The sequence below is a fragment of the Emydura macquarii genome, unplaced genomic scaffold, assembly GCF_026122565.2.
Source record: "Emydura macquarii macquarii isolate MOO-44397 ecotype Brisbane River unplaced genomic scaffold, CSIRO-AGI_Emac_v2 contig_1790, whole genome shotgun sequence".
Classification (NCBI taxonomy): Eukaryota; Metazoa; Chordata; order Testudines; family Chelidae; genus Emydura; species Emydura macquarii.
The window spans coordinates 2859488-2994174 of NW_027131927.1; the positions used below are offsets into that span (position 1 = coordinate 2859488).

Here is a 134687-nt window from a genome sequence, read left to right on the forward strand (position 1 = left end):
AAGGAGATAAGTAGCAATATCCTCATTTTATAGCTGGGGAAACTGAGGAGCAGAGCAGTGTCGTGACGTGCCCAAGGTCACCCAGCAGTCCAATGGCACAGCTGGGACCAGAATCCAAGTTAATATAAAGTGTGACCCGAATAACAGCATCGCTCCAGAACTCTCCTTTTCCCACTTTGCTGTCCCAGTTTCTCTCTTTTCGTTATTGAACTCGCTCCAGAAAAAGCGAGGGTTAAATGGGCACCATTTTTTTTACAACGTTCCCTCGCGGAAATGTAATCCTGGGGGATTAGCCCAAGACTACTGACATCAGGGGATTAAAACCAGAAAATCGGTTGAGGATGTATGTTCTGACCTAAAAACAACGGAGAACGTTCCCCCGCCTAGTGTCTGTTTAATCTGGCAGCTTTGGAACAACAGGCGATTGGTGCAATGTCCCCTTCACACCAGAGAAAGCTCTGAACAGCAACAAAACCCTTTATCTGAACACACCTACATCTGGGAAAGAGTGTGAATGTGGCATATGGGGACAATCCAAACACCCCACTGCCAGGGGTTTTAGGCCTTCTCTGAGGCACTCTGCTTATTTGTGTTGGAGAGTCAGGAGAAGCAATGGAGCTAGGCCAAAAGCAAGTGCCTCAGGACACAGGCATTACCACATAGGAGGGCGGTGTCCTCATTTATTGGCCCATAGGCTCTTCTGGCTCCCATACAAGCCTGAAGTCAGCAGCAGCATGGCTGGTTTGCAAACAGTTCCTTCCTCGGTGGTTACACCCCCCACTCATCCTGATGTGGTCCCAGCAAACAGGACACCAACCAGTTTTCACTGGCCCTGCCATCACGGTTGAGACTGAGCATGGCTCCATCTGGATTGGGATCCTGCCACTCGCCGTGGACATGTTGTGGTTTTTCAGAGGGGGCGAGGGAGGTCTCAGACAAATGTAACCAGCAAAACTAGTTCCTAAAGCCTAGTCTACACAGGAGATCTTTTAAGGTAGAAGTGGTAGTAGCAGGCATCCTTCGGTCTCAGGAGACCATGGGTATGTGCCCTGGAGAGGTGAAAAAATGGGCTCAGTTGGTTTTATGGCAGCCGCGACTGTGGCTGAAGAGACCCACTCGAGAGAGACAATCTCTGCCGCATTTGTCACATTTAAAGAGGCTGTTTCAACCCTTCTGTGAGCTCTTTTCTCCTCTGCTAAGCTAGACTGCTTCTTCTCGCAGCCTTGGAGACCTTTATTGAGCTCTTGTTTCCAAAGGCTGTGATCCTGCGTGTGCTCTTCCCAGTTATCCATATCCATGTCCGTTTCTTGGAGGTCTCGCTTGCACCCATCCTTGAAACGAAATTTCGGGCGCCCTTTAGATCTTTTCCCGGATACCAATTGGCTGTAGAGGATGTCCTTTGGATGCGCCCATCATTCATTCAGCACACATGCCTAAGCCAGCAGAGGCATCTCTGTTTAACGAGTGTTTGCATGCTGTGTATACTGGCCCGCTTGAGCACCTCAGTGTTGGTAACTCAGAGAATTCGACGAAGACGACGCATAGGGTGTAACTAAAGGGGTGCATTGAAACTGAAATAGTTATTCAATTATAAGAGTGCCTGGTTTTGAGTAAGTTTATGTTGCTTGGCAAACCAAAAAAAAAGGCCACTCTGATACCGAAATAAAAGTGTTCACACAGGCCATTATACTGAGTTAGCTACACCTAGATAACCGTATTGGTATAACTGGTAACACTTACCTATGTAGACACTGTTTGGCCAACTCGTGTGTGCAGTCCCTGGAGATGAATGCAAGATTAAACAAAGGGGTATGTATTTAAATGGATGCATAAGTGGGTGAGGGATTTACAGTGGAGGACGCACGGTGAGTTTTATGGTCCTCAGAGAAAAATAATTATCCTGTCTCAAACCCCACTCAGCGTCAATCCAGGTTTGATTTACTGAGAGGCAATGGAGCCTTCTGAACTGGTTTCGTACCGGACATGGAATTTGCGCTGCAGCAGAATTTCAGTGGCGTTTTACAGACAGTCCACTATGTCGATCTGGGCAGCCACAAACCTTGAAACATATTGTTGAGGACTTCAGAATGACTCAACTTCCTGGAGGTCTTTGTGCCTTGAACATCGCTGATAAGAACGCTGTGGCTTGGCTTGACTGGATTGCATGCGCCAAATAAATGGGTATGAATGGGGATAATAGATAGATGGAAGCTAGATAGATTGGTGTGTGTGGGAAGAGAAGAAGGGATAGATTTGATCCATCCCCATACACACCCGCCTATATGTCCATCCATTCATCCCCACACTACATACCTATCTAGCTAGCTATTGGAATCCCCCTGGATATTATACACATAGAATCATAGCGCTGGAAGGGACTTCGAGAGGTCATCTAGTCCCATCCCCTGCACTCACGGCAGGACTAAGTAATATCTAGACCATCCCTGACAGGTGTTTGTCTAACTTGCTCTTAAAACTCTCCAATGATGGAGATTCCACAACCTCCCCAGGCAATTGATTCCAGTGATTAACCACCCTGACAGTTAGGAAGATTTTCCTAATGTCCAACCTAAATCTTCCTTGCTGCAGTTTAAGCCCATTGCTTCTTGTCCTGTCCTCAGAGGCCAAGAAAAACAATTTTTCTCCCTCCTCCTTGTAACAACTTTTCATGTACTTGAAAGCTGTTATCATATCCCTTCTCGGTCTTCTCTTCTCCAGGCTGAACACACCCAGTTCTTTCAGTCTTGCCTCATAGGTCAGGTTTTCTAGACCTTTAATAATTTTTGTTGCTCTTCTCTGGAGTTTCTCCAATTTGTCCACATCTTTCCTGAAATGTGGCGCCCAGAACTGGACACAATACTCCAGTTGAGGCCTAATCAGCACAGAGTAGAGTGGAAGAATTACTACTCATGTCTTATTTACAACACTCCTGCTAATACATCCCAGAATCATGTTAGCTTTTTTTGCAACAGTATTACACTGTTGACTCATATTTAGCTTGTGGTCCACTATGACCCCCAGATCCCTTTCCACAGTACTCCTTCCCAGGCAGTCATTTCTCATGTTGTACGTGTGCAACTGATTGTTCCTTCCTAAGTGGAATACTTTGCATTTGTCCTTATTGAATTTCATCCTATTTGCCTCAGACCAATTCTTCAGTTTGTCCAGATCATTCTGAATTATAATCCTATTCTCCAAAGCATTGGCAATCCCTCCCAGCTCGGGAGTACCTAATAAGTGTACTCTCTATGCCATTATCTAAATCATTGATGAAATTATTGAACACAATTGGCCCCAGAATTGATCCCTGCAGAACCCCACTCGTTATGCCCTTCCAGCATGACTGTGAATCATTGATAACTACTCTCTGGGAATGGTTTTCCAACCAGTTTTGCACCCACCTTATAGTAGCTCCATCTAGGTTGTATTCCCCTACAATTTAGCAAGACCTTAGGCTGAGTCACTTTGGACTTTCTTGTGCCTCGGTTTTCCTCTCTTTAAAATCAGGGCGTTTACCCACTTTAGAGAGCTGAAGATTGATTAGCACGTGCTTGTAAAGAGCTTCCTCATTAAGATGGTCCTATCAGGACCGTTGTTTTCATCCCTCCCCAACAGACCGACCTGCAGAGCAAAGACCACAGGGAGACGGGAGGAGATTTCTACAGTTTAATGCAAAAAAAAGGGTGGGATTAACACTCCCGGGGGATAGATCCTGCCCTTGGTTACCCCTGGGTAACTTAGTGGGGCAGGAACGTAACCAAGGGCAGGGTTCAAGCCCAAGTCACCACGGCAGCAGGGGCACACAGGAAACCTGAGTGTCGAGAAGGACAGTTGGACACGGCGGACGGAGAGATTAAAAAAAACAACAAATGAATAAACAAACAAACAAAAATCCATCTTGGAAGAAGAAAAAATCTCCCTGTTAAAAAACCACAACCATCCCACCCCTGCCCGCCATCACCTGGTACACCAGTGTAAGGCTGTGTAACATGCTGCACTCTGAGCTGGTAGCACAATGGCACCGCCCTGGCTGACAGCTAGGCTTGGACCAGGGACCTTGCGAACTAGCGGCACACGTACTGACAGCTCAAGTCCCAGAGCCAGCCTCTGCAGGCAGCCTGAAAAGACTTACATCTTCTGTAGGTTGGGTACCACGGGAGACCTGTAACGTGCAAGGACAAGTGCGTTACCAGAGCCTTTGACAAGGGCCTGGTTCTCACTTACCCCAGCTCCAAGTCTGGGGTTAAAGTGGCTTTAAGCCCTCTTTGCTCTCCCTGTATTATGAGCGTTGACTAGCCCCGGATGTCAGCTACAGCAGCCTCAAGGCTGCTCTACCTCACACTCCACCCCCCTTACAGGCCCTGGGACATGGAGAATAGCCACGGTGCATTGCACTCCGATGCACCAGCTCCACGGTGGCCAGGGAGGCCCCTAGACACAGTGGGGCAGATTTTCAGGGGGCACTTCCTGCCCCAGAGGAGCACAAATGTGACTGCAACATTGTCTACACGAGAACTTACTTCGGTTTAATTTATGTCGCTCAGGAGTGTAAATAATCCACACCCCTGAGTGACATAATTTACACCGACTATGCACTGGGGTGGGCAGTGCTGTCAGTGGGAGAACTTTTCCCACCGACGGAGCTGCCGCCTCTCGTTGGAGGGGGAGTAATTAAGCCAACAAGAGAGGGTTCTCTCCCGTCGGCTTAAAGCGTCTTCATCAAAAGCATTACAGTGGCGCAGCTGCATTGGTGCTGTAGCACTTCTAGTGTGGATGCAGCCACAGAATCAGGATCTGGCTTTGTAACAGCCTTGCAAAACCTGTTTCACACCCCTGCTCCGCATAAAGGATAACAGCCTAAAACTGCTGCTGGCTGGCTGAGGGCACTGCCCCTTTACCTCTGAAGGTCAGGATTCAAATCCTGGCCATCTGGTCATGTAGGGGACAGCACGGGGGGCCAGGCCAGGGGGCGCCATGGGAGGCAGCTGGCTTCTGAGGAAATGAAGCCAGCTGAGATCCCGTCCCAGTCTCTGGTTAGCCCTTGAAATCTGGCTGGTGGGGGGAGGACGAGGACTGTGTGTGTCTAGAAGGCAAACCCCCCGAAATCCAGCGCATCGAAGTCTTGGTCCATCCCTTCGTAATCCAGCGTCTCATACTGGGAGGCCTCGGCTTCGCAGGCGGACGGGTGATAGCCCAGTTCTTTGAAGTCGGGGTGGTGCACCTCCCCAGGCCGGCTGGCCGTGGCCGAGGTCACCATGTAGCCCATGGTGGGGCCGGCCGCTGCTCCCCCCATCAGCAGGCAGGCAGCCTTCACCCCCGCGTGCATCTGGGAGCCATGGCGCAGGCAACGGGGAGAGCACGTCTCTTTGCAGAGGCTGGTCCTGGCGGCTGGGGCGGGAGGAGAGAAGAGGAGAATGGGAGGGTCAGTAGCGCAGCGCCAAGCCCTGGGCCCAGTTCTACGGCAGCTCGGCTGGGGGAAGATGCATGAGCTTGTGGCTCGTGCCCGGGCCTGGGATTTGGAAGATCTGGGTTCGATCCTGAGCTCTGCCAGTGACTCCCTCTTGGACCAGTCACTTCCCCATCTCTGTGGGCCTCCGTTTCCCCATCTACGCTCCATGGGACGAATGAGCCCGCCCTTGTCTAACTGGACCGTGAGCTCGTTGGGTCAAGAAACCATCTCTCACGCCATGCCTGTGTAGCACCCTCCCAGTGGGGCCCAGAGCACATCTATGCTGCAGATGCCGTAGCTATGCCGGCACAACCCCATCACACAGCTGCAGCCTGCACTGACGGAAGAGGCTTTCGGGCAGGGTAGGAAGGAACAGCACAGGCCTGACCGACAGTCGCCATGTCCATGGAAGTATTCTTTTCTAACACAGCTATGTCTACACTGGGGACTAGGGCGCTGTAGCGGTTTTCCTTAAATTGATTAGAAACAGGTCTAAACTGAGCCAAAATAAATTGTTCTTCCACCCGAATCAGAGCATCTGCACTGAGGTTTGAACCAGGTTAACTCAACCTGTGCAAGCTTGTGTGTAGACAAGGCCTGAACAGGATCAAAACCAGGCCCCAAAACTCATGAGGTTGCAAGAACCCACATCCATGCCTGCTTTTAACGGCTCTGGAGTTCATAGATTCCTAGATGTCAAGGTCAGAGGGGACCCTGGTGATCATCTAATCTGACCTCCTGCGTAACCCAGCCCAGAGAATCCCACCCAGGCCTAGGCCACAAGAGCTAAATCCAGGAGGAAATTTGCCCCGGGCGTCTAGCTCGGCAATAGAAGAAGGCATGAGTGCCACTGACAGGCAGCAGCAGGGTGTGAACCCCAAGGATGAGCCAGTGGGGCGAAGCTGAGTGTCCGGAGATGCCGCCTGGCAGTGAGATGTGGGAGGCTGTGGAAATGCCACCTTGGGGGTGAGCCCTATTAGCTGGCGCATGCAAACTAAATTGGACAGGTTGCTGGGAGGGCGGGGGGCAGACTGTAGAGGGAAGTCATGCGTTGGGCCCCTGGCCTGATGGGACCCGGTGGGAGTGTCCCAGGTCCAATTCCAGGATTCTGTGACCAAGCCTATCACAACAGGTCTCTGGCACCAAGACAAACAGTCAAGAAAAACCCAGAGACCCAGCTGATGCCTGAGATGTTGGCCGTGATGCCCGCAAGGGTCACAGAGACACCCCGGTGCCCATTGAAGAGCCTTGTACCTTCTCTGCTCTCTGTGCCTGGAGAACCGCCACCTCCTCCCCCTTCTTTCCAGCAGCACTTCCTAGACGGAGAGTTGATGTGGAGCTTGCATCTCGCTGGGGACCCTTGGGAGAAGCTCTGAGCAGAGAGAAGAAGCACCATCACCGTGGGAATAATGGGACGGACCATCTGGGCAGGGCAGAGTAACCCAGGGCAGAGGAGGGACCCTCGGGTGACATACTGGCCCGGTAGAAGTCAAGGGCAAAATTTCCATTGATTTGATTATTCAAGAGGTGCTGAGCACCCGTGGATCCCCCTGACTGTGACTGGGGCCGCCAGCACACAGCACTGCCTGGAAATCAGGCCCTGGGCACCTCGAGCTGGGCAGCAAGAGCCAGTTGGCAAGTCTGTAGGGCAAAAGGAAACAAGGAATGGGCCCCGTTTGCAGTCCCCTCTCCCTGCACTTGGGGTGAAGGTGCCCTTAAGCTCCTTTTGCTTCGCTCTCCCCAGCTTGGGGAGAGTTCCAGCCGCCTCTGGGCTGCTGTAACTCCGACTCCGCTCTCTGTGTGCCTTGGGTGGCAGAGAGTAGCCACAGCACAGTGCACTTCCGCCACGCCCCAATCTGTTCCAGGGTGCATACAGGCCCCTTGTGCCAGCTCCACCCCAGCCAGGGCGGCCCTGCCAGGGAGGGAGATTCACAGGGAACCAACCCCGTCCCTGAGCGGCACGGCAGGGCCTGACTGTGATTGGGAACTGGACCCAGAACAGCCCATGGTCCAAACCAGAATTGCTCTTGTAGCAGAAGAGGTGAATTGGCGGTTGATGCAATGCAAAGGCTGAGCGGCTTCGTAGCCTTCCCCTCATTCCTTAATCGGCTACTTAAGGCCAGGGACCGAAAGCCCATTGGCATCTTTGCCTCATTTCCTGAGAGCCACAGAGAAGGCTACGTGCTTAGCTGCTGTGAACTGGCATCTCAGGCCGCGTCGCTATGACGACAGATGCCAGCTGGGCCCCTCGCCCTGCATTTTGTGCTCTGATTCCACTCACTTCTTTGACTTTGCGGAGTACGTTGAGCCACTGTCTGCAGCAGGGGAAGAGAGAGAAGGAAAAAGCCTGATTACCGCCAACGGCCGAACAAGCCAGTCACGCCAACGCGCCCACCCGACGGTGTCACCTGCCCAGGCCGCTGCCTAGGACTCAGGAGAGCCGGGTTCAATCCCCCGGTCTGCCACCTTGGACGTGTCACTGCATCTCTCTAGGCCAGCTGCAGAATTCTCTCCCGGGGAGCAGCCGGCAAAGCTGACCTAGGCAGGCAGGAGACATGCCGCCGGGGGAGTCCTCTAGCGGGGTACCGTGCTCCGGCTTTACCTGCACTTCTGGCTGTCAGGAGCCAGCAGCAGGAGGACCTTCCCATCGGTGAGGCTGAGGCCCAAGCAGCTGTCCCGCTGGGTGCCCAGGGGCAGGCGGGGCAGGTTGCAGATCTCGTTGCCCTCCAGGATGGCCTCGCAACTGGTGCTGAGTGAGATGCCCAGCTCGGCCGGGGACTGGGCATCACGGCAGATCAGGAGGCTCCCATCCATGGAAAGGAAGAGGAACTTCTCCTTCCATTGCTTAAAGAGAAAGCCCCCTGCAAAGCAAAGAGGGGCCGTGTGAGGCCATGTCCCAGCTGCTCATAATCACTGGAGGATTTTATCCTGCCTGGCAGCTGCTAGGGAAGGATTAGCCCCATTTTGCAGCTAGGGAAGAACCCAAGAGTCTTGACTCCCAGCACCACCACCACCACTCCGCCGTCTAACCACTAGACCCCACTCCCTCCCAGAGCTGGAGAAAGAACCCAGGAAGAACCCAGGAGTCTTGACTCCCACAGCCTCCTTGTCTAACCACTAGACCCCACTCTCTGCTCCCCCAGGGCTCAGAAGGGGCAAACTAGGGGCGTGGTTGGAGCACGCTGCACTGTGGCTGTTCTCTGTTCCCCAGGGCCCATGGGGTGAATGCAGCATGAGTTATAACAGCCCTGAGGCTGGGACAACATTTTTTTAAAGTCCTGGGTGCAACCCTACAATAACAAACCAGTGTAAACATGCCCAGTGCCCAGGAGTTAGGCTACAACAGAATGCTACCCTGTGCTCCGGACCCACCCAACAACAACAAATTGGTGTAAACCAAGCCCCAGTTGCTCAGGGCACACTAATAAACCAGTACATATGCTCTATGATGCGCTTCAGCAACCCTACAATAACAAAGCCACAGGGGGGCACCTGACCATTGGGGAACTGGAAAGGGTTCAGAGAAGCAAGGCTGATTGGAGGTCCGTGAAACCCCCAGAAACAATCTTCTTGGCTTACTGACTCCGTCGCAGCCTGCAGGTACCTACGCAAGAGCCGATGGCTGGACGCTGAAGCTGAAACAACTCACCCTGGGAAACACGAGGGGAGTTTTTACTAGCAAAGAGGGTGGAGCAGAAAGCGATGCTGCCAGCCCAGCAAACGGGCTGCCTGGCCAGCGTCAAGGCTTCCACCAGAGGAGAGTTTGAAGAAGGACAATGATTTGGCTTTGTGGATCTTGTTCGCGGTCTTTGATCAGTGCCTGAGTCCCACCTCACTAAAGAGCAGCTCTCACAGCCAGGTGAGGCAGCCTCCAAGATTTCCCGACCCACCCCCCCATCCTCTGCTCCCCCGAGCGAGGCCTTTGCCGCAGTGCAGAGAGACCAGACCCACGGCAGGGTCAGAGAGGCAGGCATGTTGGAGGGTGACCCATGTGTTGAGCGTGAGAGAGGTACGTGACCTGGGGGGCAGAGGATGCGGTGGGGGCAGGAGGGGTGTAATCACCCATTGCCCCCTCCCAGCATTTGGGTTTTTGAACCATCCCCTTAAAGACGGCAACCACCAGGGCCTGGTGCCAGAACCTAGCCGGCGCAGCGGGGCTGTGCCACAGGGCCTGGCATGACTACGTGGAGGCGGCACATGGGTCTTTGCAACCCAGCAGCACCATGTGCTTCCTTCACATCCTTACTGTTGTCCAGAGCAAAAGACCCAGTATCCCCAGAGAGCCGCCTGCCACTGAAGAATGGAGGGGATGTAGCCTTGAGTAGCAGATTCCCGCAGCAGGGCACAGTAAACCCCTGATTAAATTCTCTTTGCCATTTTGGGATTAGAATTCAATCAAGGGTTGGTGGTTCTAATCCCAGCCCAGCGGGAGGGAGGGAACAGTGCAGACACAGGCAGCAGCGAGATGCTAAATCTGTGTGGTCAACTGGGACAAGGAAAGCGGAGTGGGGATTGCTGGGGACGCGGGAAGAAAATTTAACCCTTTGGGGGCAGGTGAGATTGGTAGAAAAAAATAAGTCTGATGGTCTCCAGTGGACAGAACCATTGGGAGTGAATGACTCCATGTGCTGCTAATTTATTCATTCACCCAACCATTAGGCTCCAGTAATTTCATTAAGAATTTATTTTAATTTCCAAAGGCAGAAGTAATTTCCTCTGCAAAGTTTGCCAGAGCTGTGAACTCCACCAGTTAGAGATGGTCAAAACCTTTTTCACCCCAATGTTTTTTGATCGAAAATAGCTTTCCTGTGCAGAAGAAAATGTGAATTGAAATTTCAAAGGAAAATAAAAATATATTCAGTAAAAGTGCTTGGATTTGGGGGAAACAATAGGTTTTGAATTTGGTTTTTTTTTAAAAAAATTAAGCTTTTGCTTAAAAAAATAGTTTTCAGTTACAGAGTCAGTTTTTGGTTTTTAAAAAAAAAAAAAAAAAAAGCCAGTTTGGATATAAATTTTCGAGACTGAGTTAAAATGTGAGTTTTTTTCAGTGCGGTTTTCAATTTTAAAAAGTTTAGGGTTTTGGTTTGCAAAAACCCAACATTGAAAAAAACATTTTCAAATGGCCAGAGAACAAATCCTGGGGATTCCCCAGCTGGCTCCACTCCCAAAGTGTTTCGGGCCGGATCCAAAGCCCCATTGGAGCCCTGAGCCCAACAGGCTTTGGACCAGCGCCTTAGCACAGCTCAAGGGGGTGTCTGAATGAAGGGTGGATTGGCAGGAAGATGGGAGCTGAAGTCCCAGCTGGGCTGGGTTTGCCAGGGAGTGGGCCATGGGTTAGTATTGGGGTGAAGCGGAAGGGGGGATGAGGGAGCAGGTGGTAGATCTGGACCTGAGGGTACCCCAGTCATTCAAAGGTGGGGTGAAGTTTAGCAGCAAAGTTCACGGGCACAAAGGGGTTGTGTTCAGTTGGACAATCTCCTTTTCTGCAGCAAGAGATAGTCCAAGTCCAAAAACGGTGACTAATTAACGATGACGACCAACAAATCCAGAGTCCCTGGGCTGAGACTGCAGAATTGGTGCAGCTCCCAGGGCGCTGTTCACACAGCACAGCAACGGGCAGATCCTGATCTGTTCCCCCTGGGTAAATCTGGAGTCACCCCCTGATCGCAATGGGGTCAGGGCCAGATCCTGATCTCAGCTCCCCCGGGGTCAATCCAGAGTCACTCCCCTGAATCCCAGGGCAGTTACGCTGTGTAACTAAGATCAGGATGGTTCTTTTCGTTCCAGGCTTTGGATTCCGGAAGGGAAATTCCAACAAGAATCAAGGCAGAGATCTGGAGTGGGGATGGAATAACCCTCTTGGCCGGCAGCAAGGTGGGTGCTGGAGGCGCGGGAGGGAGGGAGGGAGAGGGCGCTCACCGTATTTCCTTAGGTAACCCCGATGAATCCCTGAAGAGCTCATGCTGGACCGAACCATCCATCCGACCGGCGAGCAAGGAAAAAGCCCGGGGGGGCCAGCTGCCAAGACTCTTGAACAGAGGCCAAATCTAATCCCTAATGCAGCCTGCTGGGGGAATCCCGGGAATCGCATCCCTGCCGGCCAATCGCAGCTCACACAGGCAGCCGCTCCCCCACGCCCCCGCTGGGGGTGGGTATCCTGGACTCCATCCCCAGGTGGTGTAAATAGGTCACAGCTAGGGGGCAGATCCCCAGCAGGCGTGAGCTGGCATAGCACCACTGGAGTCAGTGTCAGGGGGGATCTGGCACGCTGGTGATTCACGCCGGCTGGGGGTGTGGCCCTGCCCCGCTGTGTTGCTGTCCGTTCGTCCTGGTCGGTGCATCCTTCCACCCAGCTCTGGGGCCTGCCAGTCAGAGCCCCGGGAGGCTGCAGCCAGTCCCTGGAGGCAGCGCCCTCCCCCGCCCGGAGCCCCGTTAGCGCTGTGACAAAAAAACAGCCCCGCCCTGCTGGGCACCACTAGTAGTGACATCACCACCAGCCAATCAGACAGCCCCGATGGGCACAGCTGCCAAGGGGCCTGGGTGCGAGGATGCAGGGACAGATGATGTCAGGTGCAGACAGACAGACGGTGACCAGCACTCAGTTCCATGGCGCTCCAGAGGGTCCTGCCCTCTAATGTCTCTCCCCAACCCCCAGGAGAGCCAGGCCTAGGGGGGCTGGATTTGCTGGGCAGTCTCACCCCATCGTAGACTGGAACGGGCTCTGGGCCAGGCAGACCAAGGGCTGCCATCGACAGAGCATAGTCTGAGACCCCTCCACAGCCTATTGCAAGGACAGAAAGACTCCCAATGAGCTAAGCGGGCTGTGCAAGACACCCTCATTTCTCCCCAGGCCCACCACTGCCAACGCCCCTCACTCCCGACCTGCAGACCCCCCGCTGTCCCAGCCCTGGGCTCCCCGCCAAGCTCTGTCCGTGCCCCTGAGTCACGACCTGGAGACAACACAAAACGTCATCAGTGCATATGTGCAACAGTTGTCTGGACCTGTCCCATTATGTCCAACTGGCCCACAGCTGTGGCAGGAGTTCAGCTGCTGCCTGCGTCTCTAGTGGAAGGAAATTCGGAAAGTCAAGGTGTTTGGTTAAAAAAAAAGCCAGTATTAATATTGTTATTGACTGCAAACTGGCGGAGAAAATGCAAAACACCTCCCAGGATTCCCATGAAATCAGGGCATTTTTAACAAATTTTTAATGAATCAGGAATTACGGGATCCCTCGGGAATCCGTTTAGCTCAGTATCATCTCTGCCAGAGCCCAGTGCAGGCCACTTGTGAGGAAGGTGAAAAAACCCTGCAGCAGAGAGGAAAAAAACCTTCATTTTTGAAGTGTTCATTTCATTGCAAATAGGTTAGTGCAACTAGAGTGAATTTCCCTGACATCCCCTTCCCCCAGCGCTGCAGATTTAGATAACCCTCCTGGTCTGTGTTTTTCACACCCAATTGCCCAGATTGCCTGGGGGCAGCACGACATTGGTAAGAAAAAAAGTTTTATTATTATGGCATCTGGAGGCCCTGGCTGAGATCAGGGCCCCATCGCGCCGGGCGCTGCACAACCCCCCTCTGAGATCAGAGCCCCGTTGCGCCGGGCGCTGCACAGACGCTGCCCAAGATCAGGGCCCCGTCATGCCGGGCGCTGCACAGACACAGAGTGAGAGACAGTCCCTGCCCCAGGATCTGATAGTTCAGACCGAGAAGAGAAGAGTTATTATCCGCAGCACAACAAGGCCTGATCTCAGTTGGAGCCTCCAACTGCTACAGCAACGAGGCGGGGCCAGAACCAAGCTCACTACATTGACTTTCAGCTGATTCTGAGGCTTTGAAACTGGCGTATGAGAGACAGCAGAGATTCCCCCTCTCTGCTGAGCATAATGAGTTTGCAAGGTCTCGGCCCAGTTCTTACGATCCCAGCCCGCTCCGTTGCAGGAACCCACCAGCACTAGCTGGTAGCACCAGAGGCCAAAGACCGAATGTGCCACGGTCACGGAGTCTGAGCCCCGTGAGAGCAAGTGCTGCCCCTGCAGCTGCCCCTCCTCTGTGGAGACCTGTCCTGAGCGCAGCTCCTCAGCTGGTGCAAACGGGTGGAGTTGGGATTGTTTATACCAGCGGAGGGTCCGGCCCCAGGGAGGAGAGAGTGACGCACACACAGCGATGGCCTGAATCAGCCAGGGCGTCCGGCCAGAGCCAGCAGCTGAACTCAGATCGCTCATGTCCCAGGGCAACGCTGGAACCACACAGTCATCCGAGTGAAAAACAAAACAACTTGCAAATCCACAGACAGGGGGAAGCAAATAGCGATTGTATTAATAGGACAGAAAAATAAATAACCGAAGTCAAAAGGCAGGAAATTCCTTCCAGCTAAGACAGCACCCTTCACGTCTCAGGAATGCATCTTAGCCGTTGCTGGGTTTTTTTCCATCTCATACAAATCAGTGGGTCTGGCCAAGATTTCAGCCCTTCGTGGAATCAATGAGAAGGAGCCTGGCCCAGCGACAGGGGATGAGTCTATTCCACGTTACCGCGGCCCCTCCCCAGGAAGTCACTGGTTGCATGGGGAAGGCACAGTACAACTAGATTTGGGGCGGCCGTTTCATTAGGTTGGGAGGGGCTGGGAAGGATGAGGCCGGGCCTAGTGGGTCAGTACCAGCTGCTCTGGAGCCAGAATCCACCCTTGGGGGTAGTGATGGGGTAACCCCCCCATGGGGAGCTCCCAGCTCCTATCACATAGAGGGGAATTGACACCCCAAAGCCAGAGAGATCCAGCGCCTCGCAAGTGATGGAAAATCTGCTACGTCCCTCAAACCAGCAGCACCCCAGGTCTCCCATTCCAGTGCAAACCCAGCTTGGAAGCCCAGCCGGGAGGCCAGCCCCACCGGTACAGGGGTGGGGAGCCCATCCCAGGGCTGGGGAGGCAGAGCAGCTAAGCTGGGGCTGGTCCATCTCTCCACAAGGGCTGGAGTTCAGCCCTGCAGGTTGGGATTTGTGCTGCAAAGGGCAAAGGGGGAGAGACGTGCCCTCCTCGCGGGGGGGGGAATCGTTCACCCTCTGCTTCCACTGACAAGCCTCGCAGGGGCCGGCTCCCTGGCTGGTGTGACCCAGCCCAGCTCCATAAACCTGCACCCACATGCACCCGCCTAACAAACCCTCTTCCCAGAGGGGGGGCAGTGACAGCTCACACACCCCCCTACGCAGGGGGCAGCTGGGAGCTCGGTCTCCACACGCCATTCAGGCCTTGGCAGGGGCTGCCAGCAAGCGGGTCTTTGCAACGGAGAGGGCCATCCTGCTGAGAACTGACAAGACTCTGCCAACTCATTACACCCAGAGAGGGGTGAAATCTCTGCTCACTGCCAACCGCTCTCGCTTATAGATCACTTTCAGATCTCCAACTGGCATCTATCAACCCAGCCACACCATTGAAATCGACGCAGCTGTGTTGATTTAAACCAGCTTTATTATAATGGTATCAACTATAGGCTCCAGCTGGGATCAGGGACCCGTCGCTGCACAGACCCCGACCACAGATCAGGGCCCCGTCGTGCCGGGTGCTGCACAGACACAGAGTGGGAGACAATCCCTGCCCTGAAGAGCTTCCAGTCTAAACAGTCAAAGAATGGGAGGGGAAACTAAGGCACAGACCAGGAGAGGAACCTGTCCAGGGTCAGTGCTGAGCTGGGAACAGACCCCAGGCTTTCTGAGAGCCCTTGTCTAGGACCCTGGCCAATAGACCACGCAGCTGCCCAGGGCTTGGGGTACGGGGACTTGTAAATTGTGGGCGCTACTGCTACAAATCAACGAACTCCCCTGCGATCTAGGGCTGGCTGGAACCGGATCAAAGCAGGAGAGATCCAGGACTGGCAGTAACCGGCAAGACATTGCTGCCGGCTGCCACAGTGATCCCCACGCAGGACCCGTCCCAGCTGCAGAAGGAATCGCACCCTGCTTGGGGCCAGACCTGACCACAGCGCACGCAAGCCCAGCTGGGATGGGCGTCTGCAGGAGGAGCTTGGCTGGCCCCGGGGGCTAAGGGTTTGATGCAACTGTTGTCCAGAAAAACATCTGGTGCAGACGTCAACAGCTGTGCAGAGCCCCCAGGCAGCAGGAAGGCGGTGGTGGGATTTGTCCCTGTCTGGCAGAACTGCCCACAAGCACAGAAAGGAAAAAACCAATAACAAGGGAAAAGGCAAATCCCGGCTGGTGTCAACAGGCCCTAGCTCCACGAGATCTCTAACTGGTGTGAATCCACTGTCGTGCCAGTGGAGTCTGTTTACATCAATGATAGACCTGGCCCTCCAGTGCACTGAGGTAACCCCACACTGGCTCTGGGGTGGGGGCGCTTACAGCTCGCCGGCGGAGTTTCATATCCCCAAACCGGCCCCAGCATGTCCGCGGCTCCATGTTGTTTTGACCTGAATATTTATGACATTCAGCAATCAGGGCCAGGCCTCGGGGAGCCTTTGGGGCCAGATCTGCTCCTGGAGGAAAGCCAAGGAGCTGCATGAACTCCAGTGCACCGGTGCTAATTTACACCCTCTGGGGATCTGGCCCCACCTGCTGTCTCCAGGGGAGTGACACCCATTTACACTTGCTGGGGATCTGGCCCCGCCCGCTGTCTCCAGGGGAGTGACACCCATTTACACCCACTGGGGATCTGGCCCCGCCCGCTGTCTTCAGGGGAGTGACACCCATTCATACTCGCTGGGGACCTGACCCTGCCGACTCCAGTGGCCCAATGCCCGTTTACACCCGTCAGGGATCTGGCTGCCTCCCTCTGACTCATGAGTTCAACTCTCCCCCTGCTGTAGATCAGTGACAGGAGATTGTCAGCAGGTGCCTCCACGGTTCCAGTCACGGCTGAATCCAAGGTCCTGAGTCTCGGTTTCACCAAGGTAGAAATAGAACCCAGGAGTCCTGACTCCCATCTCTTACGGCAGGTTCGTTAGAGTCGCTCCAGATTGACCCCGGGGGGAGCCGAGGCCAGGATTCAGCCCACATCACTATGAGGGAGCCAAGTTTGGTCCCCCAATGAGGAGAACCCATCCCCACTCCTGGCAGCTCCTTTGGGGAACCGCCCTGCAGCTCCCCCAAATCAGCAGCACCTGTATTAACCCTTTCCACCTTGCCCCATCCAGCCCCTGATCTCCACCTGGGGGCGGGGCAGGAGGGTGGGTCAAGCATCCAGAGAAGGATTCCTCACCTCCCCCCGCCTCCCAGGGAGGCAAATCCAGCAGCACCTGCCTCCTCTCTCCCCAGCCTGGAGCTGGAGGAATGTGGCGCAGGGGGTCAGCGCACACCAGCCATGTTCCCCCTCCCCAACTGTGGGTGTGAGGGAGTTCTGGCCCCTGCTCAGTGTCCTGGCCCAGGGGATGAGAGTAGGGGGGAAACAATGTCAGCCTTAAGGGCCCAGTTCAACACCCCGTGGTACTGGGTGTCCAGCATTCATGGAACTGGGAAATTGGAGACATGAAAAAGACTGATCTGGGATAGCCGGGGGCTGCAGGTCAGGAGTGAGGGGCACTGGCAGAGCTCAGGGGGGAGCCCGGGGCTGGGATAGCAGGGGGCTGTGGGTTGGGAGGGAGGGGCATTGGCAGAGCTGGGGGGGACCATCTCAGGTGCATTTGTATGATACGGCCCCTCACCCTGGCTCCCCTCGGCACCAGGTGCCCCAGAGCCCAACGAGCCCGGCTGGCACGGCGGTGGCGGGGCTCTGTGGCTGATGGCTCCCGGCTGGTGGCTTCTCTGTCCCAGGCATGATGCATCCCCCTCCTACAGGCCCCCTGGGGACAAAGCCCCCAGCCTGGCCCTCCATCAACAGCAGGCCCCGCCTGGTAACCTGAGACCGCCAGGCGCCGCCATCCAGAGCCTTCTGCTAATCACTGTTGTTTTAACCCTGCAGACAGACAGATGGGATGGATCTGGGACACCCTCTTGGTCTGTGGCAGAGAGCAGGGTCTAGTGGTTGGAGCAGGAGGGGCTGGGAGCCCAGACTCCTGGGTTCTATCCCCAGCTCTGGTAGGGGAGTTGGATCTAGGGTGGGGATGGGGGCAGGTAGTCAGGACTGCTGGTCTGTTTCTGGCTCAGCACGTAGCCCTTACCTTCTCTGTGCCTCAGTTTCCCCATCTATAAAAAGGGGAGAATTACATGGGCTGAGTCTCCTCATTAGTTTTGCCCCACAATGGCAGCTGTCCCCCCAGCTCAGCCAGCCTGGAGGGATCCTCCTGGTGGGTGCTGGCCCCGTGGTCCCGCCTGGCAGCTTTTCTGGGGGTTAATGTTTAAACCAAAAGGTCCCAGGAACAAACATTGCAGCTTTTATTAGGCACTTAATGCCTCGGGCTGGCTGGACAAATACAGCCCCAGCTTTACTGGGGAGGAGCACATGGGCTGGGAGATTCTCGCCTGCAAGCCAGGACACCTGGGTTCCATCCCCAGTTCGGGGGGAGCTAAGTGGTTAGAACAGGGGACTGGGAGCTAGGATGCCTGCATTTTATCCCAGCTCTGCCAGTGACCTCAGGCAAATCATTTCCTCTCTCTATGCCTCAGTTTCCCCATCTGTAACGATCCTCCCTGTGTCTATGTAGATTGAGCTGGTGGGGCAGGGACTGCCTCTCAGTCTGTGCCTTGCAGCCACCACCCCAGGCCCTGATCTCAGCTTGGGCTGTAGGTTCAGCTCTAATGCAAACAACAGATAAGAGCTGCTGTTCTTTATCAGATGTATTGTCTTTCCCTGAAGTTCTTTCACTCTGCTTGTGTGTTTATTGTAGGGTAGCTTGTCAGGACTGGGCCTGTGGATTTTTTATTATTATTTAAATTATGGTGACACCCAGAAGCCTGGACCGAGATCAGGGCATCGTGTCAGGCGCTGCACAGACCCCACCCGAGATCAGGGCCCCGTTGGAGAAAATGAGGCCCAGACAGATACAAGGACTTGCCCAAAGTCACCTGACACAGAGCTGGGAATTGAACCCAGATCTTCTGAACCTGTTACTATGTTAGCAGACAAAGGGTGGCAGGGGGAAACTGAGGCACAGAGCCATGCCCCCAGCTGCTCAGTGGTAGAGGCCAGACGTGAACCCAGGAGTCCTAGTGCAGCACCTTAGCCATCAGCCCAGAGGCTCACGCGGCTTGGGCTGTTTGTCTTTAATCGACACGACCAAGGCTTGCGCCTACCCTAGGCCCGTCCCCAGCTGCCCTGCCCCCTGGCCTGGCACAGGGAGACCCAGAGTAAATAGCCAGCCCCCTCTGAGGCTCCATCGCGAGGACAGGACAAAATCAGGAACTTGGTGGGGGCAAAAATAAAGCAACAGAAAGTCCCTGCGGCAGTGGGTGTAAAGGGGAACATGCCGGTCACAGCTGGTGTAAGTCAGGAACAGGTGCAGGGAAGGCAATGGGGTTACCCTGGGGTAAAGCTGGCGTAAAAGAGTGAGGTGCAGGCTCCCAATTGCCCCTTCCTGTTTCAATATTAGTTCATTGAAGTTCTGCACCAGCCACGGGCCAAGGCAGCGTGATCTGGTGGTTGGGGGCTGGGCTGTGGTCAGGACTCCTGGGTCCGTGCAGCGCCCGGCACCACGGGGCCCTGATCTCGGTCGGGGTCTGGGCAGCGCCCGGCAGGACAGGGTGTGATCTGAAGCGCACTCAATTATAATGTTAAGAATAGAAAAGATTTAATTTTCGTCTAACCCCTGGTGCAACCTGCGCGTGGGCAGCAGCCTGCCACCCTCCCTCTGCAGCCCAGTGCGGGGGCCTGGCTTCCTCTGCTCTCTTCCTAGAGCGTGTAACTTGAACAGAAAACTTTCTTTCAGCCTTTCTTCTGCTCTCCTCCCATTAACCCCTCAGCTGCCGACTGGAATTTCCCCAACAGCCATTCGCTCCAGCACTGGGGCTGACAACTGCCGTCCCTGCCCCCTTCTTCATTCGGGCCCAGCCAAGTTTCAGCCCAGTGAGCGTGGGTGGGGAGCCAGGCCGCAGGGAGAGTGTCGGCATTCACTCTGCCTCTGGAGGAAAGGGAAGGAGGGTTGGGGCAGACCAGGAGCTCCCCAGCTCGCCCCTCCAGAGCCAGGCTCGTTGGGGTTTCACTGTGGGTTTCACTCTTGTTGTGAGAACTTCTCTGACAAATAGGTGTCTGCTGCGGCTGAGAAAAGTGGGCAATCGGGTGCGGAGGCCTGTGAGAACAGAGAAGCGGGACAAACCAGGGAGCGAAATCCATTCCCTCAGCCGAGGAAGAAGATCCGTGGCGAGATTTTTCTCGGGGCGCCTGTATTATTCTGGCCGTCAACACAAACGGTTCGGATTTGTTTCCACCTTTCAGCGGGAAATCCATCCTCGATCCGCTATGTGGAGCCAGCGCTGATTTTGGACCCGCCTGGGCCAACTCCAGTCTTGGGTCTCCAAAGAAACATTTTCGCAGCCCCCAGGGTGTTTTTTTCAGGGTGGGGGTCCTGGCTCCAGACCCCCACCTCCCCAGTCCCCCAACTTAATGAGGGCTTAGTTCTGTTCCGGGAGCTGGCGATTTTTGTGGGAATCGGAGGCAACGGATTGTTTTGGTTTGTGGAAAATGGGCAAGGTCTCCAGCTCCCTCCTGTGCGTGCTGGTGGTCTGGTGGACGGGCACGGGCGCTGCCCAGATGGGTGAGTACCGACCTGAACAGGGAGGGGGCCCAGCCTGAGACCCTCCAAGGAGGCCTGATTTCCAGGCTGTGCCGGGCGCTGCCCCTCTGAAAACCCAGCCCTCTTAAGGCATCAGGGTCCCACAAACAAGGCACTTTGGAAAGTCTGGGCCTCTCTCGGGATGAGCGGAACCAGAAACCTGGACGGGTCAGTTCTCCCAGGTGAAAGCCTTTGAAAATCCTTCTGGAGCTGACTGGGCCGGAGCTCAGGACACCTGGGTTCCATCCCTGGCTCTTCCGCTGACTCCCTGGGCCCGCTACGGCGATTTAGGGCAGAGCCAACGTGCAGGATTGGGGCCACCGTCCCCCTGTGCCCCACTTCACGCGGGGGTCCTAGAGGGTAGGGAATGGGGCTGGGATTCAGGAGATCTGGGTTCAAATCCTGGCTCCTCCACAGACTCCCCATGTGACCCTGGCCAAGTCCCTTCACCCCCGCCGTGCCTCAGTTTCCCCATTGGGGATAAGGATCTTCACCAATCTCCCTGGGGCGCAGGGAGGGTAGGTCTACGCTGGGTTCAGGGTGCAGGTGGGGGTGGCTGGAGGTAGAAAGGAGGTCAGATTCCATGAGTTGGCCTCAAACTCACTGGCCGTTGGGGAGGCGCCCGGAGGCCACAATGAGGGGGGTTGTAGAGGTGCCTGGAGAGGCGGATGCTAAAACGAACCTTCTCCCTCCAGCCAGCCTCTCCTGGCCAGCCCCCTACCCCACTGTGCTAGGCACTGCACAGACATCCAGCCCTCTGGAAAGCCGCTCCCATCCGAGCAGGAGGTGAGCTGTAGTATCCCATTGATTCTCCCATCACTGCCAGAGCCAATGGGATACAGGCTGTCCTGGCCCCACTGGGGCCCGCGACCTGGGGGCAGGTGGAAGGGGGGTTGGAGGGACCATGGGGCAAGGGCTGGGCAGGACACAGGCATGGGGGGCCCAGTATGTAACATCCCCCCATGGAGGGGGAGGGAGCATGTCTCCCCAGCACATGAGGGGTTAAGGACAAAGCTCCCATTGGTGGTTGGGGGGCAGCCCCAGTGCCTGCATGGAGGGGTGTCTCCCCAGCCAGGCCGTCCCCCAGCGCAGGCTGAGTCATGGCAACAGCAGGGCCGAGAGCTCAGGGCCACCAACCCAGAGGACCCCTGGCAGTGAGCTCCCTACCCCAGCAAAGGGCTATTGGTCTGTTTATTGTAGGGTAGCTTGTGAGGGTTGGGCTGTGCACACACTGTGAGCAGGGTCAGAACCCGCCCCCCGCGGCAGCCCGCAGCCACTTGCTCTAGAGGAGAATCCCCGCTTGCAGTCCAGGGGCTATGACACAGCTGAGGGGTTCTGAGTCCAGGACGGAGAAGGTAGAGTCAAGGCATGCAACCACCTCTGGGGTGGAACACCAGAGCGACCCAAGCATCTCATCCCCTAGCTGCAGGGGTTGCTTTCCCTCCTGTCCTAGAGGCTTGGTTCCCCCCTCCCCCCTGCCCCTTTCCCCCCCACACACACCAGCATGACTGTAGGGCGGGGCCTTGCACTGGTGCTGGCGGTCCGGGCAGAGGGGCATAGGCAGAATGGGGGGGCAGGGCTGGGACAGTGGGGGGCTGTGGGTCGGGGCATAGGGGCATGGACAGAGCCAGGGGGCAGGGCTGGGACGGGGCAGGCTGGAGGAGCAAGGCTGTCTGAGCCCCGGGCTGGGCAAGCTGTTCACGCCCCACATGACGCCTCGTGGCTGGGAGAGTTTTGCCCCTGTAGCCAAAGGGACCCGGAGCAGCTGAGGAGTCCGCCCTGCTGATGGGGCCAGACATCTGGGACTGGTTATAGCTGACCGGGCGGTGCCTGTGATGCAGCCAGGCCGGCCTGCACAGCCCCCACCCTGAACTCCTGGGCACAGCTGGGGGGATCAGTGCTGAGGCAGCTAAACACTTGGGAGCAGGGGGTTGACATGAGCGGGGCGGAGGGAGGGGGATCCAGAGGGTCCTCCCTGCAGTCCCCACCTGGCACTGAGCCTTCCCGGTTGTGCCCATCTGGCCTCCAGGCCATCCCAGGGCTCTGCACATCTCTCTCCATCTACCCTGGCAGCAACTCTTGCCCCCGCCTCCCCCCCCCCATTGTGTTGCACTACTAATGAACTCCTCCCCAGAGGTGGGTGCATTTCAGCACCTGATTCATACTTGTCAAATGTCTTGTGCTGGGAGCCAGTCCCCACTAGCGCCTTGGGGCGCTGACAGACCATGGAGGGTCAGCGTGTTATCATCATCCTCAAAGGCCTCAGTTGAAAGGGCCCCGTCGTGCCGGGCGCTGCCCAGAGACATGATCCCTGCCCCAAAGAGCTCCCAGTGTGAACAGATGAGTGATTATCCTCATCCCGCAGAGTGACGCAGGGAGGGTGGCAGAGGCAGAGCTGGGATTTGAAGGCAGGTTTCCACAACCCCTTCACCACTAACCCAGCCGCCGCTGGGAGCCTCTGCCTGCCCCCACAGCTGTTTGCTGACCTGGGGTCTTGGGGGTGAGTCCCAGACCCTGAGATCTCTGAAGCCAGGCTGGGACGTGCTGGGAACGGCTGCCCGGGGGGCCCGGCCCCAGCCCCTCAGCTGGAAGCTCGGAGGGGAGAAATGAAAGAGGAAATAAATAGTTTTGAACCACAAACGGAGGTAGTGGGGGCCGGGGGGGAGGTGTTCCTGCTTGGCCGGGCGGCCTGTGGCTGATACACACAGCTGGGAGGGGGCTGGGGGGCTGTGCAGTGTTCACAAGCTGCTGATGTGACCCACAAGTCCCCGGAGTGGGGCCCTTGCCAAGTCACTTCTGCTTCCCACGCCCTGGAATGCGGCTCCCCATCTCAAAGAGTTAAACGGCCCAAGGGGGGGGATCTGGGAAGGTCCCTGCACAGCCATTCATAAGCCAATGTCCCTTCTGTGGGGCGCAGCTCCCCCTCTTCCCCCCAACCCATTGATCCTGGGCTCCTCCCGGCATCTCAAGGGCTGCAGAATAATCGCCTGTCGTTTTGCAGCTGGGGAAACCGAGGCACGGTGTGGCCGGCAGAGACTGTCCCAGGCAATGCAGAGAGTCAGTGGCCAAGCCAGGGATGAGACCCAGGAGTCCTGACTCCCAGCCCCCTACTCTGTGCATGCAGACCTCAGGGCGGGAAGATACAACGTGGGAATATCCGTGCCCACCCCGTCCACCACCAGCTGCCCTCAGCAACAGCAGTCACCTGGCACCTGGTTGCCAGCTCACCCAGCACCGCTCAGGCCCTTCTCGCGTGTCTGGCTCATGAATCCCCTCGGCACGGTGCCAGACGAATGCCTCCCGGGGCGGGGGAGGGCTCGACGTCAAGGGGATTCTGTGCTGAGGCTGAGCCCTGAGGTCCCCCCCCCCCAGGCCGGGGGGCCGTGCGTCAATCCAGGAGGGGCTCCGAGCCGTGACCCATCATACCCAACACGCCAGAGAGCAGCACCTCGGGACAGCCAGTCGCATGCTGCAGGGCGAGAGCCCCAGAGGTCAGGAGGGACAGTCGTCCCCTCGAACTTCAGCCCACGGCCGGCTCTGGGTTTAACCATCCTCTGTCTGTCTCTAGGACTGATGCGGTCTCAATGTCTCGTTCTGATCTATAGCCCTGTGATGTATGTATATAAGGGGATCCCTCACCCGGCACGGAGACGCGGCCGCTTTTGGGCTGGGACACGGGCTGTTTAGCCCGGGATCCTGCACCCGGCGTTGAAATGCAGCCACCTCTGGGGTGGGGCATTGGGGTCTGTTTATACAGGGACCCCCTCACCCAGTGCTGAGATGCAGCGACCTCTGGGGGGGGGCATAGGGCTGGTTATCCAGGGATCCCCATCATCTCATGCTCCCCCTCCCTACCTCCTGCAGACCTGTACTTCCTGGAGAGCCCCTCAAACCTGACCTCATCCCTGGGCAAGGACGTGCGGCTGCGCTGTGCGGTGCAGCTGAGCCAGGAGCTGCCCGAGATCGGCTGGCTGCGGGACGGGCGGGCGCTGGAGCTGGCCGACAGCAACCAGATGCAGATGCCCATAAATGACCAGGACTGGCTGGCCATCAGTGAGCTCAGGTGAGTGGGCACCTGGCAAGGGGTACTGGGGGGCACGACGGCTCCTGGAAACCGGGCAGGGTCCCCCCCCGAAACAGCAATGGCCCTGCCCCCTCCCTGGTGTCAGCACACGGAGAGGCTGCATGATCTGGTAGAGGAGGAGCGGGGATTCTGGGCTTGATGGGGCCATTGGTCTCACCTGGGGTGGGAGGAACGTGGACAGGAGGCTGGTGGGCCATGGCTCTTACCCGGCATAGCTGGGGGGGGGGGGAACAACACAGGGCTAGTGGCCCATGGCTCTGACCTAGCGTAGCCGGGGGTGGGCACAGGGCTAGTGGCCCATGACTCTGACCTTGCGTAGCCGGGGGAACGGGGGGACACGGGGCGGGTGGTGAGGCCTCGCCAGGCCAGGTGCTGCCCGCATTGCTCACACCGGCTCTCCGCCCCCCCAGCATCCCATCCGTGCAGCTCTCCGAGGCGGGCAGCTACCAGTGTGCCGTGTGGGTGAATGGGGTGGAGGTGCTGTCCGACAAGGCCCACCTGGAGCTGGAAGGTGAGTATCCGCCGTGCCAGCTGGGGGGCGGGGCGTGCACGGCCCTGATCCTGCCCCGGGCACCGCGCAGGGGGCCCTGGCGACGACAGGGCTCAGGGCGGGGTCTGAATGAAGGGGAACGCGACGACACTGCCTGAGTCTGCCGCAAGCCTGCGCCTGTGGCTGGGGGGAAGCTGCCCCGGGTATCTGGACAAGGTGCTAACACCCAACCCCACTGCCCTGGGGACTCTGTGCAGAGAGATGCCCCGACCCCTGGGGGGATCCCAGTGCCCATCCCAGGGGGACAGCGCTATGCATCGCCTGACGCAGCTCCGCCCCCTCTTCACCCCGTCTCTGCCCTTCCCCCAGGTCTGCCCTTCTTCTCCGAGGAGCCCCAGGACCTGGAGGTGGCAGCCGACACCCCCTTCAATCTGAGCTGCAGCGCCCAGGGCCCCCCCGAGCCAGTGCGGGTCATCTGGCTGCAAGACGGGGCCCCCCTCAACTCTCTTGTGGACCCCATGGCGTGGGTGCCCTCCACGCTGGCCCTGAGCGGTGAGTGCAGCTCTTTGGAGCCACGGTAGGGGGGCCAGAGGGCAGATCTGCCCCCCTCTGATTTAGGGTAGCCTGTGGCTCCATATAGCTGAGTAGGTCCTTGGGAGGATGGGAAAGGAGGCCGAGGCATGGGGGGGACGGGGAGGAGCAGCCAGCAGAGGCGTGCGTTGGCCTCCGTTGTGATTCAGCGGGGGCCCTCGCTGCCCCCCCAGGCCCGCTCTCAATGGGCCACTTGTCTCCAGCCCGCGGCTCCTTTTGTCGCCTGTCTACAAAGGTGGCATCGGTCACTGGAGGCGGCTGGTTCGCGGGCAGGCGCTCTTCAAGCGTGGGAACAGCTTTGCCAGCTGACAAGGCAGGAGGCTCAGAAAGCAGCCCGGCCCCTTGGACAGCAGACTCTGCTTTGTTATTGTAGGGTTGCTGGGCCGCAAGGTGTTCATTGCAGAGTCAGCAGCACTTGTCCCTCCCAGCGCTTTCACTCACAGATCTTCATACGGGTTGTCATGCATTACTGGGGAAACAGAGGCACAGAGCACTGAATCAATATGCCCATGGTCATACAGGGAGTCAGTGGCAGACATGGGAAGAGAATCAAGGAGTCCTGCTTCCCAGTTTTCCCCCTCACCCCCTAAACCCATGAGATCGCACTCCCCTCCTGCAGCTGGGGCTAGAACCCAGGAGTCCTGGCTCCCAGCCCCCCTGCTCTAACCACTAGACCCCGCTCCCCTCCTGGAGCCAGGGATAGAACCCAGGAGTCCTGGCTCCCAGCTCCCCTGCTCTAACCACTGGACCCCGCTCCCGCAGCTGGGGATAGAGCCCAGTCTAATTAGCTGAATTCTAAAACAAACGGTGTTTTGAACCAAAAATGGGAATTTTTCCTTGTGAACCATTGGGACAGATTTTAACCCCCACCCCTCTGCACGTGTTTAGTGAGCCGAGAGCTTCCTCCAACCCACCCCGCCCTCGCGCGCGGTTTCGCTTTTGACGAACCGGCGTTTTGGGGTGAAAAAACCATTTGTCTCCGATCTCCCGACAGTTCTCCCAGAGTCTGGGTGGCTTCTTTCCGCCTGGCGGCCTTCTCCGGCCGGAGCCCAAGGGCTGTGGGGGACGCCGGGGGGGCTGTGGGTGTTCAATCGCCCACGATGCCATCAGGTGCCCCCACCCTCCGCTCTCCAAACTGCCCCAAGCACAGGGAGCCCCAGGGGTGCTGTGCCGGGATGCCACACTCGGCAGTGAGCCAGGAGGGCGATCGCTGTGCCCACCGTGCCAGAGGGGCCTGAAAAGCCCCATGGGAGCTCAGTGGCACTGGGGGGGCACAGTGAGCCTGGATCAGGAGTGTGCCCGCAGCCCGGGACAGCTGGGGCATGACCAGATCTCGCTCCGTGGGCGGGCAACCCGCCGCCAGCCAGGCTGGGGGGGGGGTGCATGAAGGTTGCTCTGCAAGGGGCGGGGTCCCCCCTCCAGATCAGAACCTGCGGGTCAGGACTGGGGAGGGGAGTCCAGTCGATGCTGTGTCCAGGGAACCAAAGCCCAAAGGAGCAGGGGCAGGAGGCCCTGGCATTCGCAGGCTGTGAGTGCCTTGGAGCCCCCCCCCTCCCCTCCCGACCAGCCCCCAGGGGACACAGCCAGTCCAGCGATAGCCCTGCGTGGCCTCTCCCGGCTGACTCAGGCTGGGGGAACGTGACCAGGGTGTGAGTCAGGCCCGGGGCTGGAGGGAGGTGGAGGGGGGCCTCTGGAGGGCCGGGCGGGCACAGCTGGTGGGTCCATTGCATGGGGCAGGGGGTCTTGGGGTGATATTCCAGCCTCTTTGCCCTGGCAAGGGCTCTATTTCCACCCCCCACCCTCCCGGCATGAACCCGGGGCCCATCCCTCATGCAAGGGGGGGCTCGCTGCGGGACAGAGGAACGGGGTGGTGGTGCTGGGGATCTGGGCGGGGGATATACCATCCGGGGGGGGGGGGATGCATGGAGAGGGAAGTGAGTGAGTGCACCGGGGGGTGCAGGAGCCAGCCATGCACAGAGAGGGCTAGGAATGGGAGGGCAGCAGTGGGGGGGGGGCAGGGGGGCAGGCAGGGGCTGCAGTTGTAGGGGTGCATGCGCAAGGGTGCGGGGGGGCAGGGTAGCTGTGGGGGGGGCAGGGGGAGAAGGGCTAGGGGTGCCTGCAGGACACAGGTGGCTATGGCAAGGCTGGGGCAGGGGAGGGGGGCCTGCTGAGGGAAGTGGGGGGGCCAATCCCTGGAAATTGCTTTTCATGGCCGCAACCACCACCACCACCCCTCCCCCTGCCCCCGCCATCCCCAGCCTCACCTCTGACTCAGCCTGGCCACTCAGAAGCTGGCTCTGGGCAGGGATCCAGGCAGCGCCAGAGTGGGGGGGGGGGGGGGCAGCAGGGTTATGCTGGAGGGCTCTGTTAGCTTGGGGAGGGGTCAGCACAGCCCCTCACCCCGGTGTTGGGCCTTGGGGAACTAAGAATTGAGCCCAAGCAACACCTCAGTGGCTGAGTCTCTCCTGACCTGTACCCCCTCAGCAGTCAGGGAGAGAACCCAGGAGTCCTGGCTCCCCGCCCCCGTCTGAGGTCCTTGCACTGGGAGCTGAGCAGCGAGACCTGGGGCTGCGGCTGGGAAGCCAGGCCCGGAAATGCCGACCACACGACGGGAGCTGGGGACAGACGTGCCAGCCCTGGCCAGGCCAGCTAGGAGGAGGCCTGGGCCCCAGATGTGCCGGGGGGAGGGCGTCACTGCCAGGCTGGGGGTGGGCGCTGCTGGGGCCTGTGGGAAGCTGGTTCTGATCGGTCGAAGCCTGGGTCAGGATGGGCGCCGGGTTAGTTCATGGAGACACACGCACCTCGGCAGGCCTGCTAGCTGCCCCACGCTGGCCCCTCTGCCCCCCGCCTGGCCCATTGCCTGGGGGGCATCCCGGGAAGCACAGAAAGGAGGGGTGGGATCCCCCTGGGACTGCACTACCTGGTGCACTGGGGCGCGGGGGGCTGGGGCACAGCCAGGGGTGCCCCTGGCTGGGCAGAGGAGTGGCGGGGGGGGGTGCCAGGGATTTGGGGGACGCTGTGGTCCTGGCGCATTTCGCATCTAGCTGACGGGGAAGGCAGGCGCAGTGGATGTGGGGCACTGGGCGGGCTGGGAATCTGCACCACAGTTGCCCGCCCCTGCATCCTGAGCTCTCCGGCCTTGGGCTGGAGACCCAGCACCTCCCCCGCCACAGCCCCACGCTCTGTGCCCCTTCTGCCAGTCCCTGCGGGGGCGCCCGGCCCTGGCTGCTGACGCGAGGATCCTTGTCTCCCCGATAAGCCGGGAGGCGCTGTGACCTTGTGGGATGGGACGGAGCTGCGGGAGTGAGCGCTGGGGACGGGCGGGGCGGGAGCTCTTGGCACTGGCGGGCAGGCAAGGGGCTGAGCTGCGGGGAGCGGGGCGGGAGGTCAGCAGGGGGCGCTGTGCTGAGACATCCAAGATAGCAGGGGGCTGCGGGTCAGGAGCGAGGGGCACTGGGGGGCAGGGCTGGGACACCAGGGGGCTATGGGTTGGGAGTGAGGGGCACCGGAAGGGGGGCAGCCTGGTCTCCCTGCCCCATGTTCTCATCCCCTGCTTTGCACCTGCCAGGCCTGAACAGAAGCGCCTCGTTCTCCTGCGAAGCTCACAACGCCAAGGGCGTCGCCACCTCCCGGACAGCGGCGGTGACAGGTGAGGGGTCCCTGCCCCACGTCCCGGGCCCGGCGCTGCAGATCGGGCCCCGCAGCTAATTGGCAGCTGCCAGGAGCCATGACGAGTGAGAGCCCCACATCTGATTGGTGGCTGCCAGAGACCGTGAGCGCTGGGCTCCCCACTGAACTGGGGGGGCTGCCCCAGATTCCTGGGGGGGAGGGGTCCTGCCCCGGCTGCCCCATGAGCCCAACGCAGAGATTCCCCGTGATTGGACCCCCTGCCCTGCCCCCCCTGTCCTGGAGCATGGATATGGGGTGATGTGGGGCACAGGCTGGGGCCCCCGGCTGCCCCAGCCCCTGAGCTGCCCCCCGTGTGCTGTCCGCAGTGGTGCCCCAGCGGCCGAGGAACCTGGGGCTGGTGCGGCGCAGCGAGAGCAGCCTGGAGGTGGGCTGGGAGCCGGGCGCCAGCGGAGACTCGCCCCTCAGCATCTGCACCGTCCAGGTACGTGGGCCGGGGGGGGGCCGGGCCTGCACCGGGTGGGGGGGCTGATCCATGGGGATCAGAACCCCAGGGAAGGGGAGGGTATGGGATGGGGGGATGTTATGGGGGTGAACGTCCCCGGCAGGGAGGTGAGTGGGCACGGGGAGGGGAGGGCTGGGGGAAAGGTGACATGAAGGCGGGGGGGCCAGCCCGTTGCCCAGGTCCCACCAGCTGGGAAAGGGGAAGCACAAGTTGCTGAGCACCCAGATTTGGGGGGTTTATGAAAGAATCTGGCCTCCCGCTTCTGCTTTTCCCGGAGGCCAGACGTCCGCCTCCCCCCCCCCCTCCCTCCTCCAGTTGTGAGCGCTGCCCCGGGGGCGGGAACCGAAACTCCGGCACCTCTGGGGAATCGAAAGCTTGGAAGGGGAAAGGGGGTTTCCCTGGGGGAGCATTGCCCCATCCTGCCGACCTCCGGCCCCCTAGGCAGCAGCCCCCACAGCCCCCCTGTGCAACGGGGGCTGAAGCTGAGAACCCCCCTGCCCAGCTACCACTGCCCTGGGGTTGGGGGGTCAGGGTTGGGTTGGGGGGTCAGGGCTGGGCCCTCCCACTGGCACGAGAGCCTCCTTCTCTGCAGCCCACCCCCTGCATCTCCCTAGCTCTGCTCCCCCAAGCATGTGGGTCAAGAGTCTGGGGGCGGCCCCTCGGCTGGGCTGGGGGGTTTGAAGAGGAATCCGGACCCCCTGTGCAAAGGGGGGGGGCACCCCAGACTGGGCCCCACCCCCACTAATGGCTCCTTTGGTCTCCCTCAGGCCGTGCGCTCAGACGAGGACCTCAGCACCGTCCCACCCGAGGACATCTACAACCAGAACCTCAACGTGCCACCCTTCCACCACGTCATCGAGGGGCTGGCGCCCTTCGCCACCTACCATGTCCGTGTAGCCTGCCGCGGCAGGGCGGGCGCCTCCCGCTGGACCCACTGGGTGCCTATGGAGACCCTGGAAGGGGGTGAGGGGCTATCAAAGGGCCCGGGGGGGCTGAGCAGGGAGGGGAGCGGGGTCTAGTGGTTAGAGCAGGGGGGGCTGGGAGCCAGGACTCCTGGGTTCTATTCCCAGCTCTGGGTGGGGAGTGGGGTCTAGTGGTTAGTGCACTTTGAATCATCCCTGCCCGGTGCTGACTCCCTGGTGCCCGTTGGGTGTTTGCTGACTCATTATGTGCCATTGCCATGATGAAGTGCCCGGTTCCCCTGGGCCGTGGACACCCGGGTTCCCTCTGTCGGGTCCCAGCTGGTGCAGGACGGACTGGGGCAGGGGGTTGCTCTCCTTGGCCCCCTCCTAGCCAGTCTGTGTCAGCATGGGGGCAGGCAGGGCTGGGCTCAGGAATGTTTTGCTCCGATAGGGCTCTACGCTGTGCCAAGACAAACGCAGGGGCAGGGCTGGCAGGGGCTCTGTTCCCACGGGGGGGGGGAGGAACACCGCACATGGGATCCACTGGGAACATAGCTGGGGCACAGCCACCTCAGTTCTGCCCCAGAGCAGCGCCCTGCTCCCCCCGGGGGACAGGCTTGGAGACAGGCAGCCCCCAGGATGACGCATCTGTGCCCCTCGGCAGCACCCAGCGCCCCCCCGGAGAACATCACGGCCTTCCAGAATGGCAGCCGCGCCACAGTGGAGTGGCTGGAGCCACGCGGGCACCACGGAGGGATCCTGCGTGGGTACAAGCTGGCCTATCAGAGCCCTGATTCGCCCGAGGTGAGCTCCCCGCCTCTCCCTGGGGGACCCTGGCTATCGGGCACAGGGGGAAGCTTGGGGGATCCCCTGCCCTTGGCCTGCCTGCTGGGGCCACGCAGTTCCAAGGGGGCGGGAGAACCCGCCAACTCAGCACAGCTACTGCCCTGCTGCCCTGCCGGCGCCCCCTAGAGGGGATAGGCCCCATATCCTGTTCCCTGCCCCCTGAGCCAGCCAGTCCCTGCCTTGTGGCTGGATAGGGGCCGGCGCCCCCTAGTGGGGAAAGACCCACCTACCGATCCCTGCCCCAGCCAGCATCCTGCCCTTCTGCCCTGGGGCTGGCGCCCCCTAGAGGGGAAAGCCCAGTGTCCCAGCCTGCGCTGGGACCCCGGCTAAGCTCCTCCCTCCCAGGTGGTGGTGGACGTGGGGCTGACCACGGAGAAGACCCTGGACCTGGCCTCGTGGGTGCAGAACCTGACGGTGCGGGTGGCGGCATACACCGCGGCCGGGGATGGGCCCTGGAGCAACGCCATCATGGTCTCCTCGTCCTGTGAGTGCCAGGGGAGCTGGGACGGGTCCAGGGGACAGCCTTCAGGGTGGGGCTCTCCCATTGCACTGCCCCCCCCCCCCCCCCGGTGTCAGGGTCGCACTGTCTCCCCATGGGGACCCAGCCGAGGATGGCATTGTCATTTTCACACCTGGCGTCGATTCTGACCCAGGTCCTGATATCAGCCCATTTGTAGCCTGCTTTCATTTTTCCAAAGCTGGCGCCAGGGACGGTTCTGATCCGGGTCCAGTGGTTTTGAACTAGGTTCCCCGGCTCTGATCCAGGTTCTGAACTGGGTCCCCTGGCTCCAATTCGGGTCCAGTGGTTCTGTATTGGGTCCAACTCCAGACCGGGTCCTGTGCTTTTGAACTGCATCCCCCAGCTCTGATCCAGGTCCCCTGGTTCTGAAAGGGGTCCCCTGGCTCTTACCCGGGTCCCCTGGTTCTGAACTGGGTCCCCCGGCTCCGATCCGGGTCCTGTGTTTCTTTGCGCAGTTTCTAGCTACCAGCAGCGGCTTTGATTTCTCGGAATCCCAGAACTGCGGCTGGTTCTGATCCGGGTCCCATTTCTGGCTGGCAAAGCCCCTGGACCTGCTGGCTAGGTGACTCCTTGCACCAGCCCCTAAATACACGCCCCACGGCCTGCCCCCCACAGTTAATGGCACCTCTCTTCTCTCTTCCCTCTGCAGACCAGCTCGCCCCACAGACCCAGCAAGGTGAGGAGCAGCCAGGACTCCCCTGCCCCCCATCTCCTTCTGCCCCCTGCCCACGCCCTCACTCTGTCCCCCTCCCCCCGAGACGTTGGAGGGAGATTGCACAGGGATCTGTAGGGATCTAGCGCGGGGTGAGGCACCTGACAGGGGCCAATTCTCCCCCCCCCAGGCATGCAGCCCCCCAAGTGCCTCAGCCCTGCCCCCAGCAGGGAGGAGGGGTTTGGTTTGGTGGCCGATTCAGGTCGGGAGCTGGGGGTTTGATGAGTCTGGGGGGTGCATGGTTCCTGGGCACGTCCATGGCCAGGGTGGCGGGGTCCTGGGGCAGATCCATGGGGCACCCTGCTTCCCCTCCCTCCCCGCAGCTAACCCGTCCCCTTGCCCAGCAGTGAGGGAGAACGTGGCGCCCGCCTTCTCGTGGCATTGGTGGTATGTGGTCGTGGCCGTGGCTGTGGCCGTGGCCTTCATCATCTTCCTCATCCTCTTCCTCGCCCGGCTGCGCAAGAAGGAGACGCGGTTCGGGTGAGCGGCAGGGCCAGACCTGGGGTCTGGGAGTGGGGGGAGAGGCCTTGGGACGCAGAACGGTGCTGGGTGGGAAAGGGCTCAGGGAATGGGGCACGGGGCCTTTCCCCTCTGGGGGCGCCCACCCCAATCCTGCCCCAGGGCAGGGGGCGGAGAATGGGGCACTGGGCCTTTCACCTCGAGGGAGTGCTGGCTGGCTGGCTGGGGGGAGGGAAGGGGGGCAATGGGGCATGGAGCCTCTCCCCTCTAGGGGGCGCTGGCCCCGATCCATCCCCAGGGCAGTGGTTGGCTGGCTCAGAGGGGTGGGGAAAGGGACACAGGGCCTCTCCCCTTTGGGGGTGCTGGCCCCGATTCGGGGGCTGTCTGGCTCAAGGGTCCTGGCTTTGCAGGCTGGGGGTCTCTCTCATCAGCTGTCACCGCTCCCCCATTCCCCCCTACAGGGAGGCCTTTGAGCCCCGAATGGAGCGGGGCGAGCTGGTGGTACATTACCGTGTCCGCAAGTCGTACAGCCGCAGGACCACGGAGGCCACACGTGAGTACCTCGCCCCGGCCTGGCACACAGCATAGCCCCCACTCTCCAGGCCCTCCCAGTCACACTGGGGCCAGCCTCCCGCCAGTCGGGGCATCTCCCTGTCACCAGCCAAGAGAGCACAGCTCCGCACACCTGGCTTCCAGTCCTGGCTCTGCCACGGGCCGGCTGAGTGCCCTGGGGCCAGGCCGTGCCCTTCTCCTGGCCTCTTCACCCTCCCATCCCCTTGCAAATCAGACTGAGAGCTGCTGGGGCCGGGACCGTCTCTGTATCTGTGCCATGCCCGGCACGACGGGGCCGATATCAGCCAGGGTCTGTGCCGCGCCCGGTGTGACAAGGCCTGATCTCAGCCCGGCGCGACGGGGCCTTATCTCAGTCCGGGTCTGTGCCACGCCCGGCGCGATGGGGCCTGATCTCGGCCGGGGTCTGTGCCGCGCCGTTACTGCACCTGAGGCCGACCCCCTTGTCCCTGCTCTTGCGCCGCAGTGAACAGCCTGGGTATCAGCGAGGAGCTGAAGGAGAAGCTGCGGGATGTGATGGTGGATCGGCACAAAGTGGCTCTGGGGAAGACCCTAGGTGAAGGTACGTGGCCTCCACCCGGTACTGGCGGGCAGCAATGCATTGTGGGATCTCCTACCCCCTGATTGATCCACTGGGGTCAGTGGGTTCCTCCCCATCCGGCCCAGAGAGCCGGCGAGCAACCGCCCACCCAGGCGTGGTCGGCAGGTCCTGTCTACACCACAAGAGCAACAGTGATGTCAGGTACTTCCTAACGGTGCGCCAGCCTGGGCAGCTGCCATGATTGTTCACTGGGCATTGGACACAGCGGGTGCTAGACCATTAGCACAACGGGGCCCCGATCTCAGTCCGAGTCCTAGGCGCTGCCCTGATGCGCGTTCCCGGCCCTGGCGAGCTGCGGTCCTTGCGAACAGGCCGGGTTTCGGAAACGCCGCGTACGTGGAAAGGAATCTCCGGCTGCGGAAAGTTGTGAGCCTGGCTGGAAAAGCCCCTGGCACCTTGGATCCGCTGCAGAGATCTTTCCTTCCCGGCCATTTCCAGCCCCCCACCCGGCCCCGATTCCACAGCCCCGTCCAGCTCTCTGGCTTGGCAGGGAGATTTTCCCCTTGTGACCCAGTGGCACCCTTCCCCGTGAAGCCTGGCCATAAGGATTTAACCCTTTCTGGGCAACGCCCCTCCCTGCAGTCAGACCAGAGATCGGGGGGGGCCGTGCCTGCTGGAAGTGGGGGTCCGTTTGTTGATTACTCCGCTGAGGTGCAGGTCCCCCAAGGCAGGTTGTGTAGCTTGCTCTGTCCCGCTACGTTCGGGGGATCCCGCCGCCCCGCCCGACGCAGCCAGGATGAGTCACAGCTGCCCAGCCTCCGGAAGGCTGTGTCTGTGTGCTCAGGGCCGTGCCAGGCTGACGGCGCCCTGCCAGGCAGCTGGGAAAGCCATTTCCGCCCCCCGACTTCCTGTCCCCTTGGGTACCTGCCTCCCCTCCCAAGCCAAGCCAAGCCAAGCCAATGCCCACGCGCCTCCAGTTCTGCCCTGCCCCTCCAGGCCTGGCTCCCAGTTCCCGCACCCCAGCCCTGCACTGGGGGTCAGGTGGCTGTAAGCCCATGGGACACCCCCCATGTGCTGGGCCTCCCGCGTCAGTTACAGCAGCCTCTGGGCTGCTCTAACGCACGGCGCCACCCCATGGGCCCTGGGGAGGCAGGGACTAGCCACAGCACAGTGCATTCTGACCACACCCCTGTGTGCCCATAGTGGAGGGGGGGGATTCTCAGGGGCCGATCCTGCCGCAGAGGGGCCCAAGCGTGACTGACGCTCAGGGCCCAGAGTCAGCAACGTGCTGGGGAGGGGACATAGCCACCGCTGCTCCGCCAGCAGGGGGCACCGTGAGCAAGGGAGATGCACAGGGAGCTCGAAAATCTGCGTGTGCACTGCTGTGTGTGTACATTGTTCTGCGTGTGCACTGCTGTGCACGTGTGTGCGTTGCTCTGTATGTTCTCTGTGCACACCACTGCTGCCCCCTGCTGGCTGCCCCGGGGAATGGCTGTGTCGTGTGTCCCAGCCCCTGCACAGCTGGGGATCTCACAGCCCTTCTGCCTCTGGCTTCCCCAGGTGAGTTTGGCTCAGTCATGGAAGGGCAGCTCAACCAGGATGACAGCGTCCTCAAGGTGGCCGTCAAGACCATGAAGAGTAAGTGTCTTGCAGGAGCCTGGAGGGCTGGCGAGACCCTGGGACCCCTCCCTCCCCACCCCACCCTCCAGGTCCCCTCCACCCCTGAAACCTCCCCATTCCTTGCACCCTCCTGCCCCTCCCCTCCCCTGCGGCTCTGCCCTGTGTGCCCGTGGCTCTGGCGTCACCCCCCCATGTCCCTCGCAGTCGCCATCTGCACCCGCAGCGAGATGGAGGATTTCCTGAGCGAGGCCGTCTGCATGAAGGAGTTCGACCACCCCAACGTCATGAAGCTCCTTGGTAAGAGACGCCCCTGCCTGGGGCGCAGCGCCTGGAGATGGGGGGCAGGGCTCCCCCAGGCTGGGGGGAAAATGGGGGGGGCCATGGGCATTAGAGACCCCTTTTTATTGGGAATCAGGATGTCCCAGCTCTGCCCAGTAGCCCCCTACGTCAGACCCGCTGTCCCCTCCTCTCCCAGCTGGGGCTTCTCCCCAGCTCTGCCGGTGCCCCTCACTCCCGATCCGCAGCCCCCTGCTAGCCCAGCCCTGAGCTCCCACCCAGCTCTGCCGGTGCCCCTCACTCCAGCTAATTCAGCCATTCTCACTCCCACTGGCAGGAGACTGAAAGAGATCCGAGCCGTGGGGGGAGCCAGGCTGGGGTCCGAAGGGGCTGGAGACCCATCCCAGCGTTCCCTGCAGGGACGTGGGACCGGGGGACCCTGCTGGGCAAGAACGGGAGGTGTCAGGTGCCCCGTACGCCGGGCTGGGGTGGGAGCGGCTGCAGCCCTGGCCCTGGCAGGATGGAGGAATGTTGCTTCCGAGGGCCTGGGAAAGTGGAGAGGACGTTGGGGGGCTGCCCCAAGGCACAGGCTGGGCTGGGGGCGGGAGGTTTCCCTGGGAAAGCAGATGTGGGAGGGAGCAATGCGAACTCGGAGCAGCCGCCAGGGGAAACTGACGCAGGCCATGCCGGCCGCCAGCGCCCACTCCCTGCGCCAGACTGGCTTCCCTTCCTTCCCAGCGGAGCCGCCTCAATCCTCAGCTGCCCAGGGCTCCACAGCGGCCTCCAGGGGAGGGGGCTCACGTCCCGCCTCTGCCACTAGAGGCCTTCTAATCCCTAGACCCCACTCCCCTCCCAGCCCCCTGCTCTAACCACTAGACCTCAGGGCCAGTTCAGTCTGCAGGCTGGGATTAGGGGGATGGGATCCTGGAGGGGCAGGGATCGGGTGGGGGGGCTGGGATCCTGAAGGGGCAGGGATTGGGTGGGGGGGCTGGGATCCTGAAGGGGCAGGGATCGGGTGGGGGGGCTGGGATCCTGAAGGGGCAGGGATCGGGTGGGGGGGCTGGGATCAGGGGGCAGGTCTCACAGCCGCTCCGCTCCCTCTCGGCAGGGGTGTGCTTGCAGAGCACGGAGAGCGAGGGCTACCCCTCGCCGGTGGTCATCCTGCCCTTCATGAAACACGGCGACCTGCACAGCTTCCTGCTCTACTCCCGGCTCGGGGAGAGCCCCCTGGTGAGTGCGCGCCACCCCAGCCCCAGCCGCCGCGGGGACGTGCCGTGGGACGGGGCGCGGGCTCAGCCACTAACCGGCTGTTCTCCCCCAGTACCTGCCCACCCAGACGCTGGTGAGGTTCATGGCCGACGTCGCCAGCGGGATGGACTATCTGAGCAGCAAGAACTTCATCCACCGCGACCTGGCTGCCCGCAACTGCATGTGAGCCCCGGCGGGGGAATGGGCCGGATGACCCCCCTGAAACACCACCTACATGAGGGGCTGGAATGGGGCACCCCACCCCCCCCAGGGCCAGTTCTCCCGTGACTCTGCTCCGCACTCAGGGCAGGAACAGGCAGAGCTGGGGGGTGCCCCATGGGGAGCCTGTCCCAACCCCTCCCCCGCTCCCTGTTGCTGGGTCCTCATCCCCTGGCTCCCCAGGGATCTCATCCCCTCTCCTGCCCCCCAGACCTGCCCCTCATCCCCGGGGATCCCAGTCCCCAGGCCCTCCTTCATCTGGCTCTGCTGCCCCCCGCAGGCTGAACGAGAACATGATCGTGTGCGTGGCCGACTTCGGCCTCTCCAAGAAGATCTACAACGGGGACTATTACCGCCAGGGCCGCATCGCCAAGATGCCCGTCAAGTGGATCGCCATCGAGAGCCTGGCTGACCGCGTCTACACCATCAAGAGCGATGTGGTGAGCCACACCCCCTCTTCCTCCGGCAAATGGGATGGCGCGGTTATTGATCTCCCCCCCCCCCCCGCCTTCCTGGCCCCAGCCAATGGGAAGGCGCGGTTATTGACCTCTTCCTGGACCCCCTCCTGGCCCCGGCCAATGGCAGGTATTGGTTACTGACCCCCCTCCTGGCCCCAGCCAATGGGAAGGTGCGGTTACTGACTCCCCTCCTGAACCCGGCCATTGGGAGGGCGCGGCTACTGACCCCCTCCTGGCCCCAGCCAATGGGAGGGCGCGGTTATTGACCTCTTCCTGGCCCCAGCCAATGGGAGGGCATGGGTACTGACCCCCTCCTGCCCCCCGGCCCATGGCAGGCGCTAACGCTCCCGTCCCGCAGTGGTCGTTCGGGGTCACCATGTGGGAGATTGCCACGCGGGGGCAGACGCCGTACCCGGGCGTGGAGAACAGCGAGATCTACGACTACCTGCGCCAGGGCCACCGCCTCAAGCAGCCGCCTGACTGCCTGGATGGGCTGTAAGAGCACCCACCCCCCGGGGCCCCCCAGCCACCTCAGTCCTCCCCCCTCCCCCCCCAGGACCTCCCAGCATGCCGTGGGGCTGCCTCCCAGCATGCCAAAGGGCTGCCCCCCCAGGACCTCCCAGCCCCTCTCAGTCCTCCCAGCATGCCATGGGGCCACCCCCCTGGGACTTCCCAGCCCCCCCATCCTCCCAGCATGCCAAGGGGCTGCCCCCCCTCAGGGACCTACCCCATCCGCAGGGACCTCCCAGCATTCCATGGGGTCACCCTACCCCCTCAGAGCATTCCCAGCACTCTGCATCTCAGCGCCGGGCGAGGGGTCCCCGTATAACCAGCCCCCCGTGTCCCACCCCAGAGGCAACCGCATCTCAGCACTGGGCAAGGAGTCCCTGTATAACCAGCCCCCACACCCCAGAGGTGGCTGCATCTCAGCACTGGGCAAGGAGTCCCTGTATAACCAGCCCCCCATACCCCACCCCAGAGGCGGCCGTGTCTCCATAGCCGGTGGGCGGAGGCGGCTCCCCATTGATCGCAGCCCCTCTGCCCCCAGGTATGAGCTGATGGCCAGCTGCTGGGCCCTGCACCCCAAGGAGCGCCCCAGCTTCGAGATGCTGCACAGCGAGCTGAAGAAAACCCTACAGAGCCTCCCAACCGCCCAGGGGGCCGACGAGATCCTCTACGTCAATATGGAGGATGGGGGGGCGGAGCAAGGCGCCATGGGGGGGCTAGACCCCGACCAGCCGACCAAGGGCGCGGTGACGGCCCAGGTGCACCAGGCCGAGGGGGCAGGGCGCTACGTGCTATGCCCCGCCCCCCCCGAGAGCAGCCGGCGGCTCGGTGACCCCCTCGCCCCTCCCACGCCCTGCACCGCCTCTGAGGAGGGGGCCTGAGGGAGGCCTGATCCCAAGGGGGGCCCAGAGACCCTCCATCCAGCCACCCCATCTCCTGTCTGCCCCCTACCACTGACCCTGGGCTCCACCCCCTCTTCTATCTGAACCCTCCCACTGACCCTGGGCTCTGCCCCCATCTCCTGTCTCCCCCCCACTGACCCTGAGCTCCACCCCCTCCTCTATCTGACCCCTCCAATCTCCTGCCCCCCCCCCCCCGCCCAACTCCACTCCCCCTGATGACTCCTCCCCCCATGTCTCCTGTCCCCACAGCCCCTTCTATCTCCATCAGGGGGGCCCAGCCCCCCAAGCCATCCTTTCCTAAGCCCCCAACACCCCTTTTTCATGACCCACAGCCCCAGCAAGACCCTCCCTCCCAGCTCCCTTTGCTGTGCAGTGGGGGCTGGGGAGTGGCCCGTCTCCCTGCAGAGTCCAGACCTGGCTGCCCCCCATGGGACGTACGTTCCGCCCCCCAGAGACATTCGGGGTGAACTGGGCCAGGCCTGCGCGGGGAGGAAAAGGGACTTTGCCCCTTCAGGACAAGGGCTGGCTGGGCCCGCTGCCCCTCATCCCTGTCCAACCCCCCCATTTCCCCTCTAGCTGTATCACTGCCATGGGGCGGGGTCGAGGCGCGGCCCCTGCCCCTCGCCGGGACTGGACTGTCAGAAAGGCAGCGACACCGGGACAGGACCAGGCCCTCGGGGCCAGACCCAGGTCACCCTGTGCCGGGCAATGGAGCAGGAGGTGACCCGCGGCGCTGGCCGCCCTCCACCCGGGGGCTCGCAGGAGCTACCAGGGACCCGGCCACCGACTCCCTCCAGCTGGTACCAAGGACGCCAGGGGAGCCTGGAAGCTGTCCGGACTCTCAGCGTTATTGGAAGAGCAACCGCACGGGGCCGGCTCCCAACGCCAGCGGCCTCGGGCCTGGAGCCGATCTCTAGGCTCAGCCGTCAGCCCCGGCACCACGGCATCTGCGCCGCCCCACGCCTAGCAATGAAGGGGAGCCGGAGCCCCGTCGGCCCTCATCTTCCTGAGCGATGGACGGTGCCTGAACCCCCAAGGCTTCCGAGCTGAGGAAAGAAGAATCCAGCCCCCCCACAAAATCAAGATGCTTCTGGGCATTTCCAGAGAAGATGGAGCTGAGACACAGAGAGAGAAATTCTCCACGGCCCCTTCGCGTTCCCTGGCCCTCGGAGGCAGCTCTGACTCACGCTCTGCCTCCGCTGGGCCCTGGGGGCAGAGAATAGCCACAGCGCCGTGACCTCCGGCCACGACCCCAATCTGCCCCCTATCCCGGGAGCAGCCCCCCCCCGCTCCACACCAGCCAGGGAGGCCCCTGCGTGGGGGGGATTCCTGGGGCCAATCCCACCCCCCGGATGCTGCCAGCGGCTGGTAGGCGCCTCTGGCTCCTCATCAATTCTGACGTGGGGTGTGCATGGATCAGGTCTGTGTCTGGCTCCCGGTACCGATCTGTCGGGCTCTGGGCTTCTGACCCAGCTGGCAGCTCTGAGACACGCACCCTTCTCCCAGCGGCACCAAGAAGCAGGATGAAACGGGCCAGTGAACTTCGCCAAAGGGCCGTGGGGCCAGAGAGGGAAGGGGTCTGGGCCAGGGCCAAATATCCCGCCCCCCCTCGGTTATTAATGAAGCCACTTTTGCACTATTGTCTGTGCAGGGCGGGGTGGGCACGCCGAGGCGGAGAGGGCTTGCTCAGATGGGGGACGGGCGCGCACAGACCAGCAGTGGGCACTGGAGTTCGCCGCCGGCTGGTAACTGCGCTGAAAGCTGCCGAGTTCACAACGCTCCAATCTGAGCCGCTGCCCACCAGCTGTGGGTTCGAATCCCTCATCCCCACCCTGCCCCTCGTGCTGTGAAGCAACCCGCAGAAAGCGGCAGGACTCGCTCCAGCGCAGCAGCCAGCTGGCCGGGGTGGCCCGTGGGCTTTGTCCGGCCGGGTGGCCTCCAGGGCACCACATCTGTGCTGTGTGCCTCCCACGTGCATAGGTCGGGCTCCCCGCCCCCGCCGAAAGGGGGCGCAGCATGGGCATGACAGATAGCAGGCCCCGTGTGGCTGGCACCAAACGGGCGATGGAGGCTGGGCCCCACCGAGCCCAGGGCTTCCAGCGCCTGCCGTCAGATCCCACAGGGCACCCGGCTCCAGGGAGAAAGACGGGAAGGGCCCTGGCTGGGGGACTGCAGGGAAAGAGGCCTTCATTAACCCCCAGCTGCAAATGCCCCGTGAGCCAGGTGCGACGCCCTTGCGCCCGGCCGGCCTGCACCCCAGGGCGATGAGATGCCCACGCTGCTCCAGGAGCCCCTGGCACCGTCAGCCCGACACCTGCGCTGCAGGCCCCTGGGGCAGGAACACCCAGCAGCAAACCCAGCTTTGCACTGGCCGCGGAGCGGGGCCCTTGGCGTGGGACGTGGCGCGGCTGCCGAGAGGAACCGTTGCCTGCAGCCGCAGGCGAACGAATGTTTCCAGACGTGGATCGATGTGGTACGCGCTGCGTGGAGCCGGCTGCTCCGGTTTTAACACCCCTCAGGCCCCGCTCAGGGCGCGAGCTAAGCTAAAGCGTTCAGCACCGGCCGTGCTTATAAATGTTCCGACAACAATAAATAAAAACTTTCTTTTCAGAAAAATCAAAGCTGAATCTGTCTGATCGGCTTGCGTTTCGACTGCCGAGAATTCAGGAGGGGAGTGGGGGCTAGTGGTTAGAGCAGGGGGGGGCTGGGCACCAGGACTCCTGGGTTCTATCCCCAGCTCAGAGAGGGAGTGGGACCTAGTGGTTAGAACTGGGAGTGCCCCATGCAGCTGGGCCAGTCACTTCTCCCTGCGCCTGGAGAATGGGCTGCCCCAGCCTCATGCGCTGCAGGTGGGCGGGAGGGTTGGCGGACCCGTCCAGTGCTGGGCTGGTGGGATCTGCCGGAGACATCGGCTCTTTGCAGGGCCCAGCCTGGCCACGAGCGGGCAGGAGGCCATGGCCTGAGCCGACCCCATGTTCCCAGTGCCAGGCAGAGCCGGGGGGGGAATACCTGGCTATGTGTCCCCTTAGCAAAGCATGCTCGACGTGGGAAGAGTTTCTACGTCCAGAAAACCCAGGCTCCTCTGACCCCCGCCTTGAACGTGAGGGGCGCAGCCCCACTGCAGCTGCCGAGCTGGGCCCGTGTGGCAGAGACTCATGGTGCCGCCCTGGGCCAGGCTCCAGCCCCGTCACAGTGGGGCGGCCAAACCACGGGGGAGAAAACGGGCTCAGGGCAGCTGGTTTGGTTGTGTCGCGTGGGCCGGAGCCTCAGCTGCTGCAGAGCAGGGTCACGCTCCTCAATCCCAGCCCGTATTGCCTGGGTGGGGGGGCTTCCCCCGCCCCCCATGGCTCTGCCGGTGCCCCTCACTCCCGACCCGCAGCTCCGAGGGCCAGCTGGCCTGTCTTCCCCCGGGGAGCTGCGCCCACGGCTCTGGAGGGTTTACGTTCACCAGGAAGCAGAGAACAAAGGCTCCCCAGTGTGAGACGGGCCCATCCCCTGTTGCCAAAGTGCCCCTTATCGGGGAGGAATTAAGCTGTTTTGCAACTGTCCCGTTTGGGGGGGGGGTGTCCCATCGGATAAGGACAACTCCCCCCCCCAGCTGTGCTCTGCGAGCTGTTCCGCAAACTGATATGGGGGTGGGGGGGTGGCGGGAACGTGCCAGGTTCCTGCTGGCTCCTAATCAGAGCCAGGTTACACAATGGGATTTATAACAATTCCCGGCTCGGGCCTTCCTAGCGTAGCGTCAGCGCTGCTTCTACGGGGCTCTGCTCGCGCCCCTCACTCCCAACCGCAGCCCCTGCTGGCCCAGCTCGGGGCTTCACCCCCCCACCCCGGCTCGGAACTGAAAAGCATTCGAGTTCTTCATTATTGTTTTGCTGAGCGACCTTCCAGTCCCGCCCGCCTTTGATTCCTTAGCGCCACCGATTCCCATCAGGTCACACCAAGGGGTCAGGGCTCAGCCCAGGCCTCTCTCGCCCTGGCACGGGATCCCCACGGACGTTAATCCCCCTACCCCGCTATCTTGCTGGCACAGGCAGCCTGTCAGTCACTGAGCTGAGTAAACTAACCTGAAACCAGCCAATTTAAGGATCAGTGTCACATAACCCGGCTATTATCAGACCTTCCCTCCATCACGGGCCGGCCCGTGGCACCTTCCGCGGCCTATATAAAGCAGCTGAGAGCACCGGGGCCTGACAGAGACAGGCCATGGACACCGGCATGCTAGCCCTCTTCCTGGTGGCCTGCGCCCTTCTGCACTGGACGGCCGCCTCTGTGAGTATCTCGGCCCACGCGCCGCTTTGCCGTGGCAGGGGCTGCCCCGTCCGAGAAAGACCCTCCTGCGGGTCTACGGGCCAGAGGGGAGCAGCAGCAGGTTTGAATTCTCCAGGCCCCCCTAGCAATGGGTTAAATCCTCCCGGGGGCGACTGGCGAGTCCATCCCAGGTAGAAACTGGGCACCTGACCGTGCTGTATGGACATTAAACCTCCCAGGGCTTCCCCCCTGCCCGTCCTGACCTCGATCCCCTCTGGACAAATTTTCCCCTTGGCCCTGGCTGTTGCGCTCTCTGACGCCCTCTGCCCCAGAGGTGGCTGCATTCCCGTGGCGCTGCGCCACAAAGCGCTTTGGGGAGGGAGGGCCATGAGACGTGGCGATGTGGTAACCTGCTCCTTCCCCTCCCCGCAACTCCTCCAGGCCGTCCAGAATCTCAGCAGCGTCATGGACGCCAGCGGTCACTGCGTCTGCACCGTCATCCTGCCCGACGACACCTTCCCCGTGCGCAGGATGGAGCTGCTGGAGATGTCCTCCCGCAACCTGACCTTCCGCGTGCAGCACGAGATGGAGAAGGTGAGGCTGGGAGGGGGATGAGAGGGACGGGGCGGGGGGGAGGCTAATAACGGGGTCAGCTGACCCGGCTCTGCCACTGCTCTCCTGTGTGACTGTGGACGAGATCCTTCCCCTCTAGGGAGAAGGCCAGCACTGCCCATGGGGCATGCAGCTGGTTCCCACGTGCCCTTATTGGGGTCAGAGGGCACCACCGGGCAGGGCAGGCTATGCAAGGGGGGGTTGCCGGCTGGGGGCCCATAGAACCACCCTGGAGGCAGGGAGCAGCCAATCAGCCTCTGGGGCAGCCGTTCTCTGGGCAGGGAGCTGCCGGGCACTGAGCCCTCATGCCGGAGCTGGGCTCCCATGTGCCAGAGTCTGCAGGCTGCGTGCGGCAGGGCTGCCCTCTGCTGGCAGGTTCCCAGCACCCGTCTTGGTGCGAAACACCCCCTGCCCCGGCTGCCCAGGGTGAATTTTAGCCCATTGTTTGGCCCTTAGTGAATCACCCGCAAACCAAAGCCACTTTTCCCCCTCGTGAGCGTCCCCTGCCTGTGATCTCCACTCCCCGGGCGTTCGCTGGCTCTTCGCTGCCAGCGTCTCAGCCCCAAGGCCCGAGCCCGGGGGAACAACCAACGATGCCGACCTGGGACACGCAGGGCCCCAGACTCAGCTGCGAATGGGCCCAGCTTGGTGCTGATGTCACCAGAGCGAGTCCCCCTCCCCCCCACACACACACACAAGGTGTCAGGTTCCCCCCATCCCAGCTCCAGGGCAGGGCAGGCTGAGAGCCCAGAGTGCCCTGGTTCCAGAGCTGGGGGGGGAACCTGAAGCTCTTGTCAATGTCGCTAGTGAAACTGACCCAAGTGGGAGGCGGCCAGAACCGAACATTTCCCCAAAGTCCCTCCCCGGCGAATCTCAGATTCGACTCTGGCCCGGCTTGAGAGGAAACTGGGATTTGTTTGGGGGGGGGGTTTCCCAAAATGTGAAATTTTCACGAGAAGGGATTTCTGTGCCCAGCCAGTGGATCTGACCAAGATGGGCGTGGAGCTCCCTTCCCTGGCCACCCACCAGGGAGGCAGGGCTCTGCACATAGGGGGCTGAGTTACAAGGGTGTGAATCCAGAGTCACTCCCGACTGCAGTGGGGTCAGGGTCGAGTTCTGATCTCAGCTGCTCCAGGGTTAATCCGGAGTCACTCCCAACTACAATGGGGTCTGACTCCAGGGGAGCTATGCAGATTTACATCAGATGATGAGGTTTGACACACACACACCCTCCTTCGGGGCCTTTGTTCCCCCCCTGCGGCAGATCCGGGAATACGGGCAGCGGCTGGGGAGATACGAGGCCCGGCTGCAGAACGTGAGTCGCCAGCTGGAGCTGCTGCAGGTGGGCGAGCTGAACCCCACGGAGCTGGACTTCCAGGAGCTGAGGAAGGAGATCGACGAGATGGAGTCCTACGTGGGGAACCTCCACTCCTCCCTCAATGGGAGCGACCACACGGTGGAAGTGGTGCACAGGGAGGTGAGTGTCCCGGCCAGGGCTCCCGGTTGGGGATTGTCTCAGGCACAGGCTGGCCCGAGAGTCATAGACGGGGGGCGTTCGGGGCGACCCCCCATCCCTGACTGGGGCTCAGACCCCCGCCAGTTTGGCACTGTGTCCAGACAAGGTCAGAGCCACCCTGAGGCAGCGGAGGAGGAATTCCCTCTTCCCTGCAGCATCCCCTGGCCACCAGATTAGAAGAATCAGCCAACTGCAAGCTGGGAAGGCCACGTGTCACTCTCTCATGCCTCTTCTCCAGCCTATCACTTCCTTTCCCAACACAGGTCACACCCTCGGGGGATAATCCATCTAGGCCCCGCCCCCAGAGGAGGGTCCTGGGCCATCCCACACCCCGGAGCATCCCCTGTTGGGGTGGGACTGATGCAATGGAGGGCCCTGGACTCTGATCCCCACCCTTGGGGTTGGCACCAGGCCCACTACCAGGCCAGACCTTCCCTGGACTTCAGCTGGGTTTGGGTCCTTCCCGCAGGACGGAGGACTCGGCCCCTACCTGTCCTTCCATGTATGGGGCTCTTCCGAGCCTGCACCCCCAAGAGGCATGAAGTCCCCTGTGCACACACACGGGTCAACATCTGCTCACAGCCATGGGCGCAGGCTCTCGGCAGACTCAGGCAGCGTCGCTGCGTCGGTCACACTTAAGTTATGTTTTCAAGCTTTTCTTCGCAGCACAAGGGCTAGAAATGTGGGTGGGGGGTTCCCACTTTCTACGAAGGCCAAGTTCCGATAAAGGGCTAACCTCCACTGTACATTGCTCATTACTTATTCGGGATCAGGTTAATATTCAAAGAACCTGGCTAACGGTTCTGGCTTGCCAATCGGGAAGCCTGCCTCCGCCGTGGTCGCCAGAAAGGGCGACCACATTTCTAAATACCGGGCCTCGTTTTGGCGCGTCTCTTGTGTCCGGGCGTGGTGTGACAAGGATGTGCGTGTTCCTGTGACAAGGACGGTCCGTCGTGTGCTACACCGCGCAGTCCCGGGGGAGGAGAAGCCCCGTTTCTTCAGTAACGTGCAACACAAGGTCTTGCTGCCAGCAGCAATGAGAAATGCATTTGACGTTGAAAATGTCCATCCTTTGCCGGAGCCTTAAGTACCTAGGTCAGGGGCCTCTGCTGCTTTAATCCAGCTCTGCTCCCTGCCCGCAGAGGGCTGGGAATCAAACCGCCAGCCGCTCTGGGCACTGCACCCCGGTGAGACGCCGCCAGCTGCCTGTAAACCTTGCCCCGAGTGTCAGCCCTGGACACAGCTGCTGGAGATGCCCTGCAGCTCCCGAACGAGGAGGGTTTGGGGGGCCTGGGCGACCCTTGACTCCTGCCCAATATCTTGGTCTTTCAGCTTTTTGTGACTTTCTGCCGCCCCACCAACTACATCCTGCCCTTCGTCAACATCCGGGGCAGGTCCCTCATCGACCCGCGCTGGAAATGTCCCTTCATCTACCTGCTGCGCCAAACCCAGAAGGCCCGGATGTGCGAGCTCCTGGACGCCTCCCGGTGGCGGGGCGAGCCCAAGGAGGACTACGTTATCCTGTCGCCCCGGCGATGGGACAAGAGGTCCCACAAGAGGTCCTTCGCCTGCTGGAAACCGCAGTGAGCCGCCGGCCGGCCGGTTCCCGGGGCAGAAGGTGGTGGACGGGACAGTAGGACCGGGATCCTCGCTAACCCAGATGCCGCCCGCTGCCCCGTCTCTAGGGGCGATCGGCCACCTGCAGAAGGGCTGGGACTTCCCAAGGACCCTCCACCTATCTTGTCACACTGACCCCAGACCTTCATCGCCACCGCCCGCTCTAGTTGGGTTGGCCGACGCCACGGCAACGGATTGCCCCTCGCGGCGGGGGTGCGGAGGGCTCATGCCAGGAGCTGCCGAGCCGGGGAGGCAGGGGGCACCCGAGGCTTGTTCGGTCGGACCCGCGTGGCATGGCTTGGTTCTCCCAGCTCCGCTCCGCCTGCCGCTTCTCCAGACAATGCGTCAGACTTCGCAGTCTGAGGGCCGGGTGCTGGCAGCCTCTTTTCCTTCAGATTCTGCCTTGTCCAGCGCTGACGGCTGTGTCCTGACCCCACCCTGTAAAATCCCCCCGAGGGCTCGAGATTAGCCTGTGTCCCGCTGCCCCCTCTGGCCCGAGGATCCCGCGAGCCCCTCGGTTTGTCCTTTCCTCCAGCTGGGTCTGTCCAGAGCAATATTCGTGCTGACGGTTCTGATCCCTTCTCCGGGACTCGCTGAGCGCCCTGCCTCTGACGCAGCCCTGAGGCCGTGAGTGCCACAGGTTAACTGCCCCGTGGTGCTGCCTCACACTGGCTCTAATGGCGCCGCTATTTGGTCCCATGCGGGCAGCCCCGTGGCTTAGCCGCCCTGCGTCGGGTTGGTTTGTATCAGCGCAGGTGCTGGCCTTGGGGTCCTGATCTGATTCTGTCACCGACCAACCCCGCCCCGGGACAGCAGCAGCGCCTGGGCCAGGGGAGCCTAAAACGGTCCCACACCAGGATCCTCCCCTCCGCCCTGGTGGGCTGCAGCAGCTCTGCAAGGACCCTGCCCCAGCCAGGCCCGCGGTGCCTTGCAGCTGCTCTCCCAGTCTGGTTCAGTGACACCCGCTCATGAAATCAATGAATTGGTGCCAGTGATTGACAGTTGCATCGCCCTATGCCCTGCCCCTGGAGGGGCGTGACCTAGTTTTTGGCCACTCCCCCACATCTTGGCAGGCTCTGCTGACTTCCAGACGTTCGTGAAGGGCTGGGTGTGCGTCGTTCCATGGGTTGCTAAGCCGCAGGGGTGCTGGGCACGGCGAAGCGTGCAATCGTTCGCTCACGTGCCCAGTGTGACTGCAGTCATCGTGCACGCTGGGCGTGCACACGGGAAACGTGCCCCAGCAGCAAAAGACCAACACCAGGGGCTAGCTGCCACCAAAATGGCCCCCCGTTCTTTCCTATCACGGGCTACCTCTGAGCCTCTCCGCCCAGGATAAACGCGGCCCCAAGCCGTCCTTCCCAAGAAGGCTGCTCCTGCTCCCTTGTATTTTCCTGCATGCTTCGCTCCCCCGCCTGGCGCTGTCCCAATGTTCAATTATTTGCTGCTTAAAAACTAACTGCAATAAAAATGTTTCCATGTAACAACCCTGCGTGGTCTCATTGGGCCAGCTCATTTCAGAGGCGCGGGCGGGAAATATTTCAGGCACCGTCGCAGCAACGCTAAAATGGTCATGGAATCCCAGCGGGGCCGGGCACAAAAAAGCTGGGACAAGCCGGGACAATCCTGAGTCCATCAAACCAGCCAGCTGGCAGCGTGTCTGAGCAACCTGGCAGATTCCCCCGGACAGAAAGGGACGAACCTGGGAAAACCTGGACAGGTGGGAACGCTAGGCCAGCAGAGCGTGGGGAACGTCAGCATGGGGGCGATCGGTGCAAACAAGGGATATTTTGGTTCGCTACTGACTCCAAAGAATCGTTTTGCATCAGACCGAAAACATATGGCTTTGAACTGTTCAGTGCGCCGGAAAGTTGGGAGCAGGATTCATTTGGGGTCGAACAAAACATTTTGTTTCGTTTTGATTTCGAGCCTTTTTCGACCTTTGCCACTGGGCTTTTTATAAGTGAGGTCGAAGGAAACTTCAGAACGAAAAGTCACTTTGAATCCAAAAATAGAAACCTTTGAATTTCTCGGAATTGTTTCGGGTTTGTTTGGTTGTTTTTTCCCAACCGAAATAATTTGGCAAAACTGATGCAAATTCACAAAAGGTTTTGGTGGTGCCAAATCTGCATTTTTTTCACTAGGAAAAAAGCGCTTGACAAAATGTTTCGCCCAGCTCTAGTGGGGATCTGGGCGATGGACTGAGGTTCACATCACTGGGGGTCTTGGCCCATGGGCTGGGGGTCTTGGCCCAAATGATGCCCTGCACTCTATTCTCCAGTCTGATTTTCTCTGTTCCCTCCGCCTCAGAGGTGGGTAGGAAGTGGCAGGACAGAAATGAGAGCAAATATCCGAGTCCTAGAGCGTGACCTGAAGCTATTAGGTAAGCTGTGGTGCTCAGGATGTGAAATGTAAATCAGAGAGCACGTCCAATTTTCTGTCGCTTTGCAAAGTCATTTACACCAGGGAGTGAGAATCATGGCATTTCTATTGCAGCAGTGCCGCAGAGCGGAGTCCTGGCGCAGGCCCCCCATTGCGCTAGGTGCTGTACATACCCAGAACAAACAGAGCCCCGACAGCTCCCGAGCTAAGCCCATCAGACTGCGAGCTGGTAATAGGTTTTTTGCAGCTGGCCGTGTGGAAAACTGCTCTGAGCTCGGACGCCCTCAGAGGACGCTGCTACTGGGTGTTAGAGCTGAACAAGTAAGGGTCTTTTCACCACGCTCCCAGCACCACACTGGGGCAGCCATTCTAGGATAGGCCCTGCTGCTTTGTCAAGGGGGCAGGGGTCTAGTTTGAGCACAAGGGGGATCTACTTAGGGAGTGCATGGACTGGGAGTCCTGCTCCAGCTGGAAAGGGGTGCACAGGCCTCACGGGAAATTGGCGGCACAGAAGCCAGCCCGGCTGACTCTTGCCCACTCCCTTGTAGATCCAGAACATGTCCGTCACCGTGAGTGCCCTGGAATCCTTCGACAAGACCCACGTGGTGGCCATGAAGCGGGAGCTGGCCATACTCAGACAGCGCCTAGAGGATTGTCAGAAGGACCAACCGCAGCTGGGACAGCAGCCGCCAATCGGTGAGTCATGTGGGATCAGTCTCGACCCTCTTGGCTTGGCTGATGAATCAGGGTCAGGAGGGTTCGGTCTGGGGCGGGGATCAGCTGGGAGTTTGAGCTGCATGATGAGAAGGGCCAGCTGGTGGCCCTGTGGAGCTGGGTTCGAGGTCCCCTGGAGAGGAAGGATAGCCCAGCGGTTATGGCTCTAGCATAAGGCTTAGTTCAAGTCCCAGCGCTGCCCCAGATGCCCCATGTGACCTACAAGTCACTGCGTCGCTCTGTGCCTCAGTTTCCCATCTGTGATGTGGGGCTAGCAGCTCTGCCCTGCCTCCCAGGAGTAAGGAGAGGGTACGTCCACTGAAGGTTGTGAGGGTCTCAGACACTGCAGTGCTGGGAGCCAGAGCAGTGCCTGGACGGAAGGAGGAGGCCGAGGAGAATGGAAACAAATGGAAGGCAGGGAAAGCGTGTCAATGAATCCAGGGTTTTCAGCCAGCCAGACAAGGCGTGTGTCCAGTGAGAGAAGGTTGTTTCATCTGAACCTTTTCACACACTGATTGGCCTGAATCCCACTCCTCTCAGAGCTGGGGATAGAACCCAGGAGTCCTGGTTCCCAGCCCCCACTGTTCTAACCACTAGATATCACTGCCCTCCCACAACCAAGTATAGAACCCAGGAGTCCTGGCTACCAGCTCCCCCGTTTCTTACCAATAGATCCCCCCCATCTAACCTTTGTGACTCCCCATTCCCTGCCAGGCTCTTGTAACCACCATGGCATTTTGCACATTGGGAAGCCCTCGGTGGTGCAGCTCAACTGGAAGGGTTTTGGCTACAAGGCCGGTGCCTGGGGCAAGGAGTCGTCCCTGCACTTTGCACGGAAGGAGCGCTACTGGGTGGCCCCTCTGAACATGGACGGCCGGCGGCTGGACTCGGTACGCCTCTACAACTCCTACCAAGACCTGCAGCTGTCCAGGAGCCCCACAGATCAGCTGATCACAGGGTTCGGGCAGGGGGCCGGGCTGGCACTGTACAACGGCTCCTTCTACTACAACTGCTACAACTCGCGGGACCTGTGCCGCCTGAACCTCGAGAGCGGGGCCGTAGACCGTAAGACGGTGCCCAACGCCGCCTTCAACAACCGCTTCTCCTACACGGGGACCAGCTGGCAGGGCATCGACCTGGCCTCGGACGAGAACGGCCTGTGGGTGCTCTACGCCACCGAGCGGAGTGAAGGCGACATCGTGATCGGCCGGCTGAACCCCAGCTCGCTGGCTGTGGGGAAGACCTGGCTGACCTCCCAGTACAAGCCATCGGTCACCAATGCCTTCATGGTGTGCGGGGTGATGTATGCCACCCGGCCGATCAGCACCCGCCGTGAGGAGATCTTCTACGCCTACGACACCCGCACGGGCAAGGAGAGCCGGCTCAGTCTGCCACTGGAGAAGGTGACTGACGTCATACAGTCGCTGAGCTACAACCCCACTGACCACAAGCTCTATATGTACAGCGAGAGCTACCTGCTCAGCTACAATGTCATCTTCCGGCTCTAGGGCCCACCCCGGACTGGCATGGACTGACCGGCAGCTCCCAGAGCGGGTTGGCCATCCTGCTTTCTCCATCCAACCCTGCTCCGTTCCGTACATCCCCCCTCCTGCAGCCTTTCTCCACCTCCTTTTCCCCCTGCTCCATTCCCTCCATCCCCCTGCAAGCTCCCCTTCACCTATTTCCCTTTTCCCCCTACCTTCTTGTCCCCCTTCCCTGCCCCTTCCACCCCTGGTTCTTTCACTCCCTAAGCCGCTGCCCCTCCTTCCTCTCCCACCTCCAGCTGCATCCAGCCAATGTAATCTTTTTTCTCTTAAACCTCTTTGCTATAAATAAGTTTGCTCAAGGCCCAAGACAGAGAGTTCCTTTCCTAACACCCAGGCTCACGCCCTTTGCCTCTCCACCCCATTGCCTTCCACGATCAGGTTTCTGCCACACCACGAAATGCAAACACGGATGGGGTTGCGATCTCGGCTCCCGATGCTCCTTTACACTAAATCCCCTGTGCACTGCTGGATTAGTGGAAAGGGACCAGAAAGGACAATCAGACCTTTGGTGTTTCTGGGTTATGTGTTCTCTTGGGCAGTAAGCCCGTTACCTCCACTGTAGTTACATCCTTTAGTGATTCTGCATCTTTTGAGTTTTCTGAGGCCTGATCTGAGCCTTATTTTCCCTCGAACTTCTCCCAGTAGCCAATAAACGTGATCATCTGAATGCAGCCCCTTGTGTTTGTCACCGCATTTGTTAGTCTAACACGTGCCAGTAACCGATCATCAAGCCACGGGGGCTCGAGTGTCAGGGAAGGGATGGTATAAACGGAATGGTGGTCCTATTTCCAGTGCACAATGCAGGTGAGTGCCCCATGCACGTGCAGCATGGGGGCCAATGTATGTTAAAGACACTGGTCATCCTGCCACTGCCTGACATGGCGCATTCATTCCTGCAGGGCTGTATTGCCTGAGAAAACACTAATGCACAGTTGATCAGCCAATGGAAAACGCACTAACACAATCCCTCCACTCCCATGGCTCAGCCAATGGGAAATGCACTAAAACAAAAACAAACAAACAAAAAAAAACCCAGGGTTCAGCCAATGGTAAAGGCACTAACAAAAAAAACCCTGCAGGGCTCAGCCAATGGGAAATACACTAACAACTCAGTCACCCCCGCCACATTGGCTTGGGCTCAGCCAATGGGAACTGCACACACAAAAGTCCCTTCCACAAGCAAACAAAATATCTCCAGGGCTCAGCTAATGGCAGACAAGTTCACACCCTCTCTCTCAGGCTCAGCCAATGAGAAATGCACAGAAAACAAACAAACCCAGGGCTCCGGCAATGAGAAACTCGACAGGAAATTATGGGGGCCGCCCTTTAAGCTGTCAGTCAAGCCCATCCTTCACGCCCCCGAGGCTCTGTTTGATTGACTCACGGGCGAGGCGGTCTCCCGCCAATGGCAAGACCCGTCACAAGGCCACCTCTGCCTTTGACCAATGCGAGCTCCCCTCACAAACTAAGAGTGAGCGGGAGACCAGCGACGGAAGAGGTGAGAGGCGCAGGGCGGCTGCTACCCAATCAGAAGCTGCCTTACATCCCGGCGCTTGGCACTCGGCCAATCAGAGCGCCCGTTGCACGGCGGCGCGGCTCTGGGAGGCGAGGAGGGCGATGGCGGCCATTTTGAGCCGGGCCCGTGGCGGCAGGGGGAACCGATGGCCGGGCAGATCTGAGCGGGGCCGGGGCCCGGGCGGCGCCATGGATGTGCGGCGGCTGCGCGTGAACGAGCTGAAGGAGGAGCTGGGCCGTCGCGGCCTCGACACCCGCGGCCTGAAGGCCGAACTGGCCGAGCGGCTGCAGGCGGCGCTGCAGGCCGAGGAGGCCCGGCGGGGACCCGGGACCGGAGCCGGCGACGGGGACCAGGCGCCCGACGGACACTGTAAGGGGACGGGGTCCTCGGGGCACCTTTTCCCTTGGCCGGGGCCCGGCTCGTGGGCCTGGCCCTGTGACAGCCCCTCCCCCAGCGTCCGCGCCCATCTCGCCCGTCAACTGCCCCATTGGCCTCGCCAGGGCCCCGTGGGGGGCGGCCCCCAGCCAGGCTGCGGGCGGAAGGGCACGGCACGGGGCGGGCCCCACTCCCCGGGGTGGCTGTTGGGCCCAGAGGCCCCTGGGGCGCTGTGGCATGACCCCCAACCTCCTCCTCCAACGTCATCCCGGGGCTGGCCGGCTTCGCTGGCGGGTGGCGGTGCTGGGTCCCCAGGGTGCACGACGGGCGGGTCTACACTGAAAACGGGCTGTGGCGTGGCTGTGCCGTGTTATGTCCGTGGGAGAGCGTCCCCCGCTGATCTAATAAACCCACCTAAACCGGCGGTAGCTGCATCGGCGGAAAAGCATCTCCCACCAATATAATCAACTCACCTAAACCAGCGGTGGTAGCTGTGTGGACTGGAAAGTGTCTCCCACCGATATAATAAACCCACCTAAACCGACGATGGTAGCTGCGTCCGTGAGAGAGCGTCTCCCACCGATATAATAAACTCACCTAAACTGGTGGCGGTAGCTGTGTGGACTGGAACGTGTCTCCCACGGATATAATAAACCCACCTAAACCAGCGGCGGTAGCGCATCTCTCCTTGATATAATAAACTCACCTAAACAAGCGGGGGTAGCTGCATCCGTGAGATAGCGTCTCCCACCAGTATGATGAACCCACCTAAACCTGCAGCGGTAGCTTCAGCAGCAGGAGAGCATCTCTCATCGATATAATAAACTCACCTTAACCAGTGGCGGTAACTGCGGCGGCTGGAGAGCATCTCTCACCGATATAAACCCACCTAAACCAGCGGTGGTAGCTGTGTAGGTGTAAGAGCATCTGTCCACACAAGCACTTATGCCACCAAAATTTATGTCGCTCAGGGGGCTGGTTTTGTCACACCCTTGAGCGACAAGAGTTTTGCCCCCATTAAGCGCTAGTGTAGACAAGGACTCGGGGGGTTATGTTTGCATAACGGTCCTGTGGCCAGTATGGATTATTGCACTCATGAGACTGGTATAAACTAGTGGCCAGTGTAATCTGAGTTTACACTAGAGCGTTAGCCAGAAAAGCTGTACCAGGTCTTTGTTTAGGCTCAGCAGTGGGCCAGGAGTCTCCACCGCATCTGTTGCAAACACACATGGTCTGGGCTCCTCTTATTGTGAAGGGCCAGGGGCATCCTGGGTTGGCAGGTGTGATGTGCTAAACCAGTTCAAGAGCACGTGATCCTCCTAGTGGTTAGAGCAGGAGGTTGTGGGAGGGGAAAACGGAGTTGGACTCCTGGGTTTTAGTCCCAAGTCTGATACAACTTACAAGTCCCACCCAATTTGTAATGATGTGGAGGCATTAGACACCAGAGAGAGTGTGTGATGATATACCTAGTAGACTTCTCTGCTCCTAATGAGGGAACATTGCATCCTTCTGCAAATTGCAGATGCTTATTTGTTGCACCACGTGGTTGGTTTAATTTTGGACTGGAGTGGGATCAGCTCTTTGCCAGAGCAGTTCTTCATTTTGTTTTCTTGTTGATGGATTTTGGTAGATGGGAATCCTGCTAGCCCTTTCCTGCTAGCTAGACTTCTATCAGCTTCCCCCATTCACCATGTGTTTAGGGTCTGTTTTTGTCATAGGATTTGTGTTGGCAGATGCTGTAGAACAACATCTAGACTATTTGCCACTTTTTTTTTGCTGGCCTAATATTCCTAGATGGTGCTAATATACAGCTAGGTGTGCAAGTGCGTAAATATCTGGATAATAGATTTGATCAGTTCTGTTTTATACAAGGGACTGAGTTTAAGAGACAAACTGAACTGCCCCTCATGGATTCTGCATTGTAAGTATATGTGGGTCTGGACTTGCTAGTCATCTTATCCTTTTACTATCTTACACTTCAAATCACGTACAGGAATGCTTCCTAAATCTAGGGTGATTGGAAGCGTGTGTCCCTGGGAAGCTCGTTTACTTGCTAATGTCCCTTGGAGGCATACACCATTATTAAGGACAAAAGTATCTTATACTGTGACAGGTTCTGTGCTTTTCTGTCATGTGGTACTTCCATGTAACTAAGTAAGATAAATCATCATCCTGTGATAGCGAATGAGTCACCAAGCAGTATTTCACTGGAGGACACTGGTTCGCTTAGCTTCTGCATGGAGATGCTCTTGCTGTATCATTTGTATGAATTTGTTTGAGGTCATCTGAGCAGATCACAAAAATTTGCTGATTTGCAGTTCCCCTTGAAGGTGGTGTTACCTCAGTTGCTGCTTTTCGCTTAATCTTCCACATTTGTGGATCTTAGAAAGTAAATCACAAGTTATCAGTCCTACTCGCAAGTGATTAAACTTCCATCGCTAGACATACGGGGTCGCAGTTCGATACTGCATGTGTGGGAAGTGTTGAGTCTGTCATTGTTTGTTGGTGTGTTGGTTAGAAGATTTGCGTTACTCTGGGATTTCAGGATTTTGTTGCTTTTAGTGCAAACTGGGTTGTTTCCAATAGAAAAGTTTTGTGAGCGAAACAAATGACTTTTTTTTTGCAGTGAACAATTAGTTGGCTTCTTTGCTTTCGTTATAGCTTTCTGAGAGTGCTGGCTGACAGACCTCTTAGACTTTGTGTGTAGGTCCCAAAAGTTGCAGGAACCAGTTTTCAGTTGATAAATGCTGAAGCTCACAGTGTTTCTCTGCGCATTATTACAATCTGTTGTAAGTAACAGCCTTAACGCATGCCTCTTTCTGTTTAAAGATGGTGTCGATAACAATACTCATCAGAACGAGCCACAGGGTTATCCGTCCTATGAGCATGGCAATATTAAACAGGAGAACGAAACCAAGTATGAGAGGAGATCTCTAGACCAAGAGCGTCCTGTTCTACACTCAGGTAACGTTCATTTTAAAGTCGGCCTTATCAGCAAAACTCTTTGAGAAGTAATACTATAATAAATGGAAATGTCGTCACTGCATTAAGTCACTGGGGTGCCCAGAGCTCTCCTTTGCAGGTGGCTTAGTCCCTACCTGAAAGAGAGAGTTTTCTTTGGTCCTTTCCCCTCCCCTCCCATCCCTGCAACCTTAGAAGGCCCTGTGCTACATAAGGCTTTGATATGGATTTGCAGTTGTATTGCCCCATTGTGTAGTGTGGCCAAAGAACGGGTTTCAGTCAGACAGCCATTAAAAGGGCAACATCGAGGGACCGAAGTTACACTGATCTGATGTCTGAGACTTGAAATACCCTGATCTTAGACAACTCTTCAAAACACTCTGCTAGATCATTGGCGCATTTATGATCCAGTGTTTTGTGGTTGTTCAAGACTAGAAACAACTTCTGCATCCCCTTGGAAAGCTGTGATTTTGATTTCTACTGGGTTCCAGCATCTGAATCTATTGCTGCCAAAAAAAACTCACAGGACAATAGACCTTAAAAATACATCTCTCTGATCCCCAGCTTGTTTGCTGTCATCCGCCAAGATCCCGTATTTTGCAGCCTAGTAGGACTAGAAATAATTTGGGACCAGTATACTCACTAAGGTATATAATCACTGAACATGTGATTAAGAATAGGAAAAAATGGAGCCCTGTAAACTAATCCCTTTTAATCACACTGGGGGAAAAGGATGAATTATCATAGCAAAAATAGCGTGGGGGTGGGGGTTGTTAACATTGAACAGCTCTCAATAAAGGCAGGATAGTCCCTGTGTTGTAATGGGTGACAGAAATATTTTAATCTCACTGCTTGTTTTGAATGCAGACATGAAGACAGAAGTAAAGCAAGAAGAACCGGCTCCTGGCTATAACATGCCGGCTCCTGGCTATAACATGCCAGCCTCTGGCTACAATACCCCTAGCTACAATGCACCCTCCTCTGGCTACAACACCCCCAGTTATGGTGTCCCCAGCTCTGGTTACACTTCCCCCACTCCTGGCTACAACACACTCCCCTCTGGCTACAATGCACCTGACCCATCTCAGCCCAGACAGCAGCAACAGCCACAGGGCCGCAAGAGACCTTATGAAGAGCAGCGAGGACGAGGGTATTACGAGCACCGGGAGGATAAGAGGTGAGTTTGTGAAGGGAAACCCAAATGAGTCTTTGGTTTATACCAGTTAAAGATGTTTATTCCTTGGCCCCTCACCTGGGCTAGGGGCTAAGTAGAGTAATAGAAGCTGAGTTTAGAAAGAGCTGGGAACATAATGTTTTACATCTGTTGAAGATTTAGCCAAAGGTCAGCCATTCAGTTTAACTTTTTTCATGCTTGTACATTTTTAACCATTAGGGAGGCAGTGTGGGCTAGTGGGTAGAACACTGGACTGGGACTCAGGGGACCTGGGTTCCAGGGTGGATGATAAACAATGGTGTTTTTTGGTTGTTTCTTTTTTTTTAATAAAAAAAGTCAGATTTTTTTATTTAAATCAGATTTTCTTGATTTATTTTTTAAAATCAACAATAAAATACTAAATGTCTCTCTTGTTTAAAAAATAACTGTTACAATTAAATCTCATCACAAACATGCTAAACCTACACTTATAGTCTCATAAAAATAAATTAATGGGTCTAGTCTGTCCAGCCCAACTACCAGCTCTTGCGACTTGAAAATTCTGGGCTTTCAGTTTCTGTTTTTCAGCAGACTAAAGTCACACGTGCAAAGAAAGATACAGGCTGGATAGGATTATTGTTGTTCTGTGCTTATGTGGTGGTGGAGCTGGGCCAAGCAAGGCAGAGGAATTAGTTAAGACACTGTCTTAAAGACAGAGAGACAAAGGATGGAGGCAGAATAGAAAGGAACAGTGGAATGGACTGGAAAGAAATAGGGAAGACATTATTCAGTACACACACAGCTTCCTCTATTCCCCCACACTTTTGCCACAGAAAAACTGTCATGGCTTCTGGGCGTAAGAGAGACCCTATCTGGGAATATTTTGAAGAAATTCCTTCCCTGGGTAAAAAAGGAAAACGTGTCAAGTGTAAGCAGTGCAAGAAGGAGATGCAGGGCCTAGTTGCAAGAATGAAACATCATCATGAAAACTGCTTATTGGGAGAAAATGATGTGAATGAAGATGTGGATATGTCTGAAGAACAATGTGGATCAACTGGTTAGTAACTTAAATAATTCACTTTGCAATGCATCATTCTTCAAGACTCTATGCCTTTTAGTATAAGTGTGATTTAACAAGTAAATTCCCAAGCTGTTTGCTATGTTGGATGTTGCTAGAAAAAATTTTTTAGCTTAGCTAATCATTATGGCTTGTTTAATTAGTTAACTAGGTTTAGAATCTATCACCCAAGTGTACGGTACAGAAAGCTGCAGTAAGAGAAATCTAGAGTTGCCGGGTGCCACTGGGTGTCATTTTCTTATTTTATATTACATAATACATGCCCCTTATTTTGGAACATCATGGCCACAACCATAATGGTGATGCCATAAGTCTATTCCCTATTTTACTTCAGCATAACTCCGCTTTCCCAAGGGAACCCCATCCTATACTTGTTTTTCTCAAAAAACAGAAGTGCCAGTGAGTTCTATGGGGCTTACTCCAAAATTAAATGCACTCTAAGTGCAGTCAGTCTTAGCTTTTTTGGTAATTTGGAATTGGATCTGCATCCTTGCTGAAAAAAATGTAAATGATTTAACTGAATAATAGAGTGAGAAGAATGACTATTCAAAATCATTTTTGAATTTTGTTTCAGGATTCCATTTAAGCATAAGAAACTTTGACTGTGACTGTCTGTCTGCAACAACTTCAGAGTCATCTACTGGTCCCTTTAGCAGCAGTGCTGCAATTAAACATGTTTCAGACAACAAAGGATCAGAAGCAAGCAAAAGATTTCAATCATCCAGTAAAACTACCACCATGGATGGGTTTGTAGTAAGGACCAGCAAATACCAGCAAGACACCATAGATGAAAAGATTGCTCGGTTCATTTATGCCACCAATTCTCCTTTTCGCATTGTTAACAATAAACACTTCATTGACATGGTTGAGTCCTTACAACCAGGCTACACTCCACCTGGTAGAGCAGACATTGGTGGAAGGTTGCTAGATACAGTGTATGAGAAGGAACTTGAACAGTGTGCAAGAAATACTGAGGGGAAATTTGCCAGTTTAAGCCTTCATGGGTGGAGCAATGTACACAATGATCCAGTAATATGTGCCTGTGTGACAACAGAAGATGGGGTTGCATATATTTCAGAAACAATAGATACATCAGGAAATGCCCACACAACAGAATATTTAAAAGAAGTGGCAGTGAAAGCTGTAATAAACTGCGAACAAAAGTTCAACTGTCACGTGCGCAGTTTTGTCACAGACAATGCTGCAGATGTGGCAAAGATGAGAAGATGCATAGAAGAAGAAACGGAAGGATGCTCCTTAATAACGTATGGCTGCAGTGCCCATTTAATGCATCTTTTAGCCAAAGACTTAAGTATGTCTTCTCCAGGAATAAAAGAAAATGTTGTTGAAGTCGCAAAATACTTCCGTAACAACCATTTTGCTTCAGCTTCACTGAAGCGAGCAGGAGGATCCAGACTAATTCTCCCTCAAGATGTTCGATGGAATTCTGTGGTTGATTGTTTTGAACAATTTATTAAGAACTGGCCTATTCTCATAAAACTTTGTGAAGAAAACCGTGATAAAATAGATGGAAGTATCTCGTCCAAAGTATCTAACATTGGATTAAAGAGGAATGTAGAGGATATGCTTAGTATACTGAAGCCTATATCTATAGCCTCAAACAAACTTCAGAGAAATTGTTGCTGTATTGCTGATGCTGTCGAAATTTGGAAGGCACTTCAAGAGACATTGAAGAAAGAAATACCTCACCAGAAAGTTAAACTGCAGGCAGTAAAGAAGCGAATGGATCAAGCATTAACTCCACCTCATTTTCTTGCGAATATTCTTGACCCCAGATATAAAGGTAGATGCCTAACTTCTGAAGAAGATGATGCTGCCATGGCATGGGCATCTCAAAATCACTCCTCAGTTATGCCAGTCATAATAAATTTCAGGGCTAGAGCGGAACCGTTTAAACAGTACATGTTTACTGATGATGTTTTGAACAAAGTCACTCCCCTGAATTGGTGGAAATCATTAGCCAGGCACCTTGAAACAGAGTTCCTTCAGTTGCTAAGCCAACTTTTCACAGCAGTAGCTTCCTCTGCAGGCACAGAGAGAATATTTTCATCGTTTGGTAGTATTCATTCAAAGCTAAGAAATCGACTGGGAGTTGAAAAAGCAGGAAAACTCGTATTTCTGTTTCAGTCTATGAATAAAAATGACAGTGGGAGTGGGGAAGATGAGAGCTAGTTGTAGAAGTTTTAAGGACAGCGTACATTTAGTGTTGTGATGACTTGTCTGTTAGAGTTAATAAAATTTGAAAATTTAAAAAAAAAGAGTTTAAGGGCAGCTGGCAACTCAAGAGACTGCTGCAAATGTGAAACATTTATGTAACATTTAAGATTTAGTTTAAAATAAAATGTGCTATTGTGTTTGTGTGTGTGATTTAGTTCTTACCATTCCTAATGTATTGCTGCTGCATTCGCAGCTTGACACAGGTAATGAGTATTATGTACTATTTCCTAAATTAATAAAAATCAAGTTATCTAAAAAATTACACAAAGTATACCCTCCTAGATGTTGTATGATCAGATTTGCACCATGGTTTAAGAAAGATGTGAAGAAGTGTCAGTGGGAATCTTGATTTAAATCAAAGATTTTCTCAATTATTTAAATCGCCTTGATTTAAATCAATCCACCCTGCTAAGTTCTATTCCCAGCTCTGCCAGTGGATTTCTAGGTGACCTTGGGTGAGTGATACCTCCCTGTGCCTCAGTTTCTTCATCCATACAGTGGGGATAATGATACTGACCTCCTTTGTAAAGTGCTTTGAGTCCTACTGATGAAAAGTGCTCTAGTAAGATCTAAGGATTACTGCAGTAGGGTTTTGGCTTTATTTCTTATGAATACTCCAGCATATTGAGCATCCTGGCATGGACATTATACTACATAATATTGTTTTCATGGTGCGTAATGTCTCTCATAAAGCAGGATTTTAACGGCAGACTGTAATCTGGCTCTGTTACCTCATTCCAATTTACTTTTTAAAAATGTCGCTTTTAGTCTCTCATGGTAGCAGAGAGGAAGAATTGCCTCATGTTTAAATCTCAGAACTGGGCATCAGGAGATCTGGCGTTTAGAGAGGTCCCTTCCACTGACTTCCTGTATAACCAAGAACAAGTCACTTAACTTTGTCTGTTTCCCATGCATAAAACTGGGATAATACATCGCTTCACGCGAGTGTTATGGAGCTTCGTTAATGTTTAAGGGGGAGAACTTTCAAAAGTGCCAAAGAGATTTAGGTGCCCAGCTCTCCATGCCTTTTAGTGGGGCTTGCATTCCTAAATCACTTAGGAACTTTTAAAAAATCACCTCCTTGAAGAGCTTTGAGATCCTCATAAAGGAAGTGCTGGAGAGCAGCAAAATACTGAAGCAGCTGCATGTGCTCCGTGTGAAAATGTGAGGGAGTATTCACCTAACCTGAAATAAGAAGAATTATAAAGTGGTATATCCGGTTAGAATATTGGCTGTTCCTGTTTGTGGCATGTTCTCCCTTGTATTTTAGGCTTGGAAGGATTCGATTTTTATCGGTAAAAATTGGTAAACATTGATTTTGCCGAACACACACAAACTGGCCAAAAAATGTCCATTGATCAAGATAGGCAAAGTAAGAAAAATGCTGCATGAAAACTTATTACTTTGATTTCAAGATTTGTTTGATATATTTTGATAATTAAGTTATAACTTTATAAAGCTTTAACTTTTTACGACTCAGTGTCGACTGTTGTTAAATAATTATTGTCTGATTCCCCTATTGTCTAACCCTCCATAATTTCCCTCAACTGGGAAAATTTAAATCCATAAATACAAAAAGTTAAAAACAAACTATATTGTCCGTCAAAATTATAAACAATAAAAATCAAATTCTGCCAAGCCTACTTGTATTTAAAAACGTGATTCTCCCTGTGAAATGGGCTGCCTAATTATTTTTTCCATTCAGTCTTAATCAGAGTTTGTTGCTCTCTGCTGACTGTCTGGGCCACAAATATTTTAAGAACTGGTCTGGTTCTCTGTTCTCCAGACCTTGTGCTGTTATTTACACTGATGTGTCAATATCACCATTCTGAATTGGGTAGGGTGTTACAGGCGGTTGGTACAGGGTAAATAACTACAAGATGCAGGACCTAATGTAACATCCTATGATGAAAACCTGGAAGCTTTCAGTGTTGGGGGAAAGGGTCACTGTCAAACATCCCTGAGAGCATTGCCTCTTACTTAGCCTTCACTTTTATAGTAGGGGTCTTTGGCTGCAAATCCATAAGTAATCTGTTCCAATAAAAGCCTGACAACTTTTAAATCCCTCCAGACTTTCTTCTCACCTTACTTACTGCTACATTAACTTACTCTGTGTCCCCAAAAGCTCTGCCTTGCTGATTGACACGAGCCATGTTTGTATCTTGATGTTTTTGCTCTAGGGGCCGATCACCTCAGCCTCCTGCAGAAGACGACGAAGAGGAGTTTGATGAGACGCTAGTGGCCATTGATACATGTGAGTTCTGGAGGCAGAGAACTGTGACATCCTCCACACCAAATACCTTTAAATAGTCTCCTTCCTCCTTCTCATCTTTAAAAGTATCCAACATGGCAAGACTAGACTTCTCTGGTTTGACTGGAGGACTCTTAGGTGGTCTTAGAGGTATACTGGGCACTTTCTCTCCCCATAACGGGGGGAAGGGCTGTTGTGCCTTTAACAAAGACTACCTTTCTCTCTAGTGCTTATGCATTGGAATTCATAGATTGTAATGCCAAAAGAGACAACTGTGATCATCTAGTCTGACCTCCTGTATAACACAGGCCATAGGACTTAGCTGAATTCATTCATAACACAGTTGTAAAATCTGACTGAAGATTTTTCCTGCTGTCTTGTTTATTTTTCAGACCCCTGAGATGTCGCCATCTCCCTTATGTTTATCTGACCCCCCATCTCTGTAGTATCTGAGCGCCTCACAATATGCAATGTATTGATTCTCCCCCCCGCCCACCCCCAACAGTCCAGTGAGGCACAGGGTGCGAGATGGGAATAGGTTCTTCTGTTATCCCCATCTTGCAGACGGGGTCTGAGGTATAGAGAGACTAAATGATTTGTGCCAGAGCTGGGAATTGAACTGAAAGGCCCAGCGATACTAGGCACGCTGCAAACATATAGCAAATGACAGTTCCTGCCTCTCTCAATTTATAATCCAAGCTCCTCCTTTTCCTAAGACAGAACGGCAAGCAGGTCAGGGTGGGGGAGCAGAATATCACCAAGAATAGGATTTTTACTGTATTACAGTAATGTCCAATGCCTCAGTCATGATCTAGCACCTCATTGTGTGAGGTGCTGTAGACAGAACATGCTGTGCAATTCTTAACCAATCCAGTGCACTGATTACCTCAGTATTGCTCCAGTTAATACCAAGCCCTTCTTATCCTCTAGATAATTGCGACCTGCATTTCAAAGTAGCCAGGGATCGATATAGCGGCTACCCGCTGACCATAGAAGGCTTTGCTTATTTGTGGTCCGGCGCCCGAGCTACATACGGAGTGAGGCAAGGGCGAGTCTGCTACGAGATGAAGGTAAGAGCAAGGTGCTGCCCTTAGCAATGCATAAGTCATCACAAAGGTTAACTTCAAATTTCATGTGCTATAGATCTTCCAGTTGGGAAAGAGAGCTGGATTTGTGAGCATTTCCAGTTGGAAACAGGACTTAGCCATGAATAGAACTAACAACAAATAGATTCCTAATGACTTGTCTAAATATCCAGGTTCACCAAAGGCAAAGACTAAGATGAAGTCATAATCTACATGTATAAAGTTCGTGCTTGTTTTCATTCCAGCCTACTTAGCAGACATGGAACACAGCTTTCCTCTGACACCATGTAGCTGTAACATTTTTATATAAGCAGAGATAAGGACAGTGCAGTAACAGAATGCAGATTTAATTCAACTCCTTCTGGTTAGAGATAAAAGCCTATCCTTTAACCCAGGTCACCTTTTTCCCCTGGGAGTGCCTAATTAACTGATGGTGACCCATTAAATCATCTTTCTAACTCATCTGAAGCAGCTAAACCCTCTTTTTTCCTTACAAGTGGCATAATCAGCAAAGTTATCTTTCTTTCTAAGATGGTCAGATTTAGGCTCAAATCTCTCTACTCCTGGTGTGGGCCTAGTGACTTCAGCTTAGCTTCATCCCTCAGGCAGAGGTCAGTTGGGTCAGCTTGCAATGGCTTGGTGACCTGAGATTTTTTTCCCTGGCAGCTGTGTTTTGTTGTCCAGAATCTAGGTCTTTTTTTCCAAAACTTTTTTAAAGTGTAAGTTATTTCACATGACTAAAACATATATCAATGCAGAGCTGTCTGCAGGCTTGAGCAGAGAGCCTGAAACAATAGCTTTAAAGAGATGACATGTAGTACATATCAACGTGGTGTTAACCCAGAAGCCTAGTGATGGTGCATTTAATGTCAGTGCTGACTATTTCACTGCAGATCATAGCATGCGTGCATGGGTGGCTGAAGACCTGTTCAATCTGGCCTCTTGTTTTGGGGTCAGGAGTGCACAGCCTTTGGGTTGTGGTTGCTACATGGGAAAGCTTTGTCACTCTTTCCAGTCTGATCCCTGGTTGATCAGGCTACCCAAACACTTCTGTAGCGGAGCTCTTGGTTCACTTCCTGGCTCTGCGTAGTTTCACTCGAGACAGCTGGAAGCACAAACCTTTAAAACTGGTTGGAGTACGAAATGGGAATGTTCCCCTGAAGAGCTGTGAGCGCACCCCACCTCCCCACACTCACTTGGGAACGTCATGTGCACTCTGTCAGGATTGTCAGGCCAGACCCGTTTGCACTGGGGCTCGCGAATGGAAACAGTAGAAAAACACCTCGCCCAGTTACCTACAGGCAGGTTTCATTTCCTGTCACCCTCTGATTTCATGAGCCCTAACAGTAACACACGGCATGGCCTCCCACGTTCATCACACCGTCTGGCGCGCTGGGCAGAAAATTGAGCAGGGCGCTCCTTCCAATTAGTAAACTGGAAACTTACAAATGTCAGCTTAACTCAAGTCATGCTTTTATCAAGTTCCTTAGTGCTGCTTCAGGTACCACAGAGAATCCTTTCCAGTAATTCAGACATCCGGTCTCTGTTGGCTGTGGTCTGTTAAAGTGTCTTACCTCACTGGAGACAAAGCACTCTGGAGGTGCAGAAATCTGGAGACAAGAGCATGAGTACAAGGAGCTAGGACATCTGGGTTCTAATACAGCCCTACTACTGACAACGTTGAGCATTGCTTCACCTTGTTGTGCCTCAGTTTCCTCATCTTACAGATAGGAATCGATCTCCCATTGCTGAGATATTTAGATAGCTTTTTAAAAAGTACAGTCCTAGAGGATTGCCAGATATTACTTACTAAAGTAGCCAAGTTGGGTTCAAATTTCCTTGCCAATATTATGTAACAAACCCATGGTTTTTAAAAACATTTCAGCATTTCATTGATCTTGTGCTTCTCTCAGCTTGGACTGAGGAAATAGACTAGTCAGTTTCTAGTTTAGTCAGGTTGTATTTCATTTGCATTTTATTAGTAGGCTGTCATGTACTAGTACCTTGTTTTTCAACCTTTTCACATCGATGACCCCTTACTGTAAGTCTGTTTTCGCAACCCCCTTACATTTACTATAAAAGTTGTCCTGGGCGTGAAGGTCATTTCCACCTCATTTTCTGTCCCCAGATCAATGAAGAAATCTCAGTGAAACACCTTCCTTCCACAGAACCTGATCCTCACGTTGTGCGCATTGGCTGGTCCCTGGATTCTTGCAGCACTCAGTTAGGTAAGAGCTGCCGCTGCTTTCCATGTGAGGTGCCAGATAGACACATCACCTTACCTCTGTGATGCATTGAAATGTTTGTAAAGTCTTTGATGTCACGAACCACCAGGGCACCTACATCTTCGTGTCCCTGTGTAGTGCAAGAGGAGGCTTGCTCACAGGTAGAGCTTGCTTAGCACTTTATCAAGGGGGCCTTCCACTGCAAATGCCCTGCCCCCTAGCCCTAGAGACTCTTCACCCTCATCTGAAACAGGGCTTTGAAGCCTGGAGCATTGTAGCAGTGTACAGCTAGTCAGGGCGGGGAGTAACCCTGAGAGTGCGGGGCAGGACCTGGAGCCTTTCTGGTAAGGAAGCAGTGTATGCAACCCTATATTTGAATTGGCCGTGACCAAACGAGCCCCTTGGACTCTCTCCTCAGGGGAAGAGCCCTTTTCCTACGGTTATGGAGGCACCGGGAAGAAATCCAGCAGCTGCAAATTCGAGAACTACGGCGAAACGTTCTCAGAGAACGACGTCATCGCCTGCCTTGTTGTGAGTATTGGCTCTCACTGCTTTGGCGCTGGCGCCCCATCAGGGACACCCCCTTGTGCTTCCAGTGCCCCCCAAACACTCCCATAGGCATCACTTCCAGCACATCCTAGCATGGAAACCGCCGTGCTGGCAGAGCATCCCGCCATCTGCAGCCCCTGGTGACCTGTCAGAGCTGTGGAGTAATTGGTGCTGCTCTTTAAAATTTGTTCAGAGACTTTATTTTCATAATATCTGTTTAATCTTTTGAAGAGCAGCCACAGCAATCCCCTTCCCCCTCTACAAAAGCCAATCCTGGACTGCCAGCATCCTGACCTCCCAAGTGTCCCTGAGCCAACTGCCCAGATCGTAGGTATTTACACCCTCCCCATTACCATAGCTACGCTTCACAAGCTTTAACGTAGCTGTGCTCTCCACACCCCTGGGAGGCGAGGCAGGGCAGGGCAGGGCTGTTAGCCCCATCTTACGGGTGAGGAATTGAGACCCAGAGAGATGCAGTGACTTGCCCTAGGTCATACGGGAAATCTGGGGCAAAGCAGCGACTTGAGCCAGTGAGCAGGAGATAAAGGACTGCATCTCTAGGACTCTGCTACTGCCTCCAAACTGCACATCTGCATCAGGTCCAGCCACTAGAGGGTGATAGAGCCACGCTGTCAGTGTGGGTTACATCTAGGCGGGACTGTTTTGAACTCATCCTCTCCAGGCCCCTGATGTTTCCTGGTACTGCTCGGTGTGCTGGCTTATTCTTGGCCTTACCCACCTTAAACCATCGCTTGTGTCTGCCGTGTTTTGCTCACTGCTCTTACTTGTAAGGCCTGAGACTGTAACTCAGGGCTTGGAGAGGAGCGTCGTGTTCTGCTTCCAGGCTGTTTACTTTGTGCATTTGACAGCGCTCTGTGTCTAGTCACTTTCACTGTAAAGTGGACCCCTTCCTCTGTCCACTCTGCAAGATCCCTGTGGGAAGAGAAGCCTTTTAAAAACCCAAGATATTGACGGGGGGCAGGTAGCTTCAGATATGACACTGAACTAGGTGCTGCGTTAACCCCCGGGTGTGTTAACGCAGGTAGCGATAGGGGAGAGCCCCTTGCTATAGGTCGGGATTTCCCTGCAAGGTAGTGCTGTGAATACCTATCTCTGCATGCCCACCTTCCTGCCCTCCTGGGTGTCAGTCACACTCCAGTGCAATGAGGGACAAAGTCAGAAAGCATCTAACTGTTACTTAGACCAGAGCGCAGTAGCTACATCCCTCAGGGCATTTGGCTTCCACACTGGAGCTGTCAGTTGCGCTCTCCATGCTGGCTGACCTCAGAGCCTGGCCTCCAGATAATTACCTTGCCAGAGCTGTGCTTGCAAATGACTCAGATCCAGGGGAAGGGGATGCTTTGGTGGAGCCCTGGGAAACAGTGCTGTGAAGCAGATATGTTCAGACAGCTGTTAACAGTGGCAGGATTTTCCCCATGACTTTGGGGTTGCTGCTTCAGTGGGCAGCTGTCATGTTAACACACATTTGCATAGTGCCTTTAGTATGTATTGTTCAGACAGTAACTAGCTCTGTTTGCCCCCTCTCCCTAGCTCTGCATTTACACATACTGTTTTCTCCTGTGACTAGGACTTTGAGTGTGGGGAGGAGGTTGAAATGTCCTTCATGAAGAACGGGAAGTGGCTGGGCATTGCCTATCGGGCGCGAAAAGAAGTGCTGGGCGGCCAGGCACTCTTCCCCCATGTCCTGGTGAAGAACTGCGCCATCGAGTTCAACTTTGGGCAGCGAGAAGACACCTACTTCCCTGTCCCACCAGGCTTCACCTTCATCCAGCACGTTCCGCTGGCCGAGCGGATCCGTGGAACCATAGGACCAAAGAGTAAAGCAGAGTGTGAGGTGAGTATTTGCTTTGCATTTTACCTCGTTGCACTTGCTGCTGTACGGCTATACAACACATACGCTTCCTGCCGTGAGGCGCTTACAATCTGAGTATAAGACTAGAGACAACTGGGGCTAGAAATGAAACCATTACAATCAGCATGAAAGCAGCACAACATCTGCCTAACCACTGAGTGTCTCGTAGGCATCATGGCTGAGGGGAAGATTAAAAGGTGTTTGAAGGAGGACAGAGTGTGGTGGCTTTTTACAGGGAACTGCTTCCAATTCCTGTGACAAAGGATCTGAGCCTGGGTCCATCTCGCCCAGTATCCTGCCTCCACAGTGACCAGTATCTGCTACTTCAGAACTTGGGGCAGGAAACACTGCTATTATGGAATAACTTGCCCCTAGCGAGGGGCTGGCTCATGTTCTTGTTTTCCATATAAATGTCCAGTCCTGCTCTCAATTCTGCTAAGCCCTTGGACTCGATGATGCCTTGTGGCAATGAGTTCCTCAAGCTGGTTGTGTCTCATACAGTGACACTATGGCACGAGTAGAAGGAAGAGCGGCAGTTTTGGTTTTTTTTTAAGAAAACATGGCCTGGTTTTAAAGGCACAGCTGCTCTGGTCAGCTGATGGAACAAGGATTGTCCAGCAAAGCGTAGGTATCCAGCATGAGGCTGGGAGGCTGGAGCTGGAGCTGGGTTTTAATCTGGACTCAGAGACCAGCTCTCTTGGGGTGTGTCTCTGTGTGAGTTTTCCTCTCTGTAAAATGGGGAGGAGCTCAGATACTGTGGTGTTGGGCATGCAGTAAATACCTGGATGGACAGATAGGAGGATGATGAAGTAGCTCGGGAAGCGCGGCCTTGTGGTTATGGTGCCACACTGGGAACCAGAAGTCGTTGATTCAGCTCTCTGCATGACCTTGAGCAAAGTCACTTGCCTGCCTCTGCCTCAGTTTCCTCCATGAAAGATAGGGTGTCTGCCTACATCGAAGGAGATCTTGGAATTAGTGTGTGGAAAAGATGAAGCACTCGGTGTTGTTGCAATAGCTGACTGTGTCTGTCTGTGTGCTTCAGATCCTCATGATGGTGGGCTTACCTGCTGCCGGCAAGACCACATGGGCCATAAAACATGCGGCTGCCAATCCAGCAAAGAAGTACAACATTCTGGGAACAAATGCTATCATGGATAAGATGAGGGTAAGAGATGATCCCTCGTCAATAGCTAAAAGCCTCTCACTTCTGCAGATTGATCCTCTTTCCAATCCTTTTCAGTTATCAAAGGTCATTGGTCACTTGAAAAGCAGTCACTCTTTTATTAGCCACGAAAGGGGATCTCTACAGCTGTTTTACTCCTGCTCCCAATTCAGCCTTTTCTTAGAGCAAATAATTTGCTTCTTTCATTCAAGAACCTTTATGCAGTTCATAAACATGAATTGACCTTCATACCCCCTGCCCAGTGAAATGGGTATTATCCTTGTTATGTAAATGAGGAAAACGATATACAGAAGGTAAATGGCTTTCCCCGGGGTCGTTGGCAGAACTCAGAAAAGAATTTAAAGAAATCCTGACTCCAGCCCCCTGCTCTAGCCGCTAGACCCAGCTCCCCTCCCAGAGCAGGGGATGGAACCTATGAGTCCTGACTCCCAGCCCTGAGCTGTAGCCATGAGATCTCACTCCCAGGACCAAAACATGAGGTGCCGAGGATCCCATAACCTCAGCACCTCATAAACACCACACTATTCCATACCCATATTTTATTTCAAGGTGATGGGACTTCGACGCCAGCGCAACTATGCAGGCCGCTGGGATGTCCTCATTCAGCAAGCGACACAGTGCCTGAACCGCCTGATCCAGATCGCCGCCCGGAAGAAACGCAACTACATCCTGGATCAGGTATAATCATTCGCCCAGCCGCCTCTCTAGCATGGAAAGCTTAGACCTTCTACCTTTGTGCGTAACCTGTAAGAGACAGCCCTCTTAAAAGGGCAGCACTGCGCACTCAGAATTACCCTGTGCACTTCAGATGTGTTAAACACGGGCACATACATCGTCGTATGTCTGTGACAAAAGGGAAAATCCCGCTGTAAACGGCATACGAGAAAAATGATGTTGAAAACGTGGTGAGTAGGAGAAGGCACCCCGTTAACTTAACCACACACAGTTAAAAATATCGAGAGCGCATTTGGAACTAAATTGTTCTGTTTGAAGTGTATCCAGGTAAGTGGCGAGGCAACTAAATACTGGCTTTTCAGGTCTTTGAAGATAGGCTAAGGTAAGTACTGGTCAATGGACGCTTCCTAGAATGTCCTAGAAATCCGTAAGTACCACCGGTGAGTAGTTTGTTGTCTTTTGTTGGGATGGGTGTCCTGAGAAGAACAGGTAAGCCCAGGTGAGTAGCAGACAGGTTAGCATCGCTCAGGGTTATAGGAAACCAGATTTCCTTCCTGTTACATGTGCAGACTTAAACAGCATGGCCGTATTTTCAAAGCCCATTAACTTCAATGGAGATGGATCATCTCATTCCCCTAGGAGGTTTTCAAAAACCTCATGAAAAAACCCTTATCTGAAGAACCCAGCTGCTCTGGATCTTTATCATCTAGATGTTAGTTTTCCCAGTGAGCCATAACATTAATGATGTGTCCATCTGTGTCAGTACACTTAATGCAAACCCTTCCTTTGGGTCAAGGCATAAAGTCAGGGCCTCCATAGGAAGACACTGTTCACTAATTCTGCCACTGATGCAGTTGTCTCAGAGATCAGAGATGTGGACAGCATTTAGCTTCTTCCCTTTATTAAGACACATCTGCGCTAGCCATATTTGATGGCAGCCCTTAAGTTAGTCTGTCCCTGTTAACTAGGGCATACATGTAACTGACCCGCGTGTGTCTGTCATAAAGAGCTTCTGAATATTGAACCCTGAACATAAATAATAATCCTGAAATGTAGGATATGTATCAGAGCATTTAAAAAAACTAACAAATACCCAGTATGGCCTAAAAGGTGCACAAATGAGATCTTTCTTTGCTTCATCCGTCTAAAATTGTGAACCCTGGTAGTCTTTCCTTATACTATATTGATTGCATTTGCCTGGAGCCTACAAATGAGATCTGGGTGCCAAGCAAACTGTAGATCATGTGTGGAGTTAAGAAGTGTCCCCCGCGCTTTGGGCTGAGGAGTTGTGCGAGAGCGTGGGGTGTCTGGAAGGTTTGCATTTATCTCCTGCTGCTTTTAGCATGAGACTTCATATCTGCATGATACAGAGGTGATACAGTGACAGGTTGTTGCTGTTAGAAGTTAAGCATGTTTCCAATACAGCTGGCTGCTTTCTTGATGGAAAGAGAGAATATTTTTCCTCAGCTGCTATTGATTCTAAAATGTTTAGGCAGCTCAGCATGGAGTTTAGACTGTAGCAATGTACTCTGTGAACTCTGATGTGGACTGAGATCTTTTACTCTTTAGGCAACTCTGCATTTGGAGTATGCTTCTGAAGCTTTGTCCATCTGCTTTTCTTGAGTCTTAGCTCTTTACAAGATATAAATAAGACAGGTGTTAGAACAGTCACTATTTTAACTGTAAAATTGCAGCAAGGTGGTTTCTGACTTTCTTGTAGCTGAAGAACAAAACCACTAGGGATTGTCCATATAAACGTCTTTATGTAAGCTGCTATGTGTTGATGTACATATACTATAGTTTTATGTAAGCTGTTATACTTTAAGGAAGAATCCTTTGCAGAAGCGTGTTTACAAATGGGTTATTTGCATCTATCAAACAAACAAAAAGAAATATTTCTTCACATAACGCTCAGTCAACCTGTAGAACTCCTTGCCAGAGGAAGTTGTGAAGACCAAGACTATCATGGGGTTCAAAAAAGAACTAGATACGTTCATGGAGGAAAGGTCCACCGATAGCTATTAGCCAGATGGGCAGAGATTACGGTTTGCCAGAAGCTGGGAATGGGCAACAGGATGGATCACTTGATGATCACCTATTCTGTTCATTCCCTCTGAAGCACCTGGCATTGGCCTCTGTTCGAAGACAATATACTGGGCTAGATGGACCATTGGTCTGATCCAGTATGGCCATTCCTATGTTCTTATCATGAAGATGAGAGTTTAATAATATTTTAAAACCTTTAATGACAAAGGATTCAGAAAAGCCATCATGATTTCTATTTTCTGTGTTCTCTCTGTAAAACTTCCATGATATCTTGCCGTAGCTGATAAGTGTTGGCTATTGACTTTTGAAGGTACCACACTTGCTAAATGGCTGCAAGTTGCATCAGTTTGCCGTAACAACCACAATTATCTTAAACTGGTAAAGGTCCCCCCACAAAACTGTGCTGTTGTTTTGGGACATTTTGTGCTTTTTCAGTCCCAAAATGCTTTATGTATTTTTCTGAAAGTGGCATGGGTTCCTCAGTGAGTATATATTGCTAGAACCTCTGGGTTGTCTCTTTCCTTTGGTTAGCACAATGACCTGTTGCACCGTGGTTCCAGACTGGCTCTCAGAAAATAATATGGCCCACTGAATCATAGTACTTCTTGCAGAAGTTAGGGGAGACATCCATTTAAGTGCCAATCCTGTCTGACTGGGTTTATGAGAGCTGGTGGAAGCACATACGAAGTGATATAGCTGCAGCCAGCCAAAAGATTCTCCTTTAAAAATAGCCTCTTAAACATTGCCAGAAATCTGCCCGGCCAACCCGATGACTAAGTAACAAGAAAGGGTCACGCTGAGAGTCTGAACTACAGGGTGGCTTATGCTAGCCTCACTTTGGCTTCAAGTGTTGAGCTACCCTTCCTTTGGGCCATGCTGACATATGTGTGTACCCTTCCTGGGAGGGCAGTGATGTGCTAATGCTCCCGTCCCTTAGCAACTCTGACGATGAATGTATTGCTGATATTTATCCCATTGGAATCTCTGTGAGTGATACAGTAGTCATGTAAAAGATACTGGGGCAGGTCCCCAGTTATTGTAGAACAGTGCAACTCGCGAGATGCCGACAGAATGACGCTGATTTACCCCAAGTGAGGATCTGGCCCAAATCATTGAAACCCAAGTTCCATGGCTAGATATGGTGCATTGTGAGAAGAATAGGATCCAAAACCATTTGGAAAACCCTGTTCCGAAAGCATGAGTAAGACACGACGCGTGGGCCCTGAAAAGTAACCAGTTAATGGACAAAGCTGAGTCCTGAGGGAACTGAGATTCTTGGCCTACGTTGCTTGTTTTTAAGGGCAAACAGGTCTCTAAAATTGGTTTAAAAACTGTCTCCGCCATTGCCAAGTCGCACTCGCGCTTGTGACTAACATCAGACTATTCCAAGCTGTTACCTTGCCCTCTTGCTGGGTAATCAGCAGAGCATAAGGTGGAGGGGGCGAATTCCCAGTTCGGGAGTGAAGTCCAGGCATCTGGGTTCTCTGCTGTTAACACGGGGCAGCAGCAAAAATAGCTTAATAAGAACAAGTCTCATCCCTTTGCAGCTGAGCCAGAGCTCAGTGATTGACCCATTCAGTATTGTACCAGCCCGTGATGTGGTTGTGTTTGAGTGAAGAGCCGTAAGCATGGCTTGCCATACTGCTGGTGTCCATCTGTTTTATGAGAGCTGGGGAGAGCAGCAATGGAGCTTTGTACTGTGCCAGTCCCTGACATCTTGCTGAGCAGGGAGGTCCTCCTTTGGATTCCTGCTTTCGAACCTAGGACCTCACTCCTTCCTCTGGTTTTTCATTTGGTGTCCCCAACTCTGTGGCCCCTCCCTCGATCAAGGGGGTGGGCTTTTAGTTATAGGCAGGCTTTAGCCACTTCTGGGACATCAAATAATTCCTCCAGCAAGTGGTTAGGGACTAACATCCTCTGGAATGCCAACCAGTCACCTAGCTTTGCCTGTAACTGACCGCAGGGGGCAAGAGCTTAGTTTTAGACGCCCACTCTGCCTTGAAAGGATGCCAAGAACTTGGTATTTGTTTAATCCATGCAGCCTAGGCTGCTGCTAGGTCCTGTTCTGTTACTGTTTAGAGTGCTCAAAGCCTTGTCCAAGGTCGCAGGGCAGGAGGCATCTGTACTATGAGGCTGAGCATTGTCCACTGACTTGCTAGATTCTCCGTTTGGCAATGGTTGCTGTAGCAGTCAGGCTTTATCGTTGCATGGTAACAGCGTGCTAGCCTGCCAGTCCCTGGATACCCTTTTGCAGCAGCGTTCTGTGTCCTCGCCTTGTCTATTTGCTGTAGCAATTGCTGTGGAGGTTTTCCCAGCTGTGGATTTTCTCTTCCCCCTTTGGGAGCAGTTTGGCCCATTCTGGGACAGGCACTTGCGTGAAATGTTATTTCTAGCTCGCCGCCACCGCCATGGAACACGTACAACAGATGCTGAAGGAAACCGAAGGGTCAGTGTTTTCAGCAATACGCACATATCTGGGTTTAACTGGCCTGTCATGCAGATCTTAATCACCTGAGGAATTTTAACTGAATATATAATATTTGCATTACAGCAATAAAGAATAGCAACTGTCTGTTGAAAACCATTGTATGCCTCTAAAGAGAGTGTTAATGTAGCAGTATGAAAATCCCAAGGAGATGGACAATCCCATTTTATATTAAACTACTAAAACTAAGACTCAAAGCACATACAGACAGATGTGTCAGGAAATGTGCTTTTTAAAAAAACAAAACATGTAATGAATAGTCCCAATGAAAGCAAAATGTTTTGAGATTAACAAACCCACACCTTGAAGTCCACCTAAATGTCAGCTTTTAATAGGAATAAACTTAAAACATGAGGCTTTGGTTTCCCTGTTTATTATTAAATCCCATGTTTTAATCCAGTGAAATGCATAACAATCCAAAGTGCCTGTATACTGAGGTATGCCCCCGCCTGTCATTGCAGTACTTCCATCTGTGCTAATCCTCTCTTAAGAGAGCCTTGGTTAGGGTCTTTCCTTAAAATAGCATATGTGAGGAAAGGATTCTGTTTGAGAAATATACCCTGCTGTGCAGCATGAGATACAGTGGTAATGTCCGAGCTAATCTGGGAGACCTGATGCACTTGCAGAATCCTAGTAGCATACTTCTGTTCTGCCCCTTTGTTTTCCGTGTGTCATGCTTAAAAGACTCAGCCTGCGGCAGCATGAATCTGCCACTCCTCGGCAGTCATTAAAAAGAATGCAGTGGTTGAAACCAAGCGGGCGATATCTCTAGCATCTCATCTTCACTGTTACAGGTTAGAAGGAAAGAAACATAGTGCTACAAGGGACCTCAAGAGACCATTTCCTCTGCTCCCCCTACCCTCCATACGATGTAGGATTAAGTAAACCTTCTAGACCCTCCTTGACCATCCTTGGTTTGCCTTCCAAAACCTCCAATGATGGGGATTCCACAGCCTCCCTAAGTCACCTGTTCCAGAGCTTAACTGTCCTTAGAATTAGAAAGTTTTTCCTAATATCTAACATGAATCTCCTTTGCTACAAATTAAGTCAATTATTCTTGTCCTATCCTCAGTGGACATGGAGAACAATTGCTCGCAGTCGTCTTTATAAAAACCTGTGACATATTTGAAGGCTATCATGTCCCGTCTCCCCCTCCTTCTCTTTACAAAAAACATGCCCAAATCTTTCAGCCTTTCCTCATAGGTCATATTTTCCAAACCTCTTATTTTTGTTCTCCTCTGGACTTTCTCCAGTTTGGCCACGTCTTTCTTAAAGCATGATGCTCAAAAGCACTGGACAGTACCCCAGCTGCGACCTCACCAGTGTTGAGTAAAGTGGAATGACTTCTTCTGCCCCCCAAAATAATCTCTAAAAAGATTTAAAATCAGTTTATGTTCCTAGCCAGCCTTGTGATATTGGGTTAACCCCATTTTAGATGGTGAAAGTGAGGCACAGAAGGGACATGACTTGCTTAACATGTTGGTGTCAAAGTCACACCTAGATCTCAGAAGCAGCTTTCAATCCTGTGCTAGCAACCATGCCTCCCAGATGCTTAAATATGAACATTGAATTCCCAGTAATCACAGATAAACATTCCTTTCAATTCTCAGTTTTGCATTTAAGCTGTCTGGCTTCCCACTGAAAATATAAATCACTCGCTTATTTCTAAAGGAAGCAAAGCACATACCCTCATCTTCATGGTTCTCTCTTGGGGGGGAAACCAAGCAATGAAAGATCTCATTTGAATTGCAGAAAATATCAAATATGGGCATTCTAAACTCCCCTCTCCCCCCCCCCCACATGGCTTCTGCGCCTTAAAAGGTAGGTTAGATGTCCAGGGTAGTTCACGACCATCTAAACTTGCGGGGGTGGGGGCGCCATGTCTTCTTTCACCATTGCAGGCCACAATGCTCTGTTGAAAAAGAGAACGCCAAATAATGAACGGTTTTTGCCTCTTCTTTGTCACCATTGCTAGACAAATGTTTATGGATCTGCCCAGAGACGAAAAATGCGTCCTTTTGAAGGTTTTCAACGCAAGGCTATTGTAATTTGTCCCACGGATGAGGATTTAAAAGATCGCACAATAAAGCGCACTGATGAGGAGGGGAAGGATGTCCCAGATCATGCAGTGTTAGAAATGAAAGGTAGGATCCTAGAAACAAACAAACTGAACCACAAACCACATACGACCAAAAAACCCTGTTTTGTTGTTTAAGAGCTGGCAAGAGATTTATTTTTGGTTTCAAATGCTGACCCTCAGATTGATCTTTTGTCCTCCCTTCCTTTTGTCTCACTTGTTGTCTTCTTCCATCTCTTCTTCCTCCATGCTTCTCTGTCCTTTAACAAGAGATGCTATAACCGAAACCCTCTTTTTTTCCAGTGGGGAAAATGTTATGTATCTTTCACGTTATCCTCCCAGAAACCAATAATCAGAGCAAGGCTGGGTTTTTGTTTCTTTCCTCTCCCCCAACAACAGGAAAAATTCCTGCTCTCTGCGTTGTTGGTTGCTTTTTCACAGCTAGATGGTGATTTTGTCCAGATGAAAGGGACCAATCTGGTTCCCCCGTGGCTGCATTTCTCTCACCTGAACACAAGGGGGCACTAGAGGTGACTGGTACTTGGATGCAGCCTTTGGTTTTACCAGCAGGAAGCTCGGTATGGTAGAGACCAGAGAGTGTCTCCCTGTCATTGGCTGGGGAGGGGATGACATCATGCATACATCATTTTCGTGGTTTATGGTGTCTCTTCCCTTCCTGTTTACTTTTGCCTTCTGATCTCTCGCCTCCTTTCTGGTGGTCTGATGTCCTGGCGCAAAGCTGGCCTTCCGTGCGAGGCAGCCTTTGTCCCAGCTTTCCTAGCAACCCCCTCCTGGTTGCTGCCAGCTAGTTCATTTCTCTCGTTTTCTCTCCTTCAACTTATCGCCGGGCCTGCAATCCAGCCAACTTCACGCTGCCGGAGGCTGGCGACTTCCTGGACGCGGTGATCTACATCGAGCTGCAGCGGGATGAGGCGGAGAAGTTGGTGAAGCAGTACAACGAGGAGGGCAAGAAAGCTGGGCCCCCACCAGAGAAACGCTTTGACAACCGGGCCGCCGGCGGCTTCCGTGGCCGAGGGGGTGGTTTCCAGCGCTTCGACAGCCGTGGGGGTGGTAGTGGCGGTGGCGGCCCACAAGGGGGCAATCGTGGTGGCTTCCAAAACCGAGGGGGCAGCGGAGGCAACTTCCGGGGCAGTGGTGGAGGCGGCGGCGGCGGCAGCAGCGGAGGAGGAGGTGGAGGAGGCGGCGGCGGTGGAGGTGGAGGTAGAGTCTCAGCTATGTCCTGCCCACATTTCAGAGTCCAGGCAGTGGAGGCCGGGCAGACCAACGGTCTAAGCATGGAGCTGGGCTCACACTCTGTGGCCTGAGTCAGGTGTGGAGAGCAAGGCAGGTCCTGTGGTAACAGCCCTGGACTGGAGAGCTGAGTTTGGTTCCCATCTCTGCCGCAGAGTGCCCGTGGGCCCTCGGGCAGTGCTCGGAGGGTGGGGTCTCCAGGTGCCCACGGGGCTTAGGGGCTCACGTCCCATCTGTGCAGTAGGGGGTGCTGATCCTTTCACCCACCCTTTGTCTAGTGAGACTGTGAACTCTTTGGGGCAGGGACTGTCTGATCTGTGCAGCCCCTGGCCCAGTGGAGGGGTAGGAAGACTCAGTTGGGGTCTTTGCAGCCCTCGGTACTGGGAGAGAGGGGACACAACATCAGTGTGGTTTGTGCTGTGCCCGATGGGGGGTGGGGACACAACCTCAGTGGGGTCTCTGCAACCCACAGTCCAGTGGCAGGGGTCCTTGATTCAGAGCATGTAGGTGCACAGTGGGGCTAATCCCTGCTCTGTGGGGAAAGCCGGCTGCGCTGCCCTCTGAAGAACTGACATGTGGAGTGGTTTTCAGGTGCTAGGCCCAGTTGCATAAACAACCATGAGGGTTTATCCTTGAGTCTTGTTCCTCTTGGGAGTCGGGTGGCTCCCACTGACAGCCCACGCTTTCTCTGCTAGGCTTCAATCGGGGCAACTACACCCAGAATCGCTGGGGAAGCGGCACCAGAGACAACAACTCCAGCCCTCGTGGCAACTACAGCCGGAACACCCAGCCGCAGAGCAGCTACAGCCCTGCTCGCAACCAAAGTAGCTACAAGCCTCCCAGCAGCACGCCCCCTACCACCACCACCAGCAGCTACAGCCAAGGACAGCAGGTAAGAGACCCCATCGCAGTCTGATCCCGTCCTCGTCACCAGGGTCTCCGATCACCTTCCCCACGGGACGGACGTTTGTCAGGGGTGTCTCGTTCTTTCTCTCATCCTCTCCCCGGGAAAAACCATGCGTGCGGTGGAGCGAGTTTTGGGAAGGTTTTGCTTTGAAATGGATACGTTGCTGTGTGTTTGGCTGGCCAGAGAAATGAAGGTCACTGGCCTCTAACCTGGAGTACTTCGAGATGGCACATCCCGGGAGTGGGAATGTGCAGAGGCCATCCTGAAGCACCTAAATTCCCACACACAGGCGTGGGCACCTACAAAATTCTGATTTTTCTATGGAACTTCCAAAGCAAAAATTTCCATCTCCTCTACCACCACCCAAAACCAGCTTTGTTTCAGCTTCAGGGATATCTTGGAGAAGTGGGAAAGTAGCGTTTCCCTCTCAACTTCCTCCCCCCACAATTTTTCTAGCTGGGGAAAAAAGCCGTGTGTGACGTATTCTTCACTCCCCTGCTTTCTCTTGTTCTTTCATCACTTTTCCCAGAGGGAGCAAAAGGAAGGAAATTCTTTTTTTCGATGGGGAGACCCCAAAAATGAAAACTCTTTTTTTGTTTTGAAACATCAAAAGATCTCCTGTTGCTCAGACAAGTTCTGGGCCTGATGGGGGAATCACTGGGTGAGATTTTCTGGCCTGTGTTAACTTAGTCTGACCTCCTGCATTCCCAGGGTTATCAAAATGGTTCCTTCCGGATTGCATCTGAATTTTTCGCTTTCAGTTTTGCCGCTGGAAAATCACAGTGAAATTGACATTTTTCTGACAGAAGTTTCTTGGTTGGTTCTGCTCTCCCTTCCCTGGTTTCCCCAGCTGGAGGCTGTGAACGCCAAGTCCCTACAAAGAGAATGGGCATTTCTCTGATCCAGACTGGAACACTAGGATCACCCTGAGCCTTCCCGGGGAGAGTGCTTTCTGCCTGTTCCCACTAGGGCAGTTCAGCAGTTGAACCCCCGGGCAGACCCATTCTCTGTTGGATGCTGTGGTTGGGACAGCGTGGAGAGCGCCTGGGAATCTGTCACATGCAGCACCTCTTCCTTTCATTTACAGCCAAGTTACCCCCAGCCCTACACCCAGGCCAGCTATACCCAGGGCGGGTACACTCCCAGCTACAGCTATGGAAGCTACAGTGGCTATAGCCAAAGTTACACCCAGCCTCCGCCGCCGACAGCACAGACCTACAATCAGCAGAACTACAACCAATACCAACAGGTAGGTGGGACACAGGCACTCCGGCAAGTGATCACGTGGGCGGAGGGTAAGCTAAGAGTGTAGCTGACCGGAGGGATGGAGGAGTGGCCCATGCATAGGACTGGGGGAAGGAAATTCCCATACTTCACCCTAGCTCCAGCTGATTTGCTGTGACTTTAGGCAAATTGTCCCTTTGTCTCCTTTCTGTGCAACGGAGAAGTGGAGGGTTAGTGAGCTATTTGCGGGGTCCTTTGGAGAGGTCAGGAAGGTAACTTTCAGCAGCAGTCGTCCTAGGCTGTAATTCAATCTCAAATGCTGATTATAGAAATCAGCTTAAATACTGATACATTGGCTTCCAGAGTTCCTACCTGAGGAGCCGTGGCAAGATGCCCTAGTGCTCTGGCTAATAATTTATACAGCAGGTGTGCTACTGGTACTTCACAGAAGGTAATCCAAACCCCAGGGTCTCTGCCTCAGAGGCCTTGTCTTCTCTTGTACCACTGCCGATGCCTGCCGGAGATGGGCAAAGGTGCTCTTAGCCCCAGTGGGATTGACCCCCCCCTTTTAGAGCAGGGCTAAGCGGCACCAGTACGAACCCCAGCTTATGCCAGTTTGGCCAGGCTACACAAAGGGTTAATTGCTGTGACATTGAATATTGCAATAGCACCTACAGGCCATGGCCACGTTGGGCCTGGTGTGCTCAGTGCTGGCCAGCCATATGCCTGCCCTGAAGGAGCGACAGTCCAAAAGGCCAGTGGCCCGGTGCTGCTGATTGTAGTCTCTTTGGTGACACAAGCACATCAGACCCGTTCTCCAATGGCCACCCAGTTCAGGATTTCAGTCCATATCTTCAAGGCGCACCATGGCCTGGCCACAGAGTGTTTAAGAGTCTGAAGCTCCAGGATGAAGAGTGTGGTCAACGAATCCGCTCCTCAGGCACCATGGGGCTCTCTGCCAGCAGGGTGAGCTCATCAGTGCAGGAGATGCAGTGTTCTCTGCACGTTCCCAGACTGGGGAACAAACTCCCCCAGGACTAAGGATCACACCTCCCCACTTTCCGCTCCCAGTGCCGGGCACGTTTCTCCGACCTGCCTCCTCCAATATAAAGATGGAGCAGCACAGACGTTTAGAAAGTCCCTGTCAAAATTCTCCATTACACGCTTCTCCTCCAGGGAGTGGAAGAGAGACCGATACACAACAGAAGTTAGTCATGGTGCATAGTGCAGTAGGGCCTCAGAGACTAGTGACAAACGCAGTATGAATAAGAACAGCTCCTCTCTAGCACTTAGCAGATCTCAAAGCACTTTCCCAAGGAAGTCAGTATTGCTGTCCCCATGGCCAGTTAACCAAGGGAAGGGACTTGACTAAGGTCACCCAGCAGGCCAGTGGCAAAGGTGACACTAGAACCCAGGTCTCCTGAATCATAGTCCAGGATTGTACCTGCAGGACACCCTGACAAGGTACAGTCATGAAAACCCCTCTGCTCACATTGCTGCTGGTGTGTAACCTCTTGCTGTTCCCACTGGTGTCTCAAATGGGTGAATCCCCAGTACAGACACGGAGTAACTCCTGGCGCTAGTTCAGTGGCACGTTGTTAAAGGGGTGTGGTGGTGCTGGGGACTGTCCGTCTTCCGGGCGCACTGCCCAGCGCTAACGACGCTCTGTCATCTCCCCCCCCCCCCCCCAGTACGCTCAGCAGTGGAGCCAGTACTATCAGAACCAGAGCCAGTGGCCTCCCTACTACAGCAGCTATGACTATGGGAGCTATTCGGGCAGCTCCCAGGGAGGCTCCAGCACTCAGTGAGGCCCTGCAGGAGCTAAGGAGATCACACGCCCACGTCGCGTCTTTCTCTGGGAGCAGCCTTCAGCCACTTGGGACGCCTCCGCTTTTAACTCAGCGGCTCCGTCAGAGCAATTCCTGATCATCTTTGGAAACAAGCAAGGGAAGTAGAAACTCAGCCCCTTGTTTTCTCTCTCTAGTTTTGACAATGAATGCGTTTCCTTGTACATTCTCGACCGACAACGGCATGCTCCCTTCTTCCGACCCCTATAAGAAAGTTGCATTATTTCTCTCCATGTGTTTAAAACCATCGCCTTTATATTTTTTGACTCTGAAAATGGTAGGATCTTAAACAACCCCCCTGTTCTAGGTACTGTACTCCCAGGCCAGGACTCTTTGTCTAAAATCTACAGTAGCTAAGTGCCAGCTGTAGCCCCTTACAGCCTTCTCCCTCCTCCCCCCCGCTACACAATTGTGCTAGTGAGAACTTCCAAGCTTTCAAGATTTTACTGCAGTTGAATGTCAATCTTTCCTGGAGGTGTTTTATTTGTCTCTTCTGCAAAACGTTTAAACAAAAAAAAAAAAAAATGAGGGAGGGGAGATGGCTGTTTTATGGTAATTATGCTTTTTTTTAGATTTTATGTAACTTTTTACCGTGGATCAGCAGCTGTTAATATTTCATCAAGATAACAATTTCTTTGCTCAATTCAGGTGAGAAATAAATGAAATCATCTTAAATGTGTAACTTTTTATACAATGTCTAAGTTTCTGTAACTTTGCACATGCTTTATTTTGAGTTGAATTGTAACAGCTTTTTGTATTCGGAGAAAGAGTGAATATTGAACTTTAATGTTGTGGTGTTTTTCTTTTCCCCCTTTCATAAATTCTCTGGGTTTTTTTAAAAAAAAAATCTGGTTGATCATTAACATGTCCTCCCATCCTGAGGCCTCACTTTACTGAAAATAGCAGACATATATAACTAATGGATCCATTATCTACCTGCCACAGTTCTTGTGTACTAGCTGCTACTTCAGCCATCTAAACTTCAATCAGAGGAACACTTCTGTCGTTTTAAGCATTAAAATTGTCTTTTCAAAACAGCTTTTTACAAACCTTTAATGTCACTCAGAGATAGGTCCATGGAGAGTTTCTGAATAAGCTTTTTCAGAGAAAGTTTGTTTTTCAAGAAGTCACCTTCCCTGGCTGTGTATCCAAAAGAGAAAAATTGATGAGCTCCATCTCCTTGGTTTGATTATAAACTAGTGTGACATTGACACACTGTTTTCACCTGTTTTCAGGCTTAGTGAAATGCAAACTAAGTGGCATAAACAGTGGAACGTTAATTCGATTTTTAAAATTCCTTGTTTTTAAGGGGTAAGGATTTCTCCCTTTTCAAATCTGGGACCAGATCCCAGCTGGTGTGGCCCATGAATTTTAACTTGGCTTACTTCCCTTTTCAAATCCTTCAGTAAAAGCTCCACTTAGTGCTTTTGGACACTAGAGGTTCAGCTCCCCACTACCCTACTTGTTTCGTCACTTACCCGTGCACAGTGCCCCCATTTTCCCTTGGCCCTCTTGAGTGTAAATGACCACCCCAGATTTGCAGGTCAGCAGTGAATTGAGTCCCATGATTGCGCACCGCTGCTTTACCAATAGCTGGTGAGCAGCCACAGCACACTCATACAGATGCAGACCTGGACCCTGGCATCTTGTGTGCTCCCTTACAACACTATAAAACCACTACCGGCTTGGAACCAGGCTGGTGCTTTATACCCAGTGACGGCCCACATATGGTGCAGAGCGACAGAGAATCAGACTCTTAGAAAAAGCCCTAATTAAATGCATGTTTATTACTTCCTTAAACATAGCGAGTGTGATAGTCCAAGACAAGGCAGAGATCACGGACTGCACAAGAGCTGCATGGAGGTACCTTAAGCCACATGGCACATTTATAGGCTTGGCAGACTTTTATTTTTTATATATCATTTCAGCAGACATCTGTTTAGTTTAAAACATTTTTTCTATTTTTATTTATTTAAATTTTCACAGTTTGGGGAAATTATGGGGGAAGGATCAGGCCATTTTTAATGACAGACAGGGAGGTTCAGAAAGTTAGCTCTTTATAACCATTAAAACAAATTTGTCAATATCTCAGGTGAAAATATACCAAGTAAATGCCTTGAGTCCAATTCTAAGAAGTTTTCAAGCAGCATTTTTCTTTCTTTGCCTAGCTCTAAATGTTTGATAGAAATATTTTCGTTGGTAGTTGGTGTGTGTACCGTGAAATCGACGTTTATTCACAATCTAGTCCTTCCAAGCCTATACAAATAGACAGCAGTTATAGCTCTTCTCTTCTTTATAGATCATTAGAATATTGTTCTCCTGTTATTAACACAGCTCCCTTCCTGGTGGGGGAGATGAGAGACCCTGAGCAGGCTGCCCTGAGCCCCCACCCTCGCTGAACACATTAGGTTTAAAAACTGGAGGAGGACAAAGCCTCCTGGGAAGGTCCCTTATGTGCACAGCTGAAACTGAGCCTGTCGGATCATTCCCACTGGCATAATATGTATGATGGCGATGCCAGCCAGAGGGGGATAGGATGCCCTGAATGTGAAAATCTCCCCTGCCCCTTCCGCTGCACGCTCTGTCTCAGAATGGAGGTGTGTTTTGACACTTACCTCCTTTGTAAAACACTTTGAGATCATCTGATGTGAGAAGCATGGTATAAGAGCTCGGCAGCAGCTTGTGAAACAGTTAAAGGGAATAAAACACTTCTCCTGTTAAGCCTGCTCATGCAGAAAAGTCTTTTGAGGGGAATTTGTGCTTCAAAAAGTATAGATTCCTGCTCTCTTCCCCTCAGCAGCCAGAGGGACTGTCAGCTCATCTCTAACCAAACATAATGGCCAGGCTGGGTCAGACCAGTGGTCTGTCTAGCCCAGTGGGTCTCAACCTGTGGCCCGCAGGCCCCTTGTGGCCCAATCAGTCCACAGCTGCGGCCCATGTGACATCCTCAGGACGGTACAGGTAGTATTGGAGGTGGCCCACATATAACACATGGGTAAATAGGTTTGATGTAGCCCAGTATCTTGTATTCACACAGTGGCCAGTGCCAGATGCTCCAGAGGGAATGAACAGAACAGGGCAATTGAGTGATCCATCCCCTAGTGTCCAGTCCCAGCTTCTGGCAGTTGGCGGTTTAGGGACACCCAGAGGCTGGGGTTCTCTCCCTGACCATCTTGGCTAAGAGCCATTGGTTGAATGCATCTTACCTCCTAGTCTGCTCTAAGTGGATTTTCAGATGCTTTCTCAGAGAAGCCCCCAGCTGTATTTCTGGCCATCTGCACCCCCCTCCTTATCCCCGCAGCTCTATTTTCCCTGGGGTTTCACAGATTACAAAGCTCGAAGGCACCAAGGTGACGGTCTGACCTCCAGTACCACAAGCCAGAGAATGTCCCTGAATGAATTCCTGTTGGCACCGGAGCGAGAGAAAACGTCCTCGCTTGATGTAAAAGCCGTGACCCCTTGGGACGTGGTTCCAGGGGCTAGTTACCCTCCTCGTTTAAAAGCTCTGTGTGCTTTAGTACCAGTCTGAGCTTGTGCGGGATCCCGGAGGGTGTTAGCCCCGGAGGCTGTGAACTGGCAGAGCTCCCCCCCACCCCGCATCATATATCTGATCCCCCTATTGCTGGGATGCCCCCTTGGCCTGGATTTGCCTCTGTATCTGCAGGGGGTTCCCTGCAATCTGCGGATGAGATAGGGGGGGATCCCCACTAATCCCCCCGCCGAGAATGAGCAACGTGCACAATGCGTCTCCGCCCCAGCGGAACGGACTCGCTCCGGAACCAACGGGCTCGGGTCGCGTTTCACCATCCCCGCTCGGGGCCCCTATGGCCGCTGCACCGCGGTCGGGGGAGGCCGGAAGTTCCTGTCTGGCTCCATTGCGGCGGGATGGAGGCGGAAGCGGGGGGCCGCGCGCCCCCGCCGGGTGAGAAGCCGGGCCCGGGGGTGTCACACTCCGATGGGTCCCCCGGGGCTCCGGTCAGGCCTGGGGGCCGCTGCCCCCCCCCAGAAGAGCCTGTGGGTCTGGGGCCCCCCGAGAGCTGCCCTGAGCCCCCCGTTGGGCCCATGGGCCCCCCCGTTACCCTGGGGGCAGGGACGGGTTTAGGGCCTCTGCCCCCCAACAGATCTTCCCTGACCCCCCCCCCCGAGACCCCTTCTCCTGGCGGGCGGGGGGCCCTAATTCCCCTAATGTCCCCCGTCCCTCCCCGTTACCCAGCGGGCAGGGCTGGACGTGGGGTCTCTTCCCTCCGTCCCCACAGATCTGCCCCGAGCATCACCCCCCGGGGGCCCAATGTTAAATCTGGGTCTCATCAGCAGGTGGCCCCAGCGTCCCGGAGAGCAGCGAGCAGCAGGAGCCGGAGGCTGCGCCTTCCCCATCGTTGGCAGAGAGCCCAGCCCCACAGGGCCGGCCCCGCAGCAGCAGCGGGGTCACCGAGCCCCCCCGGCACACATCGCACTGGGGGGAAGGGATGCTGGAGACCCCAGCCTCACAGGAACGTCCCCCCAAAAACAACAGGGTCACTGAACCCCCTCGGCACACGTTGCACTGGGGGGAAGCGATGTTGGAGACCCCGGCCCCCCGAGACCATCCCCCCAGAAACAACCGAGTCACTGAACCCCCCCGGCACACGTTGCACTGGGGGAAGCGATGTTGGAGACCCCGGCCTCACAGGAACGTCCCCCCAAAAACAACAGGGTCACTGAACCCCCCCGGCACACATCGCACTGGGGGGAAGCGATGTTGGAGACCCCGGCCCCCCGAGACCATCCCCCCAGAAACAACCGAGTCACTGAACCCCCCGGCGCACGTTGCACTGGGGGAAGCGATGTCGGAGACGCCGGCCCTAGGTGACCATTCACCGGACAGCATTGGGGTCGGTGGACCGTGGCGGTGCCCATCCCAGCAGGGGAATGGGATGCCGGAGCCTGCCCACACTTCAGGCTTGGCTTGGAAGGAGCCCGGGGCCCAGGAGCCGGCGGGGCCCCCCCCAGCAGACGAACAGGCCCTGCTGGCCATGCTGACGGCCGTCGCCAGCAGCCAGCTGCCGGTGCGCAGCCAGCAGAAGGACGAGCCGGATCTGACGGCGGAGGAGAAGCTGGCCATCCTGCGGGCGCTGTACCGGGACAAGCCCCTGGTCTTCCTGGAGCGCTTCCGACGGGCCCTGCGTGTCGAGCACCTGGGCTGCTTCGCCCACCTGGCCGCCCGTTACGAGGCGCGCTTCTACTGCGACGAGGTGCGCCGGGCTGCCCGTGGCAAAGCCGGCCGTACCCGCGTGCGCAACAAGAGGTACGCCGCCCTGCAGCAGCTCATCAAAGGTACGGGGCCGCTGCCCTGGGGCAGGATCCTGGGTGTGGGTGGTCACAAGGGGCAGGGTGGGGGGCTCTCCCCTCAGTCTGCAGGGCCCCACTCCGGCGGGTGGGGGGCTCAGCAGGGGGCGTGCTCCCCTTGCAGGCTGTGTTGACTCCAGCGCCCCATGCCGGCGCTAGGAGGTGCTGCGCTGTGGGGGGAGGGGGGGGTTGGTGCCTGCTGTGTGCTGGGCTGTCCCTGGCTCTGGGAGGGGAGTGGGGTTTAGTGGTTGGGGGGGGGGGGAGGGCTGGACACCAGGACTCCTGGGTTCCATCCTCAGCTCTGGGAGGGGAGCGGGAGCTGTATCTGCCCTGGAGAACCCCAGAAGCTGCCCGGTTCCAGTGGGTGCCGCCCCAGCCCTGTCACCCGTCTCTGTGGCTCCGCCCTCTCCATGCTCTCTCTTGCAGGGGGGGAGTATTTCAGCGACGAGCAGATGCGGGCGCGGGACCCCCTGCTCTACGAGCAGTACATCGGGCAGTACCTGAGCGACGAGGAGCTGCTGGCCCTGGGCAGCCAGGCGCAGGCTGACTCCTGCTCCCTCTCCGGGGTCCTCCTGGGCTCCTACCAGGAGCAGCTGCTCCAGCTGCGGCTGCACATCCAGCAGGAACAGGAGAACGCCTGCATGGAGGAGGAGGACGAGGACGAAGGTCAGTATGCGTCCGGGGAGGGGAGAGTGGTCTAGTGGTTAGAGTGGGGGACCAGGACACCGGTGGAGTCTAGTGGTTAGAGCGGGGGGCCCAGGACACCTGGGTTCCGTCCCTGGCTCTGGCAGTGGAGTGGGGTCTAGTGGTTAGAGTGGGGGACCAGGACACCGGTGGAGTCTAGTGGTTAGAGCGGGGGGCCCAGGACACCTGGGTTCCGTCCCTGGCTCTGGCAGTGGAGTGGGGTCTAGTGGTTAGAGTGGGGGACCAGGACACCGGTGGAGTCTAGTGGTTAGAGCGGGGGGCCCAGGACACCTGGGTTCCGTCCCTGGCTCTGGCAGTGGAGTGGGGTCTGACGTCCCGTTACTGGCTTTTTGGCCAGTCTCCATCTCCATTTCACGTCCCTCCTCGCTGATCGTGCCCTTCCCCTCTCTCCCTGCTAGACGACGAGTCCAGTTCAGCCTCGGACGCCTGGGTCCCCGACACGGAGGAGAAGGCCTTCCTACGTGAAGAGTTCACCAGCCGCATGCACCAGCGCTTCCTGGACGGCAAGGATGGCGACTTCGATTACAGGTGAGGGGCGGGCACTGGGCGTCTCTTGCTGTACTGCCTGCCCTCGGGGGGTGGCAGAAGTGGGGACGGCAGGGGGGGGTGCAATCTGCATCTCTGTCCAGCTCTGGGAGGGGAGGAGGATCTAGTGGTTAGAGCGGGTTGGTGCAGGGGCTGGGGATCAGGACTCCTGGAGGGTCTAGTGGTTAGAGGGGGTCGGCCAGGACACCTGGGTTCTGTCCCCTGAGCTCACGGCTCTGGGCTCATTCTCCCCCAGCGAGGTGGACGAGAACCCGGAGTTCGACAACCTGGACATTGTGGCGCGGGACGAGGAGGAGCGCTACTTCGACGGCGAGGAGCCTGAGGAGGTGGAGGAGATGGAGGCGGAGTAGGGGGTCCCCTGGCCCCCCGTCCCAAGCCCTGGCACCCTGATGGGGGGCGGTCAGGACCCCACTCGTGCAGTAACCCGCACACCTAGCTCCCTCCGCTGGCTGGATGAGGGCGGGTCCCCATGAGGACACGCCCCCCAGGTCGCTCCTGGCCTGTGATCCAGTCCAGACAGGTGCGTTTGGGTGACCCCAATCCCTGCCTCCCTCCATGGGCTGCGTTAGCCCCACATCCCTGCCTCACATGCGCCACTTCATGGAGAGCTCTGGGGAGATTGGCCCCAGAGGGGTTGAAGCAGGGGATGGGGGGCTGATTTTAAGCGGAGCTGGCCCCCGGAGCCCCCACAGCCCAGACGCTGCCCTGGGCCCAGTCTCACAGGCGGGGGAACCACTGGATCCCTGGCCTCAGTTCTGATTTTTGAGGCCCCTGAGGACGGGAGAGGCCCTGGGAGCGCAGCCCGTGGCTGGGAGCCCCCAGAGAGCAGCTGCTCAGGGGAATGCTCCCCCCGCCCACTGGAGCTGGCTGGGCGTGTGGGTCTGTGGGCAGGAGAGGAAAGAGAGCCACGCGGAGGGGTTTGCTTTCACAATTAAAGCTCTTCCATAATGGTTTTTGCAACAGCACCAATTTGTTCCCTGCAGTCTGAAAATCCTGGGGCTGGTACCTGCGGCTTGAGCTGGGGCAGCAGTGCGGGGGGGGGGGGGAGCCAGGATGCCTGGGTTCTATCCCTAGCTCTGGGAGGGGAGTGGTGTCCAGTGGTTAGAGCGGGGGAGCTAGGAGCCAGGACTCCTGGGTTCTATCCCAGCTTTTCGGTGGATTTGCTGTATGAATTTCCAGGCTGGGTCGCCAGAGGTCGGGGCCCTGTGATCGCAGCAGGCAGAGCCCTGGATGGGGCGTGAGGAATCCTGGAGTCCTGACTCCTGGCCCAAGCTCTCTGCTCGGCCCTGCTGCCCGCCCAGCCGGCCGGCGTTTGCCGAGGACGAGTTGCTCAGTGCCCCCAGTCTCACGTGGTTCCGTCCTCTGCCCCCAAAACACGGCTGGCCAGGAGAGCTGGGGGCGCAGGGGAAACAAATCTCCCCATCTCAGAATGCGAGAAGGAAGAAAAGCTGCCCTGATTCTTCCCTTTCCCCCCAGATCTGCCGCAACCCCGGGGAACCCCCAGCACAGACCCCAGGGTCTCTGGCTCGGTTTGCCAGTTGCACGCACTGCTGGGCGCCAGCAGGGGGCAGCACAGGCCATGGCATGGGGTGAGCACACAGGCCGCTTCTGCCAAGCACACTGAGCGGAGTCCGAGCTGGCGAAGCATTGATCCCCTGAAGGGCTGGGAGCCAGGACTCCTGGGTTGTCTCCTGGCTCTGGGAGGGGAGTGGGGTCTAGTGGGTAGAGAAAAGGGCGGTTCTGCTCCTGAGTGTGCCTAGGGGTCAGAGTTGGGTTTGCTGGAACTGGGGTGTGTTCCCATCAGCCTTTTCTCTGTGATGAGTTACTTTGCCTCTCCGTGCCTCAGTTTACCTGCCCCCCACACCAGGAAGCTCTGAGCTCTATTGCCCTGCCGAGCTCCTTCACGCTGGGCAAAGGTCTCTGCCGGCCCCTGGTTCCTTGTTTTCTGGGGAGGTGAGCAGGGCCAGCGCAGGAACCTTTCCCTAGGGGGTTTTGTGTGAACAGCCGGGCAGGGAGAGCTGAGAATCTTGGTCCCCCTGCACTTTCCCTCACCAGTTTCAGTTCCTTTACCCGCTGCTCACGGGGTTTTCGAGCCTCTCCCAACTTCCTTGTGGGAAATTCCACCTTGCAGTGGGGGGGGCTGCCACTCAGCTGACTGCCCAGGGCCAGTGTCAAGGGGCCCAGCACGGCATGGCATGGGCGACTGGGTGGAAAATACCTGGCCCCAGCCCAGGTTCCTGTTCTGTTACTGAAGCAGGTTCCCCTGGAACAATCCCAGCTAGATCCCTGGCCGGACTTCCTCATCTGGGGCCTGACTCTCAGGTCTGGCCCCTGGGGTCAGTTACAGCAGCCTCAGGGCAGCTTTACGCTGTACTTACACCCCTGAGGGGCACAGAATAGACACAGTGAAAGGCACCCCAGCCACCTCAGATCCACCCCCCCCCCCATGGGCCCTGGGGGGGCAGAGAATAACCACAGTGCAGGGCACCCGCCCACCTCAGATCTGCCCCCTGGGGGGCAGAGAATAGCCACAGTGCAGTGTGCTCTGGCCCCACCGCAGATCTGCCCCTATGCTGGGAGCAGGGCCCATGCACAGCTCCTCACCAGCCGGGGTGGCCCCTAGAAAAGGGGCGCTCAGGGAGCTGACTCCACTCCTTGACCCCAAGGGGTCAGCACGTGACCGCGAATCACAACATGCAGTTGACCCGTGGAACTCACCGTCACTAAATCTGACCGAGCGACTGGTGGCGGGAGCAGGTGGGGTCCCCTGGGAAGCTGCCTGTGGGAAGAGTGAGCTGGGCTGCCAAGCGGTTCTGTCCCCGGGGGGGCCACCCTGGGGTCAAAGCAGAGGCCGTGGAAGGAGAACGGGCCCGTGAGTGTGCGGGGAGAGATGCGCCCCAGGGCACGTGGCTGATAGCCGGGGTCACTCAGCCCCTGGGCCCCCTCTGGCCTCAGCCTCTGGGCAGTGGCTGCCAACGAGTCTCTAGGGCCAAGAGCTGGGCTCAGCCCCAGCAAATGGTCCCACCAAATGGCCGGGACCCTTACCAGCGTGGGGCTGGGCCAGCGCTCCCTAGAGGGGAAGGTCACGCACCCCATTCCCTGCCCCCTGAAGCCAGCCAGTCCCCACCCTGGGGCGGAGGGGAAGGCCCATGCCCAGTGGGAAAGGCGAGGAGCCCGTGTGTGGCTCCGTTTGCTGGCGCGGGTCCCCCCGTGCTGGGAGCTGCCCCCGGGGCCACGCTGGGCCCGGCCCAGGCCCGTGTTTGTGTGATGCCCGGTCGCTAGGAGGCCTGAGGTCAGCACTTGGCAGGGGGCCCCGGGCAGCTCTGCAGGGATCCACGCCCCCGGACCCAGCTGCGGGGAGGGGAGGGGGAAGCCCTGTGCTCGGGAAGATGCTGACCCGCTGTGCCCGGGGGGGTCAGCCATGGGCCCACAGGGGTAGGTGGGCAGCCTCCTGCCTGCGATGAGTTTGCCAGGGCTCAGCCCTCACAGCAATGACCAAGCTGGGCCCTGGAGATGGAGCCCGCCCTGCAGGGCTGTGGGCGGCTCAAGGGGGAAACTGGGGGCTCAGCAGGGGTGGGGGAGGGCTGGTGAGTCTCATGTCTTGGGGACCCAGGGAACTCAGGGGATGGGGTTCACACAGGAGGGAGTTCGGGGGGGCAGCTCATCCCACTGGTCACCCCGCCCCGCCTGAGCCCTCTTTCCCTGCGATCTGCCCATCCCCCACGAGCTGGGACCCTGCCCCGATCCCAGGTCCTGGCCCGGCCCAGCAAAGGTACCGGCGCCTGCCAGGATTAGGCCCTGCCCGTCGCTGCTGCCCCCTGGTCCCAGCGCAGCTCCCCCCCCACACGCACGTGGCATCTCGGCTCCAGGTGCACACGCCACCAGTGCAACCCCTCCAGCCACAAACGGAGGGGAGGGGAGAGGGGTCCAGTGGTTAGAGCGGGGGCTGGGAGCCAGGACCCCTGGGTTCTCTCCCACTTCGTCAGTGATGTGCTGTGGAGCTGGGGGGGGGGGCCTGGCCCTCTGGCTGTGCACAAGAGAGACCTGGGGCGCGAGTGGGACGGGAGCTGGCAGCTGCGTTCCGGGGGGAGCATGGGGCAGTCCTGGTGGTGAGGTCAGGGCCCAGGCCGGGGCAGCAGGAACATTTGTGTGTCTGTGGCTGGGTCAGAAGTGAGGGGCACCGGTAGAGCTGCAGGGCGGGAGTGAGGGGCATGGACAGAGCTGGGGGGGGGAGCCCAGGGCTGGCTAGCAGGGGGGGCTGCAGGTGGGGAGTGAGGGGCACTGGCAGAGCCGGGGAGGAGGGAGGGGGGAACTCTCCCAGCCTTTGCCCCATTTCAACCAGGCGTCACTCAGGGATGTCAGCCCCACGTTCCTTCTTCCGCAGGCCCCACTGCACGCTGTGGGGGGGAGGATGACTTAGCAGGGGGGGCGCTGGCAGTGTCTGACTCAGCCCCCGACCCCCTCGCCGGGGCCTTTCCATGGAAATTCTGTCTCCTCTCCTTGGGTTGCAGCCCAGGGCTATTTTTGGAAGCTTTTCTAAACATCCAGGGACGCGCCTCCGCCTTCGCTTCACCCCCTGCTCCTGGCAGCCGGCCCCACCTGCCTGGGAGCCCCAGGCCCTGGGGAGCCGAGGGGAGGCTGGGCTGGTTGGGGGGGCGGGGCTCCCCATTGAGGAGGCTGCATCCAGACAGACCCTGTAGTTCTTGGCTGCCCCAAGCAGCAAAACCCAAGATGGCCACATGGGGGCGCCACTCACCCAGCTCCCTGCAGTGTAGCCCCCCCATAGGGTCCTAGCCTACTGCGGCGCTAGGGGGAGCACTACTGAGCCCCCGGCTCCCCCTCCCCCCCTGCAGCACAGCGCCCCCTAGTGCCGCACTGGGGTCCCAACGCCCCTTGTTCTGTCCAGTCGCTCCAAGAGCCCCTGCTGTCACTTGTGATGTGTCTGGTGCTTGGCCCAGCCGCTCTGCTCTGACTCCGACTCCGGGAAAGCCCCCCAGTGCCTATGGCCACGAGCACAGCTGCATCCCACCGAGCCCTTTAACCTGCCCCAGCCACTCTGCTGAGATGGGTATGCCCCACCCCAGAGGCAGCCGCATCTCTACGCCAGGTGAGAGATCCCTGGATAAACAGCCCCCCCACATGCACACACCCCACCCCAGAGGTGGCTGCATCTCAGCACTGGGTGAGGAATCGCTGTATAAACAGCCCCTGTGCCCCACCCCAGCGCCAGCTGCATCTCAGAGGCAGTAGAAGCCAATTTCTCTTGTGTTGTTTAAGGGGGGGGGTGGAGAAGGGACCTGAGAAATGCCCTGCACCCCGTTGCCCCCGTCTCTGCCACTAGGGGGAGCTGAGAGGCTGGGAAGTGACCTGGGCCAGGAACCAGGCTGAGACCTGGCAAACTCCTCTCACCCAACAGAGCCACTCAGATGGAAGCGAGCTCTGTGTCTGTTCAGCCTGTCGGCTCTTTGGGGCAGAGTCTGCCTCCCTGGCCCGATGGGGCCTGGATCTCGGCCGGGCTTTGGGCAGCGCCTGGTACAACGGGGCCCTGAGCTCAGCGGGACCCTATCGGCCTTACCCAACTATGTGTAGTAACAACAAATCTGGTACCAGCCATGTGGTAGGATTCGTACGCGGACCAGGGCAATGGCAGGGCTTTAACTGCGGTGCAGTTGGAGTTAAGGGTGCAGGGAGGATTCAGGGGCTGGAGCCAGACGCCCCATGCCCTGATTGGCAGGAGCCAGCCCCCCAGCTGGGGCCGAGGGACTCCACTTGTGTCAGTGCTGATGTTCCCTGCTTGTGGAGCCGGCCCCGGTCATGTGTCTCCAGCTCTGCCCGTTGCAGCCATCGCTGGGACTTGCCGGCCCGCCCTCCCCCCGCCCTGGGCAATGAAATCCTGAGCGAAGCAATGGAGTTGTTTGGCTCCCTGGTCCCATGACAGTGAACAAGCCAGGGCGTGGCCTGACACAACCCAGCCGCCCCGAGCGCTGCCCACAGTGTGGAGGGGAGCTTGCCACAGCACCGAGCACCGTGCTGAGTCATGCCGGGGAAAAAACAAACCCTGCTCCCCACGGAGGAATTTCATTTGGGTGCCACTAAAAAAAAAAAAAAAAAAAAAACCAGACAAGGTGCTGTACCAACCGTCACTCAACGCGCTTGCTTTGGGAAGGCCGTGCCCACGGATGCGACCAGCTCTGGGGTGGAGCACGCAGCTCGCCAGCACACAACAGTACAGGTATTGCATTGTTACAGTAATCACCCAGTCTGAGGTGCCACAGGCTAGTCATTGTTTGCCTAATGGCCTATTATTAGTACCATTATTGTGGCACCAACTGAGATCCGGGCCCCCCCCCATTGGGCCAGGCACCGCACAGACCTGCCCCCCCAACTGAGATCAGGGCCCCCAGTGGGTTAGGTGCCACACAGACACCCCCCCCAACCGAGATCGGGGCCCCATTGTGCCGGGTGCTGCACAAACACAAGTACATAGAGCTGCAGGGTGGGAGGGGAAACTGAGGCATAGAGCGGCGACGTGGCTGCCCTAAGGTCTCACAGCAGGTGAAGGGCAGCACCAGGAATAGAAGCCAGGTGTCCTGAGGCCCGGGCTGTTGTCCCATTCCCTCCTCGCCCCAGCCAGGCTGCCTCAGTGGCCCTGCACCCTTGGCGGGGTTCATGCTGGATGGACGTTGTTCTCGCAGGCGCTCGCCCTACCAATGGCGAAATGTTCAGCGCGTTTCCTGACCGGGCCGGGGTCCTGTGGGGCTCAGCTGCCCCCAAGAGGTGTTTCGGGGCTGTAAAATGAACCTGTGCGGACCAGGAGGGGAAACTGATGCAGGGTCTGTCCCAGGGAGATCCCCGCTGACGCCAGGTCCTGGACAATACCTGAGAAATCACCCGGCTTTCCCAGGGCTGACAGCTTCCCCATGGCTGTCACCCGATCGGCTCCTCCCCGCCCAGCCCGGCCCCATCTGGATCTGTACAGCACCAAGTACGTCCTGCTGAGCCCTCGGATTTCCCCATGGTGGCCACTGATGTCTGGTCCATGGCTCGTGGCAAGTTACTAACAGCAAGAGAACTGACCCCAGCTAAGATCAGGGACCCGTTGTGCCGGGCACTGCCCAGACAAAATAGGGTGGGAGGGGAAACAGGCCCATCGTGCCGGTGACTCACCCAAGGTCCTCCAGCAGGGCAGTGGCAGAGCGGGGCATAGACCCCAGGCTTCCTGAGCCCCAGAGGTTTGCCCTCCCCGCTCGCTCTTGCTTCTGCACCCTGCAGCCGACTGGGTCTGGCTCGCAGCTCTGGCAAGCTGGGGGCGCAGCTGGGCATGGGCGCAGCCCTTCCTGCCACCCAGGGGACACCACCAGCCACCGTTGGAGCCCTTGCCACTTGTCCTCCAGGGGGGCTGGGCAGGAGGAGGAGGCCGGTGGGCAGCCTGCACGGTGCCAGGGGGCGATCGGTGACTCAGGAGCCAGAGGGGCCGGGAAAGTGCCAGGAAAAGGAGCTTGGGCCGGCTGCGCTGGCTCCGCAGGGCACCGGGTGCCTGGCGTCAGAGCCTGGAGCCAGCAGCAACTTCCCTGCTACCCCGTCACCCACAGAGCCAGCCCCAACCCAGGACCACGGCCCCGTCGCACACCCCGCTCGAGGGCCGCGGCGTACGGTTGGCCTGGTGCCGGGGGCAGGGGGAGGGACAGGGTAGAAGGTGCTACTGACCCGTAACCCACCCATAGCCACTGGCAGGGACTGGATTCAGATTCCCTCCCCCACAATGCCTCCCCCCCCCCCCCAGCTCCTCGAGCTAACGGGGAATCCCCATTAGTGATGAGCAGTGCAGGGCCTAAGACATGCACGGAAGCAGTTCTTATTCCAGCCAGCAGGGGGTGGACGCATCCACACACGCTGCAGCTCACCGGCTCCCATGCAGCCTCTCCCCTGCCCCCGGGAGTGGGAGGCGGCAACCTCCCCCCCCCACCCCCCACCCCCGGTGTCGACGAGGCAGGGCTCGCCCCTGGGCCACCACACAGTGACAGAGTTGCAAGGTCCCGTTTTGGGAGCCACTTCCCAGGAGCTCCTGTGGACGAGGCTTGTCTGTGTGTGTGTGCGTGTGTGGGTGGGTGCGCGCGCGCCCACTGCCTCCTGCTGGCATCAGACACGGGCTGCCTGCGATCTGGGTGGGGAGCCCCCTGGCGCTGTCCCAGCCTGGCAGGAATACAAACGCCGGCGTAGCTGGACCGACCACCGCCCAGCCCCACTGTCGGCCCCGCAGGTATGCCCCAGTGAGCATGGCCGTGCCTCCGTCTGCAGCCCCCTTTGCCCGCGGTGGCGCTGCCTTTCTCCCCCTCCGCTGAGGATGAGTCAGAGGCCGGCTGAGTGGGTGCATCTCTCTGCCACCCTCATTGCCCCGGGCCCATCTGCATCAACACTGGGGGCACCCCTGATTTGGGGGCAGAGCCAAAGGGAACCCCTCCAGCTCAGCACTGGAGACCCCTTTGGAAGTGCTGCAGATGTTGAGAGGTGGACAGGAGAAATCAAGTTTATCCCCCCCAGGGATAGAGAGAACAGCTGGGCAAGAGAAAATGGCCCTTCCTAGTGCCCTCCTGCCCCCAAATCTGGGGCGTTTAAAAGCCTGATCATTGGGGGACTATTTGCTAGATCAGCCTGGGTGGGTTGGACCCGCAGGGTCCCGTGTCCAAGGGCTTTTTCTAACCAGAAGCACCAGCCGGGATCTTCTGGGAATCCAGTGACTCCAGGAGCTGGAGATTGAAGAAAACAAAACAAACCGGCTGAGCAGCAAGTGTTGGCAAGAGCCCGGGGGGCTACACAGCCCCACATCGCTGACCTCTCTGGGGTGGGCACGAGGACCTGGGGCCAATTGTTTGCAAGGGGCCCAGCAGCTCCCTCCTGCTCCCCGGCAGCAAGTCACTGGCCCCCCAGCGTCCCAACAACAGAGCCCTCCATAGATCACTGGCCTGGCATTACCATGCCTCGCAGCCCGGCGCCTCCCACACTCCCGGCCACTCCTGGGGCTTTTGCTGGCCTGGCCGATGCCCTCCCCTGCCACGATAGGGCCCGGTCATGCTGAGGGACTGCAGGCCACCAACTGGGGGGCTCCATTCTCCGCTCGGCAGCATCAGCTGCTGAATGGCATCAGACCCCGGAGGGACTGGGGGGGGGGCTTTCCAGGGCCCTGTTTGCAGCATGACCTAGGGCCCAGCCCCCACCTGGTGCCTCTGGGGGGGGGGGGCAGAAAAGCAGTAGTGCCCCAGCAAGAGGGGTGGCTCTGGCCCCCACAGAAAGCCCCCTGCGGGGTTTGGCAGGCGCCCTGAGCCGTGGAGCTGGGCGTTAACCCCCCCCCCCTTAAGATGTCCGGGCAATGGGCGCAGGCTCTCTGCAGACTCAGGCAGCATCGCTGCATGGGTCACGCGCCGGACAGCGCCCCCCCCCCCCGCAGCGACGGGCTTGGGTTCCTGGCGTCACATTTTTGAGCTTTCTCTCCCCAGGCCTGGGAGCGGGAAGCTTAGAACGGCCCCCGAGCTGCCAGAGCCGCCAGCCGGGGCACAGGCCAAGCGCCCTGGCTGGCAGCTGGGAAAGCCCCTGACGTGGGCTCGCGTGACCACCCCAGAGGAGGCAAACCTGTCTCCTGCAGTGCTGAATGGCCAGGCCCAGCCTCCCCAGGGAACCGGCTGTTCGATATGCCAGGAATCCCAGCTATTTTAAACAGAGCTGGCTCAGCAGCCCAGCTGGCAGGGCGGGCTCCGAGCAATGCCCGGCGGGGTCGCTATTAATACCCGCGGCTCTCACTGATTAGAGCCCTGCATACCCACGATGTGGCGGGAGGAGAAATTAGTGTCCAGGGACATCTCAGAGCCTGAGTTAACTCTCTTGGTGCAGTTGGGGGAAGGGGGAGGGGGCTGGAGGGGTAGGACCATGCAGCAGCCTCAGGGCTAGGACTCAGGGACCCCTGCTCCAACAGCTCAGCCATCTGCGTGGAAGGAGACTCACCACGCAGGCTGAGCAGTATAGGGGATATGACACACAACACATAGTAGATGCAGTAGATGGCAGTGAGTGACGTGCAAAGATATAGCTACACGCGCATGCCATCAACACACACGTGTGTGTGCATATACATGCACAGAAACACACGCACACCTTGCACGCCTGCTTCGCATTCCCTTCACTTACTCGCTCTCCCTGGCCTGGAGCAGCTGGCATCGGCTGCTGCAATTTCATATTTCCATGGGTGAAACGTATAGTCGAAGCATGACCCGGGACTCCTGGATTCTGTCCCTGGCTCAGGAAGGAGAGTGGTGTCTAGTGGTTAGAGCAAGGGTCTGCGGGCCAGGAAGCCTGGGATCTTTCCCCAGCTCTGGGAGGGGAGTGGTTTCTAGTGGTTAGAGCAGGGTCGGGGGGAGGGGGTTGGGAGCCAGGACTCCGGGGAGCTATGCCCAGCTCTGGGAGGAGAGTGCTGCCTAGTGGTTGGGGGGGGCGGGGGTTGCCCCTGGCTTTGCCCTGTGTGACCCTGGGCCGGCTGAGGGGTTGATGCGACGGAGGAGAAAGGGAACGCACTGCGGGGTGGGGCAGGAGCTCAGGGGGGGGGGCGCGGAGGAGTGAAGCCCCCCCCCCCCCTCCTGGCACATTCTTTCCCACTTGGTCAGTGTCTGAGGCTCCTGCTGCCTTCACTTTCCCCGGCCGCAGCCTGATGGAAACCAGGCCTTTCCCAGGCCCCCTCCCCCGCACACGCCGCCTGGCGCTGGGGGGAGGGGCGGGATCTCCCCCAGGGCTCCCCTCCCGCTGCTGATGGGGGCCGGCGCCTCTCTAACCATGGGCTGCTCAGTGGGAGGGGAACATAGCGCCCAGCTCTGGCCCCCCCCCCCACCCCTTGCCCTCCGTTAGTGCCCCTGCCCCACAGACACTGAGAGCAGCTGGCTGGCGCAGGAGCGGGGAAGGGGGCCCAGGGCCTTTCCCCTCTAGGGAGCGCTGATGCCTGGCTCCTACCTCCTAGTGGCTGGTGCAGGGGAGGATAACAACCTACTACTGCTGCCAGCTGGTGGAGGGACTCTGCTAGTTCAGCTGGGCTGTGATGCTGAAGGTGAGCCCGGCTGGCGTGGGCCCAAGTCTTCCCCCAGGGGCAGCCCGTTCCAGCCAGACCCTTTGGGTCTATCCCTGCCTTCCAGCCACGAGCCCTCCCTGGGTGGGGGTGGAGGGGTCCCAGCAGCTGCCCTGAGACAAATCCCCCCCCCCACCTCCCCATTCAAGAAGCGACATCCTGCAGCTTCTTCAAAGTTAGGGTGAGTGAAACTGGGAGCTGCGGGAATTGCCAGTGACACAGGCTCCATCCAGGGGAATGGAGCGGGGTCTAGTGGTTAGAGCAGGAGAGGCTGGGAGCCAGGACTCCTGGGTTCTCTCTCCAGCTCCGGGAGCGCAGTTCAAACCTCCCGCTTCAGAGGACAGCTCATCAGCAGTGAAATCCTGGGACTGCGGCAGGTCCCGGGACAACCCCCCTCCGCCCCCCCAAATAGTTCTCCACCCCCTGCTCTGTGGCTCCCCCCCCCCCCCCCAGGAAGGTCTGTCTAGCCCGTTGGGCTGCAGTGACCAGGGAGTGGGTGTCTGTCTGGGGAACACCCTCCTGGCCTGGCGTTCACTGGGCTAGACTGTGGGCACCCCAGATACCCAGACATCTGCAGCAGCTGGTCTCACGTCACTGTGATTCCCACAGCCCCCGGCCTGAGTGTGCGCCCCCCCCCCCCACGCCCTGTCTGCAACCCCCAGGAGGAACTCCCCTTTCTCCTACTCTGGCCTGCAAACCGGCCCCCCAGCACTCTGCATGCGTCTCACCACCCTGGGGAGTGGGTGGGGGCCCTGGCCCCGCGCGACCCCTCCCGTCCCGTCCGGGTCCTGCCGCCCCTGGGAGCTGAGCAGCGTCCTGCACAGTCATTGCCGGGGTTACTCGCGTCCTGTGGGGGCGAATCAGGCCTGGGGAGGTTCCTCCCCCCAGCCTGAGCCTGCCTCGCAAACAGGTACTGGAGAGAGATCCCACGTCTCGCCCAGAGCCGGGAAGAACCCAGGAGTCCTGGCTCCCAACCCGTCCCCCCACAGCCCTAACCACTAGACCCCACTCCCCTCCCAGAGCCAGGAAGAGGACCCAGAAGTCCTGGCTCCCAGCTCCCCTTGAGTTTGTGCCTCCCTCCTCCTGCCTTGCCTGGAGCCACTCAGCCTGGTTCGGAGCCGCGCAGGGCCCATCTCGGGCCGGACTCCCAGGCCTGCAGCCACCCAAGAAGCCAGTGGCTCGGGGCAGGCTCCTGGCCAGGCTCCAGGGAGCTGGCCGGGGGGCGGGGGGGAAGGCAGCAGCTTTGCTCCAGGGCCGACCACAGGCATCCGCTCTCCCTGCGGGGCCTGGGACAGGCGCACGGCCCAGGGCAGGCTCCCCTGAACCGCCGACACCACCCAGGGCCCTGGGATTTCACCTCAGGGAGCAGGAACCTCACCCCCAAGTGTTTGAGGGGAGAGAGAGTGGGGTTTAGTGGTTAGAGCAGCGGGGGCAGGAGGGAGTTGGGAGCCAGGACTCCTGGGTTCTATCCCTGGCTCTGGGAGGGGAGTGGGGTCTAGTAGGTAGAGTGGGGGGGGGTTGGGAGCCAGGACTCCTGGGTTCTATTTGCAGCCCTTGAAGGATTCTCAGCCCCCTGAATTTGACTTTGCATTTAGCCCCATAGGCTGTGGGTCAAGGTCCTACACTGCCCTGTGCTGCTCCTCAGTGCTTCCCCCTCCGCCCCCGGCACGGGACCCTGCTCCGATGAATGGGCCTGGCTCACGCACAGCTGGGCGGGCTCCTCGGACCCCCTCAGTCCTGGGAAAGCTGCTTGTGGCTGGGGCCGGCTTTGAACTTCGCCTGCCTTCGCCCCCCTGCCTCCCTGGGCGGGAGCCGGCAGGAAATGCCTGCAGGATGGGTCAGCAGCCTGGGAGCGCGGGGAGGCCAGAGCTCCGACTCCGAGCTGCCGCCGGCGCTGCAGGGGGACCTGGGTGCAGGGAAGCCCCCAGCCAGCCACCCTCAGCTGGAGGGCCAGGGGAAGGAGCTGGAGGGCTGAGGCAGCATCTGGATCTGAGAGTGGAGTCTAGTGGGCAGAGCAGGGGGGCTGGGCGGCAGGACTCCTGGGTTTTATCCCCAGCTCCACCATAGACCTTGTGTGACGGTGGGCAAGTCCCTTTAGTCGCTCAGTGCCTCAGTTTCCCCCTCTGGCATATGGTAGCGCTGCCCCGCCCCCACAGGATGAATGAGGAGCTCAGATACGCCAGTCATGGGCCTGGGCAAGGGCCTGAGACCCGGGACGGTTGGCCTCTAAGTGGCTGGTTTGGACGTGTGCTGGGGCAGGATCGGCTGAAAGAGATTAAAAGGCTCCGGGGCTGATTCAGCTCTGAGCCCCTTTCTCTGCCCACCCACCACGACAGATGTAACAGACGTCGGCTCGGCTGCATTGTCCTGAGCATTAGGTGTATTACAGCAGCAGCGAGAGGCCCCAGTCCGGATCAGGGCCCCGTCACGCCAGACGCTGCCCAGGCACCAAGCGAGATCAGGGCCCTGTTGTGCCGGGCGCTGCCCAGACCAATCATGAGACAATCCTGGCCCTAAACGCTCAGACTCTAAACAGACACGGGCAGGGTGATTGTCCCCATTTACAGCTGGGGAAACTGAGGCCTGGGGCAGGGCAGGGCAGAGCAGGAAGCTGGCACTGGTCACCGCCGGGGATAGGAGCCGGGGGGGGAGATGGAGCCACTGGTCCGATACCATTATTAGACCCGTCAGGGCCCCCGTCAGCTACACGCTGCCCCAGGGCTGGACCCATGAGCCCCCCTCCCCCCCGACGCCAGCACTGCCCGTCTCCCGCCAGCTGAGCTGGCGAGGGATGTGCAGAGATAAATACATGGTTGAGGCGCGCAGGATGGGAGGTATTTATAAAGCCGGCTTGGCTGCGGGCCAGGCGTCCGCCCAGCCCGTCGGAGCCCTTCAGACGGGGCACGGGACGTTTGCATGCCAGCGTGGCAGTGGGTCGCACGGCAGCAGATTACAGTGTGGGGGGGGGGGGGGTCTCAGTGCAGCTGTTCCCAGCTGGAGCCACCCCCCTCTCCCCCCGGTCCCATAGGACGAGTGAGACGCACACGGGAAGCTGCCATGGCTGGATCCTGTCAGGGGGCCCGATCCCCAGCTGGTGCAAATTGGGGTCACTTCACTGGGGTCCGTGGGGCCCGATCCAGCTGGTGGGCCTGGGCTGTCGCCCCTCTGGGATGCGATGCACGATCTGGCCCTGAGGCTGTTGATGATGCAAAGCCAGGGGGCGGGAACGGGCCCGGAGGGCGGGTTACCTTTCCCGGGGAGGAGGTTCCCGATGGGTGGGGGGGGGCACTCTGAGCTGCTGGGCCCCAAGCTCTGGGAACGGACCCAATCCTGTCGGCAGCGTGCCGGGATGTTTGTAACCGCAGGGCTGGTGCGTGAGCGGTGATGGAACAACAGTCACCCCCCCTCAAGGGCGGGGGCTGGGGGGGGGTCAGTCTCTGTAGCCTTTGCGGGCCCTGATCTCGCCCTCAGTGACATTGAACGGGCTTTGGATCGGGCCCCTTGGCCTGTCGCACGCCAGGGGGGCCTCGTTCGGGGCAGCGCTGGGGGGTGGGGGGACTCAGGAACCCCAGATTCTACCCCGGCCTTTGTTGCTCAGTCCTGCCGGGCATCGCCCCCTGGGCCCATCAGTCTCGCTGGGAGTGAAGGCTGAGTCCCAGCAAACTCGGCACACCAGTGGGCACCATTGGCTGGCCAGGGGCAGCTCCAGCGGGTGCAGCAGCGGGGGAGAGTGCCTGGGGTGACCGGGACATCGGCCCGAGGTGCCCTGGACTTCAGGGACAGGCTGGGGGTCAGCCGGGGCGCCTGTCGCAGCCGTCTTCGACCTGCCCGTGCAACAGGGAGCCTGAGCGCCAGGCAGGTTCTTGCAGGGTCCCTGCTTTAGCGGGCGCCAGCTGTTGACTCCAGATGTTGCCACCAGCCGGAGGTGGGTAGGGAGGGGGGGCGACAGGGCCTGGGGGGGGGCGTCGGGGCAGCGGGAGTCTGATTTCCCTTGGGAAAAAATATTAATTCGTGATTATTACAGGGACATTTATGGGTGAACACGCGCCAGCTGCACGGGTGTGTGCCCAGGCCAGGTGAGAGGGGCCCCTGGTCTGGGGGGAGGCACACTGGCCTACGTGGCCCATTGATCTGCTGCAACATGCCAGAGCCCAGCAGCTGGGATATCCCCAAGCCCGCCTGGGGGGATGGTGTTTGCTGCAAGGGCTGTGTTGGCTGAGCCCACCCCCTCTCTGCCTGCTTTGCCCGCTCAGCCCCCTGGCAGGCTCAGCTGTGGGGCAGGGGGCTAGTGGGATCTATCTCCAGTTGAGTCGGGTCTAGTGGTTAGAGCAGGGAGGGCTGGGAGCCAGGACTCTTGGGTTCTATCCCAGCTCTGGGCGGGGAGTGGGGTTTAGTGGTTAGAGCAGGGGGGGTGTCTGGGTCCCCCCTAGCATCCTGCATGGCTCCTACTCCTTTGGGGCCAGCCATCCCTGTGGTTCCCAGGAGCCGGACGGGAGGGCTCAGGGGCTGCCTGGCGCAGACACATCCGCCCTGGCCAGGGCTCCGGCTCGCACACGGTCTCTGGAGCAGGGAGCCGTGGGCCGGGCTCCAAGCAGCTGGGAGCTGGGCTCACAAAGCAGCCGCCTGCTTATTGGAACCAGAAATGTAAATTTCCCACCCCGGCCGCTGGAACCTGCTCCTGGCTCAGCCTGCCCCACGGACGGTGGCCTATGGTGCTCCTGGCACATGGGGCAGCCCTAGGGGGTGTTGTGCTGCAGGGAGCGGGATGGCGCTAGGGGTCGCTGTGCTTTTGAGATGCCATTTTCCATATGACACATACTGGACACTGAAGAGCCCCTGCCAGGTTCCCTGGGAGCTGGGGGGTGAACCCCGGCATCCTGGCCAAGTGCCCCATCAGGTGATTCCATCCTGCATCCCTCGGTCGGACGGAGGATTCAGCTTTCCTGATTCGGCCCCATGGTGTTAACAGCGGCTGCGCCACCCCCCAGAGGTGGCTGCATTCCAGTGCCCGGCTGGAGATTATAAAGTGCACCGGGTGCTTTGTGGTGAAAAGCACCATCAAGGCGCCTGTGGCTGCTGTTCCCTTGGTGCTGGCGTGCCTTGTGCGTCATATCTGCCCCCAGCGACGAAAGCCAGCTCCCCAACCGCACACACATGCCTGAGGGCTGGGGAAGCAGATCTGATGGTTTGATGGGCCTCCCCCGCCCATCTCTTGGGGCTGGCAGCTCCATGGCTCATTAGGGACACAGCTAATGAGCCACCTTTGTGGCATGAGCCTAATGTCAGATCCTGCAACCCCACACAGGGCAGCTGCTGTGCTGTGATTCAGTGAGGGATGGGACTAGGACCCAGGAGTCCTGCCTCCCAGGCCCCCCACAACCACCAGACCCCACTGCCTTCCCACAGCTAGGACGGAACCCAGGAATCCTGGCCTCCAACCCCCCACCCATTCTAACCACTGGACCCCACGTCTGCTGCCTGCCACGATCTCATATCTCACTCCCACACCCCTGCCCTGCCCCCTCTTCCTCTCTGCACCCAGGGGTGCTCTGGGGCTCTGCCCCCTGCCCAGATCCCCTTTGCCCTGAAGGGGGATCCCGTTCTCAGCCAACTCTGGATCCAGTTTGCCGCTCAGCCTGGCTCCTGAGGGGAGCTCCACAGGGGGCCAGACCAGAGCTAAGCCAAGACCCACAGGGCCAGGGGCCGCATAGGCCAGTGGGCCCCACACCAGACCAGCGGGCCCCTCCCAGCCCTCTGGCCGCCACAATGCACAGCGGCTTTTTATTTGGGCAAGACTAGGGCAATTGTCCTGGGGGCCACATGGCTCAGGGGGGGCAGGGAATGGGGCAGGGGCCTTTACCCTCTAGAGGGTGCCGACCCCAAGCTGGTCCCAGCGCAGGGATTGGCTGGCTCAGGGGCCTGTCCCCAGTGCTGAAGGGCACATCTCCTTTCAGAGCCATTGGCGCCGTGGGTCCTGGGTTCGAATCCCGACTCTGGAAGCCTGGGGCCAGCCGGGTCCTTTGCTAACTTGCCATGTGGGCGAAAGGAGCCAGGAACCCCAGGTGGGGGGGTGAGATTACCAGAGCCCATCCCCACCCCGCTGGCACCCGCTCCAGCAGCCGGGGCCCCGCCCACGAGCCTGGCACAGGCGCCGCTGGGCCACCCCGCAGCTGCTCTCCCCAAACAGGCCCGTCACTGTGTCGCTGCCGGGGGAGGAAAATAAGGGAGTCGCCCGAGACGGGCCCGGGCGGGTGAGTCAAGGGAAAGAATAACAGGCAGGCGGCACCCGCCACTCAGCCGGGCTGATTGACAGCGGGGGCGGGGAGCCACTGACGCAGAGCCCAGCCTGCCAACAACAACCCAGAGGCCAGGTCAGAGGGGGGACCCAGGTGTCCGGTGATGGGGGAATGCAGTCAGGCCTCAATGTCTGTGTGTCCAGCCCCATCCACCCACCTCTGGCTGAGTGTCTGTATGTCCATCCATCCATCCCCACAACCCCTCTGTCTTTCGATTGGGTCCTGCAGGCCTGGGACCCAATCCTGGGCTGCAGCGACTCACACCTTGCCCCCGAGGCCAGAATTCCCCGGCGTGATGCAGGCGTGGGGGCGGCCGTGGGATTGTCCCCATCCCTGACTCACGGGGCTTGCGGCGGCCTGCCCAGCCTTGACATGCCCCGGCCGGGCGAAGGGACGTCCCTGGTTATCCCGGGGGGGGGGAGCAAGAGAGGCTGGCGCCACGGCCTGGGAGTGCAGATCCTCCCTGAACAGAGCTGGCTCCCCTATGTGACCCCCCCCCCATTGTGTGGATCAGCTTCCTCCACCCTGAGATGAGCGGGGCCCCCTGTTTCCAACCCCCTCCCCACCTGGATGTGCTCTGCCAGTGCCCTACATGCGCTGGGGGGGGCTGGGCTTTGTCGTGTGATCCGCCAGGGTGGAGTTGGCGAACAGAATGATCGACGGTGAGTGGGAGCTCCCAGATGATTGACCCCCCCCCGCAACCACGCGGGGGGTGGGGAGGCCCCCTGGCACTAGCACGGACCCCACAGGCTCGACATGGGCAGCAGGGTCACCTGGCCCCCTTTGTGCCAGGTACCAGCCCTTCAACGCCTGCCATGCCCCCAACTCCGGGCCCAGCCAGCCTGGGCCGTGCCGGGCATGGGGCGCTCCTTCGCAGTCTGACGCACCCCCACGTGGTGCATCTGCTGCCCAGAGCTTGGCAGAGTCGTCTGTCTGTCTTAGGAGCTGCGTGCAGTAGAACGGTCGAGGTCAGCTACGCCCACCCCGCCCCATCAGCCCCACTGATGGCAGCTAAGAGAAAACCATAGGGCGTGCTGGAGAGCGAGGTGAGCTGAGCCGATGCTGGGGTGTGTGGGGCTAGCCAGACGGACAGAGGGGGTGTATGAGGACAGGGAGATGATCTCTGGGTTGCAGGGCAAGGCAGCGGCAGCCGGGCATTGCTCCAGCATGTTGCCATGCCCCTGCCAAGGTGGGCAGCTCGCACTGCCAAAGGGGGTCTGCAGGGCGCAGCTCCGGGTTCCCCTGCCTGGGCGCTTGGTGTGCACACAGAACGGGACGGTCCCGGCCCCAACCGGCCGTGGCCAGCCGCACTGACCAATGGCCATCAGCTTTGGCGCCAAGGTGCTGGGCGTCCCCACCCGCCCCTCCCTGCCCTGTCCTCCTGGCCAGGAGAGCAGCAGAGATCCCAGCCAGCTGGCCGGGGGGAGACAGCCAGAGCTTGCAGCCCCCGACAGGGCAACAGACTCGTGTCAGTTCCCAGAAACTCTCCAGCTGTCTGTCTGTCTGTCTCCATGCCCCCGTCTGCCTATCTGTCTGTCTGTCTGTCTAATCAGCCTGTAGGTGACTAAGGGGTCCAGCGAATGGTGAAGTTCATGGCCCAGCTTCTGCAAAATGAAATTGAGGAGACACAAAGAGGAAACTGACACGTTTATTTGCATCATTGCAGCTGAGAGAACTGCAGAAAGGAAACATTTCTGTGTGTGAGAGAGAGAGAGTGTGTGTGTGTGTGTGTGTGTGTGTGTGTGTGTGTGTGTGAGAGAGAGTGTGTGTGTGTGTGTGTGTGTGTGTGTGTGTGTGTGTGTGTGTGTGTGTGAGAGAGAGTGTGTGTGTGTGAGTGTGTGTGTGAGAGAGAGAGAGTGTGTGTGAGAGAGAGTGTGTGTGTGAGAGAGAGTGTGTGTGTGTGTGTGTGTGTGTGTGTGTGTGTGTGTGTGTGTGTGTGTGAGAGAGAGAGTGTGTGTGTGAGAGAGAGTGTGTGTGTGTGTGTGTGTGTGTGTGTGTGTGTGTGTGTGTGTGTGTGTGTGTGTCTCTCTCGCTCTGTCTCTCGGCGGGGGGGGGGGCGGGGGGGTTGTTTGCACTGGTGACTGGCCTGTGAAACCTGCTGACAGGAATTACCCACCCCTTTGTACTCCCTGCTCAGAGCGGTTTGGTTTTTCAGTGTCACTTCCTGCCCTGGTTGGGGTTGACAGGCCGGGGGGGGGGGGCAGAGGAAGCGTCATTTCCTCACCCCATGATGCAGCTATTTCTCCTTTTTTATTCTTGCCGGAAATATATTTTTATCTGGCACTAGGCTGCTCCATCCCCCGCCTCCCACCCCAGCCCCACGCGCTGCAGTTGCTGTTTGACCTAACACGTTTGGCAAATCACCCCAAACCGAGCAGCTCGTTACCCTCCTGGGGGCAGTTCTCTAGCTCCCCGGCACAGCTGCACACCAGCCAGGCAGGGGGGGGGGGAGCAATTCCCACCCCCCTTCAGAGGGGCCTGCGCGTGCCACGCAATCAGACCCACAGGCTCGGGCGGGATTGCCAGCACCGAATCCGAGGCTCTGCCATCCGGCATCGTGCCCGGCCGTTCGCACCAGCAGCAAAGCGATGGCTGCCGCAGTAGCATTTCACACCCGCTTTGCCCTGGCTTCGCAGACCGCACCAGGGCAGGGGGATCTGAGCACGGCCGCCTCCAAAATTCCCCCAGGCCAAGACTTTCCCAAGGGACCAGTGATGGCTCGGCTCAAGATACCTTCAAGGGGCCTGAGCCTCAGGAAGCGGCTGTTTGGTGCTTTTCTGAGAGCTGTCTCAAGCTGTGCACGGCAAATCTCTAGCTGCCTTTGCACATCTTGCCCTGCTTCATGTGCTTTTGGTCCCTGGCTCAGATTGGAGGGTTGCTCCCGAAAGGTAACCTGCCCTCAATCCCCTGCTGTTGTAACGGCACCATAATAAAGTTTTTGCCTTGGAATTTCCTTAGTTTTTACCAATAACACCGCCTAACTCGTCCGTAGGCGTTCTCACCCGCAGATCTCAAGGCTTAAGGACGTTGTTTGGTGAGGGTTTCCTTTTTATGGCTGTATAAGCCGGCAACCTTACCTGCACATTAACAAAGTGGTTTGCATTGGAATCTCTGTAGTTTTTATTGCTAGTAAGGCCTGGCTCATTGTCATCCTCAGAGCCCAAAACGCTTTATGCTGGAGCATTTGATCGGCCCAGAAACACGTTTGGGAGGCTGCCTTCATGATTTCTTTCTGAGCCTGTGACCTTAACTAAGTGTTTTGCAGTGGAATCGCCTCTGTTTTTACTGACGGTCGCACCGAGCGCTTGGATCGGCGTTTTCACCTGCCGATCTCAAAGCACGGCCTGTTGCGTTATTTAAGCTACCTGCAGACCTAGCCCCAGGGCCGTCTTCATTTTTGCTTTGCTCAGCGGCCAGCGGCTCGCACTGGGGACCAGTACCTCAGCCTGGAGGCCCCTGGCTTGGTGCAGTAGCCATTCAGCCGCCCTGGTGCCCTCACCCCATGGAGGGCTGGGAACTCAGGGCTGTTTGTTTCCATTTGGTGTTTATAAAGATGGGATGCGGGACGTTAGCATCTCAGCCGCAGAGGAAGCGGCAGGAAGGCCTATTTTAAGCCGTGGAATAATTGTGGCGGCTGTTTATTTTCCTAGGGCAATTTTAGCTTCCCACTGCTCACAACACCACACGCTGCCCACCGGTGCTTGCCGCTAACACAGTAGGTGAACATCTGGAACGCAGCCCAGCCTCCAGATGTTCCAGGGAGCTCATCTCACTTCCAAGAGAACCGTTGCTTCCAGGCGCAGGATACAACTGGGAACTGCTTTAACAGGGAGCGGAAAAGTGCCCTTGTTATTTTTAATATCAATATGTTTCGATAGGTTGTTGGTTTTTTTAAGCGCTATTTAACCAAAGCCTTTCACCTCGAGGGCGCCGGTTCAACTCCAGGCCAAGTCAAGAGCGAGCCAATGCTTTTCCCAGCTGTTGGCGGGTGGGTGGAACGAGTTTGTGGGGTCTCAGTCTGGCTCTGAACAGCACAGGCCACCAAAAAAAACCATCTACCAGGAGAAACTGGCGCCTAGTTTCAACCTCGCGCTACCCACAGAAAGCGGGCACAGAGCTGAGCTAAACGCGGCCCGTCGTTTTAGCCTGTGTTTATACAGCGCCTGGCACAGCAGAGGCCTGGTCCACAGCTGGGACTCGGAGGGGATCTAGGTTATATCGGGCTGTCTCTGGGCAGCCCCATGAGTCAGGGCTGGATTCTGCCCAGGGTCAAGCCAGAACCACCCGCCCGCCCGACTGCAAATGGGGGCAGGGCCGGATTCTGCTCCCAGTGGGGCGACTCTGAATTGAAGCTGATGTGGCAGAGTGCAGATGGAGCCTGTTTGCGAATCACCCAGCCCCACCCCTAGCTCTGCAGATGCTCCTGTGTTTATGGGAGCCAGAGGCCTTTCTGGGGGGGGGGGGGGGTGTGTTAGACCCCCCCCCCCCATTGGGTCAGCCCCATCCTGCCACTGCCCCCCCGCACCAGACTTGAATGCCTGACCCAGGGGCGGGGAAGGGCAGCCCGGCATAGACACCAGATCAGGGGCTCTAGGGAAGGGGAGGTGTCAGCTGGGAGGTCCCCACCACACACACACTTAGGTGTCTGCCCCTGTCTCATCTTCCCCCCCCCCACCCCCACCCCCCCAACCTGGACCAAACCATCACCTTCCCGAGTCTTCATGGTCTACAACTGGCTCAGGAGGGGAGTGGGGTCTAGTGGGTAGACCGGGGGGGGGAGGGGGGGCTGGGCATCAAGATATCTAGGGTCTCTCCCCAGCTCTGGGAGGGGAGTGGGGTCTAGTGGTTGTGGTGGGCTGGGAGCAAGGACGCCTGGGTTCTGAGCACAGACTGGCGTGCTGAGCTCAGGGATGGCAGCATTACAACCCCATTTGGGGGGAAGCGGGGGGGGGGGGTCGGGAATGCTGCTCCATTCCCCAGATGCGGCTCAGCCTGCTCTCGCCTGCTGCCCCCTGCAGCCTGGGACGCCAGCCGGGTGGGTGGGGGGGTGACAAGGACTTTCCTACTTGTGCCCCACATGTCAATTCAGGGCCTCCGCTGGGCCCTAGCATCCTGCCAGCCCAGGGACACTTGGGTGGCGGGGGCGGGGGAAGCCAGGCTGCCTCATCCCCTGCCTGCCTCAGCTCCCAGCTGGTGCCGCATGTGAGACGAGCTTGGTCAGACTCAGCCCAGTTCCCTGGGGGGGCCAGCTGAGCAGAGAGGCCAAGGCGATGGGGTGTCAGGGGGTATCAGTGGGGGGAGCAGAGACACTCACCCTGTTTGTGCCCCACTATGGGGCAGAAGAGCTGGGCTCTAGGGTGCACAGTGTTTAGGGGACATTGGGGGGGGGGGGCACGGTGACTCAGGGGTGCTGGCCACAGGGGTGGGGCGGGGAGGTGGCCAGACCCTGGAGCTGGACCCATCGGGGCAGGATGGCACGAGGGTGGGGGGGCCAGTGCCATGATTGGTGAGCGGAGGGGATAGGCGTGGGGGGGGGGGGAGGACTTTGGGGCTCAGGCTGCAGTTTGAGGGGCTCAGAATTTGGGGGGGGGGTCAAACTTTGGGCCGCCCCACATCCCTGCCCCATTGGTCCCAACGCCTCGGCCCCTAGTGTGGACCTCCCTGCTCCCCCCCCCCCCCGCTGGCCTCCTGACTGCACCCGCTGACTGGGGGGGAGGGGACTTAATGAGCCAGCCCCCTCCCCAATGCAATGGTCCCTGTGGGGGCTGGGGGCAGCTCCAGCTAGTGTGAATCCCCTCCCCCCATCCGAAATGCTGAGCCACTGAGCACGTCTCTTTCACTTCCCCCCCCCCCCCCCCCCCCCACAGACCAAGAAAGGGAAACTTCATGTGACCTTTTTAGCACATGGACAACTCGCCCCTGCTGCCAGCCAGGGCTGCGGGGTGGGGGATACTGGCAGAACTGGGGGGGGGGGGAGTAGTAGGGGGCTGCCGGTCAGGAGTGAGGGGTACCAGCAGAGTGGGGGAGGGGCGGGGGGCAGGGCTATGGCTTGACACACTCTCCTCACCCCACTAAGGTCAGGACCCCCCCCAGCTGCCCGGCTCCGTGGGGCGGGCGCACGGGGCTGGGCCGAGCTCTGGCTCCGACCTGCTGGCGACTCGAGCCTTCGTGTGGTTCTGGACCAGCCCGTGCGATCCGCGAAATGAGCCGGTGCGTGGAGCTCAGCGAGATGCAGGCCCTGGAGCCCCCGTCCAGAGCTGGCCCGGACCCCCGGCCGCTGGCATCCACGCTGTCTAGTCACCAGACACCTCCTCAGCCATCTAGCTGGCTGTCTGTCCGTCCAGCCAGCCATCCGGGCTAGTGGGGGACATACAGGAATGGCTAGTGGGGGGACGTACGGGGCCAGAGGCTGGCTGGGGGAGGGGGGGCGCGTGGGGTGGCTCCGCAGCAGACAGTGCGGCTGACACAGGCGCTGGCAGCTCCCATCCCAGCGGGATGGTGCCAGGCGTTCCCCCACCCTGGATCTCTCCCTCTCCGCACCGCCTCCCCGGCGAGTCCCAGCAGCCTCCTGGGACGGGCCCCAGCTGACCCTGGATCTGACACCTAGCACGGGCCCGAGGAAGTGGGGGGGGGTGTCTCTCCGGCAGGGTGGGTGGCCGCGGCCCCCGGGGCGTCATGGACTGGAAGGGCCCAGAGTGCTGGGTGCAGCCGGGGCAGGGGTTGGGCAACTAAATACCCATCGCACAGCGCTACTGGTGCTCCTCAGTCCCGCCCCGCAGCCCCCTGCTAGCCCAGCTCTGGGACCATCTCCCGCCGCACCCAGCTCTGCTGGTGTCCCAACATGCTGGTCCCAGTGCTAGTCTTAGCCCCTGGCTGGTAGGAGTCGAGGGGAGAGGGGGCGCGTGGCTGAGCCAAGATTCAAGAGCAGCCCTGAGCCAATCCCTGTGTGTCTGGAAAGCTGTGAGGGGGGTCCCTGTATAAACAGTCCCCACGCCTCACCCCAGAGGTGGCTGCATCACAGCGCCGGACAAGTGCACTAAGGTTAACAGGAAATTGCGAGGGGATGAGCTGATCCCGAGTCGCTGCGTCGTGGCCACGGGCCAGGCCGGAACGTGACAATGTGCTGGTGAAGTGGTAGCTATTTACCCTGTCGTGTTAGGCTCACGCCCGGGGGCATCAGCTCAGCCCAGGCTGCCCCAGCTCCTGCCGTACTTGGGGCCATGACGCACTCAGCTGCATCAGCCCCCCGGGACACCCCACCATCCCCCACCCGCTGTATGGGGACGGCCCCTGAGTCGCCTCCAGGGACGGTCAGGCAGGGCACCCTCACCCAGGTGCTCACATGCAGCCATCTCTGGGGTGGGGCTCAGCAGCCCTGAGCAGAGCCCCACAGGGGCAGGGGGTAAAGCCAGGCTGGGCAGAACCCAGCTCTGACGGGCAGAGGGATGAGGAGTGAACAGGCCCCCACATGCCCACCGCAGGGCTGGGATGGTGGGATTCAGCCACAGGCGCTGCCCCCTGCCCTGGGGCTGGCGGGTGACACCCAGATTTGGGGGGGGGGGCGGTAACCAGAGCCTGGCTTGGCTCACAGGGCAGCCTGGGCACAGACCCCAAGCTGGCCCTGCTGTCACAGCCTCGCCCTGGGCTGGGGTGCACCCGAGGCTGGGGGGAAGCAGTTGCGAGGGATCCTGCAGTGATGCCAGAGTGGGGGACAGCCAGCTCCAAACACCCCCCCACACACACACACACCAGGGCAGGGGGCCAGGACTTCTGGGTTCTATCCCTGGCTACGGTGGGGAGTGATGCCTGGTGGTTAGAGCAGCGGGGAGTGGGGAGCTTGTGCTCTGTCTGGCAGGAGTCCAGGGGGTCTGAGCTCCCTCCGGAGGGGTCGGACTAGAAACCTGTGTCCAGGGGTGTCTGGGGTGGAGCCGTGACAGCCCCAAATCGAGCTGACTGTCAGCCACAGAGGCAGGGAGCAAACCCAGCCCATTCCCCCACATGCCAACCTCTCTCTCCCCGTCCTTTCCCCTCTGCCCAGTCCCACAGGCGCCCGGAGCAGGTGGTGGGAAGCCCTGGTGAGTAGGCGGGGCCAGATGTCTGGAGGCGGAGTCACATCCAGGGGCAGAGCTATGTGGTCTGCATGTGCTGCCCAGCCACTGTGATAGAGTGGCAGGTGGGCTCCCCTGACGAGGAGGTAGGGTTTGGGGTCTGGAGGGGGAGCCACATGGTGGGTGGGAGGGGTCACATTGTGTGGGTGGAGTCACACTGCCTGCAGGGCCCGCCCCCTGTGGCTGCCAAGCCAATGACTAGTCAAGAATAGAACAGAAGGCAGGCCCTGCTAACGAGGAGGTGGAGTCAAACATCCTGTGGGCCGAGCCACGTTGCACGAAGGGGTGGAGTCACACTCCCGGTCACACTAGTTCCCATGGTGCTCGGTCCACGTGCGCAATGTGTCGGCATCCACCTCTCCCCGTGTCCTCCAATGGCCTTCGACTTGGGCTGCCACCATGCCACAGGTGCCATGGTGACATCCCCTGGCCCCGCCCATAAGTTATACATTAAAGCGACGGCGCAACCCGTTCATTGGCTGGGATATTGGTGGGTTCCAGCGGTGGAGTTGTCGTCCTTTTCTCTCATTTTTAAGTGAACCCCCCCAACTCAAGGATTTCCGGTCAAACCAACCATAAAACGAAACCTCTTTAAATCATTCTCTCGCTCTCCCTTTTTTTTTAAATTACAAATAATTCAAGATTTTCACCCCAAAACACCGAGGAAATTTACAAAAAAAACAACAACCCCCAAACAAACAATTAATAGAAATTCAAATGAGTCCACAAAACCCTATTTTAAAAGCCCCCACGATCCCCCCCCCCTCCGTTCTTCGGGAGAGGGGAGGATTGAGTTTTCTTCTTCTCAGCCCCCACGTTTTCCCCCCCCCCCATTCTTCGGGAGAGGGGAGGATTGAGTTTTCTTCTTCTCAGCCCCGCCCCACCGGAGTCCAGCTACCCAAGTGCCCGGGCGATCAGCTACATTTGCAGGAGCTGACGATCATGTTGGACAGCTGCTCCACCTTGGGTTTGCGCCCCACGTAGTAGACGATGGGCAGGGGCTCCAGGGCCTGGGGGACGCAGCACGGTGCAGCCGAGGCTCCAGGGTTGTGTTGGTTGTATAACGCTAGGACCTACGGAAAATCAGCCAAGGCTAGTTCGGTATTTGTCGGGGGACTGGCTGGCCCCGGGGGTGGGGAGTGGGAGACGGGGGCTGTTCCCTTCAGTCTCCCCAGGGTGCCGAGCCTGCCTGGGAGGGGGTTGAGGGTGCCAGGGCACCTGGGGAGGCCAATCCCACACCAGGCTGGGGGGACGGGACAGCGACAGGCTGGTGACAGCAGCAGCTTGGGGTGAGCAGGGAGGGCCCAACTGGTCCCAGAGCCCCCCCCCCAGCGCCCACAGGGAGGGCAACTCACATTCGAGTCCAGCTCCAAACCGGACTTCTCCGAGAACCAACCCAGGAATCCTGGCTCCCTGACCTAACCATGGGACCCCCCTCCCCGAGCTGGGACAGAACCCAGGTGTCCCGGCTCCCAGCCCTGCCCCCGGCGCCCCACCTTGCTGTACTGGGTGTCGGAGCTCCAGATGTAGGGGCAGGGGCCCATGCAGAAGTTGGCCATGTAGCCCTTGGGCTCGTGGATCCATTTCCACTGCAGGTCCTTGCGGAAGTCGATGTAGAGCGGCCGCACGCAGCAATTCTTCTCCTCCATCCTGCAGGGAGGGGACCAATTGGGGCATTGATACCACACAACCAACAGAGGGGAGGCGGCCAGAGCCGGGAGAGACCCCCCCCCACTCTAACCACTAGACCCCGCTCCCCTCCCAGCTGACAGACACTGGGGCTGTCCAGGGCTGGCAGCAGGACTGGAGGGTTCTGGGGTACAGGGATACCAGGGCTTAGCTCCGTGCACCGGGACGGGATGTAGCTATGTGTCACCCCCAGAAGGGCAGCCCCTCCCTCTCCTCATGTGAGGGAATCTCCCCGCTGTCTCCTCAGACCTGTGTTTGCCCGTGATGTCCCAGATCGGGTCCCCCACCCTCCGCGATGCCCCCAGGCAGCCCCCCACGTGTGGGGCCCGCGCTCACCTGAAGCAGTCGTTGGTGTCCAGCGCGCGGCGGTGGCGCGAGCTCTGCAGGTGATTGGCATGCTCCTGGGGCGTGGACATCACCAGTATGTAGGGCAGCTTCTGGGCCGTGGCGGACACAGTCTCCAAGTCCCCCCGCTTCTTCTCGAAGCCTTGAAGGGACGGAGCTCCCGTTAGCGGGGCGCATCGGACGGGGGGTCCCCGAAACCTCCTGCCCAGCCTCAGCCCCACGGAGCCTGAGCTCCGCTCTCCCCCGTGAGGGGGGGCCCAGCAGGGCGGGGGGGCTTGCTGGAAGGGGGTAGGGACCCATCCTCTGGGCACACCTCAGGAGAGGCTATTCAGGGTGGGAGGAGGCCCCCATGGGCCCAGCCCAGGAGCCTGGCAGCTCAGGGCCGCTGGATGACACCCAGGGACCGAGGGCCACGGGGGCAGGGGAGGGGATGTCTCAGTGTTTCCACTGCATGACCCACTGCAAGCAGGGGAAACCGAGGTACATGCTGAGGCGCCTGGATCCCAGCCCCCTTCTGCTCTAACCACTAGACCCCACTCCTTTCCCAGCTCCAGGACAGAACCCAGGCTTCCTACCGTGTATGATCACTTTCAGCTCTTCCGGGGGGCTGTTGGGCTCACAGGAACAGTCAACGCTCAGTTTAAAGACCTCCACAGGCGCTGAAAGAGGTGAACGGGCCATGAGAATGTGCTGGGGGGCAGGGGGTGCCTGCCCCACGCGCGACAAGAGCCCCTGCAGCGGCGGGGGGGGGGGAATGTCAGGCACAGCCATCCCTGCCAACACCTCCCCTCCATTCACAAACCGGGCAAGCCCCCGAGCCAGGGAGAGAACCCAGGAGTCCTGGCTCCCAGCCCCCGCTGCTCTAACCACTAGACCCCCTCCCCAAGCTGGGAGAGAACCCAGGAGTCCTGGCTCCCAGCACCCCCTGCTCTAACCACTAGACCCCACTGCGCTGTGGCTATTCTCTTCAGCCCAGAGCCCATAGGGGGCGCAGCTCGCATTAGAGCAGCCCGGAGAGTAACGCCCAGCGCAGGGATGGGGGGCTGGAGGGGACCGGGAAGGATGGGACGCTGCGCTGGGTCTGGGGAGAGCTGGGTGCCCAGGTCAATCACACACCCTGGGGTCCCAGGGGCAGCAGGGGGCGCAGTGTGTCCTGGAGGGGGCCGCCCTCACCTTGGCCGCTCAGCCACTGGCGGATCACGTTGGTGACGTCGAAGGCCAGCCACTCCTCCTCGGCCCCCAGCCGCACCGAGCGACTGGCCAGGTAGTGCCGGGACTTGTTCCCATAGCACTGTGGGGAGACAGGCGTGAGCCAGCACGCTGGGGTGGGGGGGAGAGACGCCCAGCCCCAGCCTGCCCCACAGGCCCCATCCAGCTCCCAGCCTGCCCCACAGACCCTGCCCACCCCAACCAGCCCCTGTGCACCACCCACAATCCATTATGCTCTTCCCACCTGCTCTGGCCCCACCCCGTTCTGTGCCCCGCCCACAATTCACTTTGCTCCACCCCCAACTGCTCTAGCCCGCCCTTCTCCACTAGGCTCCACCCACGACCCCCGCGTATCTCCTCTAGCCCCGCCTTCCCTGCTCCAGCCCTACCCCGCCCCTTCCCCCGGACTCAGCGCACCTGGTACAGGTTCACCTGCTGCACAGTGCCCCACTTGTCGGGTGAGGGCTTCTGGGACAGCATGCGCAGCTCGGCGCGGTGCAGCAGGGCCTCGCTGCTGATCTGCGCCCGCACCTGCGAGGCATTGAACAGGAAGAAGGTGTACTGGCTGGTCCTTTCCCACGCCTTGTAGCTGGCTGCAGGGAGACAGGGCGTGAGCATGCAGCGCGGTGCCCCTCACTCCCAACCCGCAGCCCCCTGCTAGCCCACCATGGATTCCCCCCCCAGCTCTGCCGGTGTCCCTCACTCCCACACCACATTCCCCTCCCACCAGCCTTGTGCCTGCTCCCTGCCTCCCCCCCGCACATTCCCCTCGCCTCTTGGCCTCATGTCCCCCCATCCCCCATATGCCTCCCCATGCCACATCCCACCTAGGCCACGCTCTGCCCCCCCCCACACACACACGGCAGGAAGAGGCTATTTTAAGCCATTTTCCCTTTGGATCAAAAGGGCTTTTGACGCCGTCCCATCCCCCCACCAGGTCTGGCTGGGCCAAAACCTCAAACAAACTGCACTCAGCCCCTGCACCCTGGGCCAGGGCTGGGGATAAAATAAGGATTTAATGGGGTTGCTGAGAAAGGCCTGGGGAATATCCAACAGTCAGGGGACGGATGGACAGACAGATGGCTGGATGGAGAGGGAAAAAGGAAAGAAACGAACACAGAAAGCGAAAGCAGGAAGGACTGAGCCAGGACAAGAAAGAGCGAGCGGGAGACAGGCACAAACCAGCCAAGGAAGGACAGACGCGACGGAAGAAATGAATGAGGCAGCCAGCGCGGAAGCCTGGCCGGAGAGGAGGGGATGCAAGCAAAGGAAAGACGGGCTGGAAGAATGAGCGAGGAGGAGAGAAGCCAGGAGAAGAGGGAGGAAAGGAGGAAGCTGCGGGCGGGGGGGGGGTTAGTTCTGCAGACATTTGACATGTTCCCTCCAGCTGGGGATGGTGCCGAGGGGCTGGCGCGGGGGGCACAGCCTGGTGCTGGCAGCGCTGGGCCGGGACTCAGGAGAGCTGTGGTTAATTCCCTGCTCTGCCTCTACTGTCCATGGGCGAGTCCCTGGGCCCAGTTGCCCCACGGGGTGCAAGCTGCCGCCTGTCCCTGAACCCGCCGGCAGCTTGTCTGTGCGGTGCCTGTCATTGCTCTAACCACTGGAGCCCACTCCCCTCCCAGACCCAGGAATAGAACCCAGGAGTCCTGGCTCCCAGGCCCCGCCCTGCTCCAACCATTAGACCCCACTCCCCTCCCAGAGCCCGGGATAGAACCCAGGTGTCCTATCTCCCAGCCCCCGCCCCAGCTCAGACACACACATGGCTCTGGCCGGATGTGTTGTGCTCTGTGGTTTGCTGAGTAACTGGGCCCCGGCCGCTCGCACTAAAGACGCTTTGTGGACCCGTCGCTTGGAGCTGGAATGACTTGGCCCTGGGGGCGGGCACATTGGGCAAGGGGGCCGGGCTGGGGCACGGAGAAGTGGGGGGGAGGGTGTCACACGGGAAGGCCTGGCCAGCCACCTCGCCCTGCACGCACCAGCCATGGGCCAGGCTGTTAGCTGCAGCCTTGGCGGCTTTGGGGCGGAAGCCAGGACTCCTGGGTTCTATCCCAGCTCTGGGAGGGGAGTGGGGTCTAGTGGCTAGAGCAGGGGAGGTGGGAGCCAGGACACTTGGGTTCTATCCCCAACCCTGCTGCAGACTGGCTGGCTGGGTGAGTGCCCCCCCAATCCTCACTCTCCCCAGCTGTGCTGGAGGTCCAGGGGCAGTGCCCCAGACAGATGCCAGGGGGGCTGGCAGCAGTGGGCCTGGCTGGGAGGTGTTTAACTCACCTCGCCTGTGGGGCAGGGGATTTGGGGTCTGATCCCTGTCTTTCCCACAGCAGAACTGGCCACGGGCCCCAGGGCCCTCCAGGAACAACTTGCCTCTGCCCCACACATTCCCAACCACTTCAGCCATCTGGAAACCCAGGGTCGGTATTTGAGCCCTAATTTCACAGTCACTGATGGGAAACTGAGGCACGCACCGGGGGACGTGATCTGCTCTAGCTCCCTCAGCAAATCAGTGGCGGAGCTGGGGATAGGACCCAGGAGTCCTGGCGCCCAGCTGCCCGCCTCTAACCCCTGTACTTCACTCCCAGGGCCCCTGACCCCAAGCAATCCTCTGCCACTCCAGGACTCTGTGCTGAGCCCCAGCCCAGTCAGAGGCAGAACCCAGGAGTCCTGGCTCCTGGACCCCTGGCCGTGCCCTCGGCTCAGCCCCACACACGCAGGGTCCTGGCGACAGTGAAGTTGTGGTTGTTGGCAGTTTCAGCCCTGGATGTGCCAAGCCCCCCACAGCCCCTCGACCACTGTGGCCCTGCTCGGCGCCCTGCAGCACACACAGGCCAGGCAGCAGCTTGCGGCACACGCTGTGCCCGGCAGATAAGGGCGAGGGGGCCATGGGCAGTGCAGCCTCATGGTTACCAAGCAGCGCTGGACCGCAGAGGATCTGCAGAGTGCTCCCAGCTCAGCCACAGACCGTACGACGAGAAATAGGTCCCTGCCCTGCCCTGCCCTGGGCCTCAGCCCTCTAACGGGGAGAATGAGCCCCACTTGACAGGTCAAGCTGAGAGCTCCTGGGCACAGGGTCTGTGCAGCACCTGGCACGCCGGGCCCCTGATCTCAGCCGGGGTCTGTACAGCACCTGGCACGCCGGGCCCCTGATCTTGGCCAAGGTCTGCGCAGCCCCTGGCATGCCGGGCCCCTGATCTCGGCCGGGGTCTGCGCAGCCCCTGGCACAACGGGCCCCTGATCTCGGCCAAGGTCTGCGCAGCGCCCGGCACGATGGAGCCTTGGTCAGGGATGAGGTTTGTAGGCACTACAGTGATATCACAGTATCTCTAGGCGCTGCCAGGGGAGCCCAGACACTGGCCTCTGGCTCCGACTTGGCAAACACATCCCTGCTGTCGAAAGGCAGACAGCACCTGCGAGGGCCCGATGTGCTGAGCCAGATCTGGGGAGGGGGGAATTCCCTGTGCTCCTGTGGACACCCACCCCTCCCGAGGCAGAGCCCCTCACGGGCCGTAACCCATCCCGTGCAGACAGCAGCTGAGCCGGCAGGCCCAGGCAGTAATTACAGCTGGAAGCTCTGCGCTGAGACACGGCCCCAGGGCAAGGAAGGGCTGGGACATTTCACCACGACCTGAGACAGCTTCATCACACATTATTACTCTCCGCAAAGAGCTCCCCGGGGGCGGAAATGAGAACAGGGAGGGAATTTGGGTCGGGGCGGCAGCCGGGCTCGGGCTCGAGAGAGAAGGCAGCTGGGATGTGCCGATTTGGAGGCATCCAAGTCTCCAGACCTTGTGACTTGCGCAATAAAATAATTCGGGAGGTAGCAACAGCCGGGCTGGATCGGAGCAGGGGCCCATCTAGCTCGGTATCTCGGCTGCTGCAGCTCCCTCAGGGGAAGGCGCAAGGGACTCCGCACACTGGACACTGATGAGATAACCTGCCCACCAGTGGTTAGGGGGCAGCATAGGGGCGTCGAGGCCTGCCCAGCTTCTCCGCTCTGCTCTAACCCTCTCTGGATAGCCTCCTTCTCTGCAGGCAAGTCCAGCCAGGCTCAGCTCCCAGCCCCAGGCTCCCAAGGAGACCTAGTGGCAGGGAGTTCCACCGGCAAATCCTGCTTTGGGGGAGGGAACTACTGAAAAGGCCAGGCCCAGTGGGTGAACCTGCCTTCGAGACTCAGCTCCCTCCAGCTCTGCAGGGGAAAGGGGGTTACAGTGATTTTAACTCTTTGCACTCTGCATTGTGGGACCTGCCCAGCCTCGTGGCGTCAGCTACAGCAGCCTCTGGGCTGCTCTAATTCACACTGCCACCGATGGGTCCTGGGGGGCAGGGAATGGCCACCACTCAGTGCGCTCCAGCCACGTCCCCGATCTGCCCCCTATGCTGGAAGCAGGGCCCTTATATAAGCTCCAGACAATCTTGGGAGGCCCCTGTGTGGAGGAGATTCTCAAGGGGTTGATCCCACCCAAAAGGGGCCCGAGTGTGACTGAGAATCAGGCCGCAGGGCCCTGATCTTGGCTGGGGTCTGTGCAGCGCCTGGCACAATGGGGTCCCTGATCTCGGTCAGGGGCTCGAAGCGTTCTCACCACGCACATAATGGAGTAATTCTACAAAACTGAAAGGATGGAAACATTCACCATGGATTACAAGGACATTGTTTACCCACCCCACAGCATTAGCCTGTGAAACTCGCTGCCACTGGACCCCAGGGAGGCCAAAGGCTCAGCAGGATTCAGACAAGGCTAGACATTTATGGAATGCCAAGGGTTAAACAAGAACCAACGTGGCTATAGACACTTAAGCTTCAGGGTATCGGCTGACCTCTAAGCAGCAGGGTCAGGAAGGGACTTCCCCTGGTGACAGGTTATACCATCGTTATCTTCCTGGCACCTTCCTCTAAAGTAACCGGTACTGGGCACTGGGGAGACGGGATACTGGGGTAGATGGGCTCCTGCTCTGATCCAGACGGGCACTTTCCTGTGCTGCTAACTGCCCGGTAAGGACCAAGTGCCCACATCTAGCAGATCTCAGAGCCCTGGGTTGATGCTTCGCCTGCCCCAGGAGCCTTTACTGTTCTCCCCACAATGCCCCTTCGGCACCGACAGACTTACACCAGGTGTCATCTTGGCCCCGTGAAACCAAGGCACTTGCCTTGAGTCAGGCAGAGAGTCAGTGGCAGAACTGGAAACAGATCCCAGGAGTCCTGGCTCCCAGGCCCCCCATCTCTAACCACTAGACCCCTCTGCCCTCCCAGAGCTGGGGACAGATCCCAGGCGTCCTGGCTCCCAGCTCCCCATCTCTAAGCACTAGTCCCCTCTGCCCCAGCCCACGCACCCACCCGAGATCCCCACCCCGGGTCTCTCACCGTCTTTCACGGGCAGCATGGAGAACTTGTGCACCTCCTTGGCGTAGTACTCGTCCGGGGGGCTCTGGAACTGCTGCGCCGCCTCCTGCTGGCGGGCCATGTCCTGCACCATGTCGCGGGTGCTGTTGTAGAGCGACATCACCTCCTCGGGCAGGCGGAACAGCGCTGCGTCCCCCCCCTCCACCTGGGGCGGGCTGGCAAGGCGCAGCTTGCTGAGGATCTGCCCCCGGATGGCCTCAATGCGCTTCCTCTTCACCAGCTCCATGTCGATGGTCTTGCAGGTGGACAGGGCCTGGCTTGCCCACAGCCGCGCCAGGCCCAGGAGGAAGAGGAAGAGCGGCCCCATGGCCTCCCCCACGGCGGGGGGCTGGCGATAGACGAGTGGCTTCCTCTGCGTGCGTGGGCGCGCGGCAGGGTCGATCTAGCGCCTGCCCCCGAGGATGCTGGCCCGCGGCAGCTGGAGGGAACCCCAGCAACGTCGCCAGCTGCCGGCCAGGTCCATGGGCCACACAACGTCCCGGTTCGTGCCCCCCTCCTCGTGCCCAGCCGGCCTGGGGGGATGGAGTCGCGCAGAGGCTCAGCCGGGCCTGCCTGGCATCCGGCCCAGAGGGTTCATAGACACGTCGGGCTGGACGGGAGTACGGCCAGGGACCCCGGGGTCAGGCCAGCCGGACGGATCCCACCCGCTCCCAGCCCGGCTCCTCGCTCCCTGGCGCTTGCTGGGACCTGCTGGCTCCAGTGAGCTGGGGCTGGAGGCTTTTAAAGGCTTTTGCTCTGCCCAGCCCCACCCAGGAAATGAGTGCGGGGGGGGCGAGCCCGGAGCTCGGCTGCGTATATCACTCCAGCGTCTGGCGCGGCACGGCCAATTCGACGGAGCCCCCGGGGCTGCTCCGCTCCCCAGCGCCTTCCCTCTCTTCCGTTTTCTCCTCCCTCCCTCCCCTCGACTTTTCTCTATCCCTCTTTCTCTCCCTGGCCCCCTGCCCCGCTCTTCCACGCTGCCCCTTCCTTCCTCTCCGCTCGCTCTGACTTTCAACTCCTTCTTCCTTTTCTGGTTTTAACTTTCTCTCCACGCATCTCTTCTGTCTCTGTCTCTCTTCCCCCCTTTTTCTCTCACTCCATTTCTTCGCCTCCCCTCCCTTGCTCACTTCTACTTTCTATTACCGCCCCTTCTCTTTTTCCCATCTTTCCTTTTCTCCATCCCTTTTTTACTTTCCACCCACCCTCCAATCCCACCTCCTCCCCTTCCTCTCATGTGGATTCATGCCTCTTGTCTTGGGGGAAAGCCAGGGGGTCCTGGCTCAGTCCCCTCCTCGGGAGGGGGGTCATCATCAGATCAATCACCAGCCCCTTTTGCTTGTCCATGCCTGGGATTGTCCGATGGGACTGCCCCCTCGACAGGCAACGTTGCCAGCTCTCACAGTTTTGTCACGAGTCTCATGATGATTATTGTTTCCCTTCAAGCTCCAGCTCCCGGAGTCCTGGGGAGACATGCTGATTTCAGCCTTCTGGCTTCAGGAAACAGTAAGTTTCTAGCCCTGGTGGCTGTGAATCAAGCGCCGAGCTTTGTCCCCAGGGCGCCCAAAAGGTTTGGAAAGCGGGCGGCAAATAGAACGCCCCCCGAATCCATCGTTTTCACACAGTCGCCCCATTTCTCAGGGTGTTTGAACATTTGGGGTGGGCGCCAGGGGACAGGCGTGGCACGGCCAAGGCGGAATCGGGCAAACAGAAGTGACCCACATCTCCCTTGGGGCCTCAGGCGTTCACTCAGCTCCCCGCACTGAGCCCCTCGGCCCTGCCCCCTTCACCCACCACTCAGAGAAGCCGTGGAGCAGCCTGTGTCCCCATTAGGGCATCTCCACAGATGCTTAGCCCGCTCTCCCCCCCCCCCCCGGCACCACCCCGCCTGGAACCCCAGGAAGCTGAGTTCACCCACTTCATTTTTACCCCCACAGCCCCGCAGACGGGGCATCAAGAGTGGGTTCATCGGGAGAGCATACAGGGCCTCCGGGGGCAGCCCCGATCCCAGGGAAATCTGCTCTGGGTCCAGCTCTGGTTAGGGGCACTGCGACAGGACAGAGGGGTGCTGCCCAGGGTGGTTCAAAGGACCCAAAGGCCCCGGAACCCAAGCACCCAGCTCCCTGGCTCCTCAGTGGTATCGGGCGTTGACTGGACCCGAGCTGCGGAAGCTCCAATCCCCTCCTGCTCGAAACACTAGACCCCACCAGCGATAGAACCCAGGGGTCCTGGCTCCCAGCCCCGCCAAGCTCTAACCACTAGATCTGCCCCCCAGAGCCAGGGCCAGAACTCAGGAGTCCTGGTCCCCAGCTGTGTACATTGGCCTAGCAAACCCATGCAGCAATGGATCTGGCCTCCTGGGGTACAGCCATGTCCTGAAGCATTTTCCAGCTCCATAGGGCTCCCCCCAGACTCCACATTCCTGGGCTGGGGGTTCCAGGCCACCCCAAAGCCCCCTCGCTGTCCAGCACGTAATTCCCACTAGGCAAATGTGGACACCCCAAAACTGCTGCTGGGGTGCCATCTGCTGGTGAGCGCCTGAACTGCAGCTGCTCTGAGCTCAGCTGAGACGGCGCAAGCCGGGTCGACCGGGCCCCCAGGTTCTAACCCCGGCTCCAATTCACAGCGCCCCCGCTTGGTGCCTCAGTTTCCCCTTAACCCATCTCCCAACAGCGGGAGGAGAGGGCAATGAATGAGACACTGCCCACGAAGCGCCTTGGGACGGCAGGGACAGCCAGGTGGGATGTGGAACGAGCACCACAGCCTCAGCGGAGGCCCCCCAGCTGGGCACCGGCGTGGCTCTGCCAGGCTCAAGGGGGGAGGGCGGGGAGGCGGATGGCAAAAGCAGACCAAATTATCAGCCCCTGCTTCTAAACACTGGCATGTTCCCCTCCCAGAGCTGGGGAGAGAACCCAGGAGTCCTGACTCCCAGCCCCCTGCTCTAACCCCTAGCCCCCCCAAGAGAACCCAGGAGTCCAGACTCCTCCCCGCTGCGGATGAGTTGTGTCCCATTTGGAGGGTGAGTGCAGCCCTCCCCCGTGACGCTGTCCCACTAACGGGCTTCCCCGTGGAGCCAGCGCCCCCACGCGAGCAGGAGAGTTAATGAACCCAGCGGGCATCCTGGCAGCCCAGCCCCTGTGTGGGCCCAGGGCCAGGGCAGGGGCGAAGGCTGGATCTGCCACGACGAGCTGGTGCTGGCACGGAGGCTTCCGGCTCAGCTCTCGCCAGCCCTTCCTGGAATTTCACCCCCGATTAGGCCAAGCGGAGGCAGGAGCCGGGGGGGACCGTCAGGCTCAGTGGGCTGAGGCTGGAAGAGGCCTGCAGGTGGGCATCGGCCTGGGGCCAAGCCAGCATCAGACGTTGGTTCCAACTGGCCACGGAACCCGGGACTAGGAACGGGGGGCTGGGAGCCAGGACTCCTGGGTTCTGTCCCCAGCTCTGGGAGGCGAGAGGGGTCTAGGGGTTGGGGGGGATGGGAGTCAGGACTCCTGCATTCTAATCATGTTCCCCCCCCCCCGCTACCCTCCCCTGGGCTCCCCCCACCCCCAGCTCTGCCGGGGCTCCTCACTCCTGACCCGCAGCCCCAGCTCCTCGTGATCTCTCAGACACAACATACTCAGGCTCAGAAGGGAGAAACATGCCAAGCAGCCAGACTGGGGGCGGGGGGCCCATCCGTCGCCCTGCAGCGAGCCAGAGGATGGGGGGGACGTTAACTGGAGTTGACGGCTGCCTGCTCCAGTCCCCGCAGAGCCCATCCTGGCATTAATGCTGCGGCTACCCTGCTCGCCACGGCCGCGGCCCCTCCAGGAGCAAAGGTCATCGGGTAGCTGCTTGGGAAGGGTTTGATCCGGGGCCCACGTGTGGCTGACCCGGGGCTGGGGGAGCCGCTTGCTGGGGCAACACAGGAACAACACCAGCCACTGACCCCTGGGGATGCGTCTCCAGCTTTGCCCTGGCAGGGAGCAGAGCGTAAGTGAGAGCCACCCCGAAGCTGCCAAAGGGGCCACTGGCCCCCCCGAGCCAGGGGTCGGAGCAGGGGCCGTGATCACCCTCCCACAGGCCATCCTCCGGCCCTGAGCACCGGCCCCATTTGGCTCCTGTGGCCATGAGTTCCACAGGCTAAGGCATTTCTGGAGAGCGGCAGCTTGGGAGAGGAACGAACCTGAGGCCCCCCCACCAGTCAACAGCCCCCCTTCTGCAGCCGCACCCCCACGATCCTTTCCCGCAGGGGTCACCATGGCAACCAGAAAAGGGGGGGAGGCAGAGAAATGCTCAGAAAAAGCTGTCAGCACAAAAGGCTTTTTATATAAAGGGAGTTTGTTCAATGGCCGGGCTGGGGAGAGACCCGGGGGGCAGGGCAGATGGGCGGGGGCAGCTCTCTGGGGGGCAGGAGGCAGAAGGGGGCTGGGATTGTGGGATCTGATCCCCCCCGTCGGCTCTGAGCCCTGCACGGACAGTGCTTGCTGCAGGTGCCCGCCCAACCCTTGGGGGGCAGTGCTGCCCCACTTGACAGCAGGCAGGGGGCACAGGGACCAGCCCCAGGTCACCAGAGTCAGCGGTGGAAGTGGGGAAAGAACCCAGGAGTCCTGGCCCCCTGAATGAACCATACACAGACTGGAACCAGCCCCACAGAGGGGAAAGGGCCTGTGCCCCATTTCCCATCCTGAGCACTCCACCCTGTAGCAGGGGATCTGTAGAGCACCCAGCCCGTGATGGGGGGTCCGCAGAGCGCCCGGCCCATGGGCAGGGGCTCACCCACTCCCTAGCACTCCACCCCGTAGTGGGCAAAGTGGCGCAGCAGCACGCCCAGCTCCAGGTGCACGGTGCCGGTGGCGACGGTCTGCAGGCGGTACCGGTCAGCCCCCGTGTAGATCAGGTCGCTGTTGAGCAGCTGGGGCCCGCCACCCACAAAGAGCTGGGAGAGCCGCTCCTGCCAGGAGCCCAGGGGCTGCCATGTGACGCAGGCCAGCGTGTGCCAGCCCGGGCTGCACGGCACGTGGCAGAAGCCGTACCCGTAGAGCTCGCTGCGCCCGAAGGAGTCCTGGTGCCAGACCTGCACGTGGAGTTTGGGCCAGCCTGGCAGTAAGAGAAGGGACCTGTCAATGCCTGACCCAGCCCCCAGCCTGCAAGCCCCCTGCCCTGGGGCCGGACCAGTGCCAGTGCCCCTGAGAGGGGAAAGGCCCTGTGCCCGTTCCCCACCCCCCTGAGCCAGCCAGTCCCCTGCCAGGGGCCGGATCAGAGCCACCAGCATGTATTCGCCGTGGGGACTCTTCTGCAGCCGAGGACAGGAGGAGCTTTCCCAAGCAGGGGGGCCGTGTGAATGTGTCCGTCCCCCCTTCCCCGATCGGATCTTCCCCGCAGCTCAGGCAGGGCCAAAGGGAGGGGAAGAAAATCCCCGGATGAGACTGGCACTCGGGCAACGAACAGCCTCCAGAGCCTCACACAACCGGAGGCAAATTTCTTCCACTGAGAGACTCTAAATCATGCCCGGCCAGGGCTGCCTTTCCCCATCCCTGCCCCCTTTGAGCCAGGGCTGCCACGTCCCTCCCCCTCACCCAGCCAGGGCAGTCTGCCCCCTCCATTCTAGTTCCTATCTGGAGTCCAAGGCCTTCCCCGATCTCCTCAGCTGCATCAGTTCCGGAGAGAGAGGGACCCGACACCTAGGCTGGAACCTGCGTTGGGGACTGCGGGGGCGCTGCCCCGCCCAGCCTCCAGGGGGCAACCCAGAGCATGGGGGGGGGCAGGAACGGAAAGCTCTTTTCTAAGGTGAGCCGGGTGGCCTTCCTGCGGTGGGGCCCTGTTGGTTGGATCCAGGGTGACGGGATACCAGGCTAGATGGGCCCATTGGCACCCATGTACTGATGTTACTGTCCTTGCCCCCCCCTTGGCCTCCTCGTCTCGGCGTGGTCAGTTCCAAGACCGTCAGAACATCCTGGCATGGACAGGAGCCAGTGGCGGGAGGCGCTTACCCTGCAGGCCCTTGGTGGCGAAGTGCACATCGATGGGGTGGGACCAGTAGGCTACGTCGTCCAGCTGGGGGTGATCCACCTGCGTCTGCCCCTCCCGCAGCCCAGAGAGCAGCTTCCAGGCACCGCCTGGGAAGGAGGAACACAGTCAGTGGGGGGCTCCACCAAGTCAGCACATCAGAGCTGGGGAGAGAACCCAGGAGTCCTGGCTCTGAGCCCCCCCCCCTCCAGCTCTAGCCACCAGCCCCCACTGCCCTCCCAGAGCCAGGGACAGAATCCAGGAGTCCTGGCTCCCAGCTCCCCAGTTCTCTAACCCACTCTCTAGACCTTTAGCCCCAGACCTTCCCCTCCACAAGGTACCCTGTGATCGGGCTGGGCCCCATGCCTGCCCGTGGCTCTGGCTGACCTGTGTGGATTCCCCACTTGCAGAAGAGGCTGCTGTGGGGGAAGCCGCTGGCTCCCACAATCTGCCCGATGATGTGTACTTCGGCCATGATCCTACAGCAGGGAGGGAACAAAGGGGAGGGTTAGAAATAGAACCCAGGAGTCCTGGCTCCCAGCCCAGCCTGCTCTAACCACTAGCTCCCACTTGCCTTCCACAACAAGAGACAGAACCCAGGCGTCCTGACGCTCTGCCCCAGATCTAACTCTGAGGCCACTGGTCCTTCCCCATAAAGCAGCATTGCGCTGACTCTTCTGCTGCTGGACAGCTGCACTGATTTCCCCACTGCTCCGCTGCTGTCTCCTTTGGGGCAGTGCAAATTCCCCACCACCACCACTTTTTCCAAAACCTCTGGGTGCTACCACGGCCCTGTCAACGCAGGCCTGAGACCCATGCTGCTAAGGGGCGCCAGGGCCAATCTTTCAGAGGAGACCCCAACGCCAGGGGCAGAGCCCTTGGGATGACCAGAAGTGGCAGGGCTAGAGGTGACTACCCCAGTGCCCAGGCCCCACTGCACCGTGGGTCACAGGGGAGGTCAGATTCCCTCTACTCCCTGTCCCAGCCTGGTGCTGAGTCTTGCTGTGCGCTGCCAACCAGCTGCCACGTCCCACCCCAGAGGGGGCTGCTCTGCAGTGCTGGGGGACGCGTTCCCTTCCCCACTCCCCTGGGCATCAGCCTCGCGCCCCCAGCACGTGATCGCTGCGCCTCTATTCCTGTGTGCCCGGGCATCCTGCACCCCCGCCCCACACGGGCCCTCGCCTGGCCGCGCTCCGTGCCCCCTGACACAGCCCCCGGGCCCCACAGCTGACCGGGGAGGAGATGAGGTGCACGTGAGCGCGCATGGCAAAGGCCAGGGTAGCACGGGGACGTGCACGCATTCTCCCACGCGCACGCTCCAGCAGACGGTGCCGCACCATCCCAGCTCCGTCCGCCTCGCACATGCGCTCTGCGACACCTACTGGCCCCTTCCGCGCATGCGCGGTGAATGTGTGCGCGCGGCCCCCCCCGTCCTGCTGTCCATCCGCCCTCACGGTTCCCACCGCGTGCTACAGACCCCGCTAAGGCCTCTCCGGCCTCTCCAGCCGCCGCCTGCTGCTCCCGAGCCCGACGGCCACGGCTCCCGCCCTCTTCCGGCTCCCGCTGCCACGGCAACCAGGGCCCTGCCCAACGCAGACGCTTGATTGGCTGCCGGGGGCACGTGACGGCGTTTGGGTTGGAAGTCCCGCCCAGGAAGGCGGGAAGAGAGCGAGAGTCGTGGCCATCTTGAGTGGGGCGGGAAAAAAGAACCATCGCGAGGGCGACGCCATGTTGGATGGATCTTAAAAGGAAGGGAATGCCTCCATTGGGCGGGGCAGAGCCCTGAGGCAGCCCTCTTGGGCGGGGCATAGGCTAAAATTGACAACCTGGGGGCGGGGCACAGAGCTGAGATTGACAACCTGGGGGCGGGGCTAGGCCCCTTGGGAGCAGAGGCCCAGGTGGACCAAGATCGACCCCCCCGCCCCCCTGTCCTGCTCAGCCAGCCTGGCCCGCCCGTGTAGCCAGGCCAGAGACCCTCCCCCAGCCAGGCCGGCAGCCAGCCCCTAGCTTACAGTCGAGCTAGACCCTCCCTCAGCCAACCTGCTGCTAGAGCAGAGATCCCCCACTCCCGCCCCTCATGGCTGCTGCAGCCCCCTGATGGGGGTCACTCGAGGTGTTCCAATCCAGCCGGGGGGGGGCACATTCAGCGCAGGGGGTGAGTTTGGTGATTCCCCCGCCCCAAGCTCTGGCTTTGTTAAATCAGCACGGCTCTAACCCAGGAAGCAGGTGAGTTGGATCCTGCCGAGCTCTGGGCCCCAGCAAGATCTAATGGCAGTGAGTTCCACCAGCCCTCTGGAATAAGACACCCCTGGGGGCAGGCCCTGTTGAACCCAGGTGGGTGGCGATTGGTTAGCACCCCACAAGCAGGCGGGGCTTATACCCACCGCTGATCAGTGAGAACTAATTGGCTGAATGCAGCCCCTAACATTCCTCCTCCAGCCAGCCAGCGAGGGGCTTTGCACAGCTGTGGGCACCGCGTCCCCCTCCACGGCCGCAGCCCCAGGGCCATTTCCTCTGACAGTGACTCTTCCCAGCCCAGGCATTCTCCATAAGAGGGTGATGCGTGGCCATCCCCGGCTCCCTGCAGGGGGTGCAACAGCAGGGGTTGGAAAGCTCTTCCAGCGGCCTGGTTGGCTTGCATTTCAGCCCCACCGAGGGCCCGAAAGCGCTTTGTGGCGCTGGGGGGGGGGGAGAACCGTCCCCCATGGAGAGGGAAACTGAGGCACAGAGAGAGCTGGCACGTGCCCAAGGTCACGCTGGAAATCAGCGGTGGAGCTGGGGAGAGAACCCAGGAGTCCTGGCTCCCCTTGCTATAACCACTGCTCCTTCCTGCCACTCAGCGGAGCATCCCTGGCACCGCTTTGCTTCCCTCATGTAGCCGATCTGTCGCGCTGACCCTTCGCTCCAGCGTCGCGTGGTTACCAGGCTATTTCCAGCTCCCCGTTGCTAACCCACCCCGAGCTGGGATTATTTCGTGCCGCTTGCAATTAAACTAAAACGCCAAGCGTGGAGAGCTAAGACAACAAAGGCGCCTAATGGGGCCCCCCACCTACATCTGCCTTTCCTGCCCACAGAGCCCGGCAGGCCTGCTGCGGGGGGGCCGCCAGCTGGTGGCCCTTGCCTGGTCCCACTCCGGCTAGATCCCAGTTAGACCATTTCGAACCCAACCCAGGGCCCACCGTGGTTTGTTCCACGGAGGGAGCTCGCTGGGCTCAAAGGCGCCCGGCACCGGGAGCGCTGGAACTTGGGCTGGTCTCCGGAGAAAGGGTCAGGGACCGACACAGCCTGGGGGGAGCCCAGGGCTGGCCCAGCAGGGGCTGCGGGTCAGGAGTGAGGGGCACCAGCCGAGCTAGGGAGGGGGGAGCCTCAGGCTGGGCTAGCAGGGGGCTGCAGGTCGGGAGTGAGGGGCACCCTAGCGAGGACGCTCCAGGCCTGGAACAAAATGGATCTATTCATCGCTCCACGGTGCAGCAACTCCTGGGCCCCTGGTGGCTGCTCTGGCTCCCTGTGCATGAGGCGGGGTGGGGGGGCTGTTCCCACCCGGAACCGGCCTTTCAAGAACTAAACACCCGTTGACGGCAGAACGGCTGATTCTGCAGCAGGCGCCTCATTCCCGCTGCTCCCGCGCTCGCAGCGGCCCATTAACTGCAGCTAATGGATTCTCCGCTGTCAGAAGCGGCTGTCTGGGGCCCCCCCTCAGCCAGCTGCCAATAGCCTTCCCAGCTCCCAGCCAGCGCTTCGCATCAGCCGCTGGAGAGGCACTTTGCAGGGAGGGGAGCGGGGGATCATTTCCCCTCCTTGGCAGATGGGGAAACTGAGGCACCGAGCGGGCCACTCGCCCAGCAGGGCGGAGACAGGGCAGGGAATAGAAGCTGCGGGTTCCTGAGTCACAGTCTCAGACTCTGCCCACTAGACAGAGTGGCCGCTACCCCTTCCTGCCACGGCCAGGCACCAACCCCCACCTTGGGGCTGGCAGTGAGGCCTGGACCCACAGACCAGCTGCCCACCTCGCTAAGGCCTGGAGACACCCGTGGATCGAGCCCCTAACTCCATACACCCCCTGCAAGGGGGGCGGGAGCCTGGGAACGGCCTGGGAACGGGGCGGCTGGGTCAGCCGGGGCCAGGCTGTGCACTGGGCAGCCCACACTGGATCCCCCTCAGCGGCCGCCTCCCCGGCCCGGCCCGACGCGGCTCCGTGGCCCTGCAAGGCTTCCCAGGCCAGATGTTGCCAGCTGCTCGACTGAGGACCCCGGGACAGATCCTGCCGCGGGGAGGGGGGGAGGCTGGCAGGATGCCCAGCACTGCGGGGGGGCAGCAGCTTCACCAGATGGCGAAGGGGGGGAGGGAGAGTTGGGGGGAGATAAATACAGGATGGAAGGGGAGGGGCGCCGAGCTGCATCTGTGCCCCACAGGGCCTGACAGATGCTGCAACACCTCACGTGACCCCCAGCCCCCTGGAGGGGCTGGACTCGGTCGCCCTGGGCCCAGCGGCCCCAGCAAAGGGCAAGAACACCCCAGAGACCGGAGCTCCAGGTGGTACCGTAATTCACCTAATAAAAGTGCGGTTCACATCGGTGTATTACGGGAGCACCTTAGGACCACGATCTAAGCCGAAGCGCCGTTGCGCCAGGCGCTGCACAGACCCCGAGTGAGAGACAGTCCCTGCCCCATAGAGCTGGCGAGCCCTCCCCCACAAACACGCTGGACAGCTGGTGGCAAAATGGCCCAGTGGACGCCCTGCTGCTGGGGGTCAGGCCCCACACCACAGCTCCCTGTGATCCCAGTCCTGGGCGCCCCCTTCCCAGCTCTGCCGGTGCCCCTCACTCCCGACTCGCAGCCCCCTGCTACCCCAGCCCTCCCCCTCCCCCCAGCTCTGCCAATGCTCCTCACTCCCGACCCGCAGCCCACCCAGCTGCCAGTTCCGTTCCCTTCCCTCCCCCACATCCCCCTCACTCACGGAGACGATTATGAATGATTCATCCCCGCCAGGCCGCGGGGCGCATTATTCTTTAAAGAGCCCGGCACGGCTGCGGCTCCAGCCCCCGACACGGCTTCGCTTTTCCAGCCTCCTCAATCTTTCATGGGCCCCTTGTCTCACCAGCCGGGCAGGCTTTGAAAGCAGGACGCGGAGACCCGGCAGCCAGCGCCCCCCCCCCCCTCTCCAGAGCCACTTTCAAACCTCGCCCTGGGTGGA

At 58.3% G+C, this 134687-nt stretch overlaps 6 protein-coding genes across 11 annotated transcripts; 4 read left to right on the forward strand and 2 right to left on the reverse strand.

Annotated features, from left to right (window-relative positions):
- Positions 1–19437: 19437 nt before the first annotated feature.
- Positions 19438–41799, forward strand: AXL (AXL receptor tyrosine kinase). The gene is made up of 20 exons (XM_067556659.1): positions 19438–20083; positions 23966–24164; positions 24596–24696; positions 25045–25227; positions 28835–28915; positions 29262–29377; positions 30166–30361; positions 30965–31104; positions 31492–31630; positions 32316–32342; positions 32726–32858; positions 33299–33390; positions 33874–33969; positions 35509–35586; positions 35773–35865; positions 36953–37074; positions 37166–37275; positions 37592–37751; positions 38128–38264; positions 38818–41799. Exons 1-20 carry the CDS (start codon positions 20011–20013, stop codon positions 39155–39157), a joined length of 2616 nt encoding a protein of 871 aa, XP_067412760.1. The 5' UTR covers positions 19438–20010; the 3' UTR covers positions 39158–41799.
- A 1585-nt stretch (positions 41800–43384) lies between these two features.
- On the forward strand, positions 43385–51775 carry LOC137159064 (olfactomedin-like). Its single transcript, XM_067557246.1, has 5 exons — positions 43385–43450; positions 43871–44023; positions 45306–45518; positions 50102–50249; positions 50982–51775. Exons 1-5 carry the CDS (start codon positions 43385–43387, stop codon positions 51773–51775), a joined length of 1374 nt encoding a protein of 457 aa, XP_067413347.1.
- A 1681-nt stretch (positions 51776–53456) lies between these two features.
- On the forward strand, positions 53457–83600 carry HNRNPUL1 (heterogeneous nuclear ribonucleoprotein U like 1). Of its 2 annotated transcripts, XM_067556660.1 has the most exons (15): positions 53457–53699; positions 56535–56669; positions 57534–57843; positions 63316–63389; positions 64317–64456; positions 66600–66699; positions 67115–67227; positions 68834–69100; positions 70161–70283; positions 70851–70979; positions 77483–77651; positions 78446–78805; positions 79531–79727; positions 80830–80991; positions 82658–83600. In XM_067556660.1, exons 1-15 carry the CDS (start codon positions 53519–53521, stop codon positions 82772–82774), a joined length of 2577 nt encoding a protein of 858 aa, XP_067412761.1. In that variant the 5' UTR covers positions 53457–53518; the 3' UTR covers positions 82775–83600. The 2 variants fall into 2 exon arrangements, with proteins under 2 accessions (XP_067412761.1, XP_067412762.1); XM_067556661.1 differs by lacking the exons at positions 63316–63389; positions 64317–64456; positions 66600–66699; ... (7 more) ...; positions 80830–80991; positions 82658–83600 and adding exons at positions 58653–58876; positions 59472–61852 and having other exon boundaries at positions 53473–53699.
- Positions 83601–86670: 3070 nt separating this feature from the next.
- CCDC97 (coiled-coil domain containing 97) lies at positions 86671–90342 on the forward strand. 2 transcript variants are annotated; one of them, XM_067557288.1, is made up of 5 exons: positions 86671–86735; positions 87128–88126; positions 88565–88804; positions 89242–89371; positions 89625–90342. In XM_067557288.1, exons 1-5 carry the CDS (start codon positions 86699–86701, stop codon positions 89737–89739), a joined length of 1521 nt encoding a protein of 506 aa, XP_067413389.1. In that variant the 5' UTR covers positions 86671–86698; the 3' UTR covers positions 89740–90342. The 2 variants fall into 2 exon arrangements, with proteins under 2 accessions (XP_067413389.1, XP_067413388.1); XM_067557287.1 differs by having other exon boundaries at positions 86681–86735; positions 87125–88126.
- A 24917-nt stretch (positions 90343–115259) lies between these two features.
- TGFB1 (transforming growth factor beta 1) lies at positions 115260–124400 on the reverse strand. The gene is made up of 7 exons (XM_067557289.1): positions 123494–124400; positions 118558–118733; positions 118105–118222; positions 117507–117590; positions 116923–117073; positions 116394–116547; positions 115260–115970 (listed from the first exon to the last, which is right to left on the reverse strand). Exons 1-7 carry the CDS (start codon positions 123837–123839, stop codon positions 115812–115814), a joined length of 1188 nt encoding a protein of 395 aa, XP_067413390.1. The 5' UTR covers positions 123840–124400; the 3' UTR covers positions 115260–115811.
- Positions 124401–126041: 1641 nt separating this feature from the next.
- On the reverse strand, positions 126042–131074 carry B9D2 (B9 domain containing 2). Of its 4 annotated transcripts, none has more exons than XM_067556662.1 (4): positions 130971–131074; positions 129881–129972; positions 129478–129603; positions 126042–127460 (listed from the first exon to the last, which is right to left on the reverse strand). In XM_067556662.1, the coding sequence occupies exons 2-4, from the start codon at positions 129966–129968 to the stop codon at positions 127027–127029; spliced, it is 648 nt and encodes a 215-aa protein (XP_067412763.1). In that variant the 5' UTR covers positions 129969–129972; positions 130971–131074; the 3' UTR covers positions 126042–127026. The 4 variants fall into 4 exon arrangements, with proteins under 4 accessions (XP_067412763.1, XP_067412767.1, XP_067412766.1 ...); XM_067556666.1 differs by having other exon boundaries at positions 126042–128584; XM_067556665.1 differs by lacking the exon at positions 130971–131074 and adding an exon at positions 130726–130832.
- Between the last annotated feature and the right edge of the window lie 3613 nt (positions 131075–134687).

Coding starts and splice junctions, on each gene's coding strand:
- B9D2 (XM_067556662.1), bottom strand. CDS start 129,968: ATGGCCGAAGTACACATCATCGGGCAGATTGTGGGAGCCAGCGGCTTC. Junction 129,604..129,880: donor CAAGTGGGGAATCCACACAG/GTCAGCCAGAGC, acceptor CCTCCTTCCCAG/GCGGTGCCTGGAAGCTGCTC. Junction 127,461..129,477: donor CGCCACCAAGGGCCTGCAGG/GTAAGCGCCTCC, acceptor GCTCCCTGCCAG/GGCAAAGCTGGAGACGCATC.
- CCDC97 (XM_067557287.1), top strand. CDS start 86,699: ATGGAGGCGGAAGCGGGGGGCCGCGCGCCCCCGCCGG. Junction 88,127..88,564: donor CCTGCAGCAGCTCATCAAAG/GTACGGGGCCGC, acceptor TCTCTCTTGCAG/GGGGGGAGTATTTCAGCGAC. Junction 88,805..89,241: donor GGAGGAGGACGAGGACGAAG/GTCAGTATGCGT, acceptor TCTCCCTGCTAG/ACGACGAGTCCAGTTCAGCC.
- HNRNPUL1 (XM_067556660.1), top strand. CDS start 53,519: ATGGATGTGCGGCGGCTGCGCGTGAACGAGCTGAAGGAGGAGCTGGGC. Junction 67,228..68,833: donor ACGTCATCGCCTGCCTTGTT/GTGAGTATTGGC, acceptor TCCTGTGACTAG/GACTTTGAGTGTGGGGAGGA. Junction 79,728..80,829: donor GCTACAGCCAAGGACAGCAG/GTAAGAGACCCC, acceptor TTTCATTTACAG/CCAAGTTACCCCCAGCCCTA.
- LOC137159064 (XM_067557246.1), top strand. CDS start 43,385: ATGGACACCGGCATGCTAGCCCTCTTCCTGGTGGCCTGCGCCCTTCTG. Junction 43,451..43,870: donor TGCACTGGACGGCCGCCTCT/GTGAGTATCTCG, acceptor CAACTCCTCCAG/GCCGTCCAGAATCTCAGCAG. Junction 50,250..50,981: donor GGGACAGCAGCCGCCAATCG/GTGAGTCATGTG, acceptor ATTCCCTGCCAG/GCTCTTGTAACCACCATGGC.
- AXL (XM_067556659.1), top strand. CDS start 20,011: ATGGGCAAGGTCTCCAGCTCCCTCCTGTGCGTGCTGGTGGTCTGGTGG. Junction 33,391..33,873: donor CAGGACCACGGAGGCCACAC/GTGAGTACCTCG, acceptor CTTGCGCCGCAG/TGAACAGCCTGGGTATCAGC. Junction 35,866..36,952: donor CAACGTCATGAAGCTCCTTG/GTAAGAGACGCC, acceptor CCCTCTCGGCAG/GGGTGTGCTTGCAGAGCACG.
- TGFB1 (XM_067557289.1), bottom strand. CDS start 123,839: ATGGGGCCGCTCTTCCTCTTCCTCCTGGGCCTGGCGCGGCTGTGGGCA. Junction 117,591..118,104: donor CCAGTGGCTGAGCGGCCAAG/GTGAGGGCGGCC, acceptor CACCTCTTTCAG/CGCCTGTGGAGGTCTTTAAA. Junction 116,548..116,922: donor GACACCAACGACTGCTTCAG/GTGAGCGCGGGC, acceptor CCCTCCCTGCAG/GATGGAGGAGAAGAATTGCT.